The sequence below is a fragment of the Triturus cristatus genome, chromosome 1_1 (assembly GCF_964204655.1).
Source record: "Triturus cristatus chromosome 1_1, aTriCri1.1, whole genome shotgun sequence".
In the NCBI taxonomy this organism is placed as follows: domain Eukaryota; kingdom Metazoa; phylum Chordata; class Amphibia; order Caudata; family Salamandridae; genus Triturus; species Triturus cristatus.
Genome location: NC_140579.1, coordinates 1,277,259,883 through 1,277,404,061, shown reverse-complemented (window position 1 = coordinate 1,277,404,061; position 144,179 = coordinate 1,277,259,883). Strand labels below are relative to the sequence as shown.

At 47.9% G+C, this 144,179-nt stretch overlaps 1 long non-coding RNA gene across 1 annotated transcript; it reads right to left on the bottom strand.

The window, feature by feature from the left end:
• Positions 1-57,677: 57,677 nt before the first annotated feature.
• Positions 57,678-115,311, bottom strand: LOC146871953 (uncharacterized). Its single transcript, XR_014959633.1, has 4 exons — positions 115,230-115,311; positions 86,469-86,539; positions 80,571-80,641; positions 57,678-61,323 (listed from the first exon to the last, which is right to left on the bottom strand). It is a non-coding gene; the product is annotated as an uncharacterized LOC146871953 (long non-coding RNA).
• Between the last annotated feature and the right edge of the window lie 28,868 nt (positions 115,312-144,179).

Below are 144,179 nucleotides of genomic sequence, written 5' to 3'. Positions count from 1 at the left end.
GAGGGATTGCAAAGTGGCCAGATTGATTTTATTTGCATCCAAGCACACCAGCATCAGAGTTTGCCAGTGCAGTGCGTCTTTAGTTTTCTCGCCTAACTTTGAACAGTATTGTTGTTCCCAGGGGGGGGCAAAATAAAGTTAGACAGAGGGATTGCAAAGTGGCCAGATTGATTTTATTTGCATCCAAGCACACCAGCATCAGAGTTTGCCAGTGCAGTGCGTCTTTAGTTTTCTCGCCTAACTTTGAACAGTATTGTTGTTCCAAGGGGGGGGCGAAATAAAGTTAGACAGAGGGATTGCAAAGTGGCCAGATTGATTTTATTTGCACCAAAGCACACCAGCATCAGAGTTTGCCAGTGCAGTGCGTCTTTAGTTTTCTCGCCTAACTTTGACCAGTATTGTTGTTCCCTGGGGGGGCGAAATAAAGTTAGACAGAGGGATTGCAAAGTGGCCAGATTGATTTTATTTCCAATAAAGCACACCAGCATCAGAGTTTGCCAGTGCAGTGCGTCTTTAGTTTTCTCGCCTAACTTTGACCAGTATTGTTGTTCCCGGGGGGGTGAAATAAAGTTAGACAGAGGGATTGCAAAGTGGCCAGATTGATTTTATTTTTACCAAAGCACACCAGCATCAGAGTTTGCCAGTGCAGTGCGTCTTTAGTTTTCTCGCCTAACTTTGACCAGTATTGTTGTTCCCTGGGGGGGTGAAATAAAGTTAGACAGAGGGATTGCAAAGTGGCCAGATTGATTTTATTTGCACCAAAGCACACCAGCATCAGAGTTTGCCAGTGCAGTGCGTCTTTAGTTTTCTCGCCTAACTTTGAACAGTATTGTTGTTCACAGGGGGGGCGAAATAAAAGTTAGACAGAGGGATTGCAAAGTGGCCAGATTGATTTTATTTGCATCCAAGCACACCAGCATCAGAGTTTGCCAGTGCAGTGCGTCTTTAGTTTTCTCGCCTAACTTTGAACAGTATTGTTGTTCCCAGGGGGGGCGAAATAAAGTTAGACAGAGGGATTGCAAAGTGGCCAGATTGATTTTATTTGCATCCAAGCACACCAGCATCAGAGTTTGCCAGTGCAGTGCGTCTTCATTTTTCTCGCCTAACTTTGAACAGTATTGTTGTTCCCAGGGGGGGGCCAAATAAAGTTAGACAGAGGGATTGCAAAGTTGCCAGATTGATTTTATTTGCATCCAAGCACACCAGCATCAGAGATTGCCAGTGCAGTGCGTCTTTAGTTTTCTCGCCTAACTTTGAACAGTATTGTTGTTCCCAGGGGGGGCGAAGTAAAGTTAGACAGAGGGATTGCAAAGTGGCCAGATTGATTTTATTTGCATCCAAGCACACCAGCATCAGAGTTTGCCAGTGCAGTGCGTCTTTAGTTTTTTCGCCTAACTTTGAACAGTATTGTTGTTCCCAGGGGGGGCGAAATAAAGTAAGACTTAGGGGTTGCCAAGTTGCCAGATTGTTTTTATTTGCATCCAAGTACACCAGCTTCAGAGTTTGCCAGTGTATTGCTACTTTCGTTTTCTCATCTAACTTTGAACAGCATTGTTGTTTCCAGGGGGGGCGAAATAATGTAAGACAGAGGGGTTGCAAAGTGGCCAGATTGATTTCATTTGCATCCAAGTACACCAGCGTCAGAGTTTGCCAGTGTTTTGCTACTTTCATTTTCTCGTCTTCCTTTGAACAGCATTGTTGTTTCTAGGGTGGGAGAGGTTACCATTTCTGTAGGTACTGCAATACCTGGTTGATGGGTGAATTGGAAAACACAATGTGCACCATGGTTGTACTTTATACTCTTTGTAAGTTGACACCACTACATTACACCTGCTTGTGCTAAGACTAGAGGTATAAAAGTGCAATAAATGGCAGACACGCAAAACACAGGAACACACTGGGTAGGCACTTCTACGGGCATGGAGAACAGAATTTCCTATAATGTAAAGACTTACTTCACACAATGGAGAGGGTGTGAATTAAGTTTGGAAGTGTCTTTGCAGGAGGAGAAATTTGAGGTTAGTTTTGAAGGACTGGGAAGAGGGAGGGGGTGGTCCGGAGCTGAGGCTCAGTTCCAGAATCTTGCCGCGTTGCTTGTAAAGGATTGGGCCATCAATCTTTCCTTTTTGAAAGTGGGAGGGTCAAGCAAAACATTTTGCGCAGTACGTGATGGTCTAGAGCATTATATGTATATGTTACAATAAAGTTTTTTTTCCTCTTTTTTTTCTAGACTAAAGCTTTTCAACGGTGGCTGTTCTGCAGTTTTGTGTAGTTGCATTGTGTTGGTAAGAATTTTTTTGTTGTTGTATTTACACCAAATGAGTAATAATGTAATGTCCGAATGATTTTTTTTGTAAGTGATGTCATAATGGCGGCATATTTAGTTAGTGGTTTGAGCATGAAAATCTTTGCGATGTGTTTTGCATAGTCTTATGTGTAATTGTTTTTCTCTTTCTTTTTTAGTGGGATATTGTTGATCCATACTGTGTCTGTACAGAGTAGGTGGTGGTGAGTAGTTTTGCTGCCTCTGGCAAGTGAGTGGTATTGTTTTGGAGTATATTTGAGTTTTTGATAAAGGTGCTTTTTGCTTATTACTTATTTTACAAAGAGTTTGTTGTTGTTGACAAGTTACATTTATTAGTAAGCAATATGGCTAGCCGTAGAATGACTGCTCAACAGGTGGTCGGTATGCTTCTTGAATCTTCCTCTGATCATGATTATGAGACTGACAGTGCGTCTGAGGGAGAGGAGGGAGGGGAAGATTCTGGCAGTGAGTTTTCTCTCAACATGGAATCATCGGATGATGAAGGTACTCTCAGTGCAGATGAAGGTACTCTTGGTGTGGATGAAGCAACTCTCAGTGCGGATGAAGTGCCTGTCTTAGAGGAGGAAACTGCTGTGCCGATGGTGCAAGAGGCATCTGGATTGCAGTCTGAGGCTGCTAGGCTTCCTACTGGAAGTGCTGGACTTTGGGTTGATCCAAACATGGTGCAGCCGGTGTTGCCTGCCTTTAGTGGTGTTGCAGGGTGTACAGTGAATTGTGAAAACTTTTTGCCTATTCAGTTTTTTCAGTTGTTTATGGATGATGTATTTTTGGGTGAGATTGTTGAGCAGACGAATTTGTATGCTGAACAGTTTTTGAGGATCAACAGTGACAAACTTAGGCCCCAGTCTAGAGCTACCCGGTGGACTCCCACATATCTGGAAGAGATTAAGAAGTTTTTGGGTTTGACTTTATTGATGGGTGTGGTAAGGAAGCCAACCTTGGCTTCATATTGGTCTACTAGCCCCTTGTTGGCAACTGCCATATTTCCTGCAGTTATGACTCGTAATCGGTATTTACTTTTGCTACGTATGCTGCATTTTGTTGATAATTCAATGGCGTTGCCACGAGATCACCCTGACTGTGACCGTCTTTTTAAGATTCGGCCCGTTCTTGATCACTTTGTGGATCGGTTTTCTGAGATCTATACTCCCGGGAAAGAAATATCTATTGATGAGTCTTTGGTCTTGTTCAAGGGCCGTTTGGTTTTTAGGCAGTACATCCCTAGCAAGAGGGCACGCTATGGAATTAAGCTGTATATGTTGTCTGAGAGTAGGACAGGATATGTATTTAATTTTCGTGTGTATACTGGTAGAGATTCTGCCATTGACCCCCCAGGATGTCCGTCCACTTTTGGAGTTGCAGAGAAAATTGTGTGGGATCTTGCTAGGAGACTGTTTAACAGAGGCCACCATTTGTACCTGGATAACTTCTATACTGCTGTGCAATTATTTAAGGAATTGTATAAAGTGGACACTTTTGCATGTGGCACAATCCGCTCTAACCGTAAAGCTTATCCGAAAGAGCTTGTTTGCAAAAAACTTCAGAGGGGGCAGTGCAGTTCCTTGCGTAGTGATGAACTACTAGCTGTGAAATTTGTGGACAGGAGGGATGTGTACATGCTGACTACCATCCATGATGAGAGTACTTCACCTGTGGCTGTTTGGGGTCAGGTTGCTGAAGTGCGCAAACCTGTGTGCATTCTAGACTACAATAAGCACATGGGTGGTGTTGACAGAGTAGATCAGAGGTTGGAACCTTACTCTGCTATTCGTAAGGCTTATGTTTGGTATAAGAAGTTGGCCATCCATTTCTTCGAATTAGCAATGTTCAATGCTTTTATTGTGTTCAAGGAGTGTTCTCCTGCGTCAAAGTTGACATTTATTCAGTTTCAGCACTCTGTGATAGCTAGCCTTGTTGTTGTGGAACAGGCAAGTGTTCCTAGATTTGGAGTGGTGGAGGATGTGGTTCGATTGAAAGATCGCCACTTTCCTGATTTCATCCCTCCCACACCGGCAAAAGATTTTCCCACTAGGAGATGTAGAGTCTGTTGGCGAAGAGATAAGCGGAAGGAGACTCGTATGTACTGCTCCGACTGTCCATCTAAACCTGGGCTGTGTGTCCCTGCTTGTTTTAGAGCGTACCATACCCAAAAGAAGTTTTGGGAGCAATCATGAGTGGTAAAGTTAACTGATTGGTTTGTTTTCTTTGGAAAATGTGATTCTGTTTCCAGGTTGGCTTTAGTGCAATGTGTTAAGTTTCTGATTTTGTGTTTGTAGATTTTTATGTATTTGTGATTTGTTTGTGTTTTTATTTTTGGCTAAAAAAATCCTAAATGTGTTGGCAGTGTGTGTGGACTGGCACTTCTTTGGCGGTGTACGTGGAATGGTGCTTGGCTGGCGGTGTGCGTGGACTGGTGCTTGGCTGTTGGCGTGCGTGGCCTGGTGCTTGGCTGGCGGTGTGTGTGGACTGGTGCTTGGCCGGCGGTGTGCGTGGACTGGTGCTTGGCTGGCGGTGTGTGTGGACTGGTGCTTGGCTGGCGGTGTGCGTGGACTGGTGCTTGGCTGGCGGTGTGCGTGGACTGGTGCTTGGCTGGCGGTGTGCGTGGACTGGTGCTTGGCTGGCGGTGTGCGTGGACTGGTGCTTGGCTGGCGGTGTGCGTGGACTGGTGCTTGGCTGGCGGTGTGCGTGGACTGGTGTTTAGCTGGCGGTGTGCGTGAACTGGTGCTCGGCTAGTGGTGTGCGTGGACTGGCGCTCGGCTGGCTGTGTGAGTAGTGACTTGCTGCTGGTCACTACACACACTGCTAGCTGAGTGCCACTCCACGCAATCCATCTACTTGTGTAGTTTCTGTTTCAGGAATGTGGGCGTGTGAAAGTGATGGGCCCTTGAATGGCGCTGTGTGCTGGTGGGAGTTTTGTTATGTGATGGGCCCGCGGCTGGCGGTATGAATGGTTTTGTATGTCTCACGCGTATGAAAGGTGTATGAATGGCCTGTAAAGAGGTTGGTGCCTTGTCGTGGCTTTACAGCTCACGAGCTGTGAGTCAATGGTTCAGTTTCTCGCCCTTTCAATTATTAACAGTGCATTTCATTGTTGTGAAATCACTTGCTAATACAATTGTATATTCTAAACCATCACTCACTCTCGTGCCAAATCCAACCAGTATGTGTGTGTGCTTGAGGTTTAGATGGCTGTGCAGTAATATTTGCCTTTCTGAAGCAGGGTGTACCTTGTCCCTTTTGTGAATTTTGTAATGTGTTTTTTTTGTGCCTGGTGGTGTGAATGGTCTTGTGTGTATCACGTATGAAAGATGTGTGAATGGCCTGTAAAGCGGTTGGTGCCTTGCCGTGGCTTTACAGCTCACGAGCTGCGAGTCATTGGTTCAGTTTTTTCTCCATTGAATTATTGACAGTGCATTTCATTTTTGTGAAATCTCTTGTTAATAAAATTTAATATACTGAACCATCACTCGCCCTCGTGCCAAATCCAACCAGTATGTGTGTGTGTTTGAGGAATAGGTGGCTGTGCAGGATTCTTTGTCTGTTTAGTTTCTCTGGCAAAGTGTATGTTCCATGTAAAAATAACCCACCGACTGTACATATTGTGGTAAACCCATGGGAGTTCATGGTGATGTCTCTCTTGTGAATTTCAAAAAGGTTTTTTATCCTCAATGTCCTGCAAACCTCAAAATATCGATCACATTGTCCATGCAATTTTGATCCAAAATTCTCACGTTGTAGAAACAATGTCTAAACTTTCTTGTTTTGCAAGGGGGTCAACTGTCTTTTTGGCCCGTGCTCGGCGGCCATCTAGGGAAACCTACCAAATCCACCATTTCTGAAAACTAGACACCCGGCGGCTTCCAGGGAGGTATGGCTTGCGTGGATCCCCCAACGTTTCCTTACCCAGAATCCCCTGCAAACCTCAATTTTTGCTGGAAAAAGCACTTTTTTCACACATTTTGGGGTGGGAAAGTAGTGGCATCACCGGGCTCACACAAATTTACCACCACCCAGCGTTCCCCCAGGTCTCCCTGTAAAAATGGTGCCTCACTTGTGTGGGAGGCCCAAGTACCCGCCGCAGGCAAGGGCCCAAAACGCAGTGAGGCGACATCAAAAGGGCCTGTTGCAAAACCACCTGGTTTTGCAAGGGGGGTCACTTGAGTTTTTGGCCCGGTGCTCGGCGGCCATCTAGGGAAACCTACCAAACCCACACATTTCTGAAAACTAGACACCCGGCGGCTTCCAGGGAGGTATGGCTTGCGTGGATCCCCCAACGTTCCTTACCCAGAATCCCCTGCAAACCTCAATTTTTGCTGGAAAAATCCCTTTTTTCACACATTTTGGGGTGGGAAAGTAGTGGCATCACCGGGCTCACACAAATTTACCACCACCCAGCGTTCCCCCAGGTCTCCCGGTAAAAATGGTGCCTCACTTGTGTGGGAGGCCCAAGTACCCGCCGCAGGCAAGGGCCCAAAACGCAGTGAGGCGACATCAAAAGGGCCTGTCGCAAAACCACCTGGTTTTGCAAGGGGGGTCACTTGGGTTTTTGGCCCGGTGCTCGGCGGCCATCTAGGGAAACCTACCAAACCCACACATTTCTGAAAACTAGACACCCGGCGGCTTCCAGGGAGGTATGGCTTGCGTGGATCCCCCAACGTTTCCTTACCCAGAATCCCCTGCAAACCTCAATTTTTGCTGGAAAAAGCACTTTTTTCACACATTTTGGGGTGGGAAAGTAGTGGCATCACCGGGCTCACACAAATTTACCACCACCCAGCGTTCCCCCAGGTCTCCCGGTAAAAATGGTGCCTCACTTGTGTGGGAGGCCCAAGTACCCGCCGCAGGCAAGGGCCCAAAACGCAGTGAGGCGACATCAAAAGGGCCTGTCGCAAAACCACCTGGTTTTGCAAGGGGGGTCACTTGGGTTTTTGGCCCGGTGCTCGGCGGCCATCTAGGGAAACCTACCAAACCCACGCATTTCTGAAAACTAGACACCCGGCGGATTCCAGGGAGGTATGGCTTGCGTGGATCCCCCAACGTTTCCTTACCCAGAATCCCCTGCAAACCTCAATTTTTGCTGGAAAAAGCACTTTTTTCACACATTTTGGGGTGGGAAAGTAGTGGCATCACCGGGCTCACACAAATTTACCACCACCCAGCGTTCCCCCAGGTCTCCCGGTAAAAATGGTGCCTCACTTGTGTGGGAGGCCCAAGTACCCGCCGCAGGCAAGGGCCCAAAACGCAGTGAGGCGACATCAAAAGGGCCTGTCGCAAAACCACCTGGTTTTGCAAGGGGGGTCACTTGGGTTTTTGGCCCGGTGCTCGGCGGCCATCTAGGGAAACCTACCAAACCCACGCATTTCTGAAAACTAGACACCCGGCGGCTTCCAGGGAGGTATGGCTTGCGTGGATCCCCCAACGTTTCCTTACCCAGAATCCCCTGCAAACCTCAATTTTTGCTGGAAAAAGCACTTTTTTCACACATTTTGGGGTGGGAAAGTAGTGGCATCACCGGGCTCACACAAATTTACCACCACCCAGCGTTCCCCCAGGTCTCCCGGTAAAAATGGTGCCTCACTTGTGTGGGAGGCCCAAGTACCCGCCGCAGGCAAGGGCCCAAAACGCAGTGAGGCGACATCAAAAGGGCCTGTCGCAAAACCACCTGGTTTTGCAAGGGGGGTCACTTGGGTTTTTGGCCCGGTGCTCGGCGGCCATCTAGGGAAACCTACCAAACCCACGCATTTCTGAAAACTAGACACCCGGTGGCTTCCAGGGAGGTATGGCTTGCGTGGATCCCCCAACGTTTCCTTACCCAGAATCCCCTGCAAACCTCAATTTTTGCTGGAAAAAGCACTTTTTTCACACATTTTGGGGTGGGAAAGTAGTGGCATCACCGGGCTCACACAAATTTACCACCACCCAGCGTTCCCCCAGGTCTCCCGGTAAAAAAGGTGCCTCACTTGTGTGGGAGGCCCAAGTACCCGCCGCAGGCAAGGGCCCAAAACGCAGTGAGGCGACATCAAAAGGGCCTGTCGCACAACCACCTGGTTTTGCAAGGGGGGTCACTTGGGTTTTTGGCCCGGTGCTCGGCGGCCATCTAGGGAAACCTACCAAACCCACGCATTTCTGAAAACTAGACACCCGGCGGCTTCCAGGGAGGTATGGCTTGCGTGGATCCCCCAACGTTTCCTTACCCAGAATCCCCTGCAAACCTCAATTTTTGCTGGAAAAAGCACTTTTTTCACACATTTTGGGGTGGGAAAGTAGTGGCATCACCGGGCTCACACAAATTTACCACCACCCAGCGTTCCCCCAGGTCTCCCGGTAAAAATGGTGCCTCACTTGTGTGGGAGGCCCAAGTACCCGCGGTAGGCAAGGACAACAAACGTAGTGAGGCGACATCAACATTGCCTATCCCAAATGTCGCCTCACTACGTTTGTTGTCCTTGCCTGCCGCGGGTACTTGGGCCTCCCACACAAGTGAGGCACCATTTTTACCGGGAGACCTGGGGGAACGCTGGGTGGTGGTAAATTTGTGTGAGCCCGGTGATGCCACTACTTTCCCACCCCAAAATGTGTGAAAAAAGTGCTTTTTCCAGCAAAAATTGAGGTTTGCAGGGGATTCTGGGTAAGGAAACGTTGGGGGATCCACGCAAGCCATACCTCCCTGGAAGCCGCCGGGTGTCTAGTTTTCAGAAATGTGTGGGTTTGGTAGGTTTCCCTAGATGGCCGCCGAGCACCGGGCCAAAAACCCAAGTGACCCCCCTTGCAAAACCAGGTGGTTTTGCGACAGGCCCTTTTGATGTCGCCTCACTGCGTTTTGGGCCCTTGCCTGCGGCGGGTACTTGGGCCTCCCACACAAGTGAGGCACCATTTTTACCGGGAGACCTGGGGGAACGCTGGGTGGTGGTAAATTTGTGTGAGCCCGGTGATGCCACTACTTTCCCACCCCAAAATGTGTGAAAAAAGTGAATTTTCCAGCAAAAATTGAGGTTTGCTGGGGATTCTGGGTAAGGAAACGTTGGGGGATCCACGCAAGCCATACCTCCCTGGAAGCCGCCGGGTGTCTAGTTTTCAGAAATGTGTGGGTTTGGTAGGTTTCCCTAGATGGCCGCCGAGCACCGGGCCAAAAACCCAAGTGACCCCCCTTGCAAAACCAGGTGGTTTTGCGACAGGCCCTTTTGATGTCGCCTCACTGCGTTTTGGGCCCTTGCCTGCGGCGGGTACTTGGGCCTCCCACACATGTGAGGCACCATTTTTACCGGGAGACCTGGGGGAACGCTGGGTGGTGGTAAATTTGTGTGAGCCCGGTGATGCCACTACTTTCCCACCCCAAAATGTGTGAAAAAAGTGCTTTTTCCAGCAAAAATTGAGGTTTGCAGGGGATTCTGGGTAAGGAAACGTTGGGGGATCCACGCAAGCCATACCTCCCTGGAAGCCGCCGGGTGTCTAGTTTTCAGAAATGCGTGGGTTTGGTAGGTTTCCCTAGATGGCCGCCGAGCACCGGGCCAAAAACCCAAGTGACCCCCCTTGCAAAACCAGGTGGTTTTGCGACAGGCCCTTTTGATGTCGCCTCACTGCGTTTTGGGCCCTTGCCTGCGGCGGGTACTTGGGCCTCCCACACAAGTGAGGCACCATTTTTACCGGGAGACCTGGGGGAACGCTGGGTGGTGGTAAATTTGTGTGAGCCCGGTGATGCCACTACTTTCCCACCCCAAAATGTGTGAAAAAAGTGCTTTTTCCAGCAAAAATTGAGGTTTGCAGGGGATTCTGGGTAAGGAAACGTTGGGGGATCCACGCAAGCCATACCTCCCTGGAAGCCGCCGGGTGTCTAGTTTTCAGAAATGTGTGGGTTTGGTAGGTTTCCCTAGATGGCCGCCGAGCACCGGGCCAAAAACCCAAGTGACCCCCCTTGCAAAACCAGGTGGTTTTGCGACAGGCCCTTTTGATGTCGCCTCACTGCGTTTTGGGCCCTTGCCTGCGGCGGGTACTTGGGCCTCCCACACAAGTGAGGCACCATTTTTACCGGGAGACCTGGGGGAACGCTGGGTGGTGGTAAATTTGTGTGAGCCCGGTGATGCCACTACTTTCCCACCCCAAAATGTGTGAAAAAAGTGAATTTTTCAGCAAAAATTGAGGTTTGCTGGGGATTCTGGGTAAGGAAACGTTGGGGGATCCACGCAAGCCATACCTCCCTGGAAGCCGCCGGGTGTCTAGTTTTCAGAAATGCGTGGGTTTGGTAGGTTTCCCTAGATGGCCGCCGTGCCCAGGGCCAAAAAGCCAAGAGACCCCCCTTGCAAAACCAGGTGGTTTTGAGATAGGCAATTTTGATGTCACCTCACTATGTTTTGCGCCGTTTCCTGTCGCGGGCACTAGGCCGAGCCACACAATTGAGGTACCGTTTTTCTCGAAAGACTTTGGGGAACGCAGGGTGGGTGGAAATTTGTGGATCCACGCAGATTCCGGAACTTTCCACGACAGAAATGTGGGGAAAATGTGTTTTTTTTGCCAATTTTTTAGGTTTGCAAGGGATTCTGGGTAACAGACCCTGGTGGGAGGCAGTCAAGTCACCCCATCCTGGATTCCCCTGGGTGTCTAGTTTTCAAAAATGTATAGGTTTGCTAGGTTTACCCAGGTGCCCGCAGAGCTAGGGTTCAAAAACTACAGCTAGTCATTAGTCCAAAAAAGGGTCATTTTTCACTGCGAAATTGAGGTGTGACCAGGTTGCGTTTTGCGCCGTTTCCTGTCGCGGGCACTAGGCCGACCCACACAAGTGAGGTATCGTTTTTCTCGTAAGACTTTGGGGAACGCGGGGTGGGTGGAAATTTGTGGATCCACGCAGATTCCGGAACTTTCCACGACCGAAATGTGGGGAAAATGTGTTTTTTTTGCCAATTTTTTAGGTTTGCAAGGGATTCTGGGTAACAGACCCTGGTGGGAGGCAGTCAAGTCACCCCATCCTGGATTCCCCTGGGTGTCTAGTTTTCAAAAATGTATAGGTTTGCTAGGTTTCCCCAGGTGCCCGCAGAGCTAGGGTTCAAAAACTACAGCTAGTCATTTTTCCAAAAAAGGGTCATTTTTCACTGCGAAATTGAGGTGTGACCAGGTTGCGTTTTGCGCCGTTTCCTGTCGCGGGCACTAGGCCGACCCACACAAGTGAGGTACCGTTTTTCTCGTAAGACTTTGGGAAACGCGGGGTGGGTGGAAATTTGTGGATCCACGCAGATTCCAGAACTTTCCACGACAGAAATGTGTGGAAAATGTGTTTTTTTTGCCAATTTTTTAAGTTTGCAAGGGATTCTGGGTAACAGACCCTGGTGGGAGACAGTCAAGTCACCCCATCCTGGATTCCCCTGGGTGTCTAGTTTTCAAAAATGTATAGGTTTGCTAGGTTTCCCCAGGTGCCCGCAGAGCTAGGGTTCAAAAACTACAGCTAGTCATTTTTCCAAAAAAGGGTCATTTTTCACTGCGAAATTGAGGTGTGACCAGGTTGCGTTTTGTGCCGTTTCCTGTCGCGGGCACTAGGCCGATCCACACAAGTGAGGTACCGTTTTTCTCGTAAGACTTTGGGGAATGCGGGGTGGGTGGAAATTTGTGGAACCACGCAGATTCCGGAACTTTCCACGACAGAAATGTGTGGAAAATGTGTTTTTTTTGCCAATTTTTTAGGTTTGCAAGGGATTCTGGGTAACAGACCCTGGTGGGAGGCAGTCAAGTCACCCCATCCTGGATTCCCCTGGGTGTCTAGTTTTCAAAAATGTATAGGTTTGCTAGGTTTCCCCAGGTGCCCGCAGAGCTAGGGTTCAAAAACTACAGCTAGTCATTTTTCCAAAAAAGGGTCATTTTTCACTGCGAAATTGAGGTGTGACCAGGTTGCGTTTTGTGCCGTTTCCTGTCGCGGGCACTAGGCCGATCCACACAAGTGAGGTACCGTTTTTCTCGTAAGACTTTGGGGAATGCGGGGTGGGTGGAAATTTGTGGAACCACGCAGATTCCGGAACTTTCCACGACAGAAATGTGTGGAAAATGTGTTTTTTTTGCCAATTTTTTAGGTTTGCAAGGGATTCTGGGTAACAGACCCTGGTGGGAGGCAGTCAAGTCACCCCATCCTGGATTCCCCTGGGTGTCTAGTTTTCAAAAATGTATAGGTTTGCTAGGTTTACCCAGGTGCCCGCAGAGCTAGGGTTCAAAAACTACAGCTAGTCATTAGTCCAAAAAAGGGTCATTTTTCACTGCGAAATTGAGGTGTGACCAGGTTGCGTTTTGCGCCGTTTCCTGTCGCGGGCACTAGGCCGATCCACACAAGTGAGGTACCGTTTTTCTCGTAAGACTTTGGGGAACGCGGGGTGGGTGGAAATTTGTGGATCCACGCAGATTCCGGAACTTTCCACGACCGAAATGTGGGGAAAATGTGGTTTTTTTGCCAATTTTTTAGGTTTGCAAGGGATTCTGGGTAACAGACCCTGGTGGGAGGCAGTCAAGTCACCCCATCCTGGATTCCCCTGGGTGTCTAGTTTTCAAAAATGTATAGGTTTGCTAGGTTTCCCCAGGTGCCCGCAGAGCTAGGGTTCAAAAACTACAGCTAGTCATTTTTCCAAAAAAGGGTCATTTTTCACTGCGAAATTGAGGTGTGACCAGGTTGCGTTTTGCGCCGTTTCCTGTCGCGGGCACTAGGCCGAGCCACACAAGTGAGGTACCGTTTTTCTCGTAAGACTTTGGGGAATGCGGGGTGGGTGGAAATTTGTGGAACCACGCAGATTCCGGAACTTTCCACGACAGAAATGTGTGGAAAATGTGTTTTTTTTGCCAATTTTTTAGGTTTGCAAGGGATTCTGGGTAACAGACCCTGGTGGGAGGCAGTCAAGTCACCCCATCCTGGATTCCCCTGGGTGTCTAGTTTTCAAAAATGTATAGGTTTGCTAGGTTTCCCCAGGTGCCCGCAGAGCTAGGGTTCAAAAACTACAGCTAGTCATTTTTCCAAAAAAGGGTCATTTTTCACTACGAAATTGAGGTGTGACCAGGTTGCGTTTTGCGCCGTTTCCTGTCGCAGGCACTAGGCCGATCCACACAAGTGAGGTACCGTTTTTCTCGTAAGACTTTGGGGAACGCGGGGTGGGTGGAAATTTGTGGATCCACGCAGATTCCGGAACTTTCCACGACCGAAATGTGGGGAAAATGTGTTTTTTTTGCCAATTTTTTAGGTTTGCAAGGGATTCTGGGTAACAGACCCTGGTGGGAGGCAGTCAAGTCACCCCATCCTGGATTCCCCTGGGTGTCTAGTTTTCAAAAATGTATAGGTTTGCTAGGTTTCCCCAGGTGCCCGCAGAGCTAGGGTTCAAAAACTACAGCTAGTCATTTTTCCAAAAAAGGGTCATTTTTCACTGCGAAATTGAGGTGTGACCAGGTTGCGTTTTGCGCCGTTTCCTGTCGCGGGCACTAGGCCGAGCCACACAAGTGAGGTACCGTTTTTCTCGTAAGACTTTGGGGAACGCGGGGTGGGTGGAAATTTGTGGATCCACGCAGATTCCGGAACTTTCCACGACCGAAATGTGGGGAAAATGTGTTTTTTTTGCCAATTTTTTAGGTTTGCAAGGGATTCTGGGTAACAGACCCTGGTGGGAGGCAGTCAAGTCACCCCATCCTGGATTCCCCTGGGTGTCTAGTTTTCAAAAATGTATAGGTTTGCTAGATTTCCCCAGGTGCCCGCAGAGCTAGGGTTCAAAAACTACAGCTAGTCATTTTTCCAAAAAAGGGTCATTTTTCACTGCGAAATTGAGGTGTGACCAGGTTGCGTTTTGCGCCGTTTCCTGTCGCGGGCACTAGGCCGAGCCACACAAGTGAGGTACCGTTTTTCTCGTAAGACTCTGGGGAACGCGGGGTGGGTGGAAATTTGTGGATCCACGCAGATTCCGGAACTTTCCACGACAGAAATGTGGGGAAAATGTGTTTTTTTTGCCAATTTTTTAGGTTTGCAAGGGATTCTGGGTAACAGACCCTGGTGGGAGGCAGTCAAGTCACCCCATCCTGGATTCCCCTGGGTGTCTAGTTTTCAAAAATGTATAGGTTTGCTAGGTTTCCCCAGGTGCCCGCAGAGCTAGGGTTCAAAAACTACAGCTAGTCATTTGTCCAAAAAAGGGTCATTTTTCACTGCGAAATTGAGGTGTGACCAGGTTGCGTTTTGCGCCGTTTCCTGTCGCGGGCACTAGGCCGAGCCACACAAGTGAGGTACCGTTTTTCTCGTAAGACTTTGGGGAATGCGGGGTGGGTGGAAATTTGTGGATCCACGCAGATTCCGGAACTTTCCACGACCGAAATGTGGGGAAAATGTGTTTTTTTTGCCAATTTTTTAGGTTTGCAAGGGATTCTGGGTAACAGACCCTGGTGGGAGGCAGTCAAGTCACCCCATCCTGGATTCCCCTGGGTGTCTAGTTTTCAAAAATGTATAGGTTTGCTAGGTTTCCCCAGGTGCCCGCAGAGCTAGGGTTCAAAAACTACAGCTAGTCATTTGTCCAAAAAAGGGTCATTTTTCACTGCGAAATTGAGGTGTGACCAGGTTGCGTTTTGCGCCGTTTCCTGTCGCGGGCACTAGGCCGAGCCACACAAGTGAGGTACCGTTTTTCTCGTAAGACTTTGGGGAATGCGGGGTGGGTGGAAATTTGTGGATCCACGCAGATTCCGGAACTTTCCACGACCGAAATGTGGGGAAAATGTGTTTTTTTTGCCAATTTTTTAGGTTTGCAAGGGATTCTGGGTAACAGACCCTGGTGGGAGGCAGTCAAGTCACCCCATCCTGGATTCCCCTGGGTGTCTAGTTTTCAAAAATGTATAGGTTTGCTAGGTTTCCCCAGGTGCCCGCAGAGCTAGGGTTCAAAAACTACAGCTAGTCATTTTTCCAAAAAAGGGTCATTTTTCACTGCGAAATTGAGGTGTGACCAGGTTGCGTTTTGCGCCGTTTCCTGTCGCGGGCACTAGGCCGAGCCACACAAGTGAGGTACCGTTTTTCTCGTAAGACTCTGGGGAACGCGGGGTGGGTGGAAATTCGTGGATCCACGCAGATTCCGGAACTTTCCACGACAGAAATGTGGGGAAAATGTGGTTTTTTTGCCAATTTTTTAGGTTTGCAAGGGATTCTGGGTAACAGACCCTGGTGGGAGGCAGTCAAGTCACCCCATCCTGGATTCCCCTGGGTGTCTAGTTTTCAAAAATGTATAGGTTTGCTAGGTTTCCCCAGGTGCCCGCAGAGCTAGGGTTCAAAAACTACAGCTAGTCATTTTTCCAAAAAAGGGTCATTTTTCACTGCGAAATTGAGGTGTGACCAGGTTGCGTTTTGCGCCGTTTCCTGTCGCGGGCACTAGGCCGATCCACACAAGTGAGGTACCGTTTTTCTCGTAAGACTTTGGGGAACGCGGGGTGGGTGGAAATTTGTGGATCCACGCAGATTCCGGAACTTTCCACGACAGAAATGTGGGGAAAATGTGTTTTTTTTGCCAATTTTTTAGGTTTGCAAGGGATTCTGGGTAACAGACCCTGGTGGGAGGCAGTCAAGTCACCCCATCCTGGATTCCCCTGGGTGTCTAGTTTTCAAAAATGTATAGGTTTGCTAGGTTTCCCCAGGTGCCCGCAGAGCTAGGGTTCAAAAACTACAGCTAGTCATTTGTCCAAAAAAGGGTCATTTTTCACTGCGAAATTGAGGTGTGACCAGGTTGCGTTTTGCGCCGTTTCCTGTCACGGGCACTAGGCCGACCCACACAAGTGAGGTACCGTTTTTCTCGTAAGACTTTGGGGAACGCGGGGTGGGTGGAAATTTGTGGATCCACGCAGATTCCGGAACTTTCCACGACAGAATTGTGGGGAAAATGTGTTTTTTTTGCCAATTTTTTAGGTTTGCAAGGGATTCTGGGTAACAGACCCTGGTGGGAGGCAGTCAAGTCACCCCATCCTGGATTCCCCTGGGTGTCTAGTTTTCAAAAATGTATAGGTTTGCTAGGTTTCCCCAGGTGCCCGCAGAGCTAGGGTTCAAAAACTACAGCTAGTCATTTTTCCAAAAAAGGGTCATTTTTCACTGCGAAATTGAGGTGTGACCAGGTTGCGTTTTGCGCCGTTTCCTGTCGCGGGCACTAGGCCGATCCACACAAGTGAGGTACCGTTTTTCTCGTAAGACTTTGGGGAACGCGGGGTGGGTGGAAATTTGTGGATCCACGCAGATTCCGGAACTTTCCACGACCGAAATGTGTGGAAAATGTGTTTTTTTTGCCAATTTTTTGGGTTTGCAAGGGATTCTGGGTAACAGACCCTGGTGGGAGGCAGTCAAGTCACCCCATCCTGGATTCCCCTGGGTGTCTAGTTTTCAAAAATGTATAGGTTTGCTAGGTTTCCCCAGGTGCCCGCAGAGCTAGGGTTCAAAAACTACAGCTAGTCATTTTTCCAAAAAAGGGTCATTTTTCACTGCGAAATTGAGTTGTGACCAGGTTGCGTTTTGCACCGTTTCCTGTCGCGGGCACTAGGCCGATCCACACAAGTGAGGTACCGTTTTTCTCGTAAGACTTTGGGGAACGCGGGGTGGGTGGAAATTTGTGGATCCACGCAGATTCTGGAACTTTCCACGACAGAAATGTGTGGAAAATGTGTTTTTTTTGCCAATTTTTTAGGTTTGCAAGGGATTCTGGGTAACAGACCCTGGTGGGAGGCAGTCAAGTCACCCCATCCTGGATTCCCCTGGTTGTCTACTTTTCAAAAATGTATAGGTTTGCTAGGTTTCCCAAGGTGCCCGCAGAGCTAGGGTTCAAAAACTAGAGCTAGGCACTTTGCAAAAAAAGGGTAATTTTGCATTGTGAAAATGTGGTGTGACCACGTTGCGTTTTGCGCCGTTTCCTGTCGTGGGCACTATGCCTACCCACACAAGTGAGGTACCATTTTTATCGGGAGACTTAGGGTAATTCAGATTTGTAAAGGAACTGCTATTATATATTGACTTTACATGCATTTCTGCTTTCCAAATGAAAGATATTGTGTAAAAAAGAAGTCATTCTAAAAAATGACTGATAATTCTCATGCTAGTATGAGTATTCCCAATTTCAGAAATGTGCAAATATCTACTGTTTCTAAACTCTATATTTTGTTCCCAAATCAGAAATACATAGGTGTCTTTCATACCGTTTTTTCCATGTACACTTTTTTACAGAATAATTACTATATACCCGATACATAATAAAAAACCATTGCAAGTTACTACTCAGTTTTTGGCTCTGGGTTCGTCGGGTTCTTTGTGAACCTACAAGTCCTATATATCCCCACAACCAGTAATGTCCAGCGGATGCAACGGTAAATTGCTTTCAAAGAGCTGTCATAATTAGAAGAAGTTACAGGTGAAAACGTTGACACAAAAGGCTGTTTTTTTCAACTGAATTTCAATTTATCCTACATTTAACTGTTTGTTTCTATAAAAAAACCTTGATGGATCTACACAAATGACCCCTTGCTGAATTCAGAATGTTGTCTTCTTTTCAAAAATGTATAGCTTTCCAGGATCCACTATTGCTTTTGTACCCATTTCAGCCACTAACTGGAAGGAGGTCAAAAGCACAAAAAATTGCAAAAATAGGCTATGTCCCAGAAAAATGCCAAAACTGTGTAAAAAATGTTGGATTTCTATCAAAAGTCAAGTATCCCCGAAAAGCTGGGAAAATGGTGATTTCAACCCCACAAACCCTTTTTTGATAACATTTGCAGGGAAAAACCCAGATGCTTTCATTTGCAGCCCGTTTTTCCAATTTTTCCAAAAAAACCCAAAATTTTGCTGTATTTTGGCTCTTTTCTGTGACCCCTCCAGGGGAATCCACAAACCCTGGGTACCTTTAGAATCCCCATGATGTTGGAAGAAAAGGACGCAAATTTGGCGTGGCTACCTAATGCGGTCAAAAAGTTACAGGGGCCTAAGCGCGCACTACCCCAAATAGCCAAAAAAAGGCCTGGCACAGGAGGGGGAAAAGGCCTGGCAGCGAAGGGGTTAATAGGTACAGGGTGTACAGAGTCCACAGACCCCAATGGTTTAACAGAGGTTATAGTTAGATATAACCTTACTCTCCAAAGTGGTAGCCTGGTCGAGCAGTAAGGCAGTATCAGAGGACAGTGTAAAGCATTTGTTGTACACACTCAGTGAGCAAATAGTTTCACACACTCAATAACTGAACTCTAGGCCAATGGTTTGTATATAAAAAATATATGCTTGTTTTATTTTAGAACCAACACTTGGAATTAAAATATACTTTCTCGACAGGAGATGTTTCATAAAAATACTTTTGTAAATGCAATAGACTTTTTAGTAAACAGTTACAAGTAGTTGCAGTAGGCAACTCTATTTCTAAACACAATACATTGAGCTCAATGATAAATTCAAATTATATGCAACAGATTACTTTTTAGATTACTTTTGTAATTCCAGGCTTGGATCCTAGATCCAGTCCTGGGTCAGTTCTCAGAATCAGCTGTTGTAAGTCGACTTTGGTACTGTAATGATTTTTAACTAATATTTAGCTATTTCAAAAGTTAGCACTTAGAAAATATTTCAGAGCAAACAATCAATGATTCCCTATGGAAGGAAATGTAGGTTACAGGTACAGTAGGTTATCGTTACTTTTGTAATCCAGTACTGGGTGTCTAGACTCAGTACTGGGACATTTATCCAAAACAGGTAAGTAATTACGTTTTCAGATGTTATACGATTTTTGATGAATATTTAGAAATTGTAGAAATCAACACAAAAGAAATTTCACAGAAAAACAGTCAATGGTTTCCTATGAAAGAAAAATGAGTTAAAGGAAAGTATAGTTGTGGGTACTTTTCAGAGTCAGTGCTGGGCACCAAGATCCAGCACTGGGAGCTCACCTAAGAGCAGGTGAGTAAATTCGTTTTTGGTACTCGGCTGATTTTTGGTGAATATTTTGAGTTTTGAAAAGTCCACACTTAGAAGAATTTCCAAGAAAAAGCCAGTCAATGTTACCCTATGAGGAAAATGAAGTTAGCGGTGTAAGGGTAAGTACTCGACTGGCAGAGTTGAAGTTCTGGGCATAGACTCAGGGGTCCCCCAGTGTCAGGTAGGTACAGTCAGTTCACCCTCAGCGGTTTCAGGACGGCCGGGTGCAGAGAGAGTTAGGCCCAATGTTATCCTATGAGAGATAGGGGGGCCTGGGTTGGTGGCTGCTGTCGGGCAAGCCACGCGGCTGTGGGAGCTGGGCTCCTCGTCACTTACTCAGGGCAAGTGGGGAAGTAGGTTAGAGTAGAGTTTTCACTGCCAGGGCCACTCGGGCGACTGGGTGCAGGGTGCTTTTGAGCCGTCGGGCGCTCAATTGATTTCTATGGGAAATCTCCGGTTTGGAAAAAGACTGCAGGCTCGGGGACGAGGACTCTTCAGGTGCCACCACCACTTCGAGGGGTAAGTTGGGAAGTTAGAGGATAGGTAGGTACCCCGGGATTGGGCACAGAGGGCCGTGGGGTGCCGGGGTGCCTTTTGATGTCGGAAATCTTACCCTCTTGTTGATCGCGGTTGGGGTTGGGGTGAGGCTGCAAGCTTCTTCAGGATAGTCGAGGGGGGTCCTTGGGTGCCGGACTCGGGGTCACAGTCGCCGTGGGGTCGTCCTCGTGGGTTTAGTTCACTCCGGCACCGGCCAGGCTTGGCGGGTGCAGAGTGGGCTGGGATCGCGGTTCCGGGCTGCTGCCAAGGGTGAAAGGTAGGTTCTGAGTAGAGCCTCTACTCATGGGAGTCCCAGGGGATCAGAGTTCAAAGGTAGCCAGGTCCTCCGGGGTTTCTGAGGTTGCTGGCCACAAGAGATGCCGGGTTTGGAGCAGGAGCAAGTCCGAGGTCGAGAGGCCGGTAGGGCTGGGGCCAAAGTAGTTGGTGTCTCCCTCTCCTCTGCAGCTGCAGGGCAGGTCTTCTTTTCTTCTCGCTCTTCTTGTAGTTTCGGAATCTGGAATCTGGGGAAGGAAGGTTCAGGGTGCCCCTAAATACTAGATTTAGGGGCGTTACAGGTAGGTGAAGGCCAGGGACCAATGGGTCCTTGTCCTGGGGTGGGTACACCCCCTATCCTGCCCCTCTCCTGTGGGAGGGGGGCAGTAGCCTAATCCTGATAGGGTAGGGCCTCCCATCTTCAAGATGGCGAGAGCCCGGAGATGTGCTTCACCTCGCCTCCCCCACCTGAGGGGTGGGGTGGGCAGGCTGGCACATCCCCTGTCCTTGTATGGGGTTTCCGGCCAAGCTTCCCGCCAGAGTGGGGGGTTGCAGTGGCCTGGGGAAACTCCTAGAGGCGGCAGGCCTTTGAAGCTTCCCTTTGCTCATCCTGGGGGAGGAGATCTAACACCTCACCCAGGATGTGCATTGTTGCAGGCCCGGGAGAGCAGGGGCTCTCCCACCCAGGGGTCCAGCAACATGTCTGCTGTGTGGCAGCCTGGGCAGCCTCAGAGCAGACGTGGATTGTAGGTTAGTTGTAAGAGGGCATCTCTAAGATGCCCTCTGGGGTGCTTGGTACATTAAATCTCACACTGGCATCAGTGTGGGTTTAATGTGCTGAGAAGTTTGATATCAAACTTCCCAATCTTTAGTGTTGCCATTATGGTGCTGTGGAGCTCGTGTTTGACGAGCTCTCAGCACCATGTATTCTTAAATGGCAGCACTGCACTTACAGTGCCCGGGAATGGACCTGGGTACTGTAGGGGCACAGGGCTCCTGCTCCTGTGCCCACACCATGGGCATAAGGCACCCAGCCAGAGGGGTGACTGACATATGCCTTGGCAGTGTGGGTGTTGGGCATGGCACACAGAGATGTGTGCCATGTCGACTCTTCATTTTGTCCTGCACCCAGACACTCAGCCTGCAAAGGCAGTGTGTGTGTGTGTAAGGGTACAGGGCCCCTAAGGGTGGCACAATGAGTGCTGCAGCCCTTAGGGGTCTTCCCTGGTCACAAGGCCCTGGGTACCTAGGGTACCATTTACTAGGGGCTGACATGTGGCCAGGGTTTGCCAATTTGGAGTTTGTGTGTTTTAAGGAAGGAACATAGGCCCTGGGCACCTGATTGGCAGGAGTCCAGGGTACACTCAGTCAAAGTACATTCAGCAATTTAGCAAAAAGTGGCGGCATACCACGCAAGAAAGAGGGCACTTTCTCACACTGAACATTTTGGACCCTAGGTGACTGAGGAACTTGTGCCTGCGGACTACTAGTCCCCCCTTTCACCATCCTAGGTCTAGTCACAGTGGGAACCATGTCAGGTACAGGTACCTGAACTATCTCTACTTCCTGCTGCACCTGATTCATCGGGTTCAAGGGACACTCGCGTTTCCAGTGTCCCACCTGGTGACAAAGATGACATGCAGTGGTCTTTTTCAATGTCGCCACATCCATTCCTGTCCGAGGATCAACTGATTTTGGTCTTCCCTGACCTTGGACATTCTGATTTCCTCCTTGGTTATTTCCCTACTTCCTTCCTAACGTTCCTCCACTAGGCTGTCCCTGAGCCGTTTGCATCTGAACAAGCATCAATTTGTCCTTCTACTTCCTGTGCTTCGACTCTATCTCATCACTACAGTACCTGGCATACCGCAAAATCTCATCCACCGGCTTATTCTGCCAAGAAATCAAATGCTGCTGTATCATGAGACTAACCTCTGGTCTCGATCCCAACACAAACTTCAAAACAAACTGTCCCATGTCTTTTGTATCCAATACATCTAATCCACTGTACTGCTTGAAGGCCTGCAAGAGTCTTTCATAAAACTCATATACTGTCTCCTTTGGCTCTTGCACTGTCCGATCTATTTTGACCCAATCAATATCCTGAGGCGAAATTTTCGACTTCAGCCACGTAATCACCTGTTCAAACTTCTTCATGACTATGGGTGACGAACCATTCGAGAAAGGATCCCTGTCAGGCTCTGAAGTTGGCCACTCAACAGCGATCATACATGCCGACCATAAATCACTCAGAACCACAATGTCAAACAATGTGTTCAAGTCGATCCAAAACACCTTCGAAATTTTGACAAACCGGTCAACCTGCTTGTACCACTCGACAGGCCGCTCCCTCAAGCGTGGAAAATCATTCGTAAATGCAGCCAAATCACCCCTACTCCAGGGCACATGCACATATCCTCCATTCTGTACCTCTCGTAAAGGGAAATTTCCTACATTCATCATTCCCCCACCTGGAGGTGGCGTCTCTCCTATCGTCCTTCTAGAACTCTTCTTCTTAGACCACCTTTCGTCCCATTTGTCAAGCATGATCCATGCACGCATTGCTACAATCAAATCTTTGATATGGGTACTCAATCCCATGACCCTCTTCTCTTCTAATTCTTGGTCGCTATACTGCAATCTATGGCTTTCCTGCAATGATTTTGTTTTGGACAGGTCCACATCATACTTCTTAGCCAAATCTGACAACTTCTCATGTGCAGTTCTTGACTTGCGAGTCACATCCTTCGCTACAAACAGTAACTCGTCTTGCTCGTACATGTACGTTCTTTCAAGAGGCAAATTTCCACTTATTATCTCATCTACTTCTGCCTTCAACCTTACAACATCCAACATTCTTCCTTTCAGAGCTCCCTTCAATATTTCTCGACAAGCTGCTCCATTCCGTTCATCATAATCACATTCCCGTTCCTGAGATCTACTCTCTTCTGACATGCTCATGGGAACAGAACGATTCACTACAGTGCCTCGTTCCCTTTCTACAGTCCTCTCACTCTGATTCTGATTTCTCACTGGCGGTGCCCAAATCCGCAAATCTGATCTTGACTCGGCCAAAGACCTCGGCCTCACTGGTCTCGCCTCCTCTCGTTCCCTAGAGGCATCTGCTGTAGCTGGCAATGGCGTACTCCATTCTATAGGTTTTGGAGTCTGCTCCATTCCACTCACAGATCCATTTCCTTCGACCACACTCCTCGCTCCTACGACTGACTGCACTGAACTCCCAACCTTCTCTTGATCTGGGTCGTAAACTGAAAAAATAGGTCCAATGGTAACAGGTACCTTTAGAGCATCCGGTAACCTCACACCTCTCCCAACCTCAGTACTTGCTACAGACTGATTTTTCATGCCCTCAGTTCCTGTCAAGATTTTCCCTTCTACTCCCACCTCTGACTGGGTCTGTAATCCACTAGTCCCTTCTGCTTGAGCCGACTTCCCTTCATAGGAATCTGGATTGTATGGAGGTGGTCTCTCAGACAACAACCTCTCTACTAGACTTTCATCTGTATCACTGTCATTGTCATCTACACTCTTTGATTTAGCACTGTCTGTCTTCTCTAGTAGTGGGTACAACCTGTCCCCTTCTATAGTTTGTACTCTCCACTACTTTTCCTGTGCGTCCCACCTCGCCTCTTGGAATGCCTTAATTGACTTCTTCACCCTTTCCTGACTGCGGTCTCTCTGCTTGTCATGTGCTGCTCTAATCCATTCATGCAACGCCTCAAACTGAGTTGGTCTCGGCAAAGGTCGTATTGCCGCCATTACAGATTTCAACTGATACAGCACTTCCAACCTGAAGGAACCATATCGTGGGAAAGGCAATTCTCCCTCACCTTGGGTCATTTTATGCCAATTTTCAAGCCAAATTATGGTATGCAACCCCACAGTTCTTGCCATATAATGCGCCGGAGTATCCTCGGGAGGGGCTTCTTCTCCCCCACGAGTAACCACATGTTTGTCACCTCTGCATAATTCTCAGAAAACCTTAAAACATTTCATGATGCACTGATTTTTCGCTCGCACCCAATGTTTTCGTTCACTTCCTGATATCAAATCCACCAATAGCAGCGCGACTCACAGCAACCAACCTATCGCAGCGCGGCACCTTCTGACGTCACTTTTCCTCTGCTCGCAGCAGTTCCCCTCCTTCACACTTCACGTCTTACCCTTGCATTCGTCCCATTCAAAGCTGAAATAACCGTTTGTCCCAAACAAGTTACTTCTCTGACTGTCCGTCCACAGTCTCTCGAAGTTGTCGACCTCAACTGGCAACTGCCTGTCCGCAAAACGACCAGACAATCACCTCTGATAGGTTTCAAACGCTCAAATTCCACATACAACAACCCACGATCAGCATTGGTTCCTCACGCACTCACACATTCGCTCCCCCTATCTTGGTCCGGGTAATCGATGACGTCTCACGATCCCCTTTCGGTGGTCAACAAAATCTACCTTGGGTGTCTTCTACACCACAATCACTTAAGCTACTCGTCGAGCCTAAGATATTCCCGGGCTGCGCGCGCTCACAGCCTGATCTACAATCACTCAACACTCACTCCAACTCCGCAAGACATCACACAACAAATCAACACCGCAATCTACAAACATCTCACCCTATTCATACTCACTCCTCCACGAACTGCTGCTTTACGCCGCACTGCTACTCTCCATCAATCTCCATCAACCGCCGTCGTCCGCTGCTCGCCATCCAATGAGTCACCATCACTTGACTTCTATGGGCCTCTAGAATCTCTTATCCTGATCTAGATCTCCCCTCACTATCAGAGATAACCATCCTACTCTGCTACCAACTGATGGGGCCGGATTCTTGACTATCTGATTACCTCCAAGAATCCTCTCAGGTCGCCAGGATCTTTTTATCTGCTAAATAGTGTAGAGGGGAGGAAATACAATTATCAAAACATAATCGCCAAAATTAGATCTCATTTGGAAAGACCACTGACTCCAAATCTAAAATTTGTAAGATTTTATTACAACCAAAAATAACTGCACATACAAACACCTTAGCACAAGGTGAAGAAGATAGATGGGCACTAATACAAATGCAAGCCTACGTAAGATTCTCATCCGACTCAAAACAAAAAGAATCACTGACTCTAAAAGCATCAAGAAAGCAATGGTTAAGCCAATGTCCAAATTAGGAATCATTAGTCTAAAAGGAAAGAAAAACGTTAGTCTATCCCTACTCTGTCCTAAAGGTGACATCTCTACTTAGCATTCCCCTTCCCAGGCAAGAAAATAAAAGGTGTCAGAAGTGAAGACTTCCTAAGAAGTGCATTCACCTAATCAGAGCTCGTTCTAAGATGCCCTTTCTAGCTTCCCGTCTAAACCTCAACTGCTTAACCCTCCGGGGCACTGTCCCTAATACAAAATCCCAAAAACGTAGAACACGCCCTTAGGCACACCTTTTCAGCCAGGTCTTCTTCCAGTACTTTTCCATCAAAACTTGTCTCTCCTCCAACAACGGTTAGCTTGACCTTGGGTCCCAGGCACCTTCTCCGCTGAAAGTATCATCCTCACATTCCATCGTACTCCCCTGTTGGCTTCTCATAGCATCCTAACTCCTAAAACAAAGACCTAGTCTTACTAACAAGCTAAATGTCCTTGCACCTGCAACAGAAACATGGGAACGAAAACTTTTTCTCTTCTCTAAGATTTTCTTCATCCTATAACCCAAAGCCTTTAACAAGGGAAATCATTTTCGGCCTACAACATTTAGCTAACATAAGAAAAATGAACAGGCCTTTCTCTTCAAACGTATATGCGATCAGACCTTTACACTGTTAAAACACATTACTCTAAGCATTCGTTCATCACTTTTATACGTGAATAAGCAACCTGCACGTGTAACTTTAACATGGCACACGTTTAACCTAATACATTGCATTACATAAAACTAATCATTATGCTTTACTAAAATACATCCACAATAATCTGCAACATTACTCTTCACGAGCAGCATTATTACATTTCTAATCACCTCTATGTTAAATGATTCTAGTAACACATTTCTATGGCACCCTTAACCTACATCGATTAATATGCGGGTGCTGACCAACGATGAATATGGTGCACCCCTACAAATTTCAGAATAACATGACGCTCGATCAGCCCCATATGTAGAGGACACCCCGATCACTCTGGTTAATACTTAAGTGCCCAGTAACGACTCCCTGGAGTTCTTTGAAAGAGTCATAGGAATTTTTAGTGAACACAGAGCCTGCAATTTAACATGGGGGTGGGATTTTAACCTTGCAGTGCAGCCCTTAACAGATAGTACCAGCACCCAGAGAATAGATCATCTAAGCTCTGCAAAGGTACTGCGCCACGTACTAGAGATGGATGGACCGCAAGAGGTGCCAACAAAGCATACTCAACCCAATTTTTCCTCCGAACATAACACACTTGCGCCTAAATTTCTGGCTTGCCACTGTACAAGTTCTACCATAAGCTAATGACATGGAACACTTACTCTGTATGTTATCAGACCACCCCCCTGGCCAAGCATACATGAAAGGCTCTAAAGCACATGCAATGGCTGCATATTTGGCACATTCCTCGAAGGCACTTGGAGATGCAGTATTCAAAGCTTAAATGCAGTCCGCTATTACTGAGTCCCTTGAAATAAATGTATGTTGTGTTCCACTATGCGCAACAGTGTAGGAGACGATTATAGTGTATATGAGTAAGCAGACTGGGCTCCTCTGCTAATTGTGTACAAAGCTGGAACAGCTTGAGAAAGCCCTAGCAGAAATAGAGCTGAAATCCAAAACAGAACACAACTCTAACCTTCTTAAAAATATAAATGAGGCCCATATTCTGTACAGGGAAATGGCAGATTCAAAAATCAAATCAATCACCTTGGAAAAAATGTACAGGGAGGCAGATTCGGTGAGGGTGAGAAAACGAGTGGAGTTTTCTATTCGATACTGGCTGAAAGCCAGCCAACAAACATCATACACTCTTTGAGGCTGCACTCAGGAGAGATTGTTGGGGTAGTGAAGTTATGTAACAGGAATTCATCTAATACTATGAAAATGTGTATCCCTTCAAAACAACTGTTAGCCCCTCCCAGATTGCAGACTATCTGATGGGCACTGCATTGGCTTGGATTCAGGGCTACCCTCAAGCCTACCTGCAAGAATCAATTTCTGTGCAGAAAATGATGCATGTCATTGATTGATTGCCAGAAAGTGCTCAGATCTGGAGGTCTCACTGTACAGTTCTGTAAAGAATTTCAAGGTAGTACTGACCTCACACCTAGTTTACATATCAGGAAGATCTGGAGGCAGGTAAACCCCCCCCCTTCAACCAGAGGGGCCATAATCACTGAAAGATGATTAAAACAGAAGACTTATAAGCCACTGTAGCTCTTGAACCTAGCCAATACAATTCTCACCTGAGTTATGGCTAACCCACTGATGGAGAAACAGGTCTTACCAGAGCAGTGTAGCTTTGTTCGAAGCTAGAGATATCGCTAACAGCCTTATAAAGTTGTTTGTTCTCATGCATCAAATCCACCTTGATATCTGTGCCCTCTCTGGGTCGATTCGCTAGAATGGGGGTGTGCGTGTGCCCCAACATTACAGAACTGATTAGGCTGCTCTGCTCGGATCCAGGTCATCGAAGGCATGAGGCAGGGGTGCCCACCCTCGCTTCTCTTCTTTGCCATGGCTCTGGAGCCCTTGGCATCCTGGCTGAGAGGCAGCCACTTACACCGGGACATTGTTCTCTACTAAACGAGTTTTGCCTTTTCTGAATGCAAACAACAATATGCTGTTTGTGAAGAACCCCAAGGCCAACCTAGAAGTGATTATTAGAGAAATAATACCACGTGGGGAACTTTCAGGCATTCAAATTCACTGAGGGAAGTCAGCAATGTTCCCTCTTACAGACAGCATGAAAAGGTCAACTCTCGAGATCCTGCTGCGCTGCTGTGAGGAATTTGGGCATTTTCATAAACGCCATCAGTCATCCGGGATAATTATGGTCTAATACTGGAAAAAGTAAAGGGGCAGATAGATGGATACAACTGTCAATGTTAGGGAGAGCTGCCCCTCTAAAGATACTATTACTACCAAATGTATTGTACCTATATAGCCACATTCCAATCCCCCTGAGTAAGTACTTTTTTGCTAGACTACGAACATTACTGACCGGGTTGGTCTGGATGGGGTGGAGTAGGAATCCCACATGGCCTTTGAGAGTGGTGACTTCGAAGTCCCTGGTTTTGAAAGATACTACTATGCAACTCTGTCCCATTTTGCAATGTATTCACCTACAATTGAGTAATTACATGTCTCAGTACAAGTTTAAGGCATACATGAGCATTAGTATTTTTGCAATAAAAGTAATGGCGTAAATGCACGGAAACAGACAATATTTATTTTTCATCCCCCAACCCACTGCTAACAATATTTCAGTTTCATACAGTTCTGTTATTTCAGTGTTAACATCGTCATCACTATCTTTACCCTTTATTAGCACAAGTGTGTTGGATGATGCACAACAGTAATTTTATTAAAGCATGTAGGGAAACTACAATCAAAATTAAGGCAATAACTATTTTAGGGATTTTAACCCCCCAGTCCTCAAATATCACTGACAATGAAAACTAGATGCCGCTTAAATTGAAATCTAATCCGTTCTGAATCTCATGTAGAGTTGTAACACTATCCTTAGGGAAGTCTATGTGGCAATGTATGCTAAGTGAAGGGGATGGGGAGGTAGGTGCAGCACCCTGTCCCTACCATAGCACAGACGCAGAACATGGATTCCAATAGGTAGAGCCTTTCTTTTCTGTAAGACCATGGTTTTCTGAGCATTTAAATGATCAGTAATCAATCTCAAAGCAATGGTGGTTGTGTTCGTTATGTCTTGTAATATTTCAGCATTGTGCATAGCTTAGGGTATATCCTTTCCCAGTGATTCTTAACCTTTTGGCTTCTGTGGAACCCCACTTAATCACATCACAAAATAAAATGATGGACAGAGTGTTGAAACTTTTCAAACACTCATCCCAGTTACAGATCATGGCTAAATCAATTGTTATTTTACTACCCATGTCACCCCAGTTTGGACCCAGCCATATGCAAATCAGTCTTGACCCTGTGCCTCATGGAACAGTCCAGCCCGAACTGCCAAGCCAGGGCTTCCCTGGACTGGGAACAAGCATCCTGGGACCGGTTTTGGGGTATCACCACTTATCTGCCAGGGTAGCTTGAATCCAGTGGTGCAGCAAGTAAGGGACCCATGTCTGGGCATACACTTAGCCACTTAGGGCGCACATAGCAACATTACAAAATAAAATGATGGATGAAGTGTTGAACCCTTTCAAACACTCAACACCAGTCACAGATCTGGGTTTAATCCATTGTTATTTTGCTCGCCACAACGCCCTAGTTTGTACCCAGCCATATGCAAATCTGTCTTGACCCTGCGCCCCACGGGAACAGTCCAGCCTGAACTGTCAAGCCAGGAACTCTCTGGACTGAAAACAAACATCTTGGGACAGTTTTCAGGGTATCACCCTCATCAGCCATGCTAGCTTGAATCCAGTGGCTCAGTGAGCAAGGGACCCACGTCTGGGCATACCCTAGAGTTCATGTAGCAGCATCACAAAATAAAATGATGGACGGAGTGTCGAAACTTTTCAATCACTCACCCCCAGAACAGAGATCTGGGCCTGAACCTATAGTTTTTTTGTTCACCATGCCATTCCAGTTCGATCCAGCCATATGCAAATCAGTCTTGACCCTGCTCCCCATAGGAACAGTCCAGCCCGAACAGCAAGGCCAGGTCTTCCCCAGACTGGAAACAAGCATCCTAGGACTAATTTCGGGGTATCACCCCTCATCAGCTTTTGTAGCAGTTAGTATCTTTCTAAAAGTGTCATTTTCGAAATTGTAATTTAAAATCCAACTATACTATAAGGGAGGATTTTCCATTACAAATCAAAAGACACCAAACATGATCTGTTTACTTGCTCCAATTTGGAAATTGCAGCTTGTAAAGTGTAATAAAATAACTATAATATTATCCTATGGGAGAAGCAGGCCTTGCAGTAGTGAAGAATGAATGTAAGAGTTTTTCACTACCAAGAAATGTAAAACTTGAAATCACATGTCCTACTTTTTAAATATATTGCACTCTGCCCTGTGGGCTGTTTAGGGCTTACCTTAGGGATGACGTATATGAGGAAAGTTTGGGCCTGGCAAAAGGTTTATTTTGCCAGGTCGAAATGGCAGTTTAAAAATCGCACACACAGGCTGCAATTGCAAGCCTGAGACATGTTTAAAGGAGCTACTTACGTGGGTTGCACGATTAATGCTGCAGACTCACTAGTAACATTACATATACAGGCCCTAGGTACATGTAGTACCACTTTACTATGGAATTATAAGTAAATTAAATATGCCAATTGGGGATAAGCCAATGCTACCATGTTTTAAGGAAGGAGCACATGCACTTTAGCATTAATTAGCAGTAGTAAAGTGCACTGAGTCTTAAGGCCAGCAAAAATAAGATCAGGTAAAAATGGAGGATGAAGGCAAAAGGTTTGGGGGAGACCACGCTAAGGCTGACACGTCCAACAAGCATCATTCAGTTTTAATTCTAACTTAGTAATAGGAACTATTGGTTTAAGGTTAACATCATACGCCACCCCTTCACAATTTCATAAGGACTCAACTTAGGTTTTTTAGTAGGCATTCCTCTTATGGACCACAAAGCTAAGCGCAGGGCATCTGGTCACTTCAGTTACATTTCTGAACATATCTTTGCTATCTTATTCTTTTTTTTTCAAACAAACTTTATTGGTATTGTGATTCATACATTACATACATATGCGTCACCAAAACCCCTATGGATATCATTGCACTATTAAGTTGTCAATGTCTTTATAATGCTAGGGTAATACATATATAAAAAACTAGTAGATAAATGCATGGTTAGCGCAACATGTAATATTTGTGGATTAAGATAATATAGAAAACAACTCCCCCTTCCCCTCCCCCCGCTTGCCACTTTGCTATTTACGAGACTGTAGTTAGTTTAATATCCATCTGGAGTCTGTGCCTGGTCTGCCAATTCCAGGGCTTACGTATCTATAACCACGAGCAGGTTCGGGCTTGCACTGTACTATCTGATTCCCAGAATGATAAGGGGATGTGAGTGACATATATAGTGTTATTTTGTTGGAAGGTCAGTAACTTTGAAGGCTTCCAACATCATGTCCCATTCCATTGAAATTGGTGTTATTCTCAGGCCTCTCTACTCCTCCCTACGTATTATCGCACTCTCCACCCTCCCCCAGCAGATTACCTTGTCATGCCAGCTTGATGTTAGGTGGCAAGGCTGATTTCCATCTCATGGTTAAGGACCGCTTTGCAATCGGTAAGGCCAAGTCTGCAAATCTCACCTGTACATTCTGGTTCTTAGGACAACGAAGCAGACCCACTGTACAGCTTTCTGCCATGTTCCAGTGTGTATTCCCAGTCACCGCTCCAAATGTGTCTGCTACCTGTGCCCAAAAGGTGGAAAGGAGTGGACATGCCCACAGCATGTGCATTAGCACGGCATCTGGGGATTGGCATCTTGGGCATTTTTTCTTTGTTTCTGGGTACATTTTGTTTAGTTGATGTGGCGTGAGGTAAGCCCTATGTAGTATCATGTACTGTATAAATTAAAATTTGGCATTGCTTGATACTTTATGGGGGTATTCCAATAGAGAATCCCATTCCCTATCTGGCAATTCCCTTCCCAAGGCTCTGTCCTATTTCTCCCTTAATTGTGTAAGAGACGTTGCAGCATGTGCGCGGATGCCGTGAAAGAGCTATCGGATCAAGTGGCGACCACTGCCCATTAGATGTAGGGAGTGGACAAATTTGTGTGTAGGGGGTTCAGTGTTAGTAGGTGACCAGTGTTTTCTAATGAACCTAGTAATATTTGCATGAAGAAGGAACAGGGATCCTGGAACTCCTTATTCGTGAGTAAAGTCCTCATGATTTAGCATCATTCCGTTAGCAAACAGTGTCCCTATTGTTATCACCTCTCCCCTTTCCCACTTGTGTATGCGCGGTTTTGTTACTAACCCTGTGGGGGTGGGCAGACCCGATTGTGGGATGTTTGGGGCAAATTGGACCATTCAGTTTGTGTATTGCAGAGCTCTCCTCCAGTAGCTAAGGGCTATTTTTAGTAATAGTGGAGCTGCTGGCGGAGTCTTGCTCTGGGGCAGTAGTAATGTGTGTAGAGTTCCTTGGGATAAGGCATGGGGAACGCTCCCATGCCCCCTTTGTCTGTCCTTAACTGGAGCTTGGGAAGACCTACCCTTCTGCGGCCTTTTCCTCATATTAGATCAAATAGTAGTGTGTTTAGGATTGTAAAAAACAAAGCTGGGATCTCTATTGGGAGGTTTGTAAAATAATAATGTAATCGTGGGAGAATTACCATTTTGGAGATTGGTATACTGCCTGCTACCGACAGGGGAAGGGATGTCCAGAAGGTCACTTCTGTACGGAGGGCAGAGACTGCTTTTGGAGATCACCTTCCATTAGATCTTATGGTGTCCTATATATTTGGATGCCTAGATATTTGAATGTGGTAGGAGAGACCTGGAAGTTATAGAGCCCAATTGGTATTGTTGGTGTTTGAAAATGATTTTTTAAAAAGGCGTAGGATTTAATCTTGTTTATAGTGAGTCCTGAAATGTGTTCAAAATGCGTAAAAATATATGCGCTATGGGGTGTAGATCTTCTTGCAGGTTTTTGATATAAAGGACTATATTGTCTGCATATAGAGACAGTGTGTGCATTGTTTGACCGATGTTGATGCCCTTTTCTGCTGTCTCTTGTCGGATCTTTATCACTAGGGGCTCAAGTGCTAACACAAATAATAGCGGAGATAATGGACAGCCTTGTCTTGTGCCTCTGCACACTGGATAGGGCTGCAATATATGTGTGCCTGTGCAGGCTCTCGCGGTTGGCAACGTATAAAGCAGTTTAACCCAGTGCAGGTATTCAGGGGGGATACCGAACTTGCTGAGCACAGCTAACATATGTTCCCAGCTGAGAGTATTACAGCCCTGGCGCAGGTCTGGGGAGATGCACCCAGCTCCTGTAAGCTCAACAGGGCTTGCATCCATTACCTGGTAGGGACGCCGTATATTTAGACAGGTGCTACGACCGGGCACAAAACCACATTGATCTATGTGTATGTGTTGTGCCAAGAAGTGGAGAAATCTACAGGCCAGTATCTTGCTTAGGATCTTATATTCAGTGTTTAAGAGTGATAGTGGGCAGTATCCTGAGATGTCTTTAGGGTCCCTGCCCGGTTTGGGGAGGGAAGTAACTAGCGCTTGCATTGTAGCGAGGGAGACCACCCGTTTCTAACGCTGTTTAGCAGAGGTGTTCCAACTGGGGGACTAACTGGGTCGAGAAGGTATCATACAATTCAGCTGGGAGGCTGTCCATCCCTGGTGTTTTGTTGCGCGGGAGTTCTCTAATAGCGTCTTTGCTCTCAGTTTTATTGATTGGGCCTGTCGATACTTTTTGCTCCATCCGGGACAGTTGTGGGCAGTTGAGGTCCCTCAGCTATACTTCTGTTATGTCCTCGCCTACTGCTATGGGGGCCTCATATAGCAGTCCAGAAAGGCGGAGTTTATTTTGTTCTGCGTATTGACTGTTGCATCGTCTATTGTGGTAACTTCATGTACTGGGTGGGGTTTGGGCATTGCGTAGTATTCGTGCTAGGGGCATGCCCGCCTTGTCGGCTTCAGCGAGTAGTTGTGTACAGGATTGGCAATCTATTATGCAGAGTCGTTCAAGCAGTACAGCATACGTTATGCATGCTTCTTGTAAATTTGATCATTTAATGCTTCCTATTCTAGTTTTCCTAGCTTGTTTTCCACTTCTTTCAAGTCCTTGTGTATGGCCCATCGCACTCCTACAGTTGCACTAATAGCTGTTCCCCGTACTACTGTCTTGAATGCTTCTCATTCAATTAGATGTGAGGGGGTGGTGTTGGCGTTTTCAGTGAAATAATTGTTAATGGTGTCAGTCATCGTACTTCGGAACACTGCATCCTCCAGCATCTGGGGTCGCAGTCTCGAGGTGGCGACCGGTGTAGGGATCATCCCCCAGGACAAGGCGAGTTCCAAGGGGTTGTGAACAGATAGCATCTTCCCTAGATAGGTGGTACGCGTGACTTGGGTTATGAGATTAGTGGAGCAGAACACCCGATCAAGTCTTGTGTGGAACACGTATGATGGGGAGTAGAATGAGTATCACGAAGGCCTGTGTTTTTGATGCACCAAGCGTCCGATAGGGACCACCCTTGTGCCCAATTTTGAATGGCTTTGGCCTTCCTGATAGTTGCCACTCCTTGTAGTGGGGGATGTGAGCGTTCTAGGTTAATGTATAGCACTGCCCATTCTGCTAGTGTTGCATTTAGGTTTTCTAAAAACTTGTCCTGATCATAATTTGGGGGATATATGCTACCTAGAACCACATGTATCCCATCTAATGTGCCATGTATAAGGACATATCTGCCGTTAGTATCTATATGCTGTTTCAGGATTACAAAGGGTGTACCATTTTTGATCCATATAGTGACCCACGCGCAAACGCTGAGTATCATTGTTGAAGACTCTCCATTTCCTTTGCAGTTTGGCCGCTTCAGAGTTGGTGTGGTGTGTCTTTCGGAGCAAGACTATCTGTGCTTTTCTCCTATTCAATTGAGCATATACTCTGTCGCTTGTGTACTGAGCCCAGTCGCCGGACATTCCAACTAACTATATTATATTTCCCTAATGTAGCCATGTGTCTATTGGTTTTGCTAGGTTTCTTGCAATGTCTCGTGAGTGTACACTTAAAGGAGGGAGTCTGGGTGGTGAGACAAGCATACAAATTATCCCCTTACAACCCAATACTGGGTCCAGCAATGTGACTATGTTGGACCAAACAAAGAACCATGAAAGTAACTGTTCCAACTGTGGCCATCTTGCGTTCGCAGTGAGGGACATGGTTTGCGAACCTTATGGGTCACGTGTGACCTTGGATACTAATATCAAGATAATACCAAGCAGGACCCAAGCCATTTCATTAGTTGAACATGAATTGTAGTGCGAGGTGGGGACAACACTAGTACATATTAACTATATTGGTGAGACCTGGATCATATTGTGTGGAGTGTCACATTGTTATTTTATCCCAAGTAGTCGTTCACCAGTTGTGGGGTAAGAGGGAAATAGAGTTAAACTGTTCTCAGAGTTCGAGTGTATGGTAGTGTCCTCTGAAGACTCAGCTGAAGAGGGGGGGTCCTGATCTTTGAGCGTTGTTCCTGTAAGTAAAGCTGACTTTCGGCTTTCGAGTACTTGTTCAGGTGATGGGCTTTTGCCTGGTTTTTTGGGGGTTGCTTTGCCTCGGCACGTTTTCCCTTTTGGTGTTGATTGTGAGTCCTGGGAAGTACCTTGTATTGATCTCTCAGGATTACAGGATGAAAATGTCTCTTCTACGCAGGTGTACATTGCTTCAGGGTCATCAAAAAAGTATGACTTTTGCTCATGCATAATTTTGAGGCAGGCTGGGTACAATAAGCCATATTTAAGATTCAAAGTTCTGAGCTTTTCTTTTACTGCTTGGTAGTAGGCCCTTTGGTGCAGAACCCGTATTGTGAAGTCCGGGTATAGGGAGATCCGCTGATTTTCATATATTAGAGGGGATTTTTCCCTGGTATTATGGAGCAGTGTGTCAGTCTTTATAGTTAAGTATCCGAGCTATCACTGTTCTCGGCGATGCACCAAGGATTGGTTTCCTCGTAAGCAATCTGTGCGCTCTTTCCACACAGAAAAGGTTCCTCAATCCTTCTGGGGCCACCACATCATTCAGCCATTTTTCCACAAATTGTACTGCATTGAGTCCTTCCCAGCATTCTTGCAGGCCTACAATACGAATATTATTTCTTCTTGAGCGCCCTTCTGCATCCCCCACCCTGTCTTGCAGAATGGACTACTGGCAGTTGAGCTATTTGGTCCGTGTGTTCTTTATACCACGGGGCAATATATCTGTTATTAGGATCTTGTTATTTTTCACAGTGTCTGCTAACTTATTATGATCAGCTTTTAGTAGTGTGAAGTCTGTAGTTAGTGCCTCTATTTGTTGCTCGATTGCCCGCCTCGATTCCCGGATTTTGTATCCTTGTTTGTAGGTGGTATGTAATCCGCTGTAGGCGTAGAAGTTAAGCTTTCAGTTTTGCCCTGTTGTGCGTTACCGACCTCTGTTGGTTCCGTTGTTTTCCCCCTTGTGCGGCCCATTTCATGATGCTTGGTGTCATGAACCTCTCCTTTGACCTCTGAGCTGTTTCTAGGGCGCCAGGAAGGAGCTTAGTATTGTGGTGGCAGCCTACATGGCAGGTGACTGGGCATCTGACCACAAGAGGGGGGGCAATCCTGTGTGTTTTTTTCTACCGCTGGTTCAGGTGAGCGATTGTGCTAGCTGTCTGCTCGCCCCGCAGGGGCGGCAGGGTGCCGCCAGGCGTATCCGCGTGGGGTTGGTGGGAGGTTTTCGTTTCCTCTTGCTGCCTGTTTTGCTGTCCGTCACAGACTGGCCCCTCGAGTTCACCACTGCTCTGCGCTTCTTCCCACGTGGGGGAGAAGCATGCACCCTGCATTGTCAATGCAGGCCCCAGATTGAGTTGGGCCGGCCAGGTACACAGCCGTTGCAGGGCAGACGCGCATCCAGGGCGCCTTATTTATTTGATGCACCCACAAGGTTCGCTATTTGAGGCCTGGGAACTGTGCAGTCGGTAACTGTAGAGAGATTCCCCCTTCCCGCGTGTCCATGCCACAGTTCCCTTTGCCCGATATGGGCCCGGGTCCAGGCTCCTTCCCACTTAGGTCGGCAAAGGCCGCCATAGTCCCCCGGTGTGGCGCTGAATCACTGCTCATCCTGTAGCCTCCCAGCCAACCAGCAGGAGTTCAACTTGTGCCTGCCAGCTCCCGCCGGCTCCCGCTCGCAGTGTCAGTTGTCGGCGGGCGCTCTCGGCCGGTCACAGAGGCCCTCGCAGTGCGCCAGCAATGTCCTGAGACCGCAGCCCACTCTCGACAGGACCAGCAACCATCCAACAGGGGGAGGCTGTCAAGAAGCTGCCAATGGAGATCGGCACCACCGCCCAGGGTTCGTGTGAGCTGGGAATGGAGGGGGTATCTCTTAGCAGGTAGGCACTCTTCTTTCTCTCCTCATGCTCTTTTGTTGCATGGGCCCGGTATAGGCCCTGGTCTCTCGCTATATTTCCCTACACAGCTCTACAGGGGTCCGAGAGCCAGTCCGGCTTTATATTTGGTTTGGGATAGGCAAATGGTCTCTCTTTTGCATGGTAGTGCCCTCCAGCTCACTATGATCGCCGCCCCCGGCAACGGACGAGGTCAGGCCTCTCATCGGGTCGCGCTACTATGGTGGCGATGCTCTTACCGCAGGGTGCCAGCTCCGCAGCCCTCAATCTCGGTCGGCCGATTGCCTCAGTTCTTTGACTGTAGTTGGAGAAACGCCGGGTGCGATACACACGGACTCCAGGACCACCAGGGCCGGTCTTGGGAGGTGAGGGGGGCAAGCCAGCACAAGACCAATTTTTGTGTGTGTAAAAGGCTGCTTTATTGAAACAGGTGCATATAACAATTTATAACCTTAGCAACTGCCTTCCAAAACTAAAACCTCACAATACATGAATTTCCTGACCCCTTGTTTCCCCCCCCACCCCTACGATCCCCACATCAAATCCCCCACCCCGCAAAATACAACATAACATTGCATAACAATAATATTACACAATCCTACACAATATAGCATTTACAAATCCAAACCACCAATGACCCAAATCCCTACCTGCCTTTGTGCAACTGTAACTAACCAACCTCTAATCTAAACTTAGCCTACCTGGTTACCCTTTCCCTGCTCACAAACTACCAACATTTAACTAAAAACTACAGCAAATCTTGTCCAACTTTCAACCACCCCGCCAGCACCTGTACCAAGCGACAAATATACAACTTATCAAGCCCCTATGAACCTGTTCCAATAACCGCTGCCAGAAAAATCCCCAAAATAGGTAAAAAACACCCCCAAAAAACTGAAAAAACTAGGGAGGGAGGGTGGGAACAAAAAACCTACTCTGCGCAGCGCTCCCAGCCACCAGGTCACCAAACCTAAAATGGTGGCTGGGAAAGTGTGAAAAAGCCCTAAATACTTTTGGGCTATAAATAAAAATTGGGCTACAATTGGGCTAATCCCAATGTAGCCCAAAGTAACCTAAAATGGCCGCTCGCCGGCCAGCCCCTCCCCCTCCCAATCTGCCCGGGGGCAGACCTCGCTGTGCTCGGCTGCCCCCCTAAACCCCCTTGGGAGGGAGGGGGGCAAGCCAGCACGAGACCAATTTTGTGTGTGTAAAAGGACGCTTTATTGAAACAGGTGCATATCACAATTTATAACCTTGGCAACTGCCTTCCAAAACTAAAACCTCACTATACATGAATTTCCTGAACCCTTGTTCCCCCCCCACCCCTATGATCCCCACATCAAATCCCCCACCCCGCAAAATTCAACATAACATTCCATAACAATAATATTACACAATCCTACACAATATAGCATTTACAAATCCTAACCTCCCATGACCTAAATCCCTACCTGCCTTTGTGCAACTGTAACTAACCAACCTCTAATCTAAATTTAGCCTACCTGGTTACCCTTTCCCTGCTCCTGCTCACAAACTACCAACATTCAACTAAAAACTACAGCCAATCCTGGCCAACTTTCAACCACCCCGCCACCCAGGAAAAGGCGGGAGGGTAGGCGGGACCGCTGCCTCCCCATTTTCCTGCCCCCCCCTGCCTCCTAGGAACCCCACTCCCACAGCGTCTATGAACGCCCAGCAATCTGGCCAGAACTTCCCTCAGTTCCAATAAATACAAGTCCATGTCCGGCGTGTCATACCTAATGTCCCAGTGCGAAATCTTGAACATTCCCAACTGATGACAAAATCGCACCATTTCTGTGTTGAGTTTACGCCTGGCCTTGTCCACCACCCCGGGTTCACCGCTCCTCTCCAGACCCTACGAGGAACAAATTCCGTCCAGATGACAGCACAACCGGACCACTTACCCTTGATCAAAGCCAAATTCCGCTTCATACATCTCATCAATGCCAGGCCAGTTTCCCTCACCATATCGTTCTCCCCCAAATGAAGCACCAATACATCGGGGCACCTACCAGCCACCAAAATCCTGTTGAGAACTTGCAGCAACTCCTTCAACTGCACACCACCCCTTCCCCTCCAACAAACTGTAAACATTTCTCTATTAAAACCCAGGCTTTCCCCAAAATAGCTGGCGCGGTCCTGGATTTGCTCCTACTTCACAAAGGAATGGCTGACAAACCAAATAGACATCTCCCTGGCGAGGGGACCCATCACCGAACCTGAAACGAAAAACATCAATGAACAAAATGAAAACAGGACAAACCGCGCTACAACCCCCCAGATGCGCTGCGCACATAATGCTGGTAGCAGTCAGAGGACCACCTACCCAACCTCATGATGTCCCTTCCTCCCCAGCTCCGATTGCTCGCCTCAGATGCTGCTCCAATTCGAAGCAAATGTGTCCCAAAACCCTTCCCCTTGATCCCCAGCCTTCCCAGCGCCTTCCTCAGCACAGCCAAAAGCTGCGAGGCTTTCACACCTCGTCCGTCCCCATGCCTAAAAACTAAGCCAACAGTATCCGCAGTCAAGGACCTCCACCTCAAGCCCCACCAGTAAGGGCAAGCCGGCTGTGAATCGCCCACTTGCAAAGAAACCCATTTACCCCCTCCCCTCTGATCCGTCCTAGATTTTCTCAGCCAAATGCTGATACTCTCCCTACAAAAGGACACCTCATTCCATAAAAGCCCATGTTCAGCTTTGGTACCCAACAGTTCAGAAACCCGAAAGGCCCCAAAGAACATCCAGGACATCAGCGTGGAGAAAAGACAAACTTCCACATCATCAGAATATATCCCAGGCAAAATCCCAAGCACCCTCTCCAAAAGCTCCCAAGACAGAGGATTTCGAACCCTGGTTGCGCGACCACATTCACGGGCCCAACCTTCCAACATGCGCGTCCCAAGTTCTCCCGCGGAGGGTGCATAACCCCACAAGTTTCACAACGAAGGCAATCCCTGCCAGCTTGCCCGCTATCGTAACCCTAGTCAGACCTTTCTAAATCAAATCCAAAATAAACTGAATCACATCTTCATGTCGAAGCTCAGGGGAGTCCCGCTGCATAGCGCAGGAGCGCAAAAATTCCATCCATGCTGTCCTGTACGCTGCTTTCGTGGATCGCGGCAGAGAACCTAAAACCATCTGCAACATCCTGTGTTGCCTACATACCACAAATGCTGCGGTATTCTGGTCGGAGTTCCGTCCGCGTCCTTGGCGAGCCCACGGAATCTCCCCTACTGAGAAACGAGACAAAGCATCCGCTATGTCATTGTCCACACCTGGCACATGCACTGCGAGAAAGGCAATATCATGCTGTAAGCATCCCAACACAAACACCCTCAGCAGTTTCAAGACCTGTTCATCCCGGGCAGACTGGCGGTTCACAATTTGAACTACCGCCATGTTGTCAATTCTGAAGGTTACCTTCTTGTGCGCCAGCTGGTCACCCCATAAGGTGATCGCAACCATCAATGGGAAGAACTCCAAAAAGGCTATGCTCCTGCCCCCATCCACTCACTCTGGAGGCCACTGATCCGCACACCACCTCCCTTGCCAATACAAACCAAAGCCTGCAATCCCCGCCGCATCAGAAAATATTTGTACATCCCAAAGCATGTCCCCTCCCTCATCAAGGGGATGCCATTGAAGTTTTGTAAGAAAAACTGCCACATTCTCAAGTCCTCCCGCACACCTGCTGACAAACGCACATGATGATGCGGAGGCCTCTGTCCCGCTAGTACCCTGCCCAGTCGCCTACAAAACGTCCTCCCTACTCTCACCACCCTACACGCAAAATTAAGGTGGCCCAGTAGCACCTGAATCTCCTTCACCGTGACCTTATGTTTTGCCAACATTGTTGCCAGCAGCTCCAACATTTGCTGCTTTTTATCTGCCGGAAGGCGTGCCTCCATCAATTGAGAGTCCAACTCAATACCTAAAAAGGACAGAGCCGTGCAGGGCCCCATAGTCTTATCCGGTGCCAACGGCACGCCCAGTTCCCTCATGATCTCATTGAAACTGTCCAGTGCCTCCTGGCAGTCCGCGGAGTCTGAGGTGCCAACAAAGTAAAAAGTCATCCGGGTAGTGTGTTACTCCTTGGTGACCCGTCCATTCCGTAAACAACCATTGTAGGAATGTGCTGAAACACTCAAAAAGTGCACAGGACATAGAACAGCCCATCGGCAATGCTTTGTCCACGTACCAGTGACCGTTAAACTGGATACCCAAAAGATCCCAGTCATCTGGGTGGACTGGAAGTAGCCGGAAAGCCGACTTTATGTCACACTTTGCCATCATTGCCGTTGCGCCCGCAGTCACTACCAGTGACATGGCTACATCAACAGATGAATATGATACAGAGGCATCCCGCTCATCGATGAAATCATTCACCGACCCTCCTTCAGGCCATGACAAATGCTGTATTAGGCGAAACTGTCCTTGTTCTTTTTTGGGCACCATTCCAATGGGTGACACAATCAAATTTTGCAGAGGCCAATCCTCAAAGGGTCCCGCCATGCGGCCCTCACACACTTCCTTATCCAGCTTTTCTTGCAATATACTAGAGTGCTCTTTTGCCGATTTCAAATTGTCTGCCCACCGTCTTGTCCTAGGTCCGTCGTACCCCAGTCTGAAACCTTCCAAAAAACCCACCCTCAAACGCTCAGCAGCCTCCACGTCAGTGTACCCCTGTAAGGCTGCAAGCAAAGTGTCTACCATAACTGGAGTACGAGCCCTTTGGCCCAGGCCCCTTAGCACCCCGCCCTCCCGCGAGTGGCTGCTGCTGCTGTTGACCCCCCGTCTTAAACCCTCCTGCCTGCCACTGCTGTGTCCCTTGCTGCTGACCCTGGCCTCCCCCCCAACAATTGACCAAAGCATGCCTACCCCTGCACCCTGAGCAGTCGGGCCTGAAACAGCAGTACTCCCGAGTGCACAAACCCTTTTTGTAATCCCAAAAGGCCCCTTTTGACCCTGGCTGTCCCCTCCCTGCTCCCCCCACCCTTCCTCGGGTAAGGCGCCCCTGAAAGGGCCGATAAACGTGCAGGAGCCCACTGGCCGTGAAAATGGTTTTCCCAAACTCGGCTAACCCCATAGTATGTTGCCACAAGTCTGTGTCCAGCTCACCCCATTTAGCCACCGGGTCCCACGCCATGCGTGCCCGAAACTCCTCATCATATTGCACCCAGGCATACCCGTCCCCAGTAATCTGGGCCTTCCTGATCACGTGCATGTACTTAAACATGGCCACAGACCTTTCTGGGTTTTTTTTGCAGTACACGCTGGCATAGATAAGGAACGCCGCCGTTCAATTCTCAATCGTCAAAGGCACCTTCGGTCGTTTTGCCAACTCAAACTCCTCCTCATTAGACCCCTCTTTTGCCCGAACTTTTCTGTGGAGGAGTTTACGCATCTCAACATATTCCCCCTTCCATATACGTTCCTTGGTAGATAGCATCAAATGCACGCCCAAAGGCTTAGTGACCCCCATGTAAGGCAACTGTTTGATTTTCAACTCTTTACTCTCTAATTTTGTGTCCACCTCCCCTGTCGGAATCTCTACCGTCACCTTCTTATCCGTCACCCTGTCTCCTGTGCTTACGGACGCCTTACCTGCGCCCTCTGCTGACCCCTTACCTGGGTCCTCCGTTCTTACCCCTACATCCACCACATATGTACCCCTGCTCAACCTACCCCCCACCCCCCCTCCCTGTCAGGCCCACCCACACCAACCGACACCATTACAGGACGCAAGCACGCCGACTGTTTACCTGGTGCCAAGGACTCCGCCTGTCGCTCCACTGTGCGTCCTAGTAAAGGGGCCGACCTCTCCTCCCAGCACGATGTCCGACCCGTGGGCTTCGCCGGGCGTCATGGCACTTGAAAAACACTACGCACAGCATTACTCGGCCCCCCCTCACCCTCACCTTCAAAGTCCCTCAACTCTCCCTCCTCCATGCTATCCTCCTCATAATCCAGCTCCTCCTGCTGGGCACCACTGGCTTTCACCACTGGGGGTGCAGACTGCACCCGCCTAGAAACACCCAAAACTACTTCTTCGTCGCTCCTCCTTCTGCGATGTCCCCCGGACCGTTGAGGCTCAGTGGGTGGTGGGGCCAGTGAGCCCGCCTTGGACCTACTTGTGCCAGCTGCACCGGGGTCCGGTACTGGGTATGCCGCCCAGGCTCCACCCTCCCTTCTCCTTGGTGCCAACGGGCAGCTCCCAGCACTGCCAAGTCTGGCACCCCGCGTCGGTCTGCCACCTGCAAAATAAATGCATGGGCTGGTGTGCTGGGCCTACCTTTCTTCTTTCTCCCATCCCAACTCCGCTTCCTACCAGCCCCAAACGTGCTAGCCGCCCACGCCCGCCCCACCATGCTAAGATCTACCACCTCCTCACTGTCCCCTAGATCCCCTTCCTCATCACTCCACTCCAACGCCGCCGCACCCTGCCCCCTGGCCCAGCTTGGCCCCGCCCCCCGCCCAAAATCCCCTTCCACTGCTCCCCCGATACCCCCCCACAGACACACTCTGACGTACGCCCCAAACCTGCACCCCTCGAGGTGGGAAACCCAACCCCTCCGTGCCCCACCACCAAACCGCCCTCCCTCCGCGTGCACCCTACCTCCTCTGCCCAGGAATCAAAAATGTCCAGACCTTCCCAATCTTTATCACTCGCCTCCGATTCTAACAACAAAAGAGACACCCCCTTTCCCCCACGGCCCATAACCCACTCCCCCCTGCTACCTCAGTCACCTGCTCTGACCCCCACGAGCCATCCTCGCCCTCCCATGCCCCTACTCCCCCTACCGCCTCACTACCCACCGATACAGCATTTTGCCCCAAGCGAGAGTGCCCCCCACCCGCCTGACCTGAGCCCTCAAACCTGCATCTCTGCCCTTACGCCGCTCATCGCCCTGCCCGGAAGCCAGGGGAGCATGCTCCTGTAACCCCTGCTGCCCATGGGCCCGCCCGTCAACTGTGGCCTCTGCCCCCACTAACAGGCGGGCCCTCTTCGCCAGTGCTGCACTGCCAGTATCTCGTGGGGCTGCTCTTCTGCCATAGGAGCGGCCCTTATCTCCCTGAGCCCTCAGCGGGGAGACTCGGGACGCGCTCCCCCGCTGGGCTGCTTTATTGCTTCCACAAGGCCCAGACGCGCACGCCGGGGCCTCGCTGTCACCCAAATCACAGTGCACCTCCTTGCCCCTTACGCTCGGGGCCGCTCTCCGCACACCGGAGCGGCCCCTCCTCAACGGTGACCGCGGCGGGGAGACGTGGGCCGTGCTCCCTGCCGTGCCTCACAGTTGCTTACCGCGAGTGCACCCGCCCCTCCCTCGTCCCCCCCGAGACCCAGACATTCCTTCCAGGGCCATGCACATGCCAGCCACGCGGCCCCGGACACCTACCTTACTCCGCACTGCCTTCCGGGGGGCGAGCAAGCCGCGACGGCGGCCGCCACCCCCGCCGACCGCGAACCTCCTGAGGCTATCGGCAACAATAGACCCAGCCGACCAGCCTCGCTAAGGAGGCCTATTGCTTCCGAATCTTCCCCGGCCATCAGAACACCAGCAAACCGCAAGATAAACACAGATAAAGGCAACTGCCAAACCGACCACTATTAGAGGCCCTGACTAAAAACCTACTCTGCGTAGCGCTCCCAGCGACCAGGTCACCAAACCTAAAATGGTGGCTGGGAAAGCGCGAAAAAGCCCTAAATACTTTTGGGCTATAACTAAAAATTGGGCTACAATTGGGCTAATCCCAATGTAGCCCAAAGTAACCTAAAATGTCTGCTCGCCGGCCAGCCCCTCACCCTCCCAATCTGCCCGGGGGACAGACCTCGCTGTGCTCGGCTACCCCCCAAACCCCCCTTGGCCAGCCGATGACTCTGCAGGTTCGCAGCTCAGTACTGCTCGCCCGCACCGTCGTCTCAGACTCACGCCGATTTTCGGCTCGGGGCAAGGCAGATCGGCGATATCAGCACGCGCTTCCCCCCCTACTAGCTCTGTGGCAGGTTAGAGCCATGGATGTCCCCACCACGCAGCCAATAATTGCAAGATTTCACAGCCTGGTCCGGGAGCTCAGCTACAGTGCATCCGCCATGATCGGCAGTTAGCCAAGCCCCCTTTTTAGGTCTCGCCTGACCCAGCGCATGCGCTGGTCTGGCGAGACATTTTGTGAGGTCTCCAAAAAGTGCTACCAGGCCAGCCTAGAGCTACAGTTCATGTGCGCGCGCGCCGCGTTCTACCGCGATTACTTTCCCTTTCGCGGCCGCTTTGATGTTTGATCGCGATTGCGATCACTTTCGCGGCCGCAGGGCCGCTTTGATGTTCTCCGCGAGGCTTCAATAGATTGCAGCAGTTAAAACAAGCATTGGCATAGCCAATAGGTCTCGCTTTTGGGACCTTACAAGTGTTTAGTTATGCAACTGTTGCATGGCTAAACACTTATAAGGTCCCAAAGGCGAGACCTATTGGCTATGCCAATGCTTGTTTATCTTATTCTGGATGCTGCCATTATTTCTCTCTACTTTGCTAGCTGACTCTTTGCAATATGCTTTTCTATCTGGGAGACTTTGCAAATCTCCTGCACTATGGTTGAGATGAAGTGTGTTGCTAGGTCACTAGATAGCTGGTTTGGTATCACGAAATAGAGAATAAAATCTGTAAGTAAGCGCTTTGCAACTGTGCTTGCATCTGCTCTTGTGCAGTAGTAAGCTTCCACCCACCCTGAAGGCACACAGAATAGCACCAGGACATAGGTGTAGAACGCACACCTCGGCATCTGGAAAAAATCCATCCACAAGTGTACAAAAGGGCCCTAAGGAGGATGATCCCAGTGTTATGGGCTGACAAGTGACATAGAAACAACAATGTTTTTGGGCCGTGGAAGGAAAGAAGAATACGTACCAGTGAGTTGCTGTGGCACGTAACATGCCATCCCTACAGACATGAGCTGCTCCATGATACAACTGTGCAAGGCTGGCAAATTAAAATGTCAGTGCAATCCAGTATTGTTTCTCAGTCTTGGAGGCTTTCTCCTGCAACAAAGGTAAATCTTTCAGAGAAAGTATATGAAATAAATCAGTTCTTTCAACATAAATGGAAATATTGGCATTTTCAGACATTGCAGCTTTTCTAGCAGTTGACTCAGACAGGGCATTTCCTTTATATAGCACACCATGAGGATGTTGATGGGGAGCACATTTAACCACTGCTAATTGCTTTGGCATCGCCAGATTTTAAGAACATTCTGTGTGTTGGGCATTTTTAAAAGGGGCTGCAGTAGATGTTAAGAACCCCTACAGCATGCAAAGGAGACCAAAGGTCATGTGTCGCTCCTAATGTATACTGTGAGTCAGTGTGCACAGTTAGTCTTTTCTTCAGCCAGGATACATGCGTGGGTGAGTGCAACAAGAATGGGCGGCTCTTAGACTTGATAGGAGACAACTTTCCACAACTTGGTATAAATTACTTACTGTGTTACTCACAACCAGGAGACCATCATAATTTCTGAGACCGGATCAATCAACACAGTATATTAATTCACAATTGGGAATAAGGATGTTAGCAGGGGGCTTAGTGACATGAACAGTAATAATTAAACAGTCGTGGTTGGGTTCAGAGGAGTGGGGTTTGGAGCAGGGCAATGGATAAGCGTGATGTGTGAAGGAGACAACAATAAAATCTTATATCGATATAATCGGTCTGTAGAGAGGTGCTGGGTTTTGGTTGTTAGATGAAGGGCAACCACAGCATAGTGCGCTGCAACAATAAAAAGGGGAACTCAAAACAAAGTTTTCAAAGGCTTCAAAAGATATGCATTGGCAGAACAGAGCACAGACATGGTAGGAGTCCAACCGCGACTGGGTTCAAGGCTAGAGAATAATAGGCTATGTCCTTTTTTGACTCCCCTTGTCTTTTTACCAGCGTCCCTAGCATAAACCCATTGCGACCAATACAGTAGAGGTTAAAGGATTTTTAGTATAGTCAGGACGTCAGAAGGTGGGAATAGATGTTTTTATATTTTCATTTGTATATGAGTACTAATTTCTGGATGCACACGAAGAATGAACTGAAACAAGAACACAATAAAATTCTCACTGTCAGGATTTTCAATGCCACTATAGAGTTTGAGAAGGTGCATCAAACTCTCATAATAAGCTTGTACTTACTCTTTGGGCTCCAGAGTAGTTCTAGTTATTTTGAGTCAATCCACCAATTTCTGCAGGATCTTCTTTTTCAAATGAGTAATCACTTGTTTATACTTGCCCATGACAGCAGGGGAAGTCGCATGTGTCTGAACGTCTCTCTGCGGGTCATCATTTGGCCAACCCAAGACAACTTTGCATTCAGCCCACAAGTCCTTGGAGACCACAATTTCAAAAAACATATTCAGATCTACCCAAATAACTTTTGAGATTTTTACAGTTCTATCCTCCTCAGTGTACCATTTGTCAGGATTGTCTTTCAACTTCGGAAAATGATTAGTCAATGAGAAAAGATCAGAGCGATTCCAGGGTACAGGAACATACGTACCTCCATTCAGCTCTTACTTTTTTTTTATCCCCTTCACTCTTTGAGCATCAGCTTTTATATTTTTGTTCTTTCCTTCACTCTCTAATGCATTCTACCAATCCCATAACAATCGCCTTCCAGCTGATCTCATTTTCTTCCATTCATCGTCCTTCATCACCAACCTGAAATTCTCACGCAAATTCATATTTTTACTCAAATTGATCCCAAATTCATTCCAATCTGGCATGCGCCTCACAAGCAAATCTTGTACCCTCTCTACTCACAAATAAGAGTTCTGCCTCATTGTATGGGTTTATGAAGTCTTGTTCAAAAGTCCCCTTTACAAGCTCCTCAAATTCTGCTTTTAATTTTACAACATTATTCTCTTTGAAGGACGGCTATTCTGATTGAATGTGTATTTCGAAACTAAAGTTGTAGTGAGGACAGATGTAATAAGGACTTCCAGAGATTGTGATTCTGCAACTAGAGCTGTGATGACAGCACATGTAGTAGGAACTTCAAGAGATGGATCTGAAATAGCAGTGGGTTAGCTTCCCTCGCATGGACTTGCGCAACAGGTGCATGTGCACTCTCTACAGAGTTTGTGTCATGATCCTCGCGAGCCATGTGGATTCCAGACAGCAGATCGGCGCCACCCGGGGGTATCTAACCGCGCGGCAAAGGAGCGCACTCCTAAGGCCGACTACAAGTCCCAGAAGACCTCGGGACATCCAACGGCGGAGCACCGGAAGCGGGGTCGGTCACATGACCGCAGCTATAAGACCATCCCCCTCTGGAGAAATGGCGCTTGACAATCCGAGGAGGTTCCCTGAAGACAGCGCTTAGCGGATGGTATTCCCCGCTGGAGGACGAGCGCTCGCTTACCATTGCAGCATCGTGACTTCCCTGTCCAGTACCCGTTGTTACGCCGCTCCTGAAGTCTCCCTGGTTCCCGTTCTTGCCTGAGGTACCTAGAGCCGGTATCAGGTAGGACACTCCGTTGGGAGGAGCAGGAGCACCTGTTTGCATATCATCTGCTAGGCAGTGACGTAACTGCCGTAGCCCAGAGTCTTTCCCGAGGAATTCCCGATTTCCGTCTCCTTCGTCTGCGTCCTGCGCGAACAGCGCGAGGAGGCGTGGAAGCCCTGCCGCTTACTTCGATAATTGTTGACAGAGAGAGAACACCATATTGTTTAGATAGGCATTGCTGGATACTGCCACGGTAGAGAGGTTAACTACCGCGTGGGCATCAACAGAACGAACTGGTTCTGCACAAGCCATACCCTATCTACCGTTTCCAAGACCGTGATGCCAACGGTCTCCCTGACTGGGGAATCGAAGTTAGCGCCCACAGTAGGTGAGTGGTGGCCCTTGAGAGGGGAGCAGGGAGGTAGGAGGTAAGTGGTACTTCCGTCCCTAATGCTGTGCCTTGTCTGTCTCCCCCTTACTGCAGCTTACTAGAGCACTACCCGTCAGACCATCCGGTTCCGAGACAAGCGGACCCGATCCTTCCCTTCATTCGTTCCTCTCTTCTTCCCCCTAAGTGCCTCTACCACGCGTTGGTTGTTTTGGTTCGCCAGCGTGGGGTTGCACCAGTGGGAAGGGAGAACTATTCTACACGCCATCGTTCCTGCCGATCGATCCGCAGGTTAGTAGGAGCCTAGAGTATACGGCTACTGCCGGCCTGACAGATTGTCAAGCCCACGTATACCTTTCGGCCTGAACGATGGACTCCAATGTCGTGTTGACCTCCCGGTTGGAAAGCATTACGGCTTTACAACAGGAAGTGCACGATTCTAGGTTAGAGAACCAGGATATGAAAAGAGAAATGAGTACCTTGCGTAGGGAGGTTGCAGGCATTACAAGACAAGGCCCTAGCAAGAGTACATATATAAAGGATTGGACCCTTCCCCCGCCTGCGACACGCACAACCCCGGTAATGGGGGGTGGTGCTACTGGTACAGGGTCCTTTACTCCTTCGGGCACGCCCCAACCTCCACAGGATTCTGCTCCGACAGTACATGTCATCCAGACTCATGGTATACCACTAGCTCCCCCCGAAAGGTTCTTTGGGGACCCAAAGAAATTTGAGACCTTTCTTAACCAATGCCGGCTACACTTCCTTTGCAAACCAGCGATCTTCCAAGAACATACCGCCAAGACTTCCTTTATGATGTCGTACATGGGGGGCAATGCAGCCAGCTGGACTATTCCGTTGATGGACAGAAACGACCCGGTGCTGCACAACTTCCACGATTTTTGTACCGCACTAAGAAGATTGTTCGACCGCAAGTCGCACATGCTATCATTGGATCGGGAATTGCTCACTCTGAGACAAGGCACGCAGGACCTGCTATCGTATATCACGACCTTTAATCGATTGGTGGTGGAAACCGACTGGCCTACCGAGAAACGCTCCACCCTCTTTTACCAAGGTCTTCGAGGTGAGCTGAAAGACGTGTTATCGCAAGTGGTTCAGCTGCCTCCCACTTGTGAGGAGCTGATTGATCTCGCGGTGCAATTGGAACATCGCCTACAAGAACGGAAGACGGATAAAGGCCGAGGTGAGAACCGCTTCCCGTTGCCCAGAATGCGATCGCTCCCCGAAGACCGTCAGAAGACCATAGATCTCAGCGAACCTATGCAGATCGGGGGAGTGCGAGGTCCTCTTACCCCCGAAGAACGGGAAAAAAGAAGACAACAGAAGCTGTGTCTTTACTGTGGGAAGAGCGGGCATTTTATCAGGGAATGTCGCGCGAGAGCCAAGGCCCCGGAAAGACCCGGCCCCCCACAGGTACCTGCAGCGACCTTCTCGCAGGAGTCGGAAAACTAGAAAGCCCACGACAGGAAGGGATCACTGCCATGGGTACCGATTCGTCACGGATCCCCCTTGCACTCGCTAACACTATGCAACCCGCCGTAGCACACATCAATGTGTGTGTAACCTTATGGATCACTGAAAACAGCCTGCTAGAGGTGGCGTCCTTGTTGGATTCGGGCGCCACCGGAAATTTTATGGATCTCCAGTATGCTCGACGGTTTGGGGTGCCATACGAAAAGAAGATGATACCCGAAATAGTGAAGGCTGTAGATGGGAAGACCTTAACCTCCGGACCGGTTAGGTATCACACCGTTCCCCTCTCAATGAGGGTGGGGGAAGAACACTACGAAGTCCTGCAGTTTGACCTGATAGACGCGCCTCAATTCCGTTTGATCCTAGGCATGCCGTGGCTAACGCTACATGACCCGGTAGTACGATGGGCAGAACGTACGGTGTCACTGACCTCTGAGTATTGCAAAACGCACTGTACTCGGCACGTCTTGCAGGACAATGGTTCCAGAACACAAGCCAGTTTCCTCGCCGAAGGTCGGGAAGAAGCCGAGTATTGCTGCGCTGTATCCTTACCCAACGAATATCTGCAATACCAACCGGTGTTCGACAAACAAACAGCGGCCACATTACCTCCCCACCGAACATTTGATTGTCGGATCGATCTACACCCTGGAGCGGACATTCCCTGCAGTCGTGTATACGCTCTAACAGAACCAGAGACCCGTTACCTCAAGAAATATCTGGAAGAGAACCTGGAATCAGGATTCATCCGCCCTTCCTCGTCGCCGGCCTCGTCGCCCCTCTTTTTCATCGCCAAGAAGGACTACGATGAGTTACGAGCCTGCATCGATTACCGCGCCATCAACAAGATAACCATCAAGAACCGGTACCCTCTCCCTTTGATTCCCGTATTGCTAGACCAGCTCAAAGGGGCCCGAATATACACCAAGCTTGACCTTCGAGGTGCATACCATTTGGTTCGCGTGAAATCTGGGGACGAATGGAAGACGGCGTTCCGAACGAAGTTCGGTCTCTACGAGTACCAAGTAATGCCATTCGGGCTATGCAACGCCCCAGCAGCATTTCAGTTCTTCATGGATGAAGTTCTCCGCGGTCTGCTGGAGGTGTGTTGTATAGTCTACATAGATGATATACTCATCTATTCGTCCACCTTACAGGAGCACATCACCCATGTGCAGGAAGTGTTGACACGTCTTCAACGACATTCGTTGTATGCCAAGTTAGAGAAATGCTTATTTCATGTACAGGAAGTTGCCTTCCTAGGGTACATCATTAATGCACAAGGGTTTCAAATGGATACCGCCAAAGTAGATGCAATCACTTCCTGGAAGGCCCCAAGCCACGTTAAGGCGGTACAAAGATTCCTGGGGTTCGCCAATTACTATAGGCGTTTCATAAAGGATTTCTCGAAGGTAATCCACCCCATCTCTCGTCTACTAAGAAAAAATACTCCTTTCGTCTGGGATCAAGAGGCGGAACGGTCTTTTCAGGAACTAAAACGGCGGTTCACAACAGCTCCCATTTTGTTACACCCAAATACTGACCTGCCGTTCGTGGTGAAGACGGATGCGTCTCAATACGCCATAGGAGGAGTGCTATCACAACGGCACCAACAAACGGGGCAACTCCATCCGGTGGCGTTTTATTCCAAGAAACTCTCCCCGAGTGAGGTGAACTACTCCATTACGGACAAGGAACTACTGGCCATTAAACGGGCGTGCGAAGAGTGGAGGCACTATCTGCTAGGGGCAAGCCATACTGTTGAGATGTACACTGACCATAGAAACCTTTTATTCCTGAAATCGGCCAGAGCCCTCACACCACGTCAGTTACGCTGGTCCCTATTCTTCTCAGATTATGACTTTCTCATCAAATACAGACCTGGACCCCAGAACGGCAAGGCCGACGCCTTATCCCGTATGGAAGAAACCATACCCCCTGAAGAGAGCCTACCCTCCGATCCACCGTCGATCCTGCCCAGCAAGGCGTTTGCTCATCAAGTGCATGCTCTCACCTCGTCGGACGAATACCTTGAGGCTGTAAAGGCGTCCTTAACTGACGTCAACATTTCAGCCTGGATACAAAACGACCCAGCCCACAGAACAAAAAGAGGGGACTTCCTGTTCCAGAACGATGCCTTATTTCTCCCGCAGAAAGCACAACAACAGCAAGCGATTGCCTGGGTTCATGATTCCGCGCTAGGAGGCCATATGGGGGAATACAAAACCATAGCAGGACTTGAAAGATCCTTCTGGTGGCCCACATTACGAACAGATGCCAAAGAATATCTGAAGAATTGTGCCATCTGTGCGCAGAGTAAGGTCAGCCATTCGAAACCAGCGGGGCTGTTGCGTCCCATACCCATTCCACCAGCCCCATGGCATACAGTATCGATGGATTTCATCGTGGAGATGCCACCCTGTGAAGGTTACACCACCGTGCTAGTAATTGTAGATCACTTAACAAAGATGGGCCACTTCGTCCCTCTCAAAAGACTACCCACGGCGGGCGAACTGGCTCTGGTATTCCTACAACATGTGGTGAGAGCGCACGGACTACCAAAGGTGCTTATCACAGACCGAGGATCCCAGTTTACCTCACGCTTTTGGAGAAAACTATGTGACACTATGAACATTGATGCCCGTCTATCCACAAGTTACCATCCCCAGACGGATGGCAAAACAGAACGTCTGAACCAGACGTTAGAACAGTACCTGCGCTGCTTTACCCTCCAAAACACCATGGAGTGGTACCCCTTAATATGGTTAGCAGAGTTCGCCTACAATAACGCAGAACACACCACCCTAGGGTGTTCCCCGTTCTTTTGTCTTTATGGTTTCCACCCCGACATTCTTCCATTCGAGTGGCCTGTAGTCTCGACACACCCTACAATCCAAGAACACCATACACATCTCCGCACCATTCTCCGAGAAACCAAACTCCATTTAGAGACAGCGCAAAACACACAAAAACTATACGCTGACAAAAAGAGAACGCCAGAACCCGAGTATAGAGTAGGAGACAAAGTATGGTTATCCACCAAGAACTTACATCTAAAGGGGGTGGGTAAATTGGCACCCAAGTACGTAGGGCCATACAGAATAGACCGCGTCCTGAATCCCGTTGCGGTAAGACTAAGCCTTCCTGCCTCCTGGAAAATACATCCTGTTTTCCATGTTTCCCTTCTCCGGCCATGCCCTGCCAACATGAGACTACCTCTGACTCCCCTCCCAGTGGAGGTAGAAGGGCAAGAGGAATACGAAGTCCAGGCCTTATTAGACTCCCGACAAGTGAGGGGAAGAGTGCAATACCTGGTAGAATGGAAAGGGTTTGGGCCGGAAGAACGGACTTGGGAACCAGCAGCTAACTTACATTGTCCACAACTACTCCGACAGTTTCACGCCCAACATCCTGGTAAACCAGGACAACCGCCGAGACGGCGGTCCTTGAGAGGGGGTACTGTCATGATCCTCGCGAGCCATGTGGATTCCAGACAGCAGATCGGCGCCACCCGGGGGTATCTAACCGCGCGGCAAAGGAGCGCACTCCTAAGGCCGACTACAAGTCCCAGAAGACCTCGGGACATCCAACGGCGGAGCACCGGAAGCGGGGTCGGTCACATGACCGCAGCTATAAGACCATCCCCCTCTGGAGAAATGGCGCTTGACAATCCGAGGAGGTTCCCTGAAGACAGCCCTTAGCGGATGGTATTCCCCGCTGGAGGACGAGCGCTCGCTTACCATTGCAGCATCGTGACTTCCCTGTCCAGTACCCGTTGTTACGCCGCTCCTGAAGTCTCCCTGGTTCCCGTTCTTGCCTGAGGTACCTAGAGCCGGTATCAGGTAGGACACTCCGTTGGGAGGAGCAGGAGCACCCGTTTGCATATCATCTGCTAGGCAGTGACGTAACTGCCGTAGCCCAGAGTCTTTCCCGAGGAATACCCGATTTCCGTCTCCTTCGTCTGCGTCCTGCGCGAACAGCGCGAGGAGGCGTGGAAGCCCTGCCGCTTACTTCGATAATTGTTGACAGAGAGAGAACACCATATTGTTTAGATAGGCATTGCTGGATACTGCCACGGTAGAGAGGTTAACTACCGCGTGGGCATCAACAGAACGAACTGGTTCTGCACAAGCCATACCCTATCTACCGTTTCCAAGACCGTGATGCCAACGGTCTCCCTGACTGGGGAATCGAAGTTAGCGCCCACAGTAGGTGAGTGGTGGCCCTTGAGAGGGGAGCAGGGAGGTAGGAGGTAAGTGGTACTTCCGTCCCTAATGCTGTGCCTTGTCTGTCTCCCCCTTACTGCAGCTTACTAGAGCACTACCCGTCAGACCATCCGGTTCCGAGACAAGCGGACCCGATCCTTCCCTTCATTCGTTCCTCTCTTCTTCCCCCTAAGTGCCTCTACCACGCGTTGGTTGTTTTGGTTCGCCAGCGTGGGGTTGCACCAGTGGGAAGGGAGAACTATTCTACACGCCATCGTTCCTGCCGATCGATCCGCAGGTTAGTAGGAGCCTAGAGTATACGGCTACTGCCGGCCTGACAGTTTGCTTCCCTCCTGCTGCCCTCAACTGCTGTAGATGTTGCACTACAGGTTGAGGGATAGCATTATATGAAGATGGTCAAGAATTCAACAAATCATCAAAGATTTTATCATCCGATCACTGTTACCCTCATGCTCTCTCGTATCATCCCTACCTCCATCCCGTGACCTTTCCACTTCCTTCTCTTCCTTTACAAACACAGGATAAACACCCACATCCTCAAGCACACTCTCGAAATCCCTGTTGTCTTGCATTCCATGTTGAGTCCATCCAATTACGCATTTTATTTCTTGTTCTCATTTAATATTTCTGTTTTTCCTTTTTTGTGCACAGCAGGTTCACATGCACACATCTCTTCAAACTGTACATGTCTTGATTCAGGGTTCATCTCATACATCTCTCTTTATTAATATTTTCAAATTGAACTTTCCATACAGGGGAAATTGCAAACACCCATCTTTCACTGTGATCCTATTCCATTGTTTGACCCAAACACATTTGTTTGGGTCTGAAATTAGTGGCAATATCGTATGCAGATGTGCCCTCTGGAGGAGCTTCCTCATCCTGACAAACAGGTGCATCATCGTTTTTCAGCATAGCTCGTTTCTTCTTAACGATCTTCATGTTTGCTACTCACACAAACTAACACCGAATTTGTAAATACAACAATGAAATGACTAACAGTTTCCAGCGAATCACCATGCAGTACTCAACAATGCCAGCACCCAATCCCAGCGGGACTCCCCGGAACCAACCAATTGCGGTTCAACCCCAGATAATGTAATGACCGATTCCACTGCGGCACACAAGCTAAATAATCAATCTAAGTGTGAGAACTAATGAGGTAGCTCACAACCCAACACACAGCGTTTCTCACTTCTAGAGGAAAAGAGAATCTGCAATTGCTTGAGGGGAAATAAGGAAATAGTATCCTCCTGGCACCAGCAGCGGTCGGTAGTGGGAGTAACTGCAGGGCAGTGATGTGGAGAGGGGGAGGGGCAGGGTGGGGGGCAGTAAACTATGGATTACGGAGGTTTACAGGTAAGTTAACATATAAATTAATAAAATGAATTTCGTTGCGTGCACTGCATCGCATTTGGGGATGCAGTGCACGCAACGAAATTCGTTTTATTAATTTATATGTTAACTTACCTGTAAACCTCCGTAATCCATAGTTTACTACCCCCCACCCTGCCCCTCCCCCTCCCCACGTCACCGCCCTGCAGTTACTCCCACTACCGACCGCGGCTGCCTGGCACTACCAAACACCAGCCGCGGTCGGTAGTGGGAGTAACTGCAGGGCGGTGACGTGGGGAGGGGGAGGGGCAGGGTGGGGGGTAGTAAACTATGGATTACGGAGGTTTACAGGTAAGTTAACATATAAATTAATAAAACGAATTTCGTTGCGTGCACTGCATCCCCAAATGCGATGCAGTGCACGCAACGAAATTCATTTTATTAATTTATATGTTAACTTACCTGTAAACCTCCGTAATCCATAGTTTACTGCCCCCCACCCTGCCCCTCCCCCTCTCCACATCACTGCCCTGCAGTTACTCCCACTACCGACCGCTGCTGCCAAACACACAAGTGAGTTGTCGACTGAGGGCAACCCACTCAGACTAGTGTGGTCTACTCCTGTGCGTGAAGGATCGAAAAAATACCAATCTAAATTAGTATAATCTCACAACAGAAGAGTAATAAGTCCCTATCATTAGTTGGCCCTTGCACCTCACAGTCCAAGTCCAACACGTCAACCTTAACAGACAAGACAAATACCAGTTAAATATACCTTTTCTAGGATCTTGGATTGCGGCAAATCCGATGACCTAAACCTCAACTCCGAACAATAAGCTCATTAATCACAATAAGCACAAGCGATAGACATGAAAGGACTCTCAAACCTTTAAATTCAATTTAATGTCTTCTGGGACACAATTGGGCACTGCATCTCAAAATTAAGACAAATCATCAAAAATCACAAACACAGCGACTCTCAAAAACTCTTGATCAAACTGCATAACAAAAAATATACAGCCCTGCTTGTACTTACAATCCTAGGGTACTGCAACCTCTTTCAGAATGGAATGCCGTCAGTAATCCAAATTGGACCATGGAGAATCGAGAACCCAGATTGGATTGAGGCAAAATTTTAAGTTCAGGAGCGAAATTCAAATCCTCCAAGCCCAGTCGGAAACAATCCTCAGCTATCCTAGGCTAACAGATTTGGGAGTGCTTTACTAGGTACTAATTTCAGGGCTCATAAAGTGCTATTGGATTGATTGAGTTCCACAGCTGAGCCTGGTAAACAAATCAACACGTTAAATAAACATGAAGCACATTAGCTCCTCAAGAAAGACAGCGAACATTTGAGTTTTCAAAATCATGAAGGTTTATTAAAAGTTGGTCTCAATCAACAATCAATATATATGTGCTTTGATTACTATGCAATTCAAATTAAATCAAAATCTTATAAATCAGAGGATAAAATAGCATGATGTTGCATTAAAAGGGAAGGACAAAGGAAAGTCAGTACTCTCTCTTGGAGAGTATTCTAAAATCTCCTACTTTGGTCTGCTCTGAACTACAACTGAAACTCATCTGCTAAATTAAAATACATAAGCTTTAACATTTTACACACCTACACGCGGCTCTCATAATGAGTATAATCAGTCCAATCAGGTTAAAGCGAGATGTTGCAATAATGCTTTAGGAAGGTTCTCAAGATTTCACACAATACAAGCTTTTCTCTCTGTCCTTCAAACTTACACTCTCTGTAATAGGATGAGATACATTTACCAGGCTGCAGGTGTCTTCTTGAATGTGCAATTCATTAAAACATTCCATGATCACAAAGAAAAGAAAACATATCTTCACATATGAAAAAAGAAAAAGAGCATCACGTTTAACAATTAGAACTCCAGTTCTCCTGGAAAGAAAATGTTCATGTCTTACAAAGCAAACATGCTAACCAATGTTACTCATTTTAAAATTCAGGCCTACATTAGCTATAGTCGATCTAAACCTGAAGAACATGATTTCTCTCTACATATAGCATTTCCGTGTCTATGCATTAATGTTGTTTTAATTTAATATATAAAAACGTTCCCACCAGAATGGATAGAGTGACACCTAAGACACATGGGGGTAATATGCCATAATACACCTGGTTTATGACTTTAAGATGAAGTACTTTGTGTCTGTAATGTGGTGATATTGAGCCTATTCATGCACAGCAATACTGCTGTGTTGCATCTGCTCTCCTGGTTTCTAAATCTCTTTCCTGTAATCTTTGTTGAGTGTGTGTAATAGTTTTACATGCATATATGAATGAATAAGGTATATAATCTGGATATTGATTTCTTGGAGTCAGGTGCAATAAACACTTGCATCAGCAGTACAAATTCCGACATAATTCATGAGGGATTTAGGTGGAATTTTTTTACATGAACTCCACACATTCAGCCTGCGTCATTCTATGGTAAATAAAAGTGCCTAAAGGCCTGGTGGAACATTTCAGTCATTATTGTTTGAGGGCCAAAATGTCCCTTCTATATATAGGACACCCAATCGTGTCATATCTCTTTTATGTAATGCCTTGCCTAACCATTTCCCTCATCTGGGGAACTATAATATATTCAGGAGTTGGAAGGCTGGAGAATTTTAGTAAATCAAACCATCAATATAAGAGTGCTCATATGGGTGATGTTAAGGTAATCTTTAATGTGACCTTCTCAATTTAGTCTCATTTTACTACCAGATATGGCTAGTTAAATGCAGGGCCGGGCTGAGTAACCAAAAGCAGCACTGACAAAAATGCTCAAACCAGTCCCCTACCTTCCTCTCCATGTCCCTTCTCTCTCTTTCCATGTGTTCCCTCTCTCCTCTCTCTCTTCTCACTCCCTAATCACTCTCTCTATCTTACGCTTTCCTCCCTCTCTTTCTCTCACTTGACACTTCCCTATACTTGCTGAAATTAACCTTGGGGAATAGGAGAAAGTGGCAGAGGATCCAGAAGAGTCCCAGGGCTTTCACAACCGGCCTCTAAGTCTCCAGCCCCCCAGGGAAATGCACATTGGAATAAAAGGCCTGTCCAGCCCTGGCTAAATGGAGGACAGAACCGGGGCACAGCAAAATGGGTCTGTCCTCCAAAGTAACATCTCTCCAAGACGAACACTACAAAGCCCCCTTTATTATAAGGAAAAATTAAAATATGCTGCTGTCTGGCCCATATAAGCATTCATAACAAAATGCACAATTTACTAAAGTAGAACTAGTTCAGAGGGATTGATATATTGGTGAACAATTACAACACTTTAGGCGCATGATTATGTTAGTGACGGCTAATCTACCTGCATTGTACAATGGTAGTTTGGACCATCATTCTACTTGCATACTTAGTGTCTGGAACGGGACTGTGGCAGTCCGATACCACCACATCCCTATCTCTGTGCACATGTATGTCCAGATACCTCAATGAGTTCTTATCCCAGAGCAATGGCTATTCAATTAATCGCAGACGTGAGTGGGTATAATTGGGTCTAATGCCTAACTAATCCGTACACTTGGATAATTTACAAATGTATTCATTTCCCACATAACCGCTGTAATGTTGTTCCTTGGGCTTTTAAGACATACCATAATAACATCAGCGAACATTAATTATTCTCACTTGGAACGAGGCAGGCATGCATAAGACCCTACAAAGCCCGACGGCGATTATGCTCCTTGAAGGGGCGGACCTTATTTGCGTGTCTGTTTGGGAGACCTTCTGGGGGCATTTCTTTATGCATAAAGCAATACTTGAAGCTGAGCTTTATGGAAATAAAAAACACCTCCGACGTGGTTTTAGCTGACATCCTGAAAGGACTCAAGTGCGCTGAAGGACCACTATCCATCCTACTGAACAATGTATACTATAACCCCCACGGTCAAGGAGCTAAGACCAAACTCATTGAGCTGATCCAGCAGATCGAAAACCTGATAACACAACACGCATCCCTGGAAATCATCATCCTCTGGGATCTTAACATGCACCACATCGGGGGACGGAACGCTGACAGTAGTACAACTGGGAGCACCGGGAGATTTACTACCTTCCTACAGACGCATAATCTAGAATCAGTGAACTTCCTATCTACACAATTCATGCAGGGCATAGTTCACCCACCAACTTACGACAACCAAGCAACCATTGACTATATCTTATTGAGCCAGCGATTAGCGAACCTTATGTCAAGCTACAAAGTGCTCCCCTGGAGCGAAAGAGACCATGCAGCCCTTGTGCTGAGTCTAAAGACCTCAGTGGACAACCAATAGATCCTTAGCCATCTCGGGCTCTCAAACGGGGAGGAACAGTACAGATTTATGAGGAGAATCAATTGGGTGAACATCACCATTAACAAATTTGACTCCTGGAAATCTATATGGACTAGCTGGGCTTTGAGGTCTATTGTGCTGGACATCATAGGGGAATGGGAACATCTCGCTCCAGAACTAGCCACTCTGCTTCATGAGAGCTCCCTCTGCACCAAAAGTAGCACGGGAGCCTATAATCAAGGCTCAGCTTTACAGATCAAACACAGTGCGCAGCAATTAAAAACAAGACAAAGAACACACAATAAAAAAAAAGGAACTGAAGCCTCTAAGAAGCAGCTGCAACTAGCAACAAAGGCCCACAGGCATCTTGTTTGGAACCTAAAACGTGAAGACACTGAGGGGAAATGGATAGCAATTGTTGACCTGCTTGCACCGAACAAGGCCCAACAATGAAAAATTTCCTAGCTATCGTAACGGAAAGTTTCAATTCTATTAAGGACTCGGAGGCGAGGATTATGCCTTCTTTCTTCACTTTATTCATACAGCAGCACTGAAAGAACAACAAAGACTACGTTTCCCATGAACCATAGGGAAAAAAAGTAGTCATCAACATTGTGTTAACAACCAATCAAAGAAAAGAACAGCGTCCAATCAGAGCCTCTCCAGATCCATATAGTCCTTTGTTAGTGTCCAGATCCCCTCTTTCGGAGCGCGAAGACAGCCCAGCTCTCAACTTCAGGAGTCCTGTTTGTGGGAATCAGAACCTGCAACAAACAAGGCAGTATTACCAGGGGAAAATACAACCCTAGGTATCAAGTAGAAAGAGAAAAATACAGAACAGGTAAACCATTACATACAATCAAGTACTATTTCCTTTGACATAAGCATGAAGGAAAAATGTTTTACTTACTTCTATACGGGGAGGGATTTCCTCTGAGATCACAGGGCGGGATAATCCTCGCCTCCGAGTCCTTAATAGAATTGAAACTTTCCGTTACGATAGCTAGGACATTTTTAATTCTATGTCAGGACTGGAGGCGAGGATTATGCTTGTTTAAAGCTTGCCCACGACCAGCTGAGCCATATTGAGGATTGGCTTGAAGTAAAACCGCTTAAAAGTGGAATCAGAGGACCAGTCTGCCGCATTGAGGATATCCTCTAAGCGGGCGCCCACACCAAACGCCTTGGAAGCCATAGCTCCTCTTGTGGAGTGCGCCCCAAAATGTCTGAGGCTAATGCCAGCCTCTTGCATCACCCAACGAACCCATCTCGCGATGGTGGGTGAAGAAACAGCCTTAAAGGGTTTCCGGAGCGCAATGAGAAGCTGACGCTCTCCCGGAGGACGGTAGTCTTCCGTCATTTCCTCATATGCCTTGAGGCAACGGACCACACAGAGCTTCGGAGACTCCAAGAAAACCGGGTAGGAGACGACTCTCGTATGGCACTTTGTCCGGCGTGAAAGGGTAAATGTCACCCCATCTGGAGTGAACATCCGACCCGAGATATCTAGAGCGCGCACATCCGACACTCTATGACAAGACACCAAGCAGAGAAGCATTGCAAGCTTTGCTGACAACTCCTTACAGATAGAAACCTATTGGGTTGCCAGGAAAGGAAGAGATTCAAGACCTGATTAACATCCCATAAAGCCGAATACCGCTGTTCCGGTGGTAAGGAAAGTTGAATACCCCGTAGGAGCCTGCAAACCAAAGGGTGTTCACCCACAGCCGAGCCTCCAACCGGGACGTGACCCGAGGAGATGGCAGACCTGAAAGTGTTAATAGACCTATAGGCGAAGCCGTTGGATGCCAAATGCGCCAGAAAGTTCACAACGTGGACCACATCCGCGACCACGGGATCGAAATCCCGTCACAAACACCAACGGGACCATCTGCCCCACGCAGATTTGTATCTTTTTTTTTGATAAACAAGTTTTTATTGTTTTTAGCAGTACAACAAAAAGAAACGTCTGGCCCTCCAAGTCCCCACCACGCGTCACATTTCCACCCTCTCCCAAAACCTTCCCCCCCCCCAACCCACTCCGCTAAGGTATATTGCCTAGCCATTTCCCCCACACCTTCCGGTATTTCTTGGGACAGCCGCGTGCCTGATAGAGAGTCCGCTCCTGCGCCGCACACCAGTCCACCCCGGCGCCCCATTTAGCTACGGTTGGCGGCTGTGGCTGCTTCCATGCCGCTGCAATGTCTCGTTTAGCCACCATCAAGGCCGTCATGAGGAACAGGTGTTCTGAGCGCGTGCCATCCAATCCATCCGTGATGCCCAGTAGGGAATGTCTAGGCTCATGCGGCACCTCCCACCCCAGGACCTCCGTAAGCTCGAACTCAATGCCCCTCCAGAACCCCTCCAGCTCCGGGCAGGACCACACCACATGAAGAAAATCAGCCGGCTCGGAGCCACAGCGGGGGCAAGTCGCATCCCCGGAGAGGCCCGCGCCGTGTAGGCGGGCCGGCGTGAGATAAGCAGTGTGCAAGTAATAAATTTGGACAAGCCGTAGCCGAGCTGAGGCCGTCACCAAGCGGGGGGCCATAAGGGCGTCCCGCCAGTCGGCCTCGTCCAGGGGACCCACCCAGCCCTCCCAGCGCTCCTTAAGGCCCTCAAGGGACGTAGGGGTGCAGTTGACGAGTGAGCGGTAAATCCTAGAAACGCCCCCCCTCCCCAAGTTGCCCAGCATAACGTGAGCCTCCGGGGGGCTGTGGTTCGGCAGCCGGATGTCCAGCGGGGTGTGGGTGCGTATAGCATGGCGCAGCTGGAGGTATCTAAAGAATTGGGAGGAGTGGAGGGAGAAGCGCGCCTGCAGCTCTGAAAAGGAACACATTCGCCCGCCCCGCCAGACGTCCCCCAGCTGGGAAATGCCAATTGAGTCCCACGATCGAAACCCTTCCAGCGCCGCGACCTCACGCAGCCATGTCCCGTGCCACAGGGGCGTGACCCGGGTCAGCCTCCCCGTCCAGCGGGTATGACGGAGCGCCGCTCGCCAGGACAAGAATACGGCCCTGGTGATATCCGGGCAAGAGGCGGGGACGGACGCGCCATACAGACGATCCTGGATTCCGGAGAAGCCCAACTCACCGAGTTCCACCCTATAGGCTGGGTCAGACCAACCCCCCCCCAAACCAGTCATGTACGACCAGCAGGCGAGTGGCAAGATAATAAAGATAGAGGTCAGACATGCCCAGGCCCCCATCAAAGGTGGGTATGCGGCACGTCGATAATGCCAGCCGGTGCCTCCCGCTGCCCCAGAGGAATCTCGTCACCATCGCGTCCAACTCGCGGAACCAAGGGCGCGGAAAGGAGAGGGGGGTGTTTTGCAGCACAGAGAAACCGGGGAAGAATCATCATTTTATAGAGGGCCACTCTCCCTAGCGGATTGAGAGGCAACTGGTGCCAACGCACCAAGTCCGCCTTGGCTTTCTTCACCAGGGGGGGTGACATTGAGTGCCCAGCTCAGCTCCGGGAGGAGGGAGACCCAGATACTGGAACGATAGCCGGCGGAGAGGGATGGTCTCCTGCCAGTCAAAACACTCCCTGGATGGGTGCAGCGGGACCAGCACCGATTTCCGCGAGTTGAGGGATAGACCAGACGCCCGGCCGAAACGGCTCAGGATGGAGAGGGCACGGGGTCCGGAGTGCGCCGGGTCACTCAGATACAGCAGGACGTCGTCCGCGTAGAGTGCGATTTTGTCGGCCTCCAGGCCAGGCCACTCCCAGCCCCGAAGGACGGGATCAGATCTAATCAGGGCGGCTAGGGGTTCCATCACAAGGGCAAAGAGAAGGGGCGACAGTGGGCAACCCTGCCGCGTCCCCCGGCCGATCCGAAATGGCCTCAATAGCACTCCATTGACCAAGACCCTGGCCCGGGGATGGGCATATAGGACTCGCACCATCCCCACGAACCGGGGGCCAAAACCCATGCAGGTCAGGACCTCAAATAGGTAGGCCCACCCCACTGAGTCAAATGCCTTCTCGAAATCAGCGAGGAGGAGAGCGAGGTACGGGGAGAGCCGATGGCGGTGGGCCAGGGCCACATGGAGACGGCGGAGACAGTGGCGGGTGCCCCGATCGGGCATGAAGCCACATTGGTCCGGGTGGACCAATTTCGACAGCAAGGGCCTAAGCCGTTGAGCCAGGATCGCCGCATAGAGCTTCACATCCGTGTTAATAAGCGAAATGGGACGGTAGGCCGCCCTGTCGGTGGACGGTGGCGTGGATTTAGGCAAGACCACGATCGTGGCCATATCCGCCTCCGGGGGAAAGGAACCCTTCTCAATCGCCTCCGCATAGTGAGCGCACAACCGCGGGACAAGGGTGTCTCTGTATGCGGCGTAGAATTCCTGGGGGAACCCGTCGGGTCCCGGCGTCTTCCCCGCGGACGTACGCCCAATGGCATCTCCAATCTCCTCAAGGGAGATGGGGACCTCCAGGCTTTCCCACTCGGCCGGCCGAAGCCGAGCGAGGTGTGCGCCCCCAGACGTGAGTAAAGCTGCCAAGGAAAGAGTCGGTGCACGGGCCCGGTAGAGCTGAGAATAAAATTGGGCAAAAGCCGCTGCCATCTCCACAGAGGAGGACCGGAGCACCCCCGTGGAATCCGTGACCGCCGGGATGATACACGACGCCCTGGGGTAGGTCGCCAGGCGATGTAACAGCGCACCGTTCTTGTCACCCCAGCCATACACCCTTGCCACCGAGGACTGCCAAAGGAGCCTGGCCGCATCAAGGGACCGCTGGCTAATTTCCTGGCGAAGGAGCCGCAGCCGCCGGGCCGCCGCCGGGTCATCGTTTGCAGCGAGAGACTGTTCCAGTCTGAGCACCTGGGCCTCGCAGGCAGTGAGCTGCTGCAGCCGCGACTGGCGGTGCCGCACCACTTGCGCCTTAGCCGCCCCTCTAATGGTCGCCTTGCAGGCCTCCCACAGAGTACTTGCCGATGAGACCGAGCCCTCATTGGCGGAGTAGTATTGAACGAGTTCGGTACCCACCGCCTTGCGCAGCGCCTTGTCCTGGAGGAACCAGGCGCTAAACCGCCACACCGGACGAGCCGTATGCGGCGGAGGACCCAGGCCCAGGAGGACCGGCGAGTGATCCGAAATCCCTCTGGGCAGAATGCGGACGTCCTGGACGCCCCCGCAGTCGGTGGGGGGGACAAAGATCATGTCGAGGCGGGCGTGGGAATGGTGAGCGGCCGACGTGTGAGTGTACTGACGCATCTGAGGATGCCAGAGCCTCCAGGCGTCGCAGAGGCCCTGAGCCTCGGCCCAGCCCGCCAGCTGCCGCGCGTGAGCTGCGCGAGAGTCCGAGATCGGTCCCGAGGAGTCCAGCTGAGGGGCCATGACGGCATTAAAATCCCCCCCAAGCACTACCGTGCCCCCCGGGAGCAGCGCCAGCAGAGAGGCCGCGTGGGACAAAGCCTGTGCCAGTCCCGAGGGCGGTGCATAGAGCGAGAGGAAGCTAAGCGGCCTACCATCGAGCGTGCCGCAGATAGCAATCCCGGTGCCCCGAGGGTCGTGGGTCACCCGTGTAAGGACAAAGGGGAAGGAACGGCGCAGCAGGATCGCCACCCCGCGGGAGCCACGAGCAAACCCTGATTGCCACACCCGATTGTAGCCATAGCGCGCCAGGAAGGGGCATTTTTCCCCGATAAGGTGGGTCTCCTGAAGAAGGAGCACGTCGGCCCCTATGCGGTGAGCATATTTGAGGACCGCGGTGCGCTTGAGCCTATCCAACAGGCCGTTCACGTTCCAAGACATGATGCGCATCCGCGCCCCGGGGGCTAGGTCAGCCATGGAAGCCACGAGCGGGATACGCCGCGGAATCGAGCACCCGGGGCGGCGTCAGGAGGACCCGAGGCCGCGCCAACGCGCAGGGAGTGAAGGAGGGTCGCCCAGGCAGCGCGGGGAGAGCAGAGGACAGACGAAAGGGAGCCAGGGAGGCCAGGCGGGGAGCGGGAGCGAGTGGAGCGCATATGAATGTCAGTGCGAAGCTCTGGACCAGCGCACGCAGGGAACTGTTGTGTGACACGAGCAAGAGGAACCAGACCCAAACTAGAGGAAACACCCGCCCCAAGAGGAGCAACCAGCAAAACAAAACCCCAACAAACCCAAACCCCCCCCCCCCCCCCAATTTCCCACCCTATACTTCGAGAACTGAAGCATCTGTCGCCCTAACTGTAACAGCAACTACAAGGCCCCAAGCGACGTGCTCGGGTGTCAAGAGCGTGGTGGACCCCTCCAGATGTGCGGATGCCAGAGTCCGGTCCTAGATCTCTACAGATGAGCGGGAAGCCGCTGAGTCCAGGTCCGTAGTGGAGGCCCCAACAGCGGGACCAGGCCGTCCGGCCCCCTGCCGAAACAGAGGACAGAGAAGAGTCAGATCGCTGGGCTGCGGGAGAGATCAGAAAGGTCCACTGACACGGGAAGGGGGGTCAGGGACGGGTCCAACAGACGGGCCGACTGGCGCCCGGGGCCCCCAGCCGCCCTGGAGGACGTCCCGGAGGAGGCGGAGGAGTCCCGCAGTCCTCTCCCCGATGCACTTGTGGAGCGAGGCCCAGCCGCCAGCCCCCCCCGGGGCCGCCGAGACCGCGTGCGCCTACTGCGGCCCGGGCGCCGGGGCCCGGCCGCCTCCCGATCCGAAGGCCGCCGAGCCGGTGACTCCCGCTCGGCCTGGCGCAGCGGTCGTTCTTCGGTGAGCCAAGTCCAGGCCGCCCGGGGGGTGTCAAAAAACAGGGTCTTACTCTGGAAGACAACACGGAGGCGTGCCGGGAATTGAAGCTGGTAGCTGAGGCCCAGGGAGCGCATCTTGTGCTTCACTTCCACGTACGAACGGCGTTGCTCCTGGACCTCCCGGGTGTAGTCTGGGAATACCATGATGTTGTGGTTGTTGAAGGACAAGGGAGCCTGCACCCGCGCCTCCTTCAGAATAGCGTCTCTGTCCCTGAAGTTGAGGATCCGCAAGATGAAGGGGCGCGGGGGGGCCCCCACAGGAGGCTTGGCGGCCAACGACCGATGCGCCCGCTCGATGACAAACCAGGCGGACAAGCTGGCCGACGGCATCCAAGATTTGAACCATTTCTCCAGGAAGTCATCGGAGCGGCCAGATTCCACCCCCTCCGGAAATCCCACCAGGCGAAGGTTGTTGCGGCGGGCCCGATTTTCGGCATCCTCCGCCCGCCGATGCAGCTCTTTAGAATGAGTCGTGAGCTCCCGAACCTGGTCTTGGAGCTGCCGAATGTCGTCCTCCGCTGTCGAGATCCGGGACTCCGTCTCGGTGATGCGAGCCGTGGCATTGCGCAGGTCCTGCCGCAGTAGTGCGACGTCCACTTTCACCTCCCCGACCATCCCCTCAAGGGACGTACGGGAGGCGGTGATGGCCTGCAATATGGCGGCAAGGTCCGTGCCAGGAGTCGGTGCCACCTCCCCGCCCGTGCCCGGGGGGTCGGAGGTCGTGAAGCGGTCGATTTTGGTCTGGTGGGGCGCGGCCGCTGATTTGGCGCCCCTGTCCTTGCCCATGGCTACCCTTGTGGAGCGCGCACCGGTGTCCAGGCGCTGCAGATCGAATCGCCAACCAGCCTCACCCAGCGTCCAAGCGACCGGGCCACACAGGGAACGCAAAGGAGAAGAGGTGTCGTCGTCCCCTCACAGGGTCCACCGAGGATTCCGCAGGCCGGCGTGGCCCCCTCACACAGGCGCCGTCCGCGCCGTCCCCGCTCCGGGTCCAGCACCCACAACGGGCCCACGGGGTCGCCCGACAGCGCTCCCGGCCCGGGGCCCCGGGCCCCAACAGGACCCACCCAGGCGGGGGAGGGGAAGCAGGGCGCCCCAAGCCCAACAGCAGCAGGGTCCAACCAGCGGTGGCGGGGGGGGGAAGGTCCAATGACCGGCAGCCGGAGGGGGGCCCTCCCGCGGTGGAAGCCGGCACCCGCGGCGAGAGCACGTCCGCGTCCCCAGCGAGGCCTCCACTCAATCGCCTCCAGCGCCAGCCGTCAGTTGATGCAGGGGAAGGAGCCAGGAGCCAGGGCCGGCAAGGCCCACCGGGGCCGGCCACACAGGTCCGCAGCGCTCACCTCCGGTCAGCTCCAGTAGAGGCCTCAGCCGGATCCAGGCCCTCCCGGCCACGCAGGAGCCCAGCAGCGCCCCACGCCAGGCCAGCCGCAGCGTCAGACAATTCCGGGGCCCTCCCTGGATCCCGCGATGGGCAGCTGGTCGCCGTCAGCCTCGCGGCCCGAGTCACGCGGTGGCGCCGCGGCCTCGCGCAGGATCCAACGCCGGGGGCAGCACCAGTCAGCCGGGTCTCCCTCTCGGCCGCGCAGCAACGGGCGGCAGAACTCGAGCCCGGGAGCAGGCAGGCAGCCCAAAGTGGGACCGAGTGTAGATCCCTGGTCCCGCTGCAGGTAGGGACCCTCAGATCGCCGCTAGGACGGCGGGAAGCGGATGATTGCCGGATGCGAGGGGTCAAGCACCGGGAGCCTCACCGCGAGGCAGCCATCTTCGTGTGCGCCACCTAGCGCTCCAGAGATTTGTATCTTTTAACAGTGCTATCCGCCCAGGCTTTAGAGATGAGCTCCTCAGCTGTTCGCGAAAGGCCCGGGGCTTGCCATCTACCCCGGAAATCCTCCACGCCATGAGCCACAGTGACTTCGTGGACACTAGAGGATGAGGAGTGCCGTACGGATCCTTGAGGAGATCCGGTACCCGGGGGAGTAGGATTGGAAAATCCCATGAAAGTTCCAGCAGAACTGGAAACCACACTTGAGACCTCCACAGAGGGGTGATTAGAACCAAGTCTGCTTGCTGTCTGCGGACTTGAGCCGTTGTCCGGGTAATCTTCGCAAAGGGAGGAAACTTGTTCCAATCCTGGAGAAACGCATCCGTGGCCGCTGCCAGAGAATCGGGCCTCCAGCTGAAAAATCTGGGAAGCTGGCGGTCCAGGCGTGATGCAAACAGATCCACCGTAAACGGACCCCACAGGTTGCTGAGGGAGGCAAAGACCGAATGATCCAACTTCCAGAGGCTGGAGTCTCGGAAGTGGCGCGATTGATAATCCGCCTCCACGTTGTCCCGGCCCGGTAGATACTCCGCTGTGACCGATACCTGACTGTCCAGGCAATACTGCCAGAAGCTCGCCGCTAGGTCCGAGAGAGCTTTTGACTTGGTGCCTCCAAGATGGTTGATATAACGGACAGCCGACACGTTGTCCATTATCAAAAGAACACAAGATTGTACGGAGTCTCTTGTCCAACATTTCACGGCAAACGAGCCGGCCAGAAGCTCGAGACAATTTATATGTAATTTCTGTTCGTCGGGAGACCACAAGCCTCCCGTGGAAAGATCTCCACAGCGAGCGCCCCAACCAAGCCTGCTGGCGTCCGATTCGATGACCAAATCCGGAACGGAACCGAAGATCGCTCTTCCGTTCCATGTCTCCATGTGTGTTAGCCACCATTGGATCTCGCTCCGAGCCTCGTCGGAAGGGCAGATCTTGTGGGAATACGAATACCCCTTCCGAAGAAAATACGCCTTGAGGCGTTGAAGGGCCCTGTAATGGAGTGGACCCGGAAAAATCGCCTGGATAGAAGCAGACAGAAGCCCTACGACACGGGCCAGCTGGCGAAGAGACACGCGCTGTTGAGCCAGAACCCGACGCAACTCGTGGCGAATCTTTGCAAGTTTCCTGGTCGGCAGGCTTAGAGTGGAGGCAGTGGAGTCGATGACGAACCCCAGAAAAGTAACGGACTGCGCCGGCTGAAGAAGGGACTTTTTCCCATTGATAACAAATCCGAGGTCCTGGAGCAAGGTCACTGTCATCTGAAGATGATCAGTCAAAAGACGGGGACAGGAAGCCATCAAGAGGAGGTCGTCTAAATAAACGATCCACCTGACCCCACGAGCTCTCAGGAACTCCACCACCGGTTTGGCACCTTGGTGAAGCACCAGGGCGCGGAAGAGAGCCCGAAAGGGAGAGACGTGAACTCGTAAATCCGATGACGCCACGCGAATTGAAGGAAACGGCGGTGAGGACGAAAGATTGGGATCACCAGATAAGCGTCCTTCAGGTCCAAACGAACCATCCAGTCGCGAGGACGGAGAACATCTCGAAGGAGGTGAATACCCTCCATTTTGAAATGGCGGTAAACCAACCACCCGTTGAACTCGCTGAGGTTTATGACCGGACGCTTGCCTCAGTCGGACTGGTCTACCAAGAAGAGGTTGCTGAGGAACCCCCGCGGGTGGAGCGTTGTCAGCGAGATGGCGCCTTGGCGAAGCAGGGAAGCCACCTCTTCGTCCACCAGGAGTGCGTCATGAACCGAAAATTGAATGGGACGCGGAGGAACCTGTTGAACAGGGTTGCCGAAATATTCTATGTGGAACCCCCTTATCGTCTGAAGAATCCAAGCATCGCGGGTGAGAGATGAACATGCCCCGTAACAACTTGCCAGGCGCCCCCCTATGTTTTGTGGGGAAAAAGGGAGAACACTCACCAGAGTTTGTGTTAGACGTTCCCCCCCTGTGTCCTCTGCCTTTGCCACGGCGTCCTCTTGTGGGGTAGAAGTTCCAAAACTTCGACTGGTCTTGGTATTGACCGGAGCCTCTCTGGTTGACTTGGTGATTTTGCCACCCGGTCCCTTCCTCGACCGGCCCCTCGAAAAACACGAGGGAACACTTTTTTAATAGTGGATTGCGCCCTGTCCAATGAAGTAAAGGTGTTCACGAACTTGCCCAGCTCTTTAATGAAGAGTTCTCCAAAGAGTCCCCCTTGGGCGACTGCCCCCACTTCTGAATCCGCCAAGTCGCCGAGTTTTGGGTCGATCTTAATAAGGAGGGACCTCCGCCGCTCGGTGGAGAGAGCACAGTTAGCGTTACCTAGAAAAACCACTACCCGCTGAGCCCAGCGTCTCGGGTGAAATCATAGACCCGAAACCTTGGCTTCCTCTGCCATATCCAGAATTTTTGTGGCGTCCCAAGTGCGTCCAAGAGCTTATCTTGGCACGCCCTCCAAGACCTGTCAATGCCCTTTTTGGGGTCTCGAATAAATTTCTGCAGGAATGTTAACATTCTCGGGTCAATATCCGGGGTCAGGGCGACTTTTCCTTCAAGAGAAGGGCGGGAGACAATTGCGAGCCCCCTTTTCGAGCAGGCGTCTGATATGTTCTGCGACATACGTCGCTACCTTGTCGGCTGGGAGCCAGTCCGAAGAACGTGGGTGGACAATGTCATTAGGGTCCAACATGTCGGAAGGCTTTGGGGGCGGTTGCAAATCAGAAGGCACTGAAGGGGTCTGAGGAATCTGCGAGGGTCGGGACGGAAGCCAAGGCCTGGACGGGCTGGCATCGGGATCCCCTGAAGGACCTGGGAGTCCTGGGGAAGAAGTGTCGCCCGTACCTCCAATCGGTTGGCTATCAATAAAAGCCTGTTTGAGGCGCTCAAAAGCGTCCACATCTACCCCCGGGGCACAGGGGCGCTTAGGAGGAGGGGGGCCCGGGAGTTCCTGGGCACTAGAAGACAGAGCCGATCTACGCTCTAGCCGCAAGAACGCCTGCTCTATTTTTTGTGTTAGCCTATCCTCCAAAGGGGAAATGGCCTGGTCCACTGCCCTGTAGATAGAGGTGTCCACAGCTTCGTAAAAAGCATCACCCCATGGCATGTCCGCCAGAGGATCTTCCTCGTGATAATCCCCGTAAAAATCCATTACAGGGAGGAAGGGCAAGAGGATCTTTGCGCTGCACTCGCAAATAATTAACAAAACTGGGTGTCGTTTGAAATGTTCACACGTGGCAGAACCACAATTTGTTTACAGGGTGACTAGCCCTGAGGGGACACAAAGGCTGGCCTTAACTCAATTTAAATAAATGCAGATGACCTGGGCTGGAATTGTCCCCAAAGCAAGCCTAATGGCACGTACTGGACCTCCAGGGAGGCGTCAGCGCTAGCGTGCACAATACAGACTCGTATTCCCTTATGAAATGTATTTTGGGAAAACGAGCATCAAAATGCTGAAAAAAAGGCCCGCGAGCGAAATGACAGGCTCGCGGGACCGATACAGACCGCAGAAACGGTGTCACTCTCAGCCCAGTGCTCCAGTCAGCAGAACGCGCGCGTCTCTGGAAACCGTTTGAAAAACCAGAGACGCGTCGTGTTCCGTCACAGCGTCTCGCGCCCCCAGGCGGCGGGAGGACCGGAGCGCGCCAGCCACCACCGTGTAGGAGCGAGAGACAGCTCTCGGTCCCGCGGATTAACCCAAAATACGGAATTGCCACTAAAAAACCCCCACATGATAAAACGGGTAGGAAATAGCAATTCCACACAAGAAACTCGCTACAATCGCGAAATGAACGCACATTAGTAACTCGCCATAACCTGATTAAACATTGGCACAATTACGTGAAAATCAGCAACGCGCAATAACCAACGGCATATTTAAGCAAAACAGAACAATATAGCCATAAAAGACATTACAAAGCCCCCCCAAACAGTATAAGACTCTGAGGAGACTTAACTGGCTGCGCAGCAGCGAAGAAAGAGGGGATCTGGACACTAACAAAGGACTATATGGATCTGGAGAGGCTCTGATTGGACGCTGTTCTTTTCTTTGATTGGTTGTTAACACAATGTTGATGACTACTTTTTTTCCCTATGGTTCATGGGAAATGTAGTCTTTGTTGTTCTTTCAGTGCTGCTGTACGAATAAAGTGAAGAAAGAAGGCATAATCCTCGCCTCCAGTCCTGACATAGAATTCTGGGGATATTTAAACGACCTAATCCTTGGACCCTCTAATAGAGGGAACCCGATACCCTCAGGGATCTGGGTAGCACACATGAAGTCTGTATACACCAGCAAACAGAAACTCACACATGTAAAGGATCAATACATGCAGAGCAATCCAGAAACTGCCAGGACTGATCCCCCAGACTTTCAGTGGAACTCACAACTCCAAGTGAGGCAGTCGTCCGCACTGTTTTAAAAAGGATCCGGAAAAACTGTGCATCAGGCCCCAATGGATTGCCCGGCTCCCTTTTCAGGGAGGATATCAACTTTTGGTCTACAAATCTTGCTGTTGTACACAGAATGCAGGTTCTTAGAAGAGGTCCCAAACTCTTGGAGAGGCTACTGCTGCAACCTATTTTTAAAAAAGGGGCTAATACTAAACAATTGCCACAAATCGGGCGTTAAAGCAGGGCTGTGTCTTGGCACAGATACTATTCAACCTGTACACCGCCGACCAGGGCCTGGCACTACAGGGGGCCTCCCTCGCTACCCCAAAAATCGGGACAAAAAAAATACATCTAATGCAGTATGCCAACGTCCTAGTCCTTTTGGACCATACAAGAACAGGCCTCCAAACAGCTCTCACTGCCCTAGCTGAATTTAACACCAAAAAATATGCTAACAACTAATGCTAGTAAATCCAAAATCGTGATCTTTGGAAGCTATCCAAAGAAAAAGATCATTAAGTGGCGCCTGGGTACTTTGAGCCTGGACTGTGTGAAAAGTTAGAACTACCCAGGCGCCTGGCTAAGTGATACAGGCCGCTCTTCGATCCATCTACATAAATTGTGTCTGAAAGGAAAAATGGTCACACACTCCCTCTGTAAGCTGCATGCCACGCTAGACAGCCCAACATCCATGGCCATCCTAAGGGTGATGCGGGCCAAATTGCTACCATCTCTTGACTATGTGCAACAGGCATTTCTGGGATAGCTCAGGAAGACCTGGAGAAAATTCAATATATCGTCTGCCCGCATCCACAAGAAACACCTTGATCCGTCTAGAGTTTGACCTCGTTTAACAAAATTTGGAAGAACTGTCTACTTTAGCAACATACCATCATCTGGCAATCTTGGCCCCAGATATTTTCATGAACACTGTCATAAAAACCATTTTATCAAAACTAAACAATCCCATGTCTGATAAACTTTCAGCATGAAAGGAGCTATTGCAGCTAGTCATTGAGAATTGGGACCCAAGTATAATTGACTATGCTGCCATCAAATTAACAATAAAAAAGCAGCTGCGTCTCTGCTCCTGCAAACTGGACATAGACCAGGGACTTCCACGAAACTCTGTGCCTTCCACAGATTCTACAAACGACTAAGCACCATCTTACGCAGGCCGTGGGGAGCCAGGCATTACATCAGATCTTAGCTTCAAGACTACACCTGCTTCCCATAAAAGAACTATACCCAACCTGGAAAGCGTCTACAGATGTCACTGTGTGCCGATTATGCACCTATAGAAGGGAGTCCCTGGCACATATACTCTTTTTTTTTTTTTTACGTTATTTTTATTGAAGAAAGGCATGACGTGTAGGCTACACAGTAGTATTTGAGATGGCAGTGTGTGTTGTACATGAAATGGAGTTCAAAACATAAAGCATAAAGTGACATTGACAATCTCATATGTACAAAACTAGGTTCAACCGATAACATCTTCTCTGGGTCTCGGGGGCTCACAAATCTCTCCCCTATGGACATTCCAGTGCCACCATATTTCCGTCCATTTGATCGGGCACCCCCTGGCTTCATTGATGGACTTCTCCATCTCCATATACCATTCCATGTCCTTGCTCCAGTCAGCCACACTCGGTGGGCTCTGTGCCCTCCACAATCGGGCAAAATTCCTTTTCGCAACCATCATCCCCAAAGTGACCCATGTTCGTTCCCTGGAGTTTAAGTCAGTAGGGTCCCATATATTCAACATTGCCAACTTAATATTACAGTGGATCTGTTGCCCAAACGCTTCCTCCATCTGACGCACCACTCCCTCCCAGAAGATCTGTATCACTGCGCATTCCCAGAGTGTATGAATAAAGGTCCCCTCCTGACCACATTTCCGCACGCAGCTAGCATCTGTCGAGTAACCCATGTTAACCATCAGGGGCCCCGACAAGTAGGATCTGTGGAGAAGCTTCAACTGCACCAAGCGCAGCCAAGAGGAGATGGCCACCTCCCGGGGAGAGGCCACTGCCACCTGCCACTCTTCATCGTCTAGACCAGCCACATCATGGTCCCACTTGGCTCTCAAGCGGGTCAAGGGATCCGCCATATTGTTAACGAGTTTTTTGTAGATGAGTGAAATAGCCTTTTCCAGTAGGTCACCGTCTAAGATCCTATCCTCGAGTGGGGAAGATCCAGGGAGCTCACTACCCCTGGGAAGCACAGCTAGTAGGGCATGCCTAATTTGGAGATATCGGTAATATTCAGACTGGGCCAGGTCATATTCTTGCTGTAACCGGGGAAAGGGGACCACATCACCCGACTTACACAAATCACCCACTTTGGAGATGCCTATGAAAATCCCTGCTGTCGAAGTCCTTCGAGCGGATCAGTTTCCCTAATTGTTCACTGTACCAAAGTGGCGTGGCCTGTGTGAGTTTTCCTTCCGAGCCCAGACTCCCAGTCGCCACCCTCCACACATGCACTGCATGACCAGTAGGCCCAGTCAGAGCCGGTTTCAAAAATTGTACATATAGAGCACCCTCAAAGCCACCACCCGGAAGGAGCCACCTGTCGATCTGAAAAGCAGGGTCCCCCTGTGATCTGTACATGCATTGGTTGATTGCTGTGAGTGGCGATGCCCAATAATACCTCCTAATGTCTGGAAGCCCAATGCCCCCATCATACCATCCAACGTGAGCTTATGTGTTGCGATACCAGGTGGTTTACCCTCCCACAGCAAGTCCCGAACGATAGCGTCGATGCCTTTGAAGTACGAGCTGGCGACAGGAAGTGGGTTGTTCTGCGATGCATATAAGAGTCTGGGAAGGGACATCATTTTGAATAGGGCCGCTCGTCCCAGAAGGGTCAGCGGGTGCAATTTCCAGTGGTGAACGTCCGATTTAAGATGCTCTAGAGATGGCAGGAGGTTACAAGTGTAGAATCTAGATAGATCTTTAGAGACCAAAATCCCCAAATACTTAAAGCCATCAGCTGCCTCCGCCAATTGGCAACCCCGTGGGAGGGAAGGCCGTTTGCCGTAAAGAACGTATAACACAGATTTAGACCAATTTATCGTATACCCCGCAAACCTACCAAACACGTGGAATATGTTTAGGACCACATTGAGGGAGGCCGCCAGGGAGGCCAGATAAAGCAAGATATCGTCCGCATACAGCGATATGCGGTCCTCCCAGCCTGATCACAATTTAAGACCCCTTATGGCTGGGTCCTGGCGAACCCATGTCGCCAAAGGTTCTAAGGCTAAGGCGAAGAGAAGGGGAGACAAGGGGCAACCCTGTCTGGTGCCCCTGCCGAGAACAAACACGGGAGATTTCCTATTATTAACGACTACTTGGGCGAGTGGTTGATGGTATAGGAGCTGCACCCAGTTAATAAATTCGAGCCCGAAGCCGAGTTTACGAAGAACTGCGAACATGTAGGGCCATTCGATGGTGTCGAACGCCGAGGCAGCGTCAAGGGATACCACGACCACGTCTTCCCTGATCGTGTCGACCCGGTACAATACACCGTGGAGCCGACGCAGGGTAAGGGAGGTATTTCTAGCGGGCATAAATCCTGATCAGTCCGGATGGACCAGGCGGGCGAGAACCCCGAGCAGGCGAGTGCCAAGAACCTTTGCTAGGATTTTGGCTTCGCAGTTAAGTATCGAGATCGACCGATAAGATGAACACTTGTTGGCTGGTTTGCCCGCTATATGGATTAAGACAATGTTGGCGAGTCACTGGTCTTCAGGAAGGATACCCTCTTTTTTTACTTTCGCGATACATTTTGGTGAGATAAGGAGCCGTGTTGCTCGCCGTGAGCTTGAATAACTCAATGGGCAGACCGTTAGGGCTCGATGCCTTCCCCCCACGTAAGTCTTGGATTGCTTTTTCTACCTCTGCGACGGTGATGTTGCGGTCGAGGTCGAAGCACTCCTCCTCAGTAAGCACCGGCATCGAGATGTCACGTAGGAGCGAGGAAGCCTCGTCCTCCGTATGCAACGTGGGATGTGTAAAGTGACTGATAGTAGAGGCCGAAAGCATCCGCGATGTCCTGCGGCGTGGTGAGGCAAGAGTGCGAGTCTGTTTCTATCTCAACCATGACCCATTGGGCCCGATCTCTCCGATCCAGCCAAGCCAGTAATTTACCAGCCTTGTCGCCCACGTCATAGATTCTGCTGAGTGTGGTCCTATAGTGCGTCTTAGCGGCTTCCGTAGCTAGGTCAGAGAACTCCTTGACTTTTATACACTATTTCTGTCTGGCTTCCGCCGAGTCTTGCGTCCGAACGGCGTCCTCTAGATCTAAGTTTTCACTCTCTAGGCGCGTCACATCTGCTGCCTTCTCCCTGCGCTGTCCGGCAATCTGGGCTAACACCACCCCCGTATGACATCCTTGTAGGCCTCCCAGAGCGTAACCATCGAGTCAACCGACCCCTCATTTTCCTGAAAGTAAAGTTCAGACTCCTCTATGACCTTGTCCCTGGTCTGGTGGGCAGGAGGTACCAGGAGTTGATCGGGGCAATAAGGCGGACTGTGGGCTCGCCCACCTCTAGGCGACACTGAATAGGTGAATGATCAGAAATCCCCCTAGCAAATTACTTTGCATCCCTGACGATATGGAGTTAATGTGCTAGCGTCAGTACGTAGTCGATTCGGGACATACTGCCATGAGGGCCAGAGAGATGGGTGTACTGTAGTTTGGTCGGATGCAAACTCCTCCACACATCCACCAGGCCCACTGCTCCCAGAAAGCTGTGGCTCCGCCTGCAGGAGGGCGGTAGAGCCCTCTGGGGCCAGCGGTCGAGGGAGTCAGAGACAATAGAGTTAAAATCGCCCCCAATCAACAATCTGCCATCGGGTAAGTTCAGGAGGAGGTCCCCAAGATCTATGAAGGCCTGAGTATGCAATCCCTGTGGTATGTAGGCAGAGAGGAGATTGAGGGTGAGCCCCTCCCAAGTCCCAGAGACAGCCACAAATCTACCCAGAATGTCTGTGCGGACCAAATCAACAGTCATGAGGAACGACTTCCAGACCAATATGCCCACCCCCCGGGAACCAGAGCCGAAAGCCGAGTGGGCCACCAGCTGGAAGCCCCAGCACGACAGGGCCTTGCAGGCATTCCCAAGCAGGTGGGTTTTGCTGTAGGAGAACTACATCCGGGGAGTGACGTTTATAAAAATTGGAGAACTACCCCTCTCTTGATCTTATCTCCCAGGCCGTTAACATTCCACAACAGCAACTTGAGCTCCTGTCTGATCGTTGTTCCCATCACCTCTTCTTACGAGTACGCTCAGTCGCGGAGGAAGCCCACCAGGGAGGACCTCAGGAGGAGACATTCCCGTAGACCCCTGGACCGTCACAAATATGTATACCAAGAGTATGGAACCTGCACCCGTCAATACCTGGAGCCTGTCGAACATGCCATACCTAAACAAAACAAAAAACAACAACACAACTTAGAACAATCCCCCCCTCCCAGCAAGCGCCCAAAACTGTCTAGCCGAGATCTCCCTCCCTGCATGGCGGTGTCAGAACCTCCCGCCCACCCAAACTTGCAGAGTGCCTATCGCCCACCCCTCAAACTTGTGGGTGCGTGTACCCAACCGGGCACCCGCCCCTTTGATTTGGGCAACTGGTAGTCACACTCTTAAGCCCCGGTCGTTAAACATACAGACCAGTCACTGAGACCCGCAAGACTCCACCTCCAGTTCCCCAGGCTGTGAGTCGCCATCTGATCCCTCGGTGCCCTTAGCGGCCCACAGTGCGCCAGCCATCCAACCAGTCCCAGGCCTCCTCCGGGGTGGTGAAGAACCAAGCTTTCCCATTCGATTCCACCCTCAGCTGGGCTGGAAAGAGCAGGGCGTATTTCAGGTCTTTTCACGAAGTGCCTTCTTGACGTCGAGGAAGCTGCGGCGCTGTCTCTGTACTTTAAGGGTGAAGTCCGGAAAAAAGGCAACCCTGCTGTTTTGGAAGTCTAATGGGGGCGCCGATCTGGCCGCTTGAAGGATGATATCTCTAGCCCTGAAGTTAAAGATACTAGCCAACAGGGGGCGTAGAGGGGCACCCGGTTCAGGCCTGCCACCCGGTACCCTGTGTGCTCTCTCCACCGAAAAGAAATTGGATAGGCCGCTTGGTTTGAGGTAAGTAGTGATCAGTACCTCCACGAACATGTCCAGTGCCGGCCCTTCCGCCTTCTCCGGTACTCCCAGGATGCGGACATTGTTGCATCGGGAGCGACCCTCATAGTCGTCCAGCTGCGCCTCTAGCTTGTCGGTGTGGGCCCGGAGGTCGTCCATTTTGTGCTGTAGGTCAGACGTGTCCTCGACCAGGGAGCTTGCTTTAATTTCCACATCCTTCACCTGGGTGTTCATGGAGCGCATATCCGCACGTATGAGGGAGACTTCAGAGGATACAGAATTGATCCGTGACTCCAACGATCCCTACACGGCCCAGCGTCCATCGCGGGGCCTCTCCCCCGCACGCAGGCAGTTCCTGGCCCTCTCACAGAGCCTCGAGATTACGGCCCTCCATTGTGACAAGCCGATCTCAGAGGGAGCCTCCAGCAACGGTATCAGGTGCCTGTCATGAATCTCATGACCACTGACCATGTTTTTGCATTTGACTTAACGCAATTTGATCCTCTGTAAAATCCCACCCCTGACCCGTGCACCAGCACGTCCTTATGAGTAACTGAGTGTTTATAATGTATATGTAATATGCACTGATTTGTATAAAGCTATGTCACCTTTTTTATAATGTGTGAGTATCTACGTTTTGTTTTCCGTTATGAAGAAATGTCACGTTGTACAATTAATGCGCGAGTTTTAAAAGCATCTGTGAAGTATTCACGTTTTTCCGTTATGAGCATGTCACATTGTGCAGCGCGTGAGTCATGGGCACCTGCAAAGGGTGAAGCACATCTTTGGTAACGTGAGAAGCACGTGTAAACACCGGGTGCGGTTTCCTATTTAAACCGCACCCAGTGTTCTGGAAGGCGCTTTGCCTTCTTTCCGTCTAGCGCATCGGACCGCGTTAGAGAGCCTCCGTTTCTAGACAAAGCCTTACCTGATTTTGGAAGCGGAAACGTCCACTAAGATCTCCGGAGCTGAAGGATCTCTTCTCCTCGACGGCAGGCCCTTGGGAGAAAAGACAAAGATGAAGAGATAAGTACTTTGTTATTTAAAAGGCGCCCAACGAAAGAAAGGTTCTTTTAAAGATAACAGAACAATTTTTGGAAAAGCTTTCTACAGAGAAAGTACTGGAACAGTTTACGACAAAACAAGGAACATGGACTTATGTGTCATTTTCAAAGGATATAGAGTTCACAGAAAGGAATGTTAATGAACGTTTTTGTGTACATTTAAATAGAAATCTGTATATGTGTATTGTTTATATTTAAGAAGTATAGGTCAAGTTGTGAGAAGAAACTACGGAATACCTAAAACACAGCGTCAGAGCAGGGGTGAAGTGAGTACCCAAGAAAAGTGAGCAATCATAGTGGTATACTTGGCATAGTGGTATACTTGGCAAGAAGGGGATGGTTTAATCATGATGTTATTATTTTTTAACCATAGAACATAGAACCTCGATGCTCTACCCTAAAACTCATCAGGAATACAGCTCTCTTCCTCTCACCTCGTCGAAGCTAACCTCTTCACGCAACACTAAGAACATACTTGGACGTGGGCTTCAAAAGAGTTGTACGCAGGTAGGCAGAAGCGCAATCTGAATATCGCATGTAATTAAGAAAGAGTAGAGGAACTCTAAAAAAGGTTAGACTCTGTAGTAAATTAATGCATTTATTGTTTAACAGGTCGACAACCTAGAATCCCCGCATCACGTCCAGTATCCGGCCCTCCTCCTAGATTTCTAACTCATATCTAGTAGAAGGTTTAAAGAACACAGGTATTATTTAGATATTTGGGAGGTTGGTCTCTTGCGTCCCTGCGAAATTACCACGTCGAGAAAACTGCATAAGGTAAGAGACGACGTCGTGTCTTGACAGAAGGCAAAGCCCACGTAAACTATTTCGCCTGGACGCAATGGACCAAACCTCGCAAATCTCATTGCAAGACATTGCAACAATTTTGACTGAAATAAAAACAGAAAATGCTGATTTACGCAGAGACCTGTCAGTCTTGCAAGGTGCAATTCAAAAGCCAATTCTTAAACCTGCAACCTTTCCTAAGGCATTTACTGATTCCACGGCCACATCTACTACTATTCCAACTCAGATTCAGGTGGTTACCCCAGTTCCTATTCCCCTTGCACAACCTGAGAGATTTTATGGAGACAATAATAAATACTCCATTTTCATGAACCAATGCCATTTACATTTTTTAGCTAAAACAAACGCTTTTCCTGATGATTCCTCTAAGGTGGCCTTTGTTCTATCCTATTTGGGCGGAGACGCAGCTCTCTGGTCTGTACCTCTGGTAGAAAGAGACGACCCTATTCTCTACAATTTCAAGGCGTTTGAGCGCGCTATGAAAAAACTTTTCGCTAAACATGTATTCGTTCAATCTGCTGATAATGAGCTTTTGAATTTAAAACAAGGAAATTCTGACTTGCTTCATTATATTTCAGTCTTTAATAGACTGGTCTTAGAAGCGGATTGGCCAGAACACAAAAGAGTATCGCTCTTTTACAGAGGTTTAAAAGAGGAGTTGAAGGATATGGTAACGCAGATTTTAGAACCTCCAGAAGATATAAATGATTTTATAGATTTAGTAGTCAAATTAAATCACAGACTGTCTGAGAGAAGGGGAGAAAGAGGGAAATCAGATCACAGGTTGTTTCTGTTCAAAGAAAGGGTCACCACAGTAAAAGACGCACCGCCTAAAACTGATTCTGTAGAACCCATGCAAATAGGTTCAATTCGTGGCCCTTTATCCAAAGAAGAAAAAGATAAGAGGCGGAAACTCAATCAGTGTCTTTATTGTGGAAAGTCAGGTCACTTTGTTAAGGAATGCCCAACACGTCCTAATAAATGGAAAACTAAAACTTCCGAGGTAGCTTTAGTTCAACCTCAATCGGAAAACTAGTACACTCGATAAAAGAAGAGGTCAATTTGTCGGGTGCTATTTCCAGTCTGGCCTCTTCAGTGCCTCCTTTAGGGAGTCGTCATTTGTGCATGAAAGTAAAATTAACAGCCTTATCTGATCCCAGGAGTTCATGGGAAGTAGATGCTCTGATAGATTCAGGGGCTACTGGCAATTTTATTGATACTCATTTTTTGGAGAAATTGGGTTTTAAAACAGAGAATAAGAAAAACCCAGAAATTGTAAGGGCAGTAGATGGGAAAGAATTGTCATCAGGTCCCATTCAAAAACAAACGGAATGTTTAACCATGGCGAGTTCTTGCATACATAACGAAACCATTATCTTTGACATCATAGACGCACCCCAGTTTAGGTTAATTTTGGGAATACCATGGTTGAAACTACATAATCCCAGTATTGATTGGGAAACACTAAGCATAACGTTTCGATCAAAACATGAGCATCATCAAGAAAATCTAGTACAAGGGTATGATTTTCCAATCAGCTCCTCAAGTATTCTACTATTGGAAGGGGTACCGTCTGAATATTCAGATCTTGTTGATGTTTTTGACAAAAGGAAGGCAAATACTCTTCCTCCTCACAGGGACTTTGATTGTCGAATTGATTTAATTCCGGGAGCTACATTACCTTGTAGTAGAATTTATGCGTTGACAGAAAAAGAAAATGAACACTTACGAAACTATTTGGATGAATATCTAGACAATGGATTCATTAGGCACTCTAAGTCACCAGTCTCATCTTCTCTTTTTTTCATACCGAAGAAGGGGGGAGAGTTACGCACGTGTATCGATTATAGAGCGCTAAACAACATTACAATAAAGAATCGGTATCCTTTACCTCTTATTCCAACTTTATTGGACCAAGTAAAACAAGCTACAATTTATACAAAATTGGATCTGCGAGGAGCATATCATCTTGTACGAGTTCGTGAGGGCGATGAATGGAAAACTGCGTTCCGCACAAAATTCGGCCTCTTTGAATATCAAGTAATGCCCTTCGGACTCTGTAATGCTCCAGCAGCTTTCCAATTTTTTATAAAAGAGGTATTGCATGAATTCATAGATGTTTGTTGTGTCGTTTACATAGATGACATACTCATTTATTCAAATTCTATAGAAGATCATGTAAAACAAGTTCGTGCCATTCTTCAAAAATTGCTTTCTAATTCTCTTTATGTAAAGTTGGAAAAAAGCCTGTTTCATGTATCTCATGTAGATTTCCTTGGTTACATTATTAGCCCTTCCGGCATAGAAATGGATCCAAAAAAGGTGGAAGCGGTAAAGACATGGCCTAAACCAACTTCTGTGAAACAGGTACAAAGCTTTTTGGGTTTTGCAAATTTTTACCGCCGTTTCATTCAAAACTTTTCCCAAACTATTACTCCAATAACACGGCTCTTACGTAAAGGGGTAATGTTTGAGTGGTCAGATGCTGCTGAACAAGCATTTCAAGAACTTAAAACTACCTTTACGACAGCCCCAATTTTAAGTCATCCTGACCCTTCACAGCCTTTCATTGTGGAAGCGGATGCCTCTCAGTTTGCTGTAGGAGGCATCCTATCGCAACGCGATAAAAACACTGGTCAAATGCATCCAATTGCCTACTATTCTCGAAAATTATCTGCACCTGAACAAAACTATGCCATAGCAGACAAGGAATTACTGGCTATAAAAGCAGTTTTTGTGGAATGGCGCCATTACTTGTTGGGTGCTAGACATCCGATAACAATTTACACAGATCATCGCAATCTACAAGCCTTAAGATCTGTTAAGGCTCTCTCAGCTCGACAATTACGTTGGTCTTTGTTTTTCAATGACTATAATTTTATAATCACCTATCGACCAGGAAAAGAAAATCTGAAGGCGGATGCCTTATCTCGCATAGGTGAAGAGGACTGTGAAAACAATATCATAGAAAAACCAGTATTACCAGCAACTTGTTTCCAAGCCTGTTTAAGTACTTGTGATTTGATTACTGAGTTAAAGGAGACTTTTCAGAAGAAAGACTTTGATAAATGGAAAGAATGTTACCCATGTGTCCAAAAGAGAGACGATTTGTTGTTTGTAAATGACCAGATTTTGGTACCTACTGTTGAAATTCAACAAAAGATAATGCATCTTCATCATGATACTTTGTTGTCAGCTCATCCGGGAATAACTAAGACATTTGAGCTCATCAAAAGAAAGTTTTGGTGGTCTTCAATGTTCAAAGATATACAGGAATTTGTAGGAACTTGTAATGTTTGTTGTCAAAATAAAACATCTCATCAAGCTCCTAGCGGTCTACTAAAACCTTTACCCATACCACCTCAACCATGGCATACTATTTCTTTGGATTTTGTAGTAGAACTTCCTCCCACCAGGAAAGGTTTTACTACTATTCTCACTGTTGTAGACCAGTTGTCACGCATGGCCCATTTCATACCCTTGAAGAAACTCCCCACTGCTTTGGAATTAGCTCACATTCTTATGTTAAATGTAGTGAGATTACATGGAATTCCATCGGTGGTTATTTCCGATAGGGGTTCTCAATTTATTTCACATGTATGGAAAGAGTTAAGTAAAATACTGCATATGGATGTTAAGTTGTCATCAGGTTACCATCCTCAAACCGATGGGTTAACTGAACGAACCAATCAAACTTTAGAACAGTTCTTGCGTTGTATGTTGACTACAGTTGATGACGAAGAATGGTCAGATTTGTTAAGTGCTTTGGAATTTGCATATAATAATCTAGAACATTCTTCTTTGGGCATGTCACCTTTTTTTTGTAATTATGGATTTCACCCAAGAAACATCCCTTGTGAAATAAAAGATTCTTCCGAGGTGCCATCCATACATGATTATATTTCTAATTTGAACACCATTCATATGGAGGCTCAATACCATTTAGCAAAGGCTAAAGAGAGCCAAAAGAAAGCTGCTGATAATCATCGAACCATTCAACCTACTTATGTTGTAGGAGATAAGGTTTGGCTGAATACACGAAATATACGGCTAAAGGGAAATAAGAAGTTTAATCCACGATTTATTGGTCCGTTTGTAGTAGAAAGGGTGATAAATCCGGTTTGCGTCAAACTTGCACTACCTAAAAACTATCAATGTCACCCAGTGTTTCATGTATCTTTAATCAAACCGTTTCATCCCCATACTCGAATGGTTCGTCCACCTCCTCCTTCTATTGATATAGAAGGTCATCCTGAATTTGAAGTTAAGAAAATCTTGGATTCCAAAAGAGTTCGTGGAAAATTATTTTATTTAATCGATTGGAAAGGTTATGGCCCAGAAGAACGATCCTGGGAACCTTTAACTAATTTGAAGAACGCTCCTAAGATGATTAAAAACTTTCATATAAGATTCCCACAGAAACCTAGACCAATAGCCAGAGTATTAGGGGGGATCTTGAGAGGGGAGTACTGTCATGAATCTCATGACCACTGACCATGTTTTTGCATTTGACTTAACGCAATTTGATCCTCTGTAAAATCCCACCCCTGACCCGTGCACCAGCACGTCCTTATGAGTAACTGAGTGTTTATAATGTATATGTAATATGCACTGATTTGTATAAAGCTATGTCACCTTTTTTATAATGTGTGAGTATCTACGTTTTGTTTTCCGTTATGAAGAAATGTCACGTTGTACAATTAATGCGCGAGTTTTAAAAGCATCTGTGAAGTATTCACGTTTTTCCGTTATGAGCATGTCACATTGTGCAGCGCGTGAGTCATGGGCACCTGCAAAGGGTGAAGCACATCTTTGGTAACGTGAGAAGCACGTGTAAACACCGGGTGCGGTTTCCTATTTAAACCGCACCCAGTGTTCTGGAAGGCGCTTTGCCTTCTTTCCGTCTAGCGCATCGGACCGCGTTAGAGAGCCTCCGTTTCTAGACAAAGCCTTACCTGATTTTGGAAGCGGAAACGTCCACTAAGATCTCCGGAGCTGAAGGATCTCTTCTCCTCGACGGCAGGCCCTTGGGAGAAAAGACAAAGATGAAGAGATAAGTACTTTGTTATTTAAAAGGCGCCCAACGAAAGAAAGGTTCTTTTAAAGATAACAGAACAATTTTTGGAAAAGCTTTCTACAGAGAAAGTACTGGAACAGTTTACGACAAAACAAGGAGCATGGACTTATGTGTCATTTTCAAAGGATATAGAGTTCACAGAAAGGAATGTTAATGAACGTTTTTGTGTACATTTAAATAGAAATCTGTATATGTGTATTGTTTATATTTAAGAAGTATAGGTCAAGTTGTGAGAAGAAACTACGGAATACCTAAAACACAGCGTCAGAGCAGGGGTGAAGTGAGTACCCAAGAAAAGTGAGCAATCATAGTGGTATACTTGGCATAGTGGTATACTTGGCAAGAAGGGGATGGTTTAATCATGATGTTATTATTTTTTAACCATAGAACATAGAACCTCGACGCTCTACCCTAAAACTCATCAGGAATACAGCTCTCTTCCTCTCACCTCGTCGAAGCTAACCTCTTCACGCAACACTAAGAACATACTTGGACGTGGGCTTCAAAAGAGTTGTACGCAGGTAGGCAGAAGCGCAATCTGAATATCGCATGTAATTAAGAAAGAGTAGAGGAACTCTAAAAAAGGTTAGACTCTGTAGTAAATTAATGCATTTATTGTTTAACAGGTCGACAACCTAGAATCCCCGCATCACGTCCAGTATCCGGCCCTCCTCCTAGATTTCTAACTCATATCTAGTAGAAGGTTTAAAGAACACAGGTATTATTTAGATATTTGGGAGGTTGGTCTCTTGCGTCCCTGCGAAATTACCACGTCGAGAAAACTGCATAAGGTAAGAGACGACGTGGTGTCTTGACAGTGCCCAAAGGTGTGGCCTCGGCCCCAGCACCGCCAGGCAGCAGCATGCGTCGTCAGACCGAGAGCCAGAGCCACGCAGCAGAATCAGCAGTCTCACGCTCAATCGGTCCGCGGCAAGTTCCGGTGCTCCATGGTGAGTTCAATACAAGTTGTGGGTTGGATAAGTAAACGGATTTATGCCGGGGCGGGCGCTGTTGGTTGGAGCCCTCTTAGCAAGCGGCCATTACGCACGGCGGTTGGCCACGCCCCTGGCACATATACTCTTATGCTGCCCGGCAGTGGGGTTAGCCCGCCAAATTCATCTCAGGCCTGTTCTTCTCTCTCTGGGCATACGAACTGCAAAGGATGCCATTTGCCAGCTTTACACCTTGGACACAGTGAAGAACATGGCCAATTTCGGCTAATTCAGCTACCTAGCACGTTCACTCTTGAAAGAAAAAATGCCACATCGAGGGGAATGTCGCGTACGTTAGATGAGGAGTAGTGCATCATCTGTACAGTAATTTGTGGGCGTTGGGTTTAGTAGTCATGTCCTACTGTCATATTATAAATGAGTGTGCCCCTTCCAGGTTCCTGACTCTCAGTCACCAATGCCAGCATACCTCATCCACTTTATTTGAGTCAATCAGCGTCACTGGTGTGCCAGGGTCCACAGTCTCAGCCTGATCAGGATCATGCCTAGTGTCCTTGTTGGTCCACTTTTTACCTTATATTGCAGTTTTCATTAATTTGGCCTCTGCATTAGGGTCAACAATGGTGTGTGTCTTTTGTGGGGTGAAGCACTGTATATTTTACATTTAGTGAGTGCAGCTCTCTCTAAACCTCTAGGAAGGTTCTTCTGGTTTCCTGCACTGAACTCGTAAAGTCAGTAAATATGGAGATCGTTGTTCCTTGGTAGTCAATCCTGCCCTATTCTTATTTATTTATTGAGTTTTATATAGCGCGAATTTGACCCTAGGGCATCAGAGCACTTCACAGTGTTAGCACAGCCAGCATATGCTTAAGATACATATAGAGTAAATACAGATACACAGTGATGAGATAAAAGAGGAAATTCCATAGGCGGCAACTACGTAAGTAATATTTGGAATATGCCACCTTATTTTGCATACGTTTACAACGCATGGCGTTACAACGCGGTCATTACAACGACCGCGTTGTTAGTTCGCATGCCGTTACAACGCATGTCGGAACAACGACTTGCATTGCAAGGGGCACTGGATGTTGGAATAGTATAATTTATTATTCCAACTCCAGTCTGTGCGGACAGTCGGGAAGGTATTGGATTTTAAATCCAACACCTTCTGCCCCTAAAAACGCAAGTCGTTCCGACTTGCGTTGTAACGGTATGCGAACTAACAACGCGGTCGTTGTAACGACCGCATTGTAACGCCATGCATTGTTAACACTATTTACCAATATTTGGCATTAATACAGATACATGGTGAAAGTAAGTGACTTGGTGTGCAAGGACAATAGGTAACATCATCGATACCATTTTGAGGTAGTTACGGTACACAAAAATACATATTGCTTTACAGAGCTCAGCAGCAGTTGCACAAGATTACCCAAGGAGTAAGACTAAAAATGCACATAGTAACAGTAAAAACGGCAAAACAAGATGAACAGTAGTAAGGATGGACAATATAGTTCTGAGGTAGCTGAGGTAAGGCCTCTTAAGGATGCTGGTAATTTGACGCACAGTTTTTGCCGGAATAGTGGTGCACAGATTTGTTTAGATGGTGCAGGAAGGGAGCCTGCGGGCAGTCCGGTGCTTTAAGGAGGGGGGTTTAGGTACTTGTTGATGAGAAGAAGCTTCAGTTTCTTCTTGAAGTTTGGGAATAATTTCTTTTCCCGCAGGTCCTGGGGCAGGGAGCTCCAGATTTTGGGATCATTCCCAGAGAAGGAGCGGGTGCATGATTTCTCTCTTTTAAATTTTGGGGGAATCAAGAGTAGACGGTTTGAGCTCCATAAAGGTCTCTTTTGGCTGGCTTTAGATAGTTTATTTGTGAGGTAGATTGGTTTTTCAGGGTAGAGCGCTTTGTGAGTAATGCAGACTGTTTTAAATATGGCCCTAGCCTCAATTGGCAGCCAGTTGAGTTGTTTGAGGGTGTGTGAAATGTGACCAAAGAGCCTTTTCCCTGATAGAAGTCTGGCCGCTGCATGAAGTGTTGCTTTCAATGGTGCTAGGTACAATTTTGGGGTATCTGTGCCATTGCGTTGCAGTAGTCCAGTTTGGAAAGGACTAAGGATTGCACCACCGTCTTTAGATCTTCAGTGGTGATGACAGGTTTGACTTTTTTTTAGGTTTTTCAACGTGTAAAATGTGCTTTTTGCAGAGGCATTCATATGGTCTTTCATGCTTAGGTGGCAGTTGAGAGTAATCCCCAGAGATTTCACAGTCAGAAATGGACAGTTTGCAGTTTAGAGCTATGATGTTATCGAGCCAGCTGTGTAAGGGAAAGGATTTTTTGGGGGGATGAATGAGAAAGAGTTCAGTTTTGCTGGGGTTGAGTTTGAGGTGGTGGCTGGACAGCCAGGCTTGAACTGAGGAGAGTGTTATTTAGGTGTTGGGTGTCTTTGACGGATGCAATTTTCATGTAGAGTTGGGTGTCATCTGCATCTAGATGGTAGGCTATTCTAGCTTGCTTCAAGATCAATGCAAGGGGTTTCATATAGAGGTTGAATAGTGTGGGAGACCGTATTGACCTTGAGGGACTCCTTCAGAGACTGGTGTTGTTTTTGAGGTTGAGTTGTTGAGCTTGATCAGCTGCGAGCGTTGGGTTAGGAAGGAGTTGAACGACTGAAGGACAGTCCAGATAATGCCTGCCTGCTGTGAGAAGGTGTTTAGGAGGATGCCGTGGTTAACAGTGTCAAACGCGGCCGACAAGTCTAGGAGGACTAGGAGGCAGGCCTCGCCATTGTCCAAAGATCTGTGTAGGTTGTCTATAATGTTAAGTATAGCAGTATCTGTACTGCAGCCTTTCCTAAATTTTGATTGGAAGGTGTCAAGCAGGTTGTATTTTTCGATGTGGTTGTTGAGTTGAGCAAGCACTAATTTTTCGATGGTTTTGGTGAGGAGGTTGGTTATAGGTCTGTAGTTATTAAGGTAGTTCTTGTCGGTATCCAGATTTTTGAGGAGGAGGGTGACTTGGCCGAGTTTGAGGGGAACTGGCATAGAGCTGCTTGATATCAGTCAATCAGGGGGGTTTGTAAAGTGTGCTACTCACCCGTGATGGTCTCAAGGCGCTAGGGGAGGGGGGGAGCAGCTCTGGATCAGTTGAAGAGCTAGGTCTTGATGTCCTTCCTGACCGTGTGCATTGTTGAGGAGCGTCTGATGTTCACAGGGAGCTCGTTCCAGGTCTTGGCTGTGATGTAGAAGAAAGCTCTCCCGCCTGCTTTTTTTCTGCAGGTGCGGGGGACCTCTGCCAGGGCGAGGTCGGCGGAGCGGAGGTTCCTCCTGGGTACGTGGTAGGAGACTCTTTTGTTGAGGTATTTGGGTCCGGTGTTCTTGAGGGATTTGTAGGCGTGGGTGAGGAGTTTGGAGGTGACCCTCTTCTTGACAGGGAGCCAGTGGAGGTCTCGTAGGTGTTGGGTCATGTGTTTGTGACGTGGTGTCCCGAGTACGAGTCTCGCTGCGGCGTTCTGGATGGTTTGGAGTTTGTGTAGAAGAGTTCTGTTGCTTCCGGCGTATAGGGCGTTGCCGTAGTACAGTCTGCTGGTTATGAGTGCGTGGGTGACGGTCCTTCTGCATTCGGGGGGGATCCATTTGATGGTCTTGCGGAGGATGCGCAGTCAGTTGAAACTGGTGGAGGTGACGGCGTTGATCTGGCTGTTCATGGAGATGGAGGGGTCGAGGATGATGTTGAGGTTTCGTGCGTGGTCAGTAGGGGTGGGTGGGTTCCCGAGGGCGGAGGGCCACCAGGTGTTGTCCCAGGCGGAGGTGCAGGGTCCAAGGATGAGGACTTCGGTCTTCTCTAAGTTTAGCTTCAGGCAGCTGTCTTTCATCCAGGCTATGACGTCCTTCATTCCTTCATGGAAGCAGAGTCTGGAGGAGTTGGGAAGAGTTGATGATTTTGGTCCAAATCGGAGAAATTATGTGCCTGAGGTTTTTCACCATTGCAGCAGGGAGGGGGTCAGATAAGTGAGATGCCGGCTTCATGCTGAAGAATAATTTTAGGACTTCATCTTCAGGAGTGGGGCTAAACTTAGACCAGGATGCGTAGTTTTTCAATTGAATGGGGAGAAGGTTGTTGAGCTGTGTTGAAAAGAGGGGGAGGCATCCATTCAATGATGTTAGGATTATGGGTGACCCCTTTCTGCAGGGGGCATATTTAGTGCAGTGTGGGGAGGTGGGTAGCTCAAAAGATAATTTAATTTTCGATATTTTTACAGAAAAAATGTGACAAATTCTTCACAGCGCTCTGAATAGATGTTGATTGAATGCTGGGAGAAGGAGGAGTTTGCTGTTTGATGTTGTTGAATAGGTCTTTTGGTCTGTTCTTAGACCGGTCAAGTTGATCTCGGAAAAAGGCAGATTTTTCTTTGAAGAGGTGTTTGTTGTATTTTAGACATTCAGCCTGGAGGATCGAGAGGTTAGATTCTGAAGGTTGTTGTCTCCAGTTTCTTTCAGATAATCGGAGACGTCACCTTTCATTGTTCAGGTCTTTGTTGAACCAAGATCTGGAGAGGATTTTTCGAGTTTCAGGGTGGCAATTGTTTCCACAAGTTCTGTCATTTTTGTGTTTTAGTGGGTGGTGAGGTCCTTGGCAGGTGTTAGGTTGGGAGGAGGTAGGATTTGGGTACTGACTAATGCTTCAAGCTCCTTTAGGGGGATTTGGTGGATGTTTCTTACCCATCGCTTGGAACGGCTACATTGGCCAGAGTGATGGTGGATAGATTTGAGATCGAAGAGAATTTGATAGTGAACTGACCAGCCAAATGATAGGAAAGAGCGCTGGGACAGTATATTGTGCTTGGCGATGATTGTGTCAAGGGTGTTGCCCTTGTTGTGCGTTTGCATGTTGCAGTGTTGTGGTATTCGTTTGCTTCCAGGAGGGTGGACAGGGCTTGTATTGTGGGGTCTTTAGTGTTGTTCAGGTGCAGGTTTAGGTCTCCTAATATAATGTCTGTGCTGTCTTTTAGTGTGATTTGCTCTCTTAAGCCAGCTAGGCCTTCGAGGAATTGTGAATTTTTGCCAGGAGGGTGGTGGATGATGTGGGATTTGATGGGATTTAGTCATTTTGTGGAGAGTTGGACTCCTTGATATTTAAAGGTAGGGTGTTGGGCAGTGCTGAAGGGAGCTAATCAGAGATCACTATTGTGTAAAATGGCTTCTCTGCCACCCCTGCCCCCTTTGTGGTTGCTGCAAATGATTGAGAAGCCTGGTGGGAAGATGAGGTTGATGTAAGGTGATAAGTGCTCATTTAGCCAGGTTTCAGTTAGAAAGCAGATGTCTGTGTTATGTTGTAAGATGGTATCAGCTATATCAGTGGCATGCTTGATTGCTGATCGGCAGTTTATAAGCATGCTGCAGGCGAGGGTGCAGGTTTTGGCTTGGGATGATTGGGTTGGATGGTGGTTAGTTGGGAGGGCGGCCTAGGAGGAAGAGAGGTGTTTGTGCTCCTGTTCGAGCTGAGGTCAACTGGGATCTTGTGGAAAGAGGATTGGCTAGGGGTATTTCCATAGGTGTTATTCATCGATTCAGCCTCCTGCTGTAATGTTCCGGTTGAGGTGCATTTGGGTTTGAGGTGTAGCAGAGTGTTTGTGCCAGGATTGACTAGTGCAAAGATTTACACGGAAGTGATCCCCAGCCTGGGAGCCTCTCACAGGCTCTTCCACTCGGCAGCCATCTTGGCAAATATTCCATGGCTAGTCTTAGAACAATGTCGTGGTCCCAATAGTTAATACATGGGTGATGAGGAGCCTAGCGTGCATGCCCCGTGGCAGCTGCTGAGACAGGGTGCATTGTTCTTGCCCAAGTACATAGATCTCCGAGAAGCATGATGTGCCAAAGACCTCAACACACAAGCTCTGTATGAACAAGGTTTCCCATATTTGTAATTTTGGATATGCGACTATCGTTGCCCTGAATATGCTTCAAAGTCTTCTGTTTTGGCTGTAATCAAAGAGAGCACTTTTCCATGATGGTACAGTCTCGCTGGAGGAGTGACATCATCTAAATCGGATGTGTGTCGCTCTGCCATGTCTATCCTACCATTTTGTTTGTCAAGCCTCTCCTTCATCTGGTCTGTTCTGATAGTATGGGTGTCAAATGTTACCATCTATGGCCTTACGACTTGTCTTTATATTCAATAGGATTTATTTCATATAATCGTTGACGTCAGATGCACTCTCCACCTGTGTAATATTTAGGGAGTTATCCTCCTCTTGTCTGTAGCCTTTCTTATGCTCAAACTGCAGTTTACCTTGTGTGGGGTCTGTTCTCTGTGACAGATGGTGTAGAGGTTCCTCTTTATAGACTTGGAACAGTCTAGGGTGCAGCGAAGCGTCAGAAACCAGGCCTTCCACTCCAGCTGTGCTGTCCTAGGGAGTGGGTACATATATCAATAGCGCACTGGGTCCAGATTTCCAGAATCACATTAGTGATGTGCGGGGTAGTCAGGGTTCGCAGAATTAGGGCCCATACTCCCATTTCTCTCACTGTAGCAGCCGCAGTTCTCCCACAGCTGGTGGGCGTGACCAAAAGGAGATGAAGCGTAGTAGGAGTATGTAGCACTGGCCCCAACCAGATCAATCGCTTGGGCCCAGGCAGAGAGTAGACTGACCCCAAACGAAACCTCACTGCGCCTACACCTGCTCTCGACAGCCCTGGTGCAGATGTGCATAACTTTTTTATGCGAAATGATGAACTCCGATTAAGCTAATGGGGTAAACTTATATCCAAAGGCAGTAGCAGGTATCATAAGCCAACTAACTACTCAAATTTAAAGTTAGATCCACACCTTTGGAGGGAGCCAATCAGTTAAAATTGCTTTTTCTTCAGATGTGATTCTGCACCATGTTGCCTAGCTCCCGGGGTTATATTGGTCAGAGCCTGGCAAGTTGTATCCAAGCAGTGGCTGTTGAAGGTCCTGGCTTGTTGCTCAGAACAGGATACAGAATGTGGGAAGAGCTGGCGGCCTGCCTTTTTTTCAAAGATTTGCAGCTTTGGACATGCCATTGGCCACAGCCTTTTGTTCTGGTTTTGCTTCTCTCAAGGTATAGGCTGGTGTCTGGAACGTTCTTGGTGCAGGAAAGTTAGACGCAAAGGCTTCGTCTTGTCCAATTCGAGCTTAAGTGTTTCCTTTCTAGGCAAATACATTCAGCGTAATAATGGTTTCTCGAGCAATAGAAAAGAGCAGTGAAGGGGGAGACAGCAGCTATGACTCACACTAAACCCTTAGTTGCTCTCGCCAACCTTAGCAGGTACATACATACATGTGGAACCCCAACCATGGGTACACAACCTCATATGTACCCAGTCACTACACACCTTCCTCTTACTATCGTGGAGAATCAGGAGACCAAGTTATGACCGACTATATACATTTAAACAGGGAGACCCAATAGGCGACTGCCTACTATCCCCACTGACAAGGTCTGTATCCCACATGTTCCTCAGGGACTGTTCCTTGTATCACGGCCTGGTCGTTAGAACGGCAGCATCCATGATAAAAAGGTAGCTTTGGGTGTACACTATACACCCACGGAGTACAAACTCCATTGGAGTGCAACAGAGAACAACTTATAAAGATCCTGTCAGGAACTCCAGGCAGTCAGGTGCATAAAAACCAGTTTGTTTCCATATCCACATTACAGTCCAAAGAGTGGTTACGCGTTATCCTGCTCAAACCAGCATTTTATGGATGACAGCAGCAGGCTTTTCTGACCTCCACTCTTGCATCCTCCTACCTTATGCTTGAGTTGGCTGCTGTTTCCAGGGCTCTACAACTCAAGAATCACATCTGTAGTGCCCAAGTAACGGAATTGTAATCTGCAACGGTTAGTAGGTGGGGAAGGAGTTAAGAACTGAAGAGTAAAAGCAGAAACCATGGGATAATATGGTCAGTGTTTAGAGGGCACTTGAGGCCGAATGCAAGGGGTTGCAAATGGATTTCATCCATGGTACCGTTTCCTTTGCTGCAAGCACTGCGACTGGTACACGATATTGGGCTTGTGTCCATTTATATTCATACTTTTTTCAACTTCCTCTTCAGAGTGTAATGTGCCACATTGTATGTGCCCACGCAAAAGCTAACAATATATGTCATACTGATAAAAAAAAATGGTGACTCCACACCTAGGAGAGCAGTGAGTGGTATAGAGGCTCTTTGGGGTGTACAAACATATTTTGGGGAACAAAATTAGAAAAGGTTTTCGATGTGGTGCTGAAAAATATTAATGCAATGCAATTCATTTAGAGACTTCTTTCCCAACATTTACGCATCTTTTCCTAAATGTGGTCTTTACATAGCAGCTATGAAAAGTAAAAAGTGTTTCTTCAAATTAGAATTATGAGCAAATGGAAGTAAATCGAGAGAAAAAGTGTGCTAGCACTTAAAAGTCGTGAGTCTGTCTCTACTAGCAAGTGTGCCCAGTAGGTTCACAGTACAAAAACGGTGTCTTATTCAGTGCTTCATTTGTAAAAATTCTTCCACCGTACTCCGCTTCCTGATTCCTCATCACAGTGTTACAGGTTCTTTTTTATACATATGTTTTCCTTTGTCACAGTTTTCCTACCGTTCTCTTCCTCCTCTTTTCACCCGATTCTGCCTTTCTCTTACTGTTTCTCTGGTTCAAAGTCTAATCCTAAAAAAGAAGTTCTGAGCCCCAAAAACCACAGGCACAAATTAAGCACTGCTCTTATGGCTGAAAAGTTTGGACCAGGCCCTTCATATTAGGATGATTTTGGAGCTCGCAACAAAGGGAGAATACAAAGAAACACAGTTAGCTCTCCTGAGGAAGAGTGTGTACTTTGTCTTGTGAAACCTAGAGGCAATGAGTGAAATTAAAAACTCAGCCAAAACTATTGACATTTTTGAATCTCGTTAAGGGCATCTACCAATTCTCATGAGCTGAGATTGGCTCCTGTACTCTTGCTAAGAATTTCATCTTGTGGTTGATGCTAGAAACCATGTGTGTAATACAGTATATATTTGGGTCCTGCCTTCTCTCTGGGAGCGTGACTGCATTGCTGATATATGAGGAACTCCTTTGTTGGTAAATTCTGTGATTCACAGAATATTCTTTTTTGTACATACTGATTATCTACTATATGGTTGTACTCTCGTACTTTGGTTTGGGTCCCATTAATGCCTACTTATAACAGGATAAAGTATCTCTACTAATACTGCTATTCTTTTTTGTAGTTACCACTTTACAGATCCAACCAAAGCATGAGCAGAGGGGTAACACAGTACAAAGCAGCCTCTAGCAGCGCCCAGCCCTCACACGGATTCCCCTGCACCCATCATCTGTAAGTGTCCATTTGTGAAATTTTAAGATGCATTCACCAGATATTGCAGAAGGGCATATGTTTTGGGTTACACCACTAATTTCAGAGATTATCTGAAAAATGAGTTGCCAGTTATTGGTGTAGCCTTCATGCGTGGAGCCAAGTTCCCACAAGCTGTAAGATTTTTACCTTTCCCTGTGCAAAATTTCCCAAGCCCCCTTCTGAAGTTCAACACAAAGCTGCTTATACACTATCCTTAGTATAGTGAGGGAGTGGGTTTTGCCAATTGTTACCTGCACGCCATATAATGAGAGAAAAAGTAAGTAATGCCCTGTCTTGGTGGTGCATAACACTGCTGGATGTCTCAGAAGAACAAGGTTAGCTGTAGGTCTCAAGTCACCATCACTGTCCGCGTAGGATGAGGTGGTGTTTTCAAGGACTACGCTGTCACATCCTTAGCAAGGAGACTGTCTCAGTCAATGACGTGCCTCCGCAGGGCTCTCTTGGCCATGACGTCCACATGTCTTCACATCCGCGGTTCTGGGCTCAACATGCTTAACTTAAAAAGGAGGAGTTCAAGAAACTCGGCATACAAATTGCTTTTGAAATGTAAATGACACTTGTTCACGGGTCACAAATCCTGACACTTTAAACAAAGGACTAGCATGAGCTGATTGGTGATGCCTGGTGTTTTACACACGTGAATACACCGCACTCTTGGTGGCAGCATCAAGTGAGCTCACAGACGCCATTTAAAGTCATGTTAGGAATCCTATCCCAAAGAAATCATTTGCTACATTGAGATTCCTAGATTAGCATGCCGAGAAGGGGAAGCTGGAGACTTTTGCCACTCGGAAAGATTTCAAAATCAAGTCCGATGAATAATTTATCTGCTCTCAACCCCCCCCCCCCCCCCCCCCCAAAAATATATCTATAGTTATACTGACTGCATCTTGTGCTGGATCCTGAATATTTTCTACGTTTCTATTCAAAATTGTGTGTATATATATATATATATATATATATATATATATATTCACTGAAAAAACCATAGGTTTCAGGGGTGTTATAGTTAGCTGGACTTTTCACTTGTACAAAACCATTGAAATTCCCCCGTTATAGTTAGTTCAGCTAACTATAACTCGCGCGCCCGCAATGCACTGCTGATGACGTCACATATTACATCACTCATGACATGGTCAGTGACATCACTCATGACATCACTGATGACATCTCAAATGACATCACTGATGACATCACTGATGACATCATCCAGTGAATGTGTGTTATTCTGAAAATTAAATATGTTTTATATATGTATATCTCAAGGTCGATGGAAGAATAAATGGGTATATAAGTGTCTAAATGGATGATTTGTTTTTGAAAAATTGATTGTGTAACTGACTGATTAAGTGTATCATAGTGAATACATGGCTTAGTGAGTAATGTTTAAATATGTAAATATCTGTATCAGTCTCTCACTTTGTGTATAAGTGGCTGCATGGGTTGGTGAGTAGCTACATGGGTGTCTATATAGGTTATTAGTTGGTTTTTTGAGTATCAGTCTGAGTGTCTGCATGGTTCGGTGGGGGTATTACGTAGTGCATAGGTGCATGAATGAGTGACTCACTGCTTGTATGTGTTGAACACAGTATGTGTGCAGGACTGTATGGGTGGATGAGTGTGTGTATGGGCGTGTTAGTGAGTGAATGACTGTCTCAATAGTGTCTTTATGAGTAACTACATATGTTTTAAACTAGTATATGTGACTATTGGTGTATATATGTGAGTATATGTGAGAGTGAGAGATTGAAAGAGTTCCTGTATGAATAAGTATGTGTTTCTATAAGTGATTGTTTAAAAGACTAAGTATGTGTAAGTTTCCGTAGAAGTAAGTGTGGTGGTGTGTGTATAACTGTATATGCAAGTAAATGTATGTTTGATTCTTTATTAGCATGAGTGACTATGTGTGTGAGTAACTCTATGGATGAGTGGCATTGTGTAACAGGATGTATAGGTGTATGAGTACATATGATGAGTGAGTACATGTATGAGTGACTGTATTGGACTGTTGGTGAATGAGTGGATGTGTATGTGGATCTTAGAATTACTGAAGAGGTTGTTGTAACTGGTATTGGTATGTCCATTGTTTTGAAAATTTTAGTCTCTATTTTTGAATGTGTGTATCAAAGGTTATATTAGGGTGAGAGGAGGTCTGCCACTCTATCACAAGGATGATGTCATCAGTGATGTCATCAGTGATGTCATTTGAGATGTCATCAGTGATGTCATGAGTGATGTCACTGACCATGTCATGAGTGATGTAATATGTGACGTCATCAGCAGTGCATTGCGGGCGCGCGAGTTATAGTTAGCTGAACTAACTATAACGGGGGAATTTCAATGGTTTTGTACAAGTGAAAAGTCCAGCTAACTATAACACCCCTGAAACCTATGGTTTTTTCAGTGAATTTCTGAGGTTTTTTAAATGCTAATTCCTAACTATAACGTGCCTGAAACCTATGGTTTTTTCTGTTAATTTCAAAGGTTTTTTAAATGCTAATTTCTAACTATGCCTACAGAGATAGGACATGTGAAGAAAGAAGAAAAAATGCACAGAAAAAAACAAAAGAAGTGCAGAAAGAAGCAACAGAAGTCTTCAAATACGAAGATAAGTGCAGGAAGAAGGATAACGTGCAGAAAGAACAAAAAGAAGAGCAGAAAGAAGCCTTGTTGCAAAATCATCCTGTACCCTCAACTTTTTCAGACGGATACTGGTGGTAACTGAGTCTGACTAACCAGTCCTAGAGCCAGTGCTATGTTAAAAGACACTTAGAATACAGTGAAAACACCTACATACACTAGGGAACATTATGCGTTGGGGTCCCCCTGTGATTAGCCTTACCTCCTCTATAAGCCCCTAGTATATAATAGGGCATGGGGATTAAAACTACCTCTTAAAACAGGCCACAGGGCGTTTTTGCACACGTTAACTCAGGCCCCGTCCCCTCCTTTCACCATTGTGTAAACACGCCCTGTGTCCGTTTTTAGTTGGGAGATTAAGTTCATTTGAGTCCTGAGGGTCCCCGTATTAAATTGACCAGCGACATCCTTACCACTCAGCCAGCATAAAACCCCTGTGTAGGCCCTTCTGTTCAATATGTAGGCCTCTTTGTTAAATTGACCATAGCTCTGCAATTTTAGTGTATAGCAGTCTGAAGGCAGGTCTGCGAGGCCTTCTGCTCCAAACTGGTAGCCCCCACCCTACCCGAGTGCTCCGTGCTCGGTATCAAAGTTCAACATCCCCCTGAAGCTGTCGACATACAGTAGGCTGCATCCTGGACTGGTACTTGCTTCCTGGGCAGGTTTCCCGCTTTTAAGGAAGTGGCAACCGCAGAGCGTCAAGTTAGGAGAACTGAGGAGATTTTATACATGAATATATTGAATTCCTGTACAATACCCATTATTTTCTGCTTGCTCTATGGAACTTACGATAAGCGATTGGCCTGAGAGACTGACCTTTTCACCCAGTCCATTGTCAGCATTAAGTGGGTAAATGACGAAATGTCTGGTAAAATCTGCAGACGAAGCTTTTGGGTAGCATACGTAGGTAGATGTAGCGTGCAAAGGAGCCCACAAAATGATATAAAAAGGGAGCACCCACAGATATCGACGGACAACCTCGCCGTCTGTATGTAGGTTAACAGGCTGTGCAGGTTTTCCCCAAGAACTGGGAGCTCTTGTCTTCCTTTGCTTAAAATGTCTTGCTCTGCTTTGCTTGAAGTATCTTATTCTATTTTACCTATATGAAATGTCATGTTATGTTTAACCATTGTTCTCTTTACTTTTGCATTTAAAAGATGTTGTATTGTAATTGCAGGAATGCTTGCTCTAAGAGTAAATGTGAGTGTCCCTAGGTAACATTTTCCTTGGTGTAACTTGTTTCTCATGATGCATTTATAGATGTGTTTTCTCTCTCTCTCTGTCAGTCCATTAATTGAGATACAGAGAATATCATGACAGCTGTATGATTATCTGGATTCTGTATTTTGTACTTTATGTCTCTATTCTGCGGTTTCTTTGAAGTTGCATCTTCTCATTAAACTGCCATTGTATTCTGCCTCCAATTCCATGTCTCATATGTCTGTTTTCTTCATTTTTGGAGCAAGCGTTCCTAGGCACCCCGGCTCAAATTAAGGTGCCCCTTTTGTCCCTGACTCACTCTCCTGCTCAGTTCTGTGGTGGCTCCCGGGGCTCTGGGGACCGCCCCTAGCTTCCTTGACCCGTAATAGATCTTCCCTCCAACAGCCTCGCTTGCAAGTCCTGTATTGTTGGTTTGTTGCCCCTGCCCCCCTTTCCACTGCCCTCCATAGTCTGTTGTGCTTCCACGGCCCTTCCTGCCTGCTCAGTGTGGTTAAATTGTTGCCTTTGCACCCTCCTACCTGCCTTCAATTTTCAGAGTCCGTGCCCCTGGCCTCTGCCTCTCAACAGTATCCTAATGAACAACTAGATTGCTAACATTCTATATTTATTACAAAAGTGTGGAACGCCTGACATCATCTTGATGTAATCAAAACTGTAATACCTAGAGCATTCCTTTAGAAATTACATATATGAGAGGGTCTTATTGGCATCAAAATTATGGTTAGTGCTCTAAAAGACTAAAATAAGGACATATTTTCTGAGTTTTCAAATAGCGACAAAGCACTTTTAAATTATTTGTTATCTTTATGTTTTTTTATCTAGTTGACAACTTGATTAAATGTTGCACTTAGGGGAGAGGATGTGGTGTTACTTCCAGAACTGCAGACTTTGCAACTGGGGAACCAGGTTGAAGTTTCTGCTTCAGCTCGACATTCTGTGATTCTGGTCAAATCACTTAGTCTCCCCATGTCTACAACCAAAATGAATTTGTTCTTGTGTGATGTAACCAATGCTCATGTAAAGCACTCCAATACCTGACAAGTCTGCACTATATAACACTGCAAAAACACAAAATAATAAGTGTTTTGCACACTTCTGTCATTGGGCTATATTTGGGCTATATCTGGGTGATTTTGGGCTACATTTGGGCTCTTTTGTCTCCGGTGGCCATCTTGGGAGATTTATTTGTTATGAAGTTTCCTAATTTCCTCATGTACTGCAGTCTCCTCAGTCGGAAATGCTTTCAGTTTTTTACTTTGATTCCATCATGAAGGTATTCAGATATGTCACACATTTGCCATGAATTCTGAATGTTAGCACTCTAGTTGCTCATTAGATCACTGTAGTAAAACTACTGTTCACCATGGAAGTCTGCTCCTGGTATTAAAAGTGCATGTTTCAGTCTGCATGTCAGAATTTTTTAATGAAATAGAAGAGGATTTGAGAAGTCACTCAAAATGTGCCCTCATTTTCTTTCTTCAGCATTAATCATAATTTCTATGGCAAAATGAACCCCCTCATTGTGTTCCTTTTTAAATTAAATGTTTTAAGTGTTACCAGTTTATTCCAATCAAGATGGCTTCAGGTGTGCCATACTTTTGTCATAATGAAGACAGTAAGTGCTCTAGTTGTTTTTAAGAACATTCTTGGACATTCTGTCATTGGGCTATACTTGGGCTACATCTGGGTGATATTTGGGCTACATTTGGGCTCTTTTGTCTCTGGTGGCCATCTTGGGAGACTTATTTGTTATGAAGTTTCCTAATTTCCTCATTTACTGCAGTCTCCTCAGTAGGAAATACTTTCAGTTTTTTACTTTGATTCCATCAAGAAGGCATTCAAATGTGTCACACATTTGCCATAAAATCAGAATGTTAGCACTCTTTTTGCTCATTAGATCACTGTAGTAAAGCTACTGCTCACCAGGGAAAACTGCTGCTGGTATTGAAAGTGCATGTTTCAGTCTGCATGCCAGGATTTGAGAAGTCACTCAAAATGTGCCCTAATTTTTCTTTCTGCAGCACTAATCATACTTTTTATGGAAAAATGAACCCCCTCATTTTGTTCCTTTTTAAATTAAATGTTTTAAGAGTTACCACTTTAATCCAAGCAAGATGGCTTCAGGTGTGCCATACGTTTATCATAAGTAGGACGGTTAGCGCTCTAGTAGTTCTTTGGAACACTCTGGAAAGCTGCAGTAGAACACAAAGGAATCAACTGACAGTCTCTGCCCTTGTTGGATGTACATGTTTTACTGAGAATGTCAGACTTCATTCTCACATGACTGAGAAAGATAATGTGAATTTACAGAAAATAAGCTCTCAGTTTAGCTTATAGATCACCTTCCAAACCTCTGTGGTAAAAGCATGAGAAAATATTTTTCTCTCAATCATGATATCCCAGCAGAAGGCTTTTTCACATGGTGAAATCACCTTAGAACATACCACAATTCCTAAAATGAGTATGGTACCATCAACAAATGATTTATAATGTAACTAAAGTCTTAAAATCTTCTATTAACTGCAATGCTTTTTAATGAGGTGCTATCATGTATATTGGTCCCAAGATGGCTGCCAACACTTCTTGGATGAAGTGCTGACAGCCAATCAGATCTCAGGATGAGATGTGTGGTTAGGCTCCGCCCACATATATATATTGATTTAAATGCTATTTTCTCAGGAACTACTGAACAGATTTACACCAGACCTACAAAAGGCACTTCCTTGACCTGAGGACTACCTCTGTGCCAAATTTCAAGTAACTCTGTTCAGCCGTTCGGGCTGTAGCTGTGTCTAAAGGTCCTATGGAAAAATGCATGGGAAAAACGCGTTTTGGGACCCCCCTTTTTTCTCAGCCCCCGCTTGACGAATTCCCCCGAGACTTTCAGGGTAGGAGCGGAGCATAGCGCCCCACCTATTTTGAAAATTTCGCGAGGATTCGTCGACCGGCGCCAAAGTTATTCCAAATAGAATGTTGCGGTTTTCCTATGGAAACAGGGTCCTAACTATAACTATCTACTGGCGACCGCCAGTAGATAATATATATATATATATATATATATATATATATATATATAAAATAGATAGATAGATTAGATAGATAGACCAAAAGGAGAGGACAGGAATGCGCTGTATCTATATGATTGGGCGCATTCCTGTCCTTTTCTCCCGCGCCGGCGCACAAAGGGCTGCCGTTCGTCATCGCAGGCACCTTTGCACCATGGTCCAAGGGTGCCTGTGTTGCGGGGTATGATTGATTTTGTGCAGGAAATCAATCCATTCAGGCGCTTTCCTTTTTCTATGTGTGCTGCAGAAAAATGAAAGCACGAGGAGTCGTTGCGCCTCCCTAATGCCAACCCTGGAGTGGCGCTAGATTCTGACACATTCCCAGGTTTACCATGCCTCGTAAATCTGGGAATGCTTCAGGTTCTATGGGTGTTGGTGGCAACACCCAAAGCAACACCCATGGAACGCCCCTTTCACGTAGTTTTCTGCGTGAAAGGGGCACATATTTAATAAGGCCATAAAAAGCCACTTAAAGAGGCTTTACGTGGCCTTATAAATATGCAGTGGCAAATTGCGCGACCGGAACGTCAAAAAAGTGATGTTCCGGGGGCACAAAAGTGCCGGTAGGGCTATGAGGCCCTCGGGATCCAGCACAATATGTAGCGAGTATAACTTCAGGGTCAGACTGGGAACTGAAAGCAGCCCTGGCAAATTTAGCCAGCCCAGCCCCCTTTTGCCCTGTAGCTAATGAGCGTAGCAAGCAAGCCCAACCAGTACTAGGGGGGGTTGGGAGGGTTCATCCCCCCACGAAAATTTTGGAAAAATACAGACTAAAATGGTGCATTTTACAGCACATTTTTCATTACGTATTTAATTGTATTAACTTTCAAAGCACAGTAAATAGTAGATGATGACCTTAAAGAGCACCAGGTTTCCCAGTCATATGTACCCAAAGATATTCCTACAGAGAGCACCAAAGATAGACACAAGAGTAGTGAATCGGAGAGTACAAAGTATAAGTGAGACCAGACCCCATATGGTGTATAGCGAGCAAGCGCAGTGATTAACCACTGCTAGGGGGAGTTTGGGGGGTTCGCCCCCAATAAAATTTGGGAGACAGAAAGGCCAAAACAATGCATTTTTCAACACATTTTTCATTACATGTTTAATTGTATTCACTTTTAAAACATAGTAAATCATGACCTTATGATGCACCAGGATACCCAGTCAAAACAGTCATGCAAGCACTTTAGCACTGGTTAGCAGTGGTAAAGTGCACAGAGCCACAAGACAACGAAAATTACAAATTTTTTAGGAGTGACCCCACCAAAAGCGCCAGGTCCAAAGTTACTGATGTGTGCTCCTATTTATTTTTTTCGTTTAAGGGCATCACTAGGGTGGAAAGGAGGTGGAGCCAAAAACAATGTCACCTGCCCCTCGCCCCATCCCACCCTTGAGGATCGTATACAACTTTCCTCCAAGGCTACATAAAAAAGAGCCATTCTGTAGAGACAGACATTGTGGCCTGATTCTGCACCAGAAAACCCTTTACTAGTTGGAGATGCAGGGCCTCTAAGATGGGGTGAAAACACAACAAAGCCACAATTAACAAGTAAATTATGTTTTAAAGACCTGTGAAGTACTTGGGTGCGGCTGCAATAAGCTGGGGGCAGTCCTGTCCCAGTACCCACCTGAAACTGGCATACCTTTCTGTCTCAGTAGAGAGGCTAGTGCTGAATGAACACTGACTGGACGTCTTTGTCTCCTTGCACAGCAAGCATGATGTTAACTGTTAGTAGTGTATTATTCCGAAAACTCCACACCCTCGGGCCTTAGGACTTTCAATGTGGCTGCTTTGACTCCTTACCAGCTTCCGACTTATAAAAGTGCTTTGAGTCATTCAGTTTTCAGTGCATACTTTACAGAAAGTGCCATATAGGACGTTGATTATTTTCAGAACTATATCCTACCTCACTTACAGATAAAAGGACACAAAAGAGAAGTTGGCCGTGATTTTCAATTGTTCACGCAAAAATGCCTAGAAGCAAAAATATGAATTTAAATAGGTTGTCTTTGATAAAGCTAAACAAACATTGCGATTATACTTTCAGCACGCCTGTGCAGTTGAATCCAATGTGCTATTCTGTTCAATAAATCAACTTTTACAAGGTGGTTAGCTCTTAGTAAATCGTGCACCAAGCACACTACTTCACCATACTCGGGTAATATTACTCCATATTAAATCTGTGTAAGAGTGCTATATCACAGTCTGCAAACTCTTTGCACTTTTACATCAATCAATGGCTTTGTGAGTGGGGTTTGCAGTGTTTACTGGTGGTAGGTGACTGTGGGTGAAAGCAGGTGATTTCCACAAGTGACAAACTGTGGATTTCAGGACAAGCACTATGGCCTCCTGTTTCAAAGTTCTTATCATTCTACACTAAGCATCCTCAGAAGGGTGTGTAGCTCCCAGTAGGAAGCCTGTTACAAATCTGTACATTTACAACTGCTTGTGGAGAGCTCCTCACGTAAGGTGCACGTTAAGCATACTAGATAAAAAACAATATTGTGCCTAATTAAAACTGCAGTTACTGCAAACGTTGTTAAAAACAGGTGCACTAAAACACAGAGGATCTTACATAACATACCCCTCTCAACATCATCAAACCAGTTTATTGAGAAACAACAGCCATGCCAGTACATCTTCCTTGCAAATAATACAATTCAGTTGAAAAAAATAGTAGTACAAATGTGTAAAAATTTAAACTTTTAAAAAGTGCATTTCTTTAAATACTGATTTCCCCCCACAAACGTTTCGACAAGGTGCATAGAAAAAGAATATATATATTTTACACCCAGATATCAAAATCAAATCATCTTTATTCGGTGTGAGAAAATCTCACCATTATAGAATACACTCACAGAATAAACATACATCACTGATTCATGTGAATACATAAAGAGAATTTATGTAGTACATTTTAAAATAATTAAAATAAGGAGGTCAATGTACCCCGTATTTTCACTAGGCACAATGGAACATTATGAATTTGTCCAAGGAGCATTGCGTTCATGTTTGGGGGGGAAGTGCTAGTGCATACATGTGCAAAATTATAGCAAAAAGTACAAAGTATCACATCTCTAAAAATACAAATCCCAATTATTAAATTAATATATTTACATTAATGATTAAAACAATTAGCCAATTAAAAAGACGTTGCTTCATTTCTTCTTACATCTGGATCGATTTCCTACACTTAAAAACATTTTTTAGGAAGGTTGTTACAGAGGCTATCACGAATGCTGTCTCTAGCTGTTGTAAAACCATAAAAGCTGGGCGGCATTGCCTCAAACCAAGTGATTTTAACAATCCACAAATTCCTCTGCACTGAATAAAATTTACAAAAAAGTACCACATGAATGGTTGATTGTCCTGACATGTCATCACATGAACAGTTACACAATTCTTTTGACCAATCATTGGCATTAGGAAAGCTTATTAATCTATGTAAAGTACCTAAGCGCAATCGCATTAAAAAAAATTTTGTCATAATCACCTACTATAAAGTCTAGATATGGTTGCAATTTAAAGGATGTTAAAATGAGGTTATGCGCCTGGACCGGTTTTTTGTTCAATTCTATACATAACCTCTGTTCGTTCAGAAAACTTAAGCACTCTTTCTTAAGGTCCTTCCCTGTTATCCTGAGCATGGTAAAAGGTTCATCATAAAATTCTTGATGACCCAAGTTGTATAAGAATGTTTTAACATAAAGCGACCATCTAACTTGTTTCACTCCATCTAAACCCAAACTGTCTGTGATAATCAGGCAATTAAGCTTCATCTCCTCTGTTGTCCAAACCCTATGCCACAACAGAACCGGTTGAATCTTTATAATGTCTTCCAAGTATGTCAACCCTAGTTCTGTGTGGCAAATAAAAGTGGAAGTGCTATTTGGGACCATCAATAAAAATCTTTAAAAAGTATTTTCAACTACCTGGATGGGGTTAACATCCATGTACCCCCATACACCCGCTCCATATGTAGCTACGGAGACACATTTTGCTTTATATATATTTAATAGTTCCACCGTCGGGCGTCTGCCCATTTTCCTGCTAAAGTTAGACAGGGCAGTCAGGGTTCTTGTAAACAATAGTCTTCTTGTTTTGATTGCCTCCACCCAGGATCCCGTGCGTTCAAATAAAATACCAAGGTAGGAAAAAGTTTTCGTGCTTTCAATCCGTTTTTTATCAATAAAAATAGTCCGTGGCTTTATACATCTTGTCCCGCAATTTATTATGAGTGTTTTAGATGAATTAATAGTTAAGCCCCTCTCAGACATAAAATTTGCGAAACTATTTACAACCCTTTGTAATCCCTGTGAGGTGCGTGCCATCAAGACCGCGTCGTCTGCATATAATAAGGCAGGGATAGATCGTTTGACAACTACTGGTAGGTCCCTGCATTCCTGTATTAAAACCTTTTCCAAACTAGGAACGACTCCTGGTGGCCTCCCGCCCTGGGCTCCGCACCCAAACCGACAGACCACGCGCGCAACCTGGGCTTCATCCTGGACTCCTCCCTCTCTATGACCAGGCAAGTCAACGCCGTCTCCTCGGCGTGCTTCAACATCCTACGCATGCTACGGAAGATCTTCTGGTGGATCCCCACCGAGACCAGGAAGACCGTCACCCAGGCCCTCGTCACCAGTCGACTGGACTACGGCAACGCCCTCTACGCCGGTACCACCGCCAAGCTTCAGAAGAGACTCCAGCGGATCCAGAACGCCTCAGCCAGACTCATCCTCGACATCCCACGAACCAGCCACATCTCCGGACATCTGAGAGACCTGCATTGGCTCCCCGTCAACAAAAGGATCACCTTCCGCCTCCTCACCCACGCACACAAAGCCCTACACGACCAAGGCCCGAGCTACCTCAACAACCGAATCAACTTCTACGCTCCCAAACGCCACCTCCGATCAGCCAACCACGCCCTCGCCGCCGTCCCCCGCATCCGAAGAGCAACAACAGGAGGAAGGTCCTTCTCCTACCTGGCCGCCAAGACCTGGAACTCCCTCCCGACCGACCTGCGCCTGACCCAAGACCACCTCTCCTTCAGGAAGAAGCTGAAGACCTGGCTGTTCGAGCAGTAACGGCACCCCCCTCCCCCCAGCGCCTTGAGACCCTACGGGTGAGTAGTGCGCTCTATAAATGTCTTTGATTGATTGATTGATAATGTAAAAAGAAATGGTGCAAGGACACAGCCTTGTCTCACGCCACGCCTCACTTTAAAGTGTCTAGTGCATTCCCCCCTTACCCCGAAGCGAACCTGCACCTTAGCCCCTTGATATAGCTGCCTAAGATAAGAAATCAAAACCGCTTCCACACCCATCTCCTCGAGTATGAGCCATAGTTTATTATGAATTACACAGTCAAACGCTGACGATAAGTCAACGAATGCCATGTATAGGGGACCTTTTTTGGCTTTAATATACTTATTCATTAGGATGTTAAGATTGAGGCCCTGCTCCACTGTGCCTAACTTTTTGCGGAAACCATATTGCAAACCACTTATTACAGCCTGTTCCTCCGCCCAATCCTGTAATCTGTTAAGAATCACTCGACCCACGATTTTTACAGTAGAATCCAGCAAGGATATTGGCCGATAACAGGCCGGGTTAGACCTGTCGCCTTTTTTTAAAATGGGTACCAAGATGGATTCATACCATGTGAAAGGGAAACCTGCGGAGCCACAGGCATTAAAAACTTGTGTCAGCAATGGGGCCCATACTTCCAAACTAAATTTAAAAATATCAACTGGGACACCATCTGGGCCAGCGGCTTTACCCCCCAGGCTTTTATCAATGGCAAGGTTTACCTCATTAAGTTCAAAATGCAATTGTAAACCCTGACCATCTATGTTTACTTGATCTCTCTCCTGATCGAGAATGGTCTGAGGTCCTACGTTAGGATCATTTTACAGAGCAGAGAAATGCTCAATCCACGCCTGCTCAGTTATTGCCACCTCTATTGTAGCTGTATCTTTTGAAATCAAAAAAGGGGCATTTACGGCCTTCCAGAAGGCGCTAGTGTCTCTGCTTTGAGAGGCTTCACGTAAAGCCGACCATGCTTCCAGTTTTAGGGCCTTTCTTCTTTAAGGGCACAATTATACTCTTTGCGAGCCTCTCTAATCCTAACCTTATTTTTATTTTCCATATGTAGGACATTTTTAAGATTCCTATGGGCCCTTGTGCAATTAGAATCAAACCAACCTTCTTTCTTCTGAATACCATTCTTCCTATTAATTTTAGCAGTGAGCTCCTCCTTAATTTGATTTGTGATGACAGTAAAACCATTAATGATTTCATTGCTTGGGGAGTTCTCATCCAGGCAGACCAATATCTTATCGTTACATTTCGTTAGAACCTTATTCATTACCTCGTTTGGATCTATTTTATCCCATCTTAAGGCAAAACCATTTTGCCTTGAAAGACAAATATCCCCTAATATGGGATTAGGGCTTTTAGATCTCATACCTTCATTTCTAGACAGTAAAATACCTACACTCTGGGGGAAGTGGGCGCTTATAGCAATCTTATGTATATAAAAACTAGAGATTCTCGAACGGTGCCTATTAGTAACCATAATAAAATCAATTGTGGAGAAGATTCCGCGACCATTGAAAGTTGGACCAAACGCGACAGGAGGAGAACACAGGGTATTCGCAAAGCCCAAATCGAAATCAGACGCTATATCATTTAGACTCTCACCATACTTTGAGTGAGGGAAGTGGGGAAATGTTGTTTCCATATCGTAGACCATGCCACAATTCCCAGATTCTGAGTGTTGACACAGCCCAGAATTAAAATCCCCAACCCAAACTATCAATAGGTCCCTACTTACGGATTACTGTATCTTATAAATATGGCCAGATATAGTTTTAATAATCCTTTCTATTTGATCATGAGGCGCGTTATTGTAAAAGTTCACTAGTATTACTATACGAGTTTTTTCCAGAGATAGACTAATAATGTGATAATATAAGCTCTCCGCTACCGTATAGATATTACCTAGGTTCAGCAAATTCAAAACATAGGTACATAGGCCCCCTTTAGCTCTACCATGGTGTGAAGTTATTGCTGGCGTATGTATGGTTTTATAGCCATTTGTGTGTATCGGCTCCACTGTCCAAGTTTCCTGTAGGCAGATAAATTCGAACCCATGTACAAAGTTATGCCATTCTACATTTCTTGCCTTTGATTTTAGTCCTGCTACATTCCAAAACAAAAAATTACAGCTGTCAATGTCAGAATCGTTTACACAATCATCTAAGATCTCCTCCCTATTGAGTAATGGCTGTCTGTCCCCCCGTGTTAAACGTGGTGATGGGGCATCTTCACCTGATAATAGCGATGAGGGTGGCATTTTTGCACAGGCTACTAAAGGGACAATTTCATTATAATTATACGTCAGGACAGGATTCAATATATCCTTTTGCCCCATATAATCATGTGAAGCCAGTGTGTCCCTTCCCCCTATAATATTCTCGTCACTATAGTTCCTAATTTTATTATTCCCAGTAAAGAAATCAGGGGCTGCTCTAACCACACTTAATTCGTCCTTGCTACTTCTAGGGTTGGGCCTATTTATGTTAGTACCAGGTTCCTTCAGTCAGTCCACTTCTTCCAAGTTTGTTAAAACCTGAAAACGGTTATGAGTACTTACACCAGCCATAAATTTCTGTGTCATCAGTGGAACATCCATACCTTGTCCATTATGGCCATGGTAGCTGGGTTTGTAGAAAAAACCTAGTGGTACAATATTAATATGATGTGCAGAAATCTGATTACCTCCAGCCCTATTTAGGATTAAATTAATTCGTTGGGGGGGGTTTTGAAATTTAATATAACACAGTCACCTGCCAAATCCTTAGTCCCCCTGCCTACCCACCTCACCCTTCTTGCCATTTTGAACTCTTGAAAAAGTCTCTCGGTTAACCCAGTCCTGCTCCCCAGCCAAGATATCGATTTATTTCTTAAACTCTCACAGGTTTCACTCGTTCCATGTTGCAATCTGGGGACATTAGCTAGTATTATTGTATACGGTGTTGATGCAGGGGGTAGATCTATATGTATGTTCAAGTTCTCAGATGCCACGTCAGCCACGTGTCCCCTTTTGTCCCCCTCCATAGGCCCCTCCTTCGAATCGGTTTTAAGCCTGCTCTGGTCAGTTGGATTATAATACGTCCTAGTAACGTTTTCACCAGCTGGCAAATGTTCACTCAGGATAGGGATATTTGACTGGGTGGCAGGATTAGTATTTATTTTGCTGTTATTCTGAGTATCCTTAGATTCAGATAGGAGCTCACATTTGTTACATTTTAACAATACTTTTTCCATTTCTCCCACCCTACTTATTAAGTCAGTTAAAGAATCCCTTAAAAAGCTGTCTAGAGCATTAAACTTGTTTTTCAGATCTAGTACTTCACTCTGCATTAAGTCACCATAGCTGTCTATCGCTAGGTCCCCCCCAGTATGTTTGTTCGCAGCGGTTGCCTTAACCTTTTTTGAAGACCTTTTTTGTGTTAAGGCCACATTTGTCTTGTTCTTTATACCTATTTCCTTACTCTTTTTACATATAGGATCAGGATTTCTGGGGCGCTTCGAGGGTGGTTGAGGGTCACTCTCTGAATCGCTATCAATAGTATGGTCGGGGATGTTCGCCACACAACCATTACTTCTGCCTGTCCCAATAAGCTTGTCCGTTAATGGGTCCACCGAAGGGTCAGTTACTCCTTTATCACTAACCGGTAAAATCGGGCCCAGGCCCTCGTCAGGAGCAGTTTTATCAGGTTTCATAGCTTCTTCTACCGTTAAAATTTGTTTTTCTATTGCACCCATAGCACCTGTCAAATAGGTCAATAGTGACAGGCAAGGCCCTCCCCCTTCCTTACTTAGTTTTTTCTTATTTGCAGTAGAGGAAGCAATAGAAGAGGTTTTCCTCTTCCCCATGATGTTTCAGGTTTATATTCTCTTACCCACGTCCTGAGAATCAGTATAAATCAGTACAGGGCCCTTGCTTACAGATGGCTAAAACACAGCGTGGGCTCTTACCGACTACACCGACTCTGCGATAATCATGTATAATTATATAACTCCTGTGTCAGGGAATGCACCTCCTAGAACAACAGAGTTCGTTGGGGTCCTTATGCCTTACAGAGCCATTTGGTGTCACAATACCTTCAACAGGTAGGACGAAAAAATGCAGCCAAGAGTCCTAGCCCTGCCCGGCCTCCTCCGGTCACCGACGGGCCCGCCCTTCGCCCAGGCGCTGCCCGCGCGCGTCCCGCACTGCGGAGAGTAAACAGGTCTTTTATGCTCCCTCTGGCGCTGCCTGATGACGGCTAAGGCAAGCGCCTGAGGTGGGCACTGGAATGCTGGTCAATGGAGTCCCGAGCGGCCGTTCCCCTCACGGCGGGCTGGGTGATTACTGGCAAAAAAGTCTGGATTCGCCCCCTTGCTGGCCGTTCCCCTCACGGCAGATGTCAGGGTGAGTGATGAAAATACAAAAGGCTTTCTTTGCGCGTTCCGCGCTGCGGAGAGCAAACAGGTCTTTTATGCTCCCTCTGGCGCTGCCTGATGACGGCTAAGGCAAGCGCCTGAGGTGGGCACTGGAATGCTGGTCAATGGAGTCCCGAGCGGCCGTTCCCCTCACGGCGGGCTGGGTGATTACTGGCAAAAAAGTCTGAATTCGCCCCCTTGCTGGCCGTTCCCCTCACGGCAGATGTCAGGGTGAGTGAAGAAAATACAAAAGGCTTTCTGTGCGCGTCCCGCGCTGCGGAGAGCATACAGGTCTTTTATGCTCCCTCTAGCGCTGCCTGATGACGGCTAAGGCAAGCGCCTGAGGTGGGCACTGGAATGCTGGTCAATGGAGTCCCGAGCGGCCGTTCCCCTCACGGCGGGCTGGGTGATTACTGGCAAAAAAGTCTGGAATCGCCCCCTTGCTGGCCGTTCCCCTCACGGCAGATGTCAGGGTGAGTGATGAAAATACAAAAGGCTTTCTGTGCGCGTCACCCAGATATAATATCAGGCTGTCGTGCACCAAATTTACAGAGAAATAGGTATGACGCACTTTCTTTTAATTGCTTTATACCAAATCACAAGAAATAATGTTTTGTGGTTGTTCAAAATGGATCTTCGAATAGCAAATTAAGCATCCAATTCTGTTCGCCAAGGTCTGCATCATTAACAAAATCTGTTCCAGATTGTATCTTAGTTCGATGATGGCTTTTGGCATCATCCACTTTCAAACGCCCTCTTCAATCAAAATGTTGGGAACGGAATCATCTGTAAGGGTTTCTAAGACGATCGTAAGGGACATTGCCGTCTTTTATTTAATATGTACCACTCATAACAGTGTTCTCCTTGTTTCTAAGCACTTCAAATGTTGACAGGTACAGTTATTAACCAGAATCACACCGTTTGGTGATCCAGTGAGAAAGCCGGGATTCGAATCCAGGCCTCCCAGCGCCAATGTCCATGACAAAATCTCTAGGTCACATGTCCCAAAACCACTTACCGGAGAACAGCATGAAGTCATCTTTGAGCCTTTCTTGCGCCATGTCAGACTGCATGGTGACAAGGTCAGGGAGAGACACCAGTGAAGGCCTTATATAGCCTGCGTTTGGGGTAACTGGGAAGCATTGGGGAATAAGAAATGTTGGTTGACTGTTAAGAGGAAAACAAGAGTATCTTGAAGGAAATAGAACCTCAAGAGAGGTCGGAGGGGAATGGGACAGGCAATGCAAGTTTCATGCTAAAATTGTCTTTATTATTCAAAAATGAAGCGTAAGAGATAAAGGACACGGCTCCGCTCTTCTTCCCTCATAAACCCGTGGTCTTTCCTGTTTACACCAACCTGAATGTTGTCATTTTGTGCGATGATGGAAAGTAAAAGGTGGTTTTAGCTATGCTTGCTAATTTGTTTGCGGTTCTGTTTTTTAGGCTTGGCCTAGCAATAAACAATTTCTTTGACCTTCACAGCCGAATTGTTTGAATAACCTATTAAGTTCGACATAAGAGTGGGCAGTTCGAAGATTGACGGTTTGTTAGGGAAGCAGCTGCCGTAGAAGTCAAATATGTGCATTATTATAATTAAGTCGACAAATATTTTTTTTAAACGACGGACTGCATAGATTCACTCAAATTCAGCGAAGAATTGCTGACAATTTTAGTAGCGGGTGCTGTAACCCACAAATTCTACTTTTACAAGTTTTTATAGTGATTTAAAACCGAGATACACCATGGCAAAATCTGTGATCGATATGGAGGTTTTTCGAGTTTTGAGAACAAAACTTTACAAAGTTTGAATAGGAACATTTTACATCTTCACCCACCCCTAGAAACAAATTGTAATTGCATTTGTGTAGCTCTTACTACTATCCTTGACGAGGCCTTGAAGCGCTTTTCGGCGGGGGAATTGGGAACTAACTTTTATGCTGCTGGCTGCATCTCCGATGTTCCTTTGTTTCACACCGCCAGCGGCAGGCGAACATGGGGAGGGAGGCAACGCAGATCATTTGGTCTGACCAATGATCTGCGCTCTTCGTACGTCAGGGGTGGTGGCGGCGTGGGCGTGGCGCTGAAAGTGTGCACGGCCTGCGCACACACACCATTAAAAGCATTCAGAGCTTTTCCTGACGTGGCTCTCACGGCATTATTTCAACAGTTGTGCACTATGCGGGCCACCCTGAGAGGCAGCCGCCCGCAACCCTGGGGATAGCCAACCTCTGTTTATAGTTTCACATGTTTAACATCAAATGTTTGTAAAAGGAAGTCCTTTTTGAAACATTTAATTTTGATGCTCCCTCCTACTGTTGTATGTACTGAGACTCTCGCCGAGCGAGATGGTTTCACTTCCTGCTTAAGATTCACTATCTTATTGCGCCACAATATCCTCTGTGTCTAGAAAGGTATTAACTAAGCCAGGAGTTCATCCTGCCACGAAGCGGCAGCGTTACATGACATCCCAGGGCCAGAGCATCGTCGGTGAGAGCAGAGGCCGCCCAAATGCACGTGATTCCGCCGGGCATTTCGCCGGGCATTTCCCGGTGGGCTGGAGCAGGCCAGTTCTAGAGGGTGGGCCAGGCCCACCCAAGAGAGCCCAGCCCACTGACCCTGCTAAGGCCTATACAGAAGCCGGAGTGCTTTAGAGCTGAGGGGAAAGCTCTTTTTTTGCTGTAACAAATTCAATGCTTTCTTAAGTTGCTCACAAGGATGGGGCTCTCTCAGTGTACGTGAGCCGCGAGGGGCACATTTTACCTTTCCTGACTGTAAGCTATCAAATGAAAGGCATGCCTCTATTTGCTAGGAAAAATGGTGACAATTTCTTCCCATAAAGCGATTCTGCAAGAAGCCTAAGCTGGTGCCTGCATATAAAGTGTAAAATTCTCTGAATTATTTTTCAATCTGGCAATTGTCTTCTGATTGGTTGGTTTAAAGATGGCTTAAGGATAGTATAGAGAACTGTAAATCACGTTTGAAGTGATTTGTTCATGTGTGTGCTGTTTTAACTTTGCCATGAAATAGAAAAAAATACAGCCTGCTTTAATTTTCCTATCTGCTTTCCCAGCCTTGACATGTAAATGTGCGCTACGCAAGTAAAATACTGGCAAGGTGGCAACTTACCAATTGATGGGTAGTTATGAAACTGTGTCTGTGAAAGGTTGAGAGGGCCTGGTCCTATCACATGTCAGGAAATAGTCATATTTTTGCCTGGCATGTGACTTGGGGCCTGATTTAAATCTTGGCGGATGGGTTACTCCGTCACGACGGTGACGGATATCCCATGCGCCAAAATATTGACGGACGAGATATCTGTCACTGTTGTGACAGAGTAAACGGCACGCCGAGATCTAAATAAGGCCCTTAGGGCCATATGCATGAACACATTTTCCCGTAGACACAGAATGGGCAAAACCCTTTGATGCATCTGGCTCTTAGTGTGCTCTAGCCTTTGCCCCCTTACAAAGGCAGAAAACGGTTATAAAACCTCCCCATTTCTAAGTACATTTGCAAATCATTCATTTATGGGCTTTTTTCGAAGCCCCTACCATTCTCTGATCACTGTTATTGCCCCAAGTGCTTTGAATGCATCATGCCTTTTTGTAAGTAATTCTTTAGGGAAAACAACAAGTCTCTTGTAAAATGCTATGTGACTCTTTTTTAAGCTACGTTGCTGCCCAGTATGCATTACAATGCACCATTCACTTAGTTTCCTAAACCTATTTCCCTTCTAACTATAAATCATCTGGTGTTCTTATCATTGTTACTTGCCCACATTGTTTTAAAAAGCTAAAGTTTTGGGCTTCCCTGAAACCACAAATGCTGAGAAATTGATCACTTTGCTGCGTGGATTTATGGAATTTGATGTAACAATTGAAGACCAGATTTGTGTGAAAACTGATGTGCCTCCCACATGTTTCGAATCACCATCTCGGCAGTAGACTAAACGTGGGATTCTTGGCACTTTACTCCCTGTGTGTATAAAATGTATTTGTGTAATCCCTGCTTGATGTACATCATCATTGTAAGTAATTGGATTATTATTTGGGGTAGGCAACTGACCACTTCCTGGAATAATCATAACTCTTGTCTGAGTGTTAGACTCAGTCCTCAAAGTCACTAAACTAACCTGTGCTTGGGATGTATGATGGAACCACGTGTGCCATTACCAAGCATGTCTTTACCATGCGTCCATTACCACACATATGCCATGCCTTTGCCACACAAATATTTACCACGCATATGCTATTACCACGCATATGCTCTTACCACGCATGCATTTATAACGACTCGGGTCATATGCTATATCCCGGGGTGCCTACCCCAGGGACATACCAGTTTCCCTGCTCGCACTGTGGTGGGGAGTAAGACCTGTGTTTGCTCTCGCTTGGCGGGAGCAATTTCAAAACTTCCACCAAGCCGGAGTAAGCACCAAGTCCGCTACCAGTGGGCGGGATCAAGAAAAATGCTCCCCCCAGCTGGGAGCGGACTTTTCATTTGTTTCCCTGCTCGAATGGAAGCGGACAGGGAAACAGATGAAAAGATTTATCCCGCCTGCAGGGAGCAGCATTTTTAGCTGCTCCCTGTGGGTGGGAGCAATGCTGGCTACTGCTTGAGGTGGGGAGAGGGCTGGTGCCTTCGGGGGCCTTGGGCTCCCACCCGCAGTCCCCAGCCATAGTGTGGTGGATACCCTAGGTGAGAAACAGGGCATCCATCATTTTCTGGCCAGGGGATGGGGTCCCTAGGGCCAAATCAGCCTGGGAAGGGGGGGCCATGTGGCCTCCCCTTTTGGCCGGGCCCCGGGGGATGTTGTCCCCGGGGCCGAGATCGACCCAGGGAGGGGAGCTACGTGCCCATTTCCCCCATTTTGCAGTAAGGCCAGGCACCGGGGGATGGGGTGCCCGGGGCTGAAATTGATCAGTGGAGGGGGGCTGCGTGCTCCCTCACCTTTTTTGCAGTATGGCTGGGCCCTGGAGGATGAGGTCCCTGGGCCCAAAATCGGCCCAGGGAGTGGGGCACTTTCCTTCCTCTCCCACTAAATGTACCAGGCCCCAGGGGATAGGGTCCCTAGGACCAAAATTGTCCCAGAGAGGGGGGCTGCGTGCCCCCCTCCCCATTAAATATGGTGCCGGGACCCGGTGTATGGGGTCCCTGGGGCCAAAAGCAGCCCAGAGATGGGGGCACTGTGCCATCCCTACCCCTAAAAAATGCACTGGGTAGTGTGGGGTTGGTTACAAGAGGAGGGGTTGGCCACAATGTGGATGGAGTCCGTGGGCCAAAATAGGCCCAGCGAGGGAAGCATGTGCCACCCCCACGCACAAAATGTGTCAGGTCCTGGGGGATGGGGTCCCTAAGGCGAAATCAGCCAGGGAGCGGGGATGCTTTTCCCGCTCCCCATTAAATATGGTGCCGGACCCCAGGGGATAGGGTCCCCAGGCCGAAATTGCCTGGGGAGAGGGGCTGTGTGCCCCTCTCCCTAATAAATATGGTGCCGGGCCCAGGAGGTGATAGGGTCTTCGGGTCTAAAATTGGCCTCCCCATAAATATATTGTCAAGCCCCAGGGAATGGGGTCCCAGGGGCCACCTCACAAGTGGCCTGGTGAGGGGAGCCCATGCTCTCCACTGCCTAAAAAATGAGCTGGGCCCTTGGGAATGAGGTCACCGGGCCCAAACGGGGCCCGGGGAAGGGGTCAGTGGGTTGGCCACAGGCCAGACCTTGTGGCCAACCAGGGACATCTTAATGATTTTGGGGGCCCTGGGCCAAACTTATTTTGGGGGCCTCTGTTCGGAACAGCTTTGAATTTATGATTCAATTTCAGCTCTTTCATGTGCTCTTTGGCCAGATCATTGACAGTGCACAGGCACACTAGTCAAATTCTAAATGTGTTTACATCTAATATTCAGGGATAGTGATGGGTGTTTTCAATATTGTAACTTAGCTCACTAATAATAGTGCAAATAACCTTTGTGGCACCCTCCCATTTCTCATATGTGAGGTCCTGTTTTGATGGGGGAAAAACACTTTTTTTAATGAATGTTCCATGAAACATAAACACAACATTTCTCTGGAAAATGTCTGTAATAGAGAGACCCTCACAGATCACCCACATTAAAAATAAAGTAAAGGAGAATGGTATTAAAAGCAATCTGTTTAAAAAGAATTCAAGGTCATCTGGGCAAGACTCTCTGCAGAACAGAGGTGACTCTATAAGGGGACCCCTTGAAAGGTTGGGGCCCTGAGCCAGGGCCCACTTTACCCATGCCTTAAAACGTCTCTGTGGCCAGCCCCCCGGCCGTTTGTAGTGTGGGGTTGGTTGCATGCGTGGGATTGGCCACAGAGACGTTTTAAGGCATGGGTAAAGGTTACATGGTTGTTATAGTTAGGCTCAGATTTTACACACATAAAACCATAAAAAATTCAGCAGTTATAGTTTTCTCAAGAAACTATAACTTTTGCCCTAGGTAACTATAACTTGCTCCCTCGCCGTGTACTGCTAATTACCTCACATAATAAATCAGTCATGACATTTTCAATGACATCATTGATAATATATCTGCAACATCTGCAATAAAGTTATTGATGAGAAAACTGTGCATGGCGGGGGCCTAGGCCAAGGGGTCAGAGTAATCCTACCCTGCCCCCTTATGTTTTTTTTTACGTTTCTTCTTGGGACTTGGCTGAGTCTGAGTTCCAAGATGGCTGCCACCACTGCCTGGTTGAAGCGGTGGCAGTAAATCAGATCTCGTCATGAGATTTGTCAGATCCACGGAGGTCCTGGATCCCTAGAAATACATAAATCTTTTTTCTTTAATAACTCCAAAACTACTGAACGGATTTACATTAAATTACAAAAAGAGACCTTTCTGGACCAAGATCTAGCTTTCTGCCAAATTTGGTGTAATTATGTTCACCGGTTCGGGCTGTAGTCGTGTTCAAAATCACTTTGGGAAATTGGATGGGGAAAACGTGTTTTGGGACCCCCTCTTTTTCTCGGCCCCGCTTGATGGATCACCCCGATACTTTCCAAAGAGCAGCTGAAGTGAGTGACAATAACTAGTTTTGAAATTTCATGAAGATTGGCCAAACAGCCTCAAAGTTATTAGCAAAACAAAAATATATTTTTCTATTTTAAACTCGGTCCTAACTATATCTAACTAATGGCGACCGCCAATAGGTAATATATATATATATCCTTACGAGCATTACCTTACCGTACATTTTTGTTGTAAAGGCTTGCATGGTATAGCCAAATTTTGTAAACAAATTTGTATTGCCTTTTACATGTCATAAATCATATCTACTTTCAAGGTGTCAATGTACAAAACAGAAGAGCACGAACAGACGGATGCATCAGTTGTTGCCCCTACTTTGTCCCATCTGCAAATGTTTGGCTGTTACGGTCACACCGCTATCTAATATTGGTTGGCATACATATGAGAAAATTCCCCCCTCCCCCCCAACAAGTAACTTGGCCTCCCCCTCCCCCTACCTCCCGCACTGCTGTCTCCCCATTACCACTATTGAGCTCAGTTAGTAGAGTCTCTTGTGCTTGAGGTGTGTTTAATGGTGCTGCGCCGGAACCTTCCCTCGCAACTCCATCCTCTCCTATGTGTGTCGATGTCATGTAATGCTCCCATTCCTCTGGCTCTACTGTGTTGTTTCGTCCTATTCTGGTCCCTGGGGGTTCTCTACGTGTGGGGGTCTCTCTGGGGTGGAAGCCTCCGATGCCCCGCCATCTCTTGTTAAGTCCGCCATCGGCCCCTCCCATGCCTGAGCTTGTTCTGGCTTGCCCACTCCACCCTGTGCATTCCTAAGCAGGACCCTGCCCTTTCATCCCGCCCATTTCACCAGCTCTCGTTTCCATCTGTGCACGTTGGGGCCCTCCGGTTTCTTCCAGCTACTAGTTATTTCTCGTTTCGCCAGGATAAATGCCAGGTCCTGAAACCTAGCTGTGGTCTTGGTTTTGGCAGTGTGTGGGAACAAGTGAAGCAGTACATGGGCAGGTATGCACCCTCTCCGTCACCCTCGCTGTCACCTGTGTAACTTCCTGCCAATATTGCGTTAAGGAGGCACAGCTCCACACCATATGAGTAAAAGTCGCCCCCTGCGCATGACATCTCGGGCATCGAGCGTCCGCGCCATCAAAGTAGCGGTTAATACGTTCTGGGGTTAGATAAGTTTGGTGGAGTATATAGAAGCTTATCAGGCTGAACCGGGCGTTTCGAGATACTTTGGCAGTTCGTCCTAAAATATTGTCCCAGTGCTTGTCGTCTAATGGCCTGTCAATGTCGTCACCCCATTTGTGTCTTAGTCTGTCCAGCGGTTGTATGGAGTCTCGCCCTATGGCTCTGTAGAGGCACGCCAAGGCCTTGATGGTCCCACCCGCCAAGCTTATGTATTCGCAGGTGGTGTGTCGCGGCAGTTCCGTCGTCCCCGTTCCCCAATGTCGTCTCACTACTCCCGTGACCGCCCCATATAGTAGGAAATGCCCCTGTGGTATGTCCCAGTCAGCGCTGAAGTCCTCAAAGGAGAGAAGCTCCCCGTCCCGGAAAAGATCCCCAACCTTTGTCGCTTCTGCTTGAACTCAATCATTCAAACCCCGCCGCTGTCCTCCATGGGGAAGGGCTTCTAACAGTGATAGCGCCATCTCCGGTGAATATAGGCGCTTTGTTCTGGTTTTCTGCACGCATCTGCCCCAGCAACGATTTATCAATCTATGTTCATTGCTGCGAATCTGTTGAGGCCTGGTCGTCCTTAGTAGAGTTCGGAACACATCAGCCCTGTCCATGCGTGGTAAAGCCATATACGTGGTAAACATTTGAGTGGTAAATGCATGCGTAATAATGGACGAGTGTTAAAGGTATTGTGTGGAAACGACTGCTTGTAAAGGTTCTTTCCCCTGAGCTTAACCCTTTGTAGGTATGGCTCAGAGCAGACATGCTTAACTTAGGGAAAAGTGTAAAGTATTTATTCAGTTACAAACCAGTAATAAAGTCAAAACAGAAAGCAATAAAAATCCCAAGCATAATCAGAAAAATTGAGTAAATTATAATAAATAAAATGACACCAAAACAACAAAAATCAAATAAAGGGAATCAAATGTGTGATTTTGAAAAGATTTCGGAAAAAATAACACAGAAAAGTGCAGGACACCAATAGTAGTAAATGGTAGTGGTAGACTGGGACCTAGGTGTGATTTCAGGCCGATCGCGATGAAGCATGTGTCCGATACACCAACCAATTTGGTCAGAAGTTTTACTTTGGGACTTAGGGCCTGATTCTCTGAAACACTGTCAAGCTGGCGGCGGTACGCCTGCCCTATCTAGATGTATATGTGATATACAGAGGACCGCTGCAGTGGCAGTCTTCTGTGCTGCTAAACTGCCTGCCGTTGCCGTCCTGATGGTGGGGACCTGCCAAGCATATCTGGATGTTCCCATTGGCCTGTCGATGTTCTGTCTGCAGAGTACCGGCGGGTGGTGATCATGGAGGTGGGGAGACAGGTAAGTGACTTTTTTCTTTTTGCGTAAATCACATATATGTTATGTAGGTGTACATATGTGTCTGTGGGATATGTGTTGTCTGCATTATGTGTAAATTCTGCAGTGCACCCCACCAACATAGATACCAGGCAATCTATATCTGCACACACCACCAACACTTACCTTTCAGTCCATCAAAACGGGGTGCTAGTCTGTCACGGTCAAGGTGCAGCTGGACAGGGGTCCCTGGGTTCCATGATGCTGGATTTGTTCTCACTGAGGGCTGCTGAATTGGATTTGCTCCTGTGGAGAAACTGAGTAGGCGAAACCTGATTTCTTAGCTCAGTGAGGTAGCTCCTTCAGCAGATAGGCTTGGGTGGTCTGCTCTGGTAGTCTAGAGGTCTTGAAATTTAACAGTCACAGATTTTAAATAGTAGTAGGAGATGTCCAGTTAGACACAACCACGGTTAAGAGTGACTCCTGCAGAGCCCACCATCAGGTTCCAATTAAGGCCCAGTTTGCACTGGTCATCCGGGTACTTCAGTGAAAAGGCCTCATGCAGCTTGTTGTGTCCCTGTAGCCACACAGGAGGTCAGCTGGCTGACCTTTAGGGTCCTCCTCTTTGTACCGAGTGCAAGAGGAGCAGGCCCAGCCCTTTAGATCTACTCTCAGGTCACAGACAACAGGTCCTGGCACCCACTTCTGAAGTGGGTGCATGGGAGTGCCACATTTATGCCTGTCACTAGCTAGTGGGTGGGGATGACTCCTAGTCCCTCCCTAACCAATGGGGTAAATGTTCCCTGTGGTAATATTACCCACTTTTGCAGCAGTTCCTGTTTTCCAACTGCAAATCCCACGGTGCGGCGTGATCTCAAAATCCAAGATGGGGAAACCCTTCTCCTCTTGTGCAGATGCCGTGTGCCCACATAGAGGTGTGGCCAGGGTAATAAGCAGTCCTCTTCTTTGTGGTCACTCATAATCAGTTATCGGAACAGCTCTCCCATTTTAGGTGTCTCCAAGATTTGCTAGTGTCCGGGGGCCTTTATTGTAAATTAGGCTTCTGGGTTGACATCAACTGGTCTTCCCGTCAGAGGAACAAAAACACCTCTCCACACCTAACCCTTGCTCTGGGAGCAGTTTTCAAAACTCATCAGGGCTAATTATTCTCTGGGTTACTGCTTGAGAGTGTATACAAATTATCCCCCAGGAGCTTCAGGCAATAAAAATGTAATTTTCTAAAAGTTAAAAATTCAACTTTACCTTTGAATTGGGGTTTTAATAAATATGAAAAATAGTTGTTTAATCATTTTTCTAGCTTGTCCCTGACTGGAGATAACAAAATTAATATGTAACATACATTCTCAGTGTTTCTCTGTGGGCCAGCTAGCCTTCCTACACTGAAAATAGCTTAGTACCTAAACTTAATTACTATATGTCCTACTTTTAAATACCATGCACCCTGCCTCGTGAACTACGAGCCCAACATATGGGTGACTTAATAATATTTACAAGGAAGGTTTCTTCTGTCGAAAAGGGTTATTTTGACAAGTTGCACTGCAGGTTTTACACTGCAGTAGTCAAGCTAAACAGGGTAGACCTGAAGACATGTTTACACTGCCACTGTAGTGGATGGTACAATAGGTGCTAAAGCCACGAGTGGCATTTGAATTGCTGGCCCTAGGCGCACTTTCTACATCACAGGAGTATGATAATTTAACCATGTTTACAGAGGGAGCGCAGGCACCTTACTACTCGGTAGCAGGGGTAGAGTGCACAGAGTTCTGAAGCCAGCAAAGCAGATAGGCAGGGGCGGCCTGTCCACTAGGGTGGAGGAGCATCGCCCCACTGCTTTCTCGTAGTGCGAGAAGCAGAAACATAAAATGGTAATAACTACCATTTTATGTTTCTGCTTCTCGCACTGCGAGAAAGCTGTACAGAAGGGTTTGGTTGGGGGGGGCTGCTGCTCTTCGAGCAGGGGAGGAGTGGTGTGCCCACTCCTAAGGGTGCAATGACTGTTTGGTCAGCCCTATGGAGCCGCCCAAACCAGTCATGCACACTCTGCCCTTTCTCCATGCAGGCTGCAATCCAGCCTACATGGAGAAAACGGCCTCCCCGTAAGCCCCTGGCTGGGCGGTGTCCCCACCAATCAAGGAGGGAGGCTTACTGCTTCCTGGTCCTGACAGGGGAGAAGGAGTCGGCCGGCGCACAGGTACGTTTTTTCTTTATTATATTATGAACCCCTCCTTCCCACGCGACCCCTCCACCTCTGTACCATCACCTACTATTAATGCAAGCCGCGACTGCAGATAGGATAAAAATCTGGGGTGACGTCATGTAAAAGCTGGCAATTTCTTGCAATAATACAGATCGACTCACGACCCCTTATGTAATTTACTGCCCTATATAAATGTCAATACATACATACATAGAGTCCTGGCAAGACCACCACGAAGAAAGGTACAATTGTGGAAATTAGCTTTAGTGTTATTTTGCCACCATTAGAAACCTGTCTTTATTGATTTCAGCAGAGACACAAGAAGAAAGGCAGAACCTACAAGTCTGAGAGGAAGGAATTTGTTCAACAAGCACGGAGGCAGCACTGTTTTGTCCAATGATAAAATACAGAAATGGTAAACAGGCAGATTAAAAAGTTCAAACTCATTTAATTAAATATACGATTGTGAGCAATCAATATATAAGTTCTAAGCAGTGCTTAATTTATAAAAATAATACGTGCCAGGGCCCTCGTCAGTAGGCCACTGCAGCTTGCCCAACCCATTGCCCCTGTCAGCACTGCCAGTGGCGGTACCAACACAACTACTAAACATCACACTTCTACAAGTGTGACAATTCAGACTCTTCCAGGCCACCCAACGCTATACCAATGGCTTGGGTGGCAGATATTAGTCATTTTTGTGAGAGGAATACTATTGCTATTTTAATCTGTGCTGAGCTTTATCCTGTGCTATTGCTTATCATTGATGGGGAGTGCTTTTTTTAATCCACTGCATTTGAGAGTGGGCACACGTTGAATCCACGCTCTTTTAATTGTTTTATTTTTTAGTATTTGATTGCTCCTCTGTTGTCCCGCGGAGCCTATTACAGCCCGCAGTGACATTGAGGTTTCCTCCTACTATCTATTCTTGCGCCACGGCCAGGAGCGAGGGATCGCTGCAGTTTCTTGCACCTGATGTGCATTGTGAGGGATAAAAGGTGCCTCGATGCGCAGACGCGCAGCTTGCCAAAAAGCTACTACAATGTTATTGTTATTTTGATCTGTGCGGGGCTTTATCCTGTGCTATTTCTTTTTTTATTGATGGGGTGTGCTTTTTTATAAACAACCGCATTTGATAGCGGGTATGTGTTGAGTGCTTGTTCTTTTCATTGTTTTACTTTTAAGTATTTGATTGTCCCATCTGTCGTCCGGCGGAGCCTGTTAGAGCCTGCAGTAACGTCGAGGCTTCCTCCTGCTGGCCATTCTTGGGCAATGGCAAAGTTCAAGGGGCCTCTAGTTTCTTGCACCTGATGTGCATCGTGGGGGATAAAAGGCCAGAGATGCGTTCCGCTTTAATCCATAGGGTAAGAAATACCAATATACACACGCCAAGTTTATGGGCTGTAGCTCTAAAATTGGGCAGGAAGTGTGTGATACTTTCAACCCTGCACTTAGCCCCTTGGGACACTGCTTGCACTGCAACTGGCCCTCCGTTTCCACACTTGATGTGCGATCCCTTCTACTAATTCTAATGACGGTGGCCATGTTATAGGAGTCCCTGGCTCCTAAGTGATCTCCTGTGCCTTGATTAAGGCCCGGTCTATGATCAAGCACAGTCTTGAAATACATGAGCTGATTACGGTCCCCCGGAACTTAGACTGATTAGGCAAGAAATCGTACCGCTGTTACCGCAAGTTGTGCTATCTCTACGCTAGATGGATCTTTGTGCAGAGGAGAAGGGCTGGCCATGATTTCTAAAGATTATTTTAATTGCACTTTAGAGCTGGCAGGTCCGGCATCATTTGGTATGTATGAGATGGCACACTTCAGAGTTAATGTCAACACCAATTCCATTTTCTCAGGGCTTTTAGTCTATCGCCCTCCGGGCTCTCACCCTAAGTTCATTGATACTTGGAGTTTAGCATAAGAACCTTATATTGCCTGCCCCAATTTTTCTATTCTTTGCGTTTTCAATTTCTATCTGGAGTACACTGGTTGTATGGACTCCAACAGGTTTCTGGATCTTATGAAGAACTTTCAATTCAGTCAATTGGGGATTTTTCCAAGACATTCCATAGATGGCATATTTGCTAATCACGAGGACCTGGCACTGGGAGATCCTCTCCCCCTCCACTGGACTGACACAGTGTGGTACCTTTTACTATTAGCCTTCAGAATGCAAGCAATCAGTCGCAGAGTAAAATTACCTCACTGAGGAGGTGGAATACGATTTCTCCTGAGAACTTAGATGCTCTACTGGGTGAAAACGTAGATGGGTATAACAGTTCCTTGGAATATACTGCAGAGGATTTCCACATGTGGGTGGTGACCACCATGCATCAACTTGCTCTGTTTGTCTCTAAGACAGTGACTAGATCCAAAACTTCTGCTCCCTGGTTCTCGAGGCTCTTAAAGAGCACAGACGTCTATGCAGGAGGCAAGAACGGAGGTGACGTCTTACTTTCCCCTCCAAAGATAAAGTTAAGCACAAAGAACTGATGCTCAATTATAAATGTGTATCAGACTAGCAAAGTCCTCCTACTTCTTTTTTTTTTGGTAACTTTTATTGAGCATTTCACATCAAAAAACATCACTATGAAGTACATTACTGTGAGAAAGTGGCTCTGTATATACTGTTTCTTAATAGGTACAGGGTGTACAGAGTCCACAGACCCCAAGGGTTTAACAGAGGTTAAAGTTAGATATAACCTTACTCTCCAAAGTGGTAGCCTGGTCGAGCAGTAAGGCAGTATCAGAGGACGTGTAAAGCATTTGTTGTACACACTCAGTCAGCAAATAGTTCCACACACTCAATAACTGAACTCTAGGTCAATGGTTTGTATATAAAAAATATATGCTTGTTTTATTTTAGAATCAACACTTGGAATTAAAATATACTTTCTCGACAGGAGATGTTTCATAAAAATACTTTTGTATATGCAATTGACTTTTTAGTAAACAGTTACAAATAGTTGCAGTAGGCAACTCTATTTCTACACACAATACATTGAGCTCAATGATAAATTCAGATTATATGCAACAGATTACTTTGTAGATTACTTTTGTAATTCCAGGCTTGGATCCTAGATCCAGTCCTGGGTCAGTTCTCAGAATCAGCTGTTAAAAGTCGACTTTGGTACTGTAATGATTTTTAACTAATATTTAGCTATTTCAAAAGTGAGCACTTATAAAATTTTTCTGAGCAAACAATCAATGATTCCCTATGGAAGGAAATGTAGGTTACAGGTACAGTAGGTTATCGTTACTTTTGTAATCCAATACTGGGTGTCTAGACTCAGTACTGGGACATTTATCGAAAACAGGTAAGTAATTACGTTTTCAGATGTTATACGATTTTTTAGGAATATTTAGAAATTGCAGAAATCAACACTTAGAAGAAATTTCACAGAAAAGCAGTCAATGGTTTCCTATGGAAGAAAAATGAGGTAAAGGTAAGTATAGTTGTGGGTACTTTTCAGAGTCAGTGCTGGGCACCAAGATCCAGCACTGGGAGCTCACCTAAGAGCAGGTGAGTAAATTCGTTTTTGTCACTCGGCTGATTTTTGGTGATTATTTGAAGTTTTGAAAAGTCCACACTTAGAAGAATTTTCAAGCAAAAACCAGTCAATGTTACCCTATGAGGAAAATGAAGTTAGTGGTTTAAGGGTAAGTACTCGACTGGCAGAGTTGAAGTTCTGGGCATAGACTCAGGGGTCCCCCAGTGTCAGGTAGGTACAGTTAGTTCACCCTCAGCGGTTTCAGGACGGCCGGGTGCAGAGAGAGTTAGGCCCAATGTTATCCTATGAGGGATAGGAGGGCCTTGGTTGGTGGCTGCTGTCTGGCAAGCCACATGGCTGTGGGAGCTGGGCTCCTGGTCACTTACTCAGGGCAAGTGGGGAAGTAGGTTAGAGTAGAGTTTTCACTGCCAGGGCCACTCGGGCGGCTGGCTGCAGGGTGCTTTTGAGCCGTCGGGCGCTCAATTGATTTCTATGGGAAATCTCCAGTTTGGAAAAAGACTGCAGGCTCGGGGACGAGGACTCTTCGGGTGCCACCACCACTTCGAGGGGTAAGTTGGGTAGTTGAAGGATAGGTAGGTACCCCGGGATTGGGCACAGAGGGCCGTGGGGCGCCGGGTGCAGGGGTGCCTTTTGATGTCAGAAATCTTACCCTCTTGTTGATCGCGGTTGGGGTGGCACTCTGTTCTGAGGCTGCAAGCTTCTTCAGGATAGTCGAGGGGGGTCCTTGGGGGCCGGACTCGGGGTCACAGTCGCCGTGGGGTCGTCCTCGTGGGTTTAGTTCACTCTGGCACCGGCCAGGCTTGGCGGGTGCAGAGTGGGCTGGGATCGCGGTTCCGGGCTGCTGCCAGGGGTGAAAGGTAGGTTCTGAGTAGAGCCTCTACTCATGGGAGTCCCAGGGAATTAGAGTTCAAAGGTAGCCAGGTCCTCCGGGGTTTCTGAGGTTGCTGGCCACAAGAGATGCCGCGCTGGAGCAGGAGCAGGTTCGAGGGTCGACAGGCCGGTAGGGCTGGGGCCAAAGCAGTTGGTGTCTTCCTCTTTTTAGCAGCTGCAGGGCAGGTCTTTGTTCTTCTTGCTCTTCTTGTAGTTTCGAATCTGGGATCTGGGGAAGGAAGGTTCAGGGTGCCCCTAAATACTAGATTTAGGGGCGTTACAGGTAGGTGAAGGTCAGGGACCAATGGGTCCTTGTCCTGGGGTGGGTACACCCCCTATCCTGCCCCTCTCCTGTGGGAGGGGGGCAGTAGCCTAATCCTGATAGGGTAGGGCCTCCCATCTTCAAGATGGCGAGAGCCCGGAGATGTGCTTCACCTCGCCTCCCCCACCTGAGGGGTGGGGTGGGCAGGCTGGCACATCCCCTGTCCTTGTATGGGGTTTCCGGCCAAGCTTCCCGCCAGAGTGGGGGGTTGCAGGGCCTGGGGAAACTCCTAGAGGCGGCAGGCCTTTGAAGCTTCCCTTTGCTCATCCTGGGGGAGGAGATTTATCACCTCACCCAGGATGTGCATTGTTGCAGGCCCGGGAGAGCAGGGGCTCTCCCACCCAGGGGTCCAGCAACGTGTCTGCTGTGTGGCAGCCTGGGCAGCCTCAGAGCAGACGTGGATTGTAGGTTAGTTGTAAGGGGGCATCTCTAAGATGCCCTCTGGGGTGCTTGGTACATTAAATCTCACACTGGCATCAGTGTGGGTTTAATGTGCTGAGAAGTTTGATACCAAACTTCCCAGTCTTTAGTGTTGCCATTATGGTGCTGTGGAGCTCGTGTTTGACGAGCTCTCAGCACCATGTACTCTTAAATGGCAGCACTGCACTTACAGTGCCCGGGAATGGACCTGGGTACTGTAAGGGCACAGGGCTCCTGCTCCTGTGTCCACACCATGGGCATAAGGCACCCAGCCAGAGGGGTGACTGACATATGCCTTGGCAGTGTGGGTGTTGGGCATGGCACACAGAGATGTGTGCCATGTCGACTCTTCATTTTGTCCTGCACCCAGACACTCAGCCTGCAAAGGCAGTGTGTGTGTGTGTAAGGGTACAGGGCCCCTAAGGGTGGCACAATGAGTGCTGCAGCCCTTAGGGGCCTTCCCTGGTCACAAGGCCCTGGGTACCTAGGGTACCATTTACTAGGGGCTGACATGTGGCCAGGGTTTGCCAATTTGGAGTTTGTGTGTTTTAAGGAAGGAACATAGGCCCTGGGCACCTGATTGGCAGGAGTCCAGGGTACACTCAGTCAAAGTACATTCAGCAATTTAGCAAAAAGTGGGGGCATACCATGCAAGAAAGATGGCACTTTCTCACAATTACACAGTGCAAGGGCAGGTATCTGTACATTACACAAGAATGCCAAATCCATTGAGGGCAGGTCCTGAGCATGCAAGCCATCACATATGAGCCTTCCAGTCGGAACACAAGTGGAAAATGTCAGGGATAAGGGGGGTACAGTGCAGCACAGTAATATATTAACCCGTCCATCATAGTAACCATAAGAACAGGAGATTAGATAGCAGACACAGACAGTAGATAGGTAGTGAGAGGTGACCAAATATCCCGGGGCCGGGATGGTGCAGGCAGCTCCTCAGCATAACAGACCAATTGATCTCGACAGTAGGTAAGGTCCTGCAGCCACAGTTTGGTAGTGGGGGCCAACCTACTCTCCCAACACATAGAGACCCTCCGCTTGGCCACCAGCAACGCAAGGGCCACAAATCGCCGACAGGAGGCCTTAACATCAGCAACAAGACCAAGAAGACAGACTTGTGAAGTACAGTCCAGAGGCAGCCCGATCATGTGGTTTATAGTTTGTACAACATCACCCCAATAGGAGAACACCTTGGGACAAACCCATGCCAAGTGATAAAAGTCAGTGTCAGGGGCTCCGCAACGTTTACAGGCGGCAGAGTCGCGCAGACCATATCGGTGCAATTGGGCAGGCGTATAATACAGCTGGTGTATATATTTGTAGTGAACCATTCGCAGATTTCCGTTCGAAGTCAACTGCCCAGTTAGGCAGCAGCAGCCCACCCATTCATCCTCAGCCAAAACGCGCGGTAAGACTGCGTTCCATTTGTGCAATGCCGCCACAACAGTAGTGGCTGCTTCCCTCTGTGATGTCCGATATAGCCTGGTGACTAATTTCACCCTGGAGGGAGTAGTATACAAGAGTTGCAGCACCTCCAGCATAGGCGGCTCTGCAGGAAATTGCGAATACAGACCGCGTATGGCCGACCGCAATCTGGTGTAGATGAAGAGTTGCATAGCAGTGAGAGGGCCATCAGCAGCCAAAGCTGCCGAGGCGATGAACCTGCCCCCGGGGTACACATCTTTCATGGTCACCAGGTTCATGTCACTGAGGATCCGCAGAGCACCAGCCTCTGCGGTAACCGAGAGGCTAGTGTGGTGAAGCAAAGGCATACCGGGCGCATAAAGTGGAAGCTTCTGCGCTCGTCTACCCAGCTCCTGCCATGCCTTAACCGTGGTTTGAACTGTGTCAAACTCCCCCTTCTCGAACACTGTGTGTGTATTAACAATCATGGCCTTGCGCGGTATGGGATGTACCGCCCCAGCCTCAACCGCCACATGAGGGATATAAGCAGGATCGTGTTGCCAATAGTACGCAAAGTGGGCCTGCGCACACAGGTAATATAACTGGAAATCAGGCGTCGCAAAGCCACCCAGCTCATAAGGGAGCGTAAGTATTTCCCATCTGAGATGAGATTCTCCCCCCCCCCACACCAAGCCAATGTAACTAAAAGTGACCGAAGGGAGTTGAAAAAGTGACGTGACGGATGTATCGGTATTTTCCAGGACGTTAAAGAAAGCGCAACGCCGCCCGGGAATAACGCTGCCGCAGTATACAGGCCAGAGGTTCAAGTATAAGCGTAAATAGCAGTGGAGAGAGCGGGCAGCCCTGACGCGTGCCACGATGGATAGGGATCGGATGACACCTGACCATTAATCCGCACACGGGCTGTAGGGCCGGTGTAGAGTAATTTAATCCATTTAGTGAAGGCAAAGGGCACCCCCATGCGATGTAAAATCTCCAGCATGTAAGACCAGGAGACAGAATCGAAGGCCTTAGCGGCGTCTAGAAGCACCGCCACCGCAGGCAACGTAGGCTCCAAGACATGCATAACGGCAAAAAGCGTTCTAAGATTGTGGGAGGTGGAACGAGCAGGCACAAAACCAGATTGGTCCGGCAGGACCATAACCGGCAGAATTAGCTGCAATCTGGTTGCCAAGACTTTCGCTAAAATTTTGACATCTGTGTTGATTAAAGACAATGGGCGGTAGGAGTCACATCTATCAGATGGCTTGCCTGACTTAAGAAGGGCAACCATCAATGCTTCCCGCAGCGTTGGGGGCAGGCAGTTGGTTTCATATGCCTCCTCATAAACCTGGAGCAGGCAAGGGGCAAGAGTGTCAACATAAGTTTTATAAAACTCAGCTGGTAAACCATCAGCGCCAGCAGATTTACCGGTAGGGAGAGCGGCTATGGCGTCCCGTATTTCAGCAAGGGTGAGTGGGTGCATTAAAAATTCCTGCTGCCCCCGTGAGAGCCACACTAGCGCAATATCATCCAGATATTGCTGCAACTCAGCTTCATCTGCAGTCGGACAATAAGCGTACATGTCCTGATAAAAATCAGCAAAGGCTTGCAAAATATTAGGTGTGTCATGATAAGCGACCCCATCGACTGTGAGCGAATCAACCGTGTACGTGCCACCCCGGGGTTCCAGAATACGGGCCGCCAACGCTCTACCCGGCCTGCCACCCTCACCATAGTATCAGGCCGTGCTTCTGCGGGACAGGTGTCGGACCTCCTGGTCAGCCACAGCATTATATTCAGCAACTTTCTCCTTAATGACTGCAAGCACAGAAGGGTCTGGTGTGCTCCCATACCTCCTCTCCAACCCCTGTAACTCACGTTCCAGCGTAGACAATGTACCCCTGAGTGACCGAAGAACCCCAGCCTGGAGACCGATACATACCCCACGTATGGTCACCTTGAAGGCCTCCCATAGTATCCCCACCGCGTCAACCGACCCAGTATTACGCGCAAAATAGTCTGTAATGGCCTCCAGAACGCCCTCACAGAATACCGCATCCAACAAGGCAGAAGGCTGAAGCCGCCACTGGAAGGAGGAGGGGGGGGGGGGGTAGTGTAAGCCGGCAGGGCCATACGGATATGCACGGGGGAATGATCTGAGAGTGTCCGAGGTAAGTGTTCAGCATGTACTATCCAGTCATTGGCGTCTCGGGTCAGCAGACAGAAATCTATACGGGACCAGGCGAGACGAGCATGGGAATGACAGGTGCGCTCCCTAACGCAGGGATGACGCAGACGCCAAACATCCACAAGCCCCAGCTTCGACATACCGTCCTGCAGAGCAGTGACAGCCTTCTTGGGAGGCCTGTCCGCAGTGGATACTCTATCCATAACAGGGTCCAAGGCCACATTAAAATCGCCCCCACAGATAATGGTACAAGGGGGTAGCTTATAGAGTTTCCCCCATAAATCATCATAAAAGGCAGGGTCGTCAGTATTGGGACCAAATACGTTGACTATCACTAGTGACCGACCATACAGTGTACCTTGCACTATGAGAAACCTCCCACCCTCATCCTCCTCTACCAAACGCGGCAGAAAGGGGGTGCCTCTTTTGAGCAGAATCATAACCCCCCGGGCATAAGAGGAGTAAGAGGCAGCAAGGCGGACCCCAGCCCACCTGGCGGCAACAGAAGACACCGTTTGCTTGGTGAGATGCGTCTCCTGTAGAAGAGCAATTCGATTATGATGACGGTCAAGATAAGAAAGTACCTGGCGCACTTTACGCTGATTATTAAGTCCCCTTACGTTCCAACTAAGCCATGATATTTTCTTGTCGACAGAGTCAGTCATGTCCCAATACCAAAAGGCAGAATTCCATCACAATGCTCACTTACCGCCCCCAATATTACCCACCCCCAACCGCAGTGCACTGCCAATGGACAATTCAAAACATTGCAAACCCAAACAACCCGACCCACCCACTCCAGCAGCAAAAACCTGCTGGGACACCCCAGAAAACAGCAAAAAAGAAAGCACCCCAAAACATGTCGCAGATTGGGCAAAGCATACAAGTAGGACTTCCAATCAGAAAACAATGCGACCAAGACACCGAAAGGTGCCAAAACATAAAGTACAACTTTGTGGGGATTTCCCATTCAGAGAAGCACCAGAGGCCCCTGGCACCCCGTGAAATACAGGGTGGGCCGAGACGGAAAGGATGGAGCCATCCAACTCTGGGTACAGGTGTCGCCATGCGGTCACACCTAGCACCATATCGACGAAGGTCCTTCCCCCACCAGCATACATTAATACAGTCATTGCAGTCAGAGCAACAAAGTCAACGTGGAGCAAAACAACCAGATAAATACCATAAGACATAATGAAACATCTGAAGGTGCGTCTTAAAATATTTGCGGCAACCAAAGCAGCGTGATAGGGCCACACTAGACGTTAACATGCAAGGCAGAGATCTGGAAAACAATACCAAAAGGAAAGTCAGGTACCGACCCTTAACCATCAGAGTCAGATTCTCCCATCTTCCCATGTTGCGGTGAGCGCTGCGGCGAGCGGCGCTCCAGCTGCCGAAGGTATTGAAGCGCCTCTTTAGGGGTAAGGAAGATGCGGGCCTTTCCATTATGTTGAATGCGCAGGCGCGCCGGGTAGAGCATGGCATAGGGAATGCTTAGGAGATTGCAGCTTTTTCTTCACGGCGTGAAACTCCCTGCGCGCCTGCTGTACTGCCACCGTGAAATCAGGGAAAAGCTCCACTTTCATTCCCTGATAACTCAGGTTGCCCTTCTCCCGGGCCAGCCGCAGCACAGTGTCCCGGTCGCAGTAATTTAACAAGCGGGCTATAATAGGACGGGGTGGCGCCCCGGGGATAGGCCTGGCAGCCAAGGAGCGGTGAGCTCTTTCGACAATAAGAACTTTAGAAAAGTGCTCCGCCCCAAACAAAGATGTAAGTAGCGACTCCATGTACAGTTCCATAGGCCCAGTGTTGGTCGATTCCGCAATCCCGGTAATACGTAAGTTGTTCCGTCTGGACCGGGCCTCAATGTCCTCATTCTTAGCCCTAATGACCTCCAATAGCTTTTCCATGCACGCACACGAGGTACTAATTGCGTCCACCCGATCCTCGGTCGTAGAGATGCGCTGTTCAGCCTCAGCCAGCTGTGCTCCGTGTTTATCCAGCCTGGACGCCATTGTGTCCATACCCATGTTCAATTTGTCAATTTTGGCGTCAATAGTATGTAAGCTCTGCTGCATGGCTATCATCATGCGCTCCAGTTTGGCCCCAGATTCCAGCTCATGATCAGGCTCCGCGTCCGAAGCGGCAGGAGTATGGGTCCTGGGATGCTTTTTGGCCTCAAATGTAAGTTTGCTCTGCTGTTTGTCGGTGCGCCCCATAGCTGAACAAGCAAGCACCAAAGGCACACAAAGGAGAGAAGCGGCGGCGGAGAGCGGCAAACCAGATGGGGCAAGAAGCAGCCCTACGGCGCCAGCGCCAGAAGGCCCAAGCCGTGGTTCGTACTGTCCAACCGCCAAAAGCCGCAAAGAGGGTGCACAAAGCTGCAGGGGCCCACCGATCTACAGGCCCATAGGGCACCCCGAACACAAAGCGATGAGGAGGCACACCACCCCAGGACCCCCAGCCACCAGCAGCCACAGCACTAGGCCCCAAGCCTGAAGACATGCAATGCAGGTACTCCAAGGATGAGCGCCCACCACAGCAGGCCGCCAGAGTCTGTCGCCCTGCAGAGCCCACAAGGACGCGTGGGCAAGGGGCGAAAGGTCCCAAAAAATGCGCCAACCCGCGAGGGCAGGACCGGGATGCAGGCAAACCTCAGGCCAGGACCAAAGCAGCCATGGGGGCGCGCAGAGCTGCACCACGCTACCCCGACCCCCCGGCGGCAGCCGAGCAAGCCCAGCGAGGCCCGCAGCAGTCAGCAGCCTCACCTCGGTGTCGTCCAGGCAGGGGCGGCCGCCGCTCTCAGCAGCAGGACCAACACAGCGTCCAACACCCCTCAACAGCCATCAGGTGCACCAGAGCGGCGGAGCAGAACCTCCACCTCTGGCGTAGCAGGCCTGACCACCTCTGGGGATCGCAGCGCCCAAGGCCGGGCAGGCGCCAGACGGGAACCACGCACCAACGCTGCAGGGCCGCAGATACCCGGAACACACCGCTCCGCAGAGTGTGCGCCACCAGAGCGACGCAGTTTCAGCCCCACGATGTCGTCGAGGGCACCTCTCCCTGTGTGCAGAGCGGCACACCGGGAGAACAGCCGCGAGGCAGCCGCGAGGCAGCAGGTCACCAGAGGGAGTGGAGCGGCGCCATCATTACACGCAGGCTCCGGAGGCAGGCAAAGATGGAGCGGCGGGACAGCACACACTGCAGAAAGACATCAAACTGGAGCCAATACGGTAAGGAGGACAAATCCGGGCCACAGCGGTGTGGATGGCACTAAATTCATCAGGATGTTAGGCGGATTGAAGTCTCGGCCAGCAGAGCCACGTTAAAAGGCGTCCATCTCGCTCCGGGCTCTCTAGCGCCCCCGCAAAGTCCTCCTACTTCACTGCAAAATTCAGTTGGCCACTAACACCCCCAAGAACATTTAAAAGTTATTAAAAATCTTTCCACAACTCCCTGCCCAGCAAGCCAACGAAAGTTCCCAGGATTCTTGTAACAACATTGCAGCTTATTTTAGGGCAACATTCTGAAGATTGTTGCTTGTTTTAATGGCGAGGAAGATTGTCCCCCTGTAGATATCGACGAGGAGGCCATCAGCAGCGCCCCTAACATCACTAAGTCTGTGTTTCCCATGATTTTGTGAACCCAAGTGAAGCAGTTTCTTCTTCGGTTGAATTCTGGTTCTCCAGACAACCCCTCCCCTCCCAGCATTTTGCAGTTAGCTTCTGATCTGATTTCCTGTTTTCTTGAAAACGTTTACAAACAAGTTCTTTCAACAGGTATCTTCCCCCACTCCTGGGAGGAGGCTACTGTGGTCCCCCTTAAAAAAAAACCCACCAGAGACCCTGAAAACATTAATAATCTCCGCTCTATATCTCTTATTCCTGCACTAGCCAAAATATTAGAAACATATTTGTATCAAGAGTTGGTAGCGTTCTTAGATTCTCAGGATCTCCAGGTTCCCTCCAAAATGGCTTTGAAAGAGCCATAGTACTGAATCCGCTCTGCTGGCGGACACTGACATGATTTGTAATCAGGTGGACCAGGGTGGATCGGCTATTTTGGCGCTAGAGGTATGGTGTCCCCCTCCTACCTAGTACATACACTGTGCTGGGCTGAGTTGTGTGGACACCGCCTTGGCCCTAATGGAGTTCTTTCTCTCCAATAGATCTCACATTGTGAGCTGTGGTCACTTTAGGTCTGGCTCCTTCTTGCTACCGTGCAGGGTGCCACAAGGCTCCTCACTTAGCCCTACTCTATTTAATCTTTATGTTGCCCCTCTGGGCAAATAGATTCAATCCTATGGCTTCCAAGTATCATCGTATGCAGATGATGACGCAAATTATTGTGTCCATTGCAGATGATGTTACTGTGGTGGAAGAGAGGTTTAGATAGTGTATTGTGGCAGGGCCAGACTGGCGGTAGCGGGCACCGGGCGTTTCCCCGGTGGGTCGCCAGGGTGAGGGACGGTTTTGTTACCAGGGACATGCAATATCGGCCCTCTGTAACAAAATCATCCGAAACCGGTCATTTCAAAGAGCTCACACTCCCACCCCCTCTCCCCTGGGGGCCGGACAATCAGTGTGCCAGGACCGGTTTCGGTTCCCAGTCTGGCCCTGCATGGTGGACATTAACAACTGGATGAAGGAGAATTGGCTTAAATTGAATACCGACAAGACTGAGATCTTGGTTTTTGGTGAGCAAAGATCGGTATGGTCAGAGCTGTGGTGGCCAGATCTCTGTGACCCCCTATCTCTCCCTATCACTGAGGCTCAAAATTTAGGGGTGGTCTTTGACACCTCCCTTTCCTTTGATACTCAGGCAAAGAGGATTGTCAGTTTCTGTTTTCTCACCAGTAAAATCTTGAGGAAGGTTTTTTCTTTCATCCCTACTGAGCTTAGAGTTGTTGTGGTCATTGCACTCATTACCTCACGCATTGACTAGTGTAATGTCCTGTACCTTTATGCTAATAGAGGCACTCTAAATAGACTCCAGATGACCCAGAATGTGGCTGCCCATCTGATCCTAGATGTCCCTAAACGTCTTTCAGTCAGTGAGGGAATCCGCTCTCTTCATTGGCTGCCGGTCGTGAAGCATGTGAAGTTTAATGCTCTTTGTCTAGCTTAGACTCTCCACTGCCAGGGGCTGGTGCATTTGAGAACGACTTTCCAATGGTACATGCCAAATAGACAGTTGAGGTCTGCCTTTCTTAAGAAGGTAGAGGTCCAGAGATTTCGGAAAACCAAGTAGGGAGGGGTGCTCCTTCTGCGTGACTGCTGCCAGCCTGTGGAACTCCATTCCCACTCACGTTACTAGTTGGTCTTCTCATGCTGCCTTTCGTAAGCACTTGAAAATCTGGTTCTTTTCCAGCTCTGATGAATAGTTCTTGTTGTCTTTCTTGTAGGTGCTTCTTTGGTTAGCTAACACTTTGATACCTTTGGGTATAGCATGTTCTACAAGTACAAAAATACAAATACAAATGTTTATGTATATTAAATTAATAAACAGCTACTGTGCTAATATCTAAATTAGACAAAAAGTGCCACCATGTGGCAGAGTGTCATACTTGCTGGTGCCGACAATTAGGTGTACTAGAGTACACTGGTAAGAGGGGAAACAAAACAAGGAACAAGAGAGGGTTAACAATCCCTGGAGCTGCAGTCTTCACTTCATCAGCGTGTGAGGGGGACTTGGTTTTCTGGAAAAGGACAAAGACAGAGTGAGTAGGTATAGCCAGACCCAACTAGATAGAACGTGGATAATCTACTATGTGTAAATACCTAGCTCCTGAACTGTGACTATCATAAGGGGCAAAGAATGATGTAGAGTCTTCCGGAGATTTAAACAGGAAAGGCACAGGGTTTACAAAGCCGGGAAGGTCACAGATACCATGAGATATGTCCCATCTTCAATGAGCAACAATGTTCCTAAAACAGAGACACCAATGAGATAAGCGCTGTAACAGAGTTAAGCTGTATTACCTCTTATACCCAGTGCGCAGTTACCGTTACATAAACGGAAGGAGTCCAGCGATGAGTCAGGGTCCGAACAGGTTCCGAAGAGAAGCTCCACACCAAGTCCACACAGCATATGATTCGGTGGAGATGACTTGTTCCAGGGAAAGCAACACAAGACAAAAAGGGCAATAACTAAGTGGAGCAGAGGGCTTTACCAGTCCGTCGGGGGGTCCAAGGACTAGAAACGGGGGTTTGTAAAACCCGGCCGGCCCACGGGAATATATCCGGTAAGGCGGGCGGAGCCAACAACAACCCGCGTAATCTCTGAACAAACTGAGCCGGAAGCACTGCAGATTTTCCAAGCACGTAGAGGAATAACAAAAAAGATAGGGGCATACCCGAGTAACCAGAGCTCTGGACAATAGCTGATCCAATGATACTCGGCTAAAGGCAAAAAGATCAGGAAACGGAGGACAGGGTCGCAAAATCCGAGGGTAGTAGAATTTCCGAAATCCGAGTCAGAAACAGGAAGTTTAACAAACAGCCTGCAGGGCAACACAAGAACGCGAAGCCTCGAGGTTACAGGAAGTCAGGCTTTTCTACTTGCCTGACTTCTTCGCACATGCGCGATAGTGAGCCGCCATGTTGGATCCGTTCTCGGCATTCCTGAGTCCGTTTTCTGCAATCATGACAGTACACTCCCCCCAGAGCACCCCCCACAGGTTTGGGTTTGTGAGGATGTCGGCTATGAAACAGACGTACCATTCGAGGGGCATGCACATGGCTGGCCGGTTCCCAGGTGCGTTCTTCTATACCGAAACCTTTCCAATGTATCAAATACTGCAAACGGCGTCTACTCCTTCTTGAGTCTATGATGGCTTCCACTTCGTATTCATTCTCCTCGTTCACCAAAACCGGAGCAGGGGTCGCAGGAAGACGAGTACCAGGTTCCACAGGTTTTAGCAGCGATACGTGGAAAACCGGGTGTACCTTGAAGGAAACCGGAAGGTTTAGCTTCATGACTACTGGATTTATCACCCTTGTGATCTTGTATGGTCCAAGGAACTTAGGTTTAAATTTACAAGGACCCCGTAGTGGTATGTACTTGGAGGATAACCATACCTCATCTCATGGTTTATACAAAGGTTCTGCCTGCCTATGTAAATCAGCCCCTTTTTTGTAGCTGGCCTTTGCCTGGTCTAGATTTACCTGTGTGAGTTGGTGTATGTTCTGAATGTCTTGAATGAACTCACTGACTGCAGGAGCGGTGCATTCTGAAGTGGTCACAGAGGGTATGGTTTTAGGATGAAAACCGTAGGAACAGAAGAAAGGTGTGTATTTGGTGGATGTGTGTTGACTGTTATTGTAAGCGATTTCTGCCACCCACACCATCTTATCCCATTCCGTAAGTGAGTGTAATGTGTAAATATACTGTTCAAAACACTGATTAACCCTCTCCGTCTGTCCATCAGTTTGCGGGTGATGGCTAGATGACAGTCTTACATCAATTTGCAGGAGGGAGCATAGTTTTCTCCAGAAACGAGAAATAAACTGGGTACCCCTATCTGAAATTACCACGGTGGGAAAACCATGCAACCGGACCACATGCTGTAAGAAAATAGAAGCGAGTTCTACAGCAGTAGGGAGACCCTTCAGAGGGATGAAATGCGCTGTCTTTGTAAATAGGTCAACCACCACTAATAGTGTAGTGTGTCCCTTAGTACTGGGTGGTAATTCCACAATGAAATCTAGGGACACTGTATGCCATGGAAGAGGAGGTGTAGGCAATGGTTGGAGCAACCCCGTGGGATTCTGATGGGATACCTTGCTTTGGGCACAAACATGGCATGTTTTTACGAACTGCTCAGCATCTTTTCCTAAGGTAGGCCACCAAACCACCGTCTTAAGGATGCAATGGTCTTTTTAATCCCAGGATGTCCAGCCAAGGGGTGTGAATGACACCATTCCATCGCTTGTCTCTGCAGGTCTGGGGTCGGAAGAACTAGCCCATCTTGAACATACACTAATCCTGCTTTAACAATGTGCTTATATAAATCTACCAACTTTTGTCCGCTCTCGGTCTGTTGGTCTGTCTTTACCTTCGTAAAGAATTCCTCTTCTGAAGACCCTGCCACAAATCTATTTTGGGGTATAATGAGGGGTGGTTCTACTTGTTCTTCTGGATGGTTAAACCCTAAACGAGACAAGGCATCTGCCTTGCCGTTTTTCCTCCCTGAACGGTATTGAATAGTGAAATCGTACTCACTAAAGAATTGAGTCCAACGTAACTGCCTCATGGACAAGGCCTTGGCTGATTTCAGAAACTGTAAGTTACGGTGATCCGTGAACACAGTAACTGAGTGTCGAGCACCCAACAGATACTGTCGCCACTCCTCAAATGCCTTTGTAATGGCTAGTAATTCCCTGTCCCCAACTACGTAGTTCAATTCAGCTGGTGTTAGTTTGTGAGAAAAAAACACTACCGGATGCAATTCCCCTGTTGTTTTATCAGCCTGAGACAGAACCCTACCTACCGCTACTTGTGAAGCATCGGCTTCCAATATGAATGGGTAACTAGGATCCGGGTGTTGAAGCACCGGAGCTTGGGTAAAAGCCATCTTTAAAGCCTTGAAAGCTTTGTCGGCTTCTATTGTCCACAAAAAGAGAACCCCCTTTTTAAGCAGTCTTGTTATAGGCGCCACCAGTCCTGAAAATCCCTTAATGAAACGCCTATAAAAATTGGCAAAGCCTATAAAACTCTGTATGTCCTTTACTTTCTGGGGAGCCGGCCGACGATGGATAGCTTCAACTTTCTGTGGATCCATACTTAACCCCTGGGGTGTGATGATAAAACCCAAAAAGGGAACAGTTTGCACATGAAATGTACACTTCTCTAGTTTGCAATACAAATAATTTTCCTGCAGTCGTTTCAATACCTTTCTTATGTGGGGTATATGTTCTTGTAGAGAAGGGGAGTAGATCAACAAGTCGTCTATATATGCGATGACAAAGTCATCTAACATCTCCTTAAGAACCTCGTTGATGAAAAACTGAAACGCTGAGGGGGCATTGCAAAGCCCAAAGGGCATTACGAGGTACTCAAAGAGCCCGTACTTCGTACAAAAAGCGGTCTTCCACTCATCTCCTTCTACTACACGTACAAGATAATACGCCCCCCGCAAGTCCAATTTCATAAACACCTGGGCGTTCCTTACTCTATCAAGAAGAGAGGAAATGAGTGGGAGAGGGTATCTGTTCTTGATAGTAATTTTGTTTAAGGCTCTATAGTCTATGCAACATCGTAGACCACCCTCACGTTTGGGTATGAAAAACAAGGATGAGGAAGCAGGAGATCTGGAAGAACGAATAAAACCCATAGCCAACATGGTGTCCAGATATTCTCGCAGGTAGAGGTTTTCCTTTTCAGTGAGAGAGTAAACCCTACTGCATGGTATTTTAGCTCCTGCTTGTAGATCTATTCTACAATCATACGGTCTGTTAGGAGGGAGACTGGTGGCCTCTCCAGCATCAAAGATGGCCTTTAACTCTTGATATACCATGGGCAAAGTATTTCCTTCCTCGCAGCCCCTCCCGTCTGTTACCTGGCTAGCAGTCATGATATGTGCCTTGCAGCACTCAGGCCTAAACTGTAACGTTGCCTTTCTCCAGTCAATAAGGGGGTTGTGTAACCTCAGCCAGGGTAGGCCCAATAAAACCGGAAACTGAGGAGATTGAATCAGGTCAAATTCTATTTGTTCTTTATGATCTGGTTCGAGGATAACTTGTATGGACTCTGTTTTGTGTGTGATGGGCCCGGATTTTAGTACACTCCCATCAATAGTAGTTACCTTCTCAACATAACCCTTTTCCTTAGTTTGGATATGCTGTTCCTGAGCCCAAGCCTTATCCACAAAGTTCCCTGAAGCTCCTGAATCAATCATTATTCGAATCTTGGCTTTTCCTTGTTCCCAGGACAGTTCGGCTGGGGCAAAGAAATGACTAGAAGGAGTCGTATTCGGGTCAGAAGAAGAGACACTCAAACCGGAATAACCCGGGGTCCTCGTCTCACAAAGCCCCGGCCTTTCTAGTTTTCCGCCTTCTTTGTCTGTATGGGCTTAATGGGACAGGTTCTAAGAAAATGTCCCACTTTACCGCAATACAGACATAGCCGATTTTCACGCCTTCGGCGTCTTTCTTCTTGTGTCAAGGGGCCTCTTACAATACCAATCTGCATGGGTTCTCCTTCATCTACTACGGGAGTGGTTGCTGTTCTTCTCTCTTTTACGGTTACTATCCGGACCTCTGGCTTCCCCTTTTCCCTCTTGCGTTCCTGTATGCGATGATCCATCTTGACCACTAGATCAATAAGTTCCTTACAGGAGTCGGGGGATCAACTATCTGGGCTAACGCATCTTTGATATCCT